The sequence below is a fragment of the Dipteris shenzhenensis genome, chromosome 12 (assembly GCF_047967505.1).
Source record: "Dipteris shenzhenensis isolate YYH24624 ecotype China chromosome 12, Dip_SZ_1.0, whole genome shotgun sequence".
NCBI classification, from domain to species: Eukaryota; Viridiplantae; Streptophyta; class Polypodiopsida; order Gleicheniales; family Dipteridaceae; genus Dipteris; species Dipteris shenzhenensis.
The window spans coordinates 44,006,436-44,150,614 of NC_141607.1; the positions used below are offsets into that span (position 1 = coordinate 44,006,436).

The window sequence follows — 144,179 nt, forward strand, 5'->3', positions numbered from 1 at the left end:
GTGTCTCACCATAGAAAAGGACAAAGCTTGGTTGCCTTGTCATGTTCAGAGCAACTCACTTGCTTCTTGCCACAAGATGAATAATTATAAAAAACGACCCAAGGATGCCCAAGATTTTGTGTTGTCCTTCTCGCCTGTGGGGCAATATGATAAGCCAAAATGAGAGCCTTAAAACAACCTATGGATGTGTTCTTGCTTCCCCACCCCACCATGTTTCAATTGACATAGACATGGCATCGTCTCAATAATGTCTTGGCATGCTTATGCCTATGCCTATGCCAAAGCTTATTCTCGTGCCCATTATTCATTGTACCTAGGATCCTCATGCTTGACTTATAGCACCTTATGGACAATGAGACTCATTGGTATTTGTTAAGGGACATATCTATTAAAGGTAGTAGCTACTATAAAACTATATTGTTTTCCTTTCTCTTGGATTGACCAATGATCTTGGACTTATCTTCAAGTACCAAGAAATATTAGAAAACTCATAAAACAAAAGAAACATAGGAGACAAGGTGTAGAATGATTGATCAAGACTCCCACCATTTCTTATATGATAGTTATTACGTTTATCCAAAACCAAAAACCTTCAAGGATAATATACATATGAACTTCAAAATATGTAGTTGTTCTTTCCCTATGATCCACAACCATACTTTAATGCAAAGACATGCACAACATAGCTTCCCACCAATTAGCTTGATCCTTTTAACATAAGTTGTTCAAATATTTACAACTGTGCAATGAGCTATACCACCATAGGCTTGGAACTCATCAGCTAAGCATCCATCTTTAAGATTTTGTGTGTGAGGGAGGAGAAACTACCATCAATTTGCTATAAACTAATAAACAACTTTTTTATGTAAACAAGAGTACTACCTCCATGTTTCTAGCAAGTGCTTTTATTTCATGTCTGGATGTACAATGAATTTCCATGAGTCATCAAAGGTTCAAAAACACTCAAGATATCACTTTCTTCTCAAGTCAAATCCATAGCATCACTTTTTATTTTTATCACATGCTTGTTTATAAATGTCTCACTCCTCCTTGCTGCACATATGTCACATGTGAAGAATCGAGAAGGGAAGAGGAAAACTAGATTCAATATTTAAAGATATCCATATTAAATAGAAAAGAAACACCCTGTAGGCCCACATGCAATTGTATTTGTGGGCAGTTTTGAAGACATTTTGCCTAGTATTTTTTTTAGAAATGTCTCATTGTGAACTGTAATATTAATTCCCTAAAATTACTCATATTCAAGCAGCATGCAAACAAATTTACTAGGTCACACCTAGAGGAGATTTGGAGGTTCGTCACTCTTTGCTTGTGGCGCCAGGTGATGTGAACCTGTCTTGAGACATTGGACTTGTGCCATAGCCCCATGAATGCTCGCTAACACTTGATCACTTTTGTCAAGCCTAACAACAATGACATTGATATGTTGATGAACACCTGTCAATTACAAGTGTTTTACAGTTGTAAGATCAAGGCCTAGCGAAGCAACGGCTCCTTCGGCAATAGGGCATTTGCCCACTTGAGCTGGTTGCCCATGTTCAAACCCTACGAGATGTCTCTTGTTGCCCCGCAACATAGGCCCGAGGCAGATATGCCCCTTGTAGTAAGCCATGGGAGAGGAAAAAAAAGATCAAGGCCTAGGGATGCCTGGGTCCGTCAGGCCCTTGGTAGCTTTAAGGAATTTAAAAAATGGGCATTGAATGCACATGATATACACTATACACTATATTGCAACGAAGAAGAAGACTAATTCATACAAGCTCACCCCTTTATAGTCCTCTCTAGATAAGAGGAACTTACACTCCTTAATATAATCTCCCTAGAATAATCATAACCCATGCTCTTTGGGCATTTTATTCACTTCACATCTTGTGTACTTGTCCATGATCCCTGACAAGCATGCTTTAACCTTGCAACCAACCTCCTTCTACCTTCAAAGTTGCATGCCTCCTCCTTCTCTTTCACGCTAAATCTCTCTCTGTCACTTTTCCTCTCCTATCCAAGCACCTCATATCTTTCTACCCTTATCCCCTCATCCCCATCTCTTCCTATCCTTATCCCCTTCTCTCTCACTCAACCTATAACCCTTTTTGGATTTATATCCCCTTCTAAACCTTCAATCCTCATGCACTATAACTTTTATCAACTTGAGCTCCTATATTAGCTTTCTTGATCCCTTTACCCCCTCAAGTTGGCGATGGAGAAGCTTTTTTGCTCTTATGCTTTTTAAAACTCCACCCTTTTGTAAACCTGCCAATTTATAAACCATACAACCTCCTTTTATCTCTAAAACCTTCTAAACAATTACATCGGACCTGCTTTTGGATTTGAACTATTGCAAAACTTCAATCATTTGCACTTCTCGAAGGAATATGGCTTGAGGCTCTATGATGCCACATAGTGAACATGTCAGCTATCATGAACCAACATAATGCACAAACCTTGATACATGAAAGAGAGAATAAGTGACTACATTTTGGTGTCGTTATCAAGGAGAAGATTGTCAAAATGGGTCAAATGCAAGGAAAGAACTTGTATTTCATGAAACTATCTCTAGGCATAAGAGAAAATCCATTTTCTCAAATTCTAAAGGAATATAAATAATTCAAAAAACTTAGAGAAATTTAAAAAACAAAACAAAACCCACTTGAGTGTTTCCCTAGCCAACGGGACAACTTTGAGTCGTCATATTGCAAAATAATCCTACTTCAAATAGGGTTTGGTGGGTAGGTAGGGTTGATGTGCCAACAAAAGAAACCTTCAAATTTATAAAAATTCAAACAATTAATACATTTTTTAATTCTTTTCAATTGGGGGGACCTATTCTCATGCTCATAAAATAGGAGTGGAGGGGTGCTAAGATGGAAGCGACCCCCTCCTCATACACAGAGGGACATCCTCATTACCATCATCTTCCCTTCCACCCCTCCCCTCCTATGTTTTTCATGAATTAATACATCTTTGAATTATTTCAATTGCGGGGACCAAAGAAAGAATGGTAGAAGAATTGAAGGAATTAGGATGAGGAAGAATTAGTGTAGTAACATTTTTTGCAAAATCCGATGTTCATGCAACTTATAACAACAACGTTGGGATCTAAATTGTAAAATCCAATTATCAAAACCCTCTTCATTGGAAGTTGATTGCATGGCACAAAGCAGTCTTAAAGTTGGGCTCAAAAGTTATTCCACCACTAAATAGTTGGGTAATTTGATAAATCTAATTTTCTACAAGCATAACAAAGCGCCACTGTGATAAATATGAGTGTAGTCTTTTCACTAGAGAGAGTACAAATAAAATAGTAAACCTGACAAGGTGGAAATATGCAATGCTACAAGCTCTTATGGGGAGCCTTTAAAATTGTTAGAAATGCATGAAGACCTTGCCATTGTTTTGCAACCTATTTTATGGAAATACTCTGACATCTCTTTAAAGACATCATAAGATCACAAAAGTGAAAAGAATGCCCAACTACCACTATGTTTAGTGAACTAAAAAGTGGGAAGGTAGAATAAATTTATTTATTTTCCCTTAGTGAAATTATTTTGTCCAAAGGCATGCCATAAGGCAAGTTCAAAAACTTTGAGGAATACTATGTACCATAGAACTTGAGATATTTAAAGGCTACTGATGATCGATTTATTGAGTGAGTGGTGTTTTCCCAATCACGGTTCTTGCATGTAGTCAAACCTTCAAAAGGCCCAATTGTGTTTCAATTGCATGCATTAGGGAACTGAACTTAGGACCTTTTTGCTCACATGCGTAAGCTGTAGCACCACTATACATACTAGATAGGTAGGCCTCCTCAGTATATTATGTTCTCTCTCCCATTTGGGGTAACCCTTAATGCTCATAGACTTGGATATTCTTGACCTACTACAATATATAAAATGGGGTGCTTCCTCGGGTGAGAGAATTTTTGTCCCATCACACCTGAGTACGAACGCTAAGGCCTCACGTCCTTTACTTTCCCTTGCCTCCCTTCACGTGCAGGTCCCTCTTGTTCCCCCTCCCCCTTACTTACACGAGGCACTTTCCCTCTTGCTTTTCGACCCTTTTATTTTATCCATAATAATTACTCTCCTAACTAATGGAATTTTATGGAGTAGTGGCTGCTCAGGCGGTTTGGGCATATACCCACCTGAGCTGGCTCTACTTGTGTTCTAATTGTGTTGGGATGCTCCTCTGCCTTTAAAGCGTAGGCCATGGGTTATTAGCTGCTGCTAGTTTGGAATCATATTAATTGTCCTCGTATGCCTTCTACAGGCTTGGCATGCGATCTCTCAGCTGCTCTACATAGTGATGCTCTTAGTACTTGGCAATGGGTGTGTGATTGGGAGCAGCAGATGTGTGTATTTGGGGGAGGGGAATAAAGTTTTTTTTTTGTGGGTAGAATAAAAGAAGATGTATTAAGAAAGAAAGCAAATGTACATGAATAAGGAAATTACTACAAATGCTAGTTTTATACCGTACATGCAATACTGAGGACTCCTAATTGTCTACTAAAATGATAGTCTGCATAAATTTTGATTGAAATTTAGAAGTAAAGGCATGGGAACGCATGGCCCCTACTTCTCAAATTAGGCAAAGTGGTTCATGAAAAAGGGGGAAGTAGTTCGTTTGATAGAAGGAAGCATAGCCCCTCCTTAAAAGGAGGGCTCTCTTGCAGAATCAAGTTCTCTATGTATAAATGCTCTTGTAGCAAAAAGGATGGCCTCTACAAGCTTGACACCTCCTTTATTCAATTGAATGCACCTACAACACCAACACCACCACCAATGGGAGAAATTTGTTGCTTGCAACCCAAGTTGGATGTAACTTTTGGCGTGAACATGGCAACCAAAAACAGTTTACCAAAGTAGAAGCCATGCGTGACCGTGCCCTAAGAGGGATGCGATGGGAGGATGAAATAGTCCACAAGTTGTGAATGATGGATGCTCGAACTAATGCCAAAGTAGAGTAGGGAAGGTAATAGATATGTATGGGCTCTCTAATATATATGAATTGGCTAATATATTATTCTATAGGATATAGATGTATTGCTCTAATGGCTCAATGGAAATCCACTCTCTATAATATATATATAATATATAATATAATTCTATAGGATGTCTCTTTGTAGCATGTGTATGATGAAGCCGCTATATCGTTGAGCCTTGAGCTGCATTTGATCGCCCATTTCAACACGATGATCGGACGAGCGAAGCAGTATGTCAACGTCGTCGACAAACCTCTCGGCAAGGGCAAGTCCGAGGTATACAACCTTTCGCCCTTCTAGATCTGGTCCTCAACAATCTGCCTTTTTCTTTGCTCTTCGCATTAGCACTTGATTTGAATCGACTCACGTACATCTGCCCAAGGTGCCAGCCTTGGCCTAATGCCCACCCTGCAGATCAGTGTTGGGTTGCTTTGCAACCTCGCAAACAATGGCTGTATGCCCAAGCAATTTGCTTAGCAGCCCGCCTTTCGTCGCAAAAACAGACCTGCCTAGTTTGTTACCAGTACTGGGGAGTTGATTCTGTAGGACCAGCAAGCATTTGGCTTGTCTTTGGATTTTGCTACTGCTGCATACTAGGATAACGTTTTTAGGGTACAGGTCTTGGAATACTCTCTAAGCCTGAGCCCTTCCTTTCAATTCTTAGACCGTTCGCGCTCTTCCGGTCCTTGAAATAATATCCAAGCCTTCCCAAGCCACTGTAAATGCTGTCAACTTTTATTTGGCTTTTAGTTGCTATCCAGGTTGTTAATATCCGTAATCCAACTTCTACAAAGACGTACGTTGAATAAAGTACCTTCAAAAATAAAAAATAAAAATAAAAAATTTATTCACGGGGAGGTCAAAAGGCCATTACAAAAATTGGCCGTCTATTATAAGGGCCTATAGCCCGTGGCCTGCGCTGCCAAGCAGCAAGGAGGGAACTAATAAATATAAATAAATAAAGTACCTTGACATTTTCTTATTCATTGAAGACTTAAAACACAATGGATAATGTATTGATATTTTAAAAGTATATGCATTGCAGACAATAAAACGTGGAAGTTAAGATGCGCATGTTCAATCTTCTTTGCTCTATACGAGACTTTCTCTTTGTATCCTACCTTTTACCTATCCGTCTCGAACATTGCTTATGATAATCTGCACACCACCGGCATAGTTTCTTACGCAGACTCTCTATATCTGGATCCTCAAATTGGAAACCTCACAGCCAACTTGCTTTCAGAATGGCTTAGAGTACTTACAAGATGTCTATCAATGAATGTCATCCTCACAAACCAATGGACCTTGACAATAGTCTATCTTAGTTGTGATGAAGTTAGTTTTTCTGTGAGCCAGAATATTGAACGGTTGAACCTGGTGTGTTCTCGTGGACAAATGCACGCATTCAAAGAAGCTTGAAGTATGTGAGCATTTCTTTCTTTTAGATGTGCCCACGGCCTGTTATTGTCCTTGGTAAATATGTGGGAGTATCTTCCCTGTTTTTTTTTTTTCTCCCAGGAAAAAAGAACCTTCGATTAGATGTTTTGAAAAAGACAAAGTCTATCATAAGGCATTGATAGGAAAAGGACTAGCTCCCTTGCAGCGTGCGATCGGGAACTGGCTGGCTCCCTAGGGTACTTGAGAGCAAGTGCCAACAACTAACATGAAGTTCTATACAACCACTGGATTCCTCTATCCAAAAAATGCTTGCAGGCCATCTTGTAGAAATGTTGTCACGGCTCTGTGGTCTTCTTGGAACGCTCCGTACCTTTCTTCTATACCGGGCTCAAGATCAATATTATATCGAAACAAGTGTCGACAAGAATGGCAATAGGTCAGATTTGCTGTCCCCCTTATCACAAGTGCTACCCAGATGTTCCATGCTGTAACACTAGCAATGGTCCCCAAACATTGTCCTCCAAAACATATGGGGGTCACTCCTTGGAAGGAGGGGTGACTTCATGGATCTTTGGGCACAAGATTCTCTCTTCACCCATGAGGTAAGCAAAGGATACCATCTCTTTAGGGAAGGCATGCCTTGTTAGAGTTGAGGGCCTACCGAACAAGTAACCCGATGCGGCGGAATGAATTCAAACTCTCACTGATCTCTCTCACACTGTTGGTGCACATGCATCCTGAATCGATACTCAGAAAGGACGGCAGGAAATAGAGAAGAAAAACTGGGACTTTTATTCATCCACAAAGGTGAGAGCAAGAAACTTCCAGAAGTGGGCTGGGTAAAAGCACAAGCAAATGTGACTGTGTATGCTGAGATCTACAGGGAGCCTAGATGCTCATGCAATCCTCCTGCTGCATTGCTTTGGATAGGCTTTAGGTTCCCCCTTCAGCCAGGCAGGGTATCATCTCCTATGTGAACACTTGGGTGATGTGCCACACTTGTGGGATGATCCCAACCGGGCACTGCTACAAGCAATGAGAGATCATCTCTTATACTCCTACCAGTATCTGCAGCTCAAGCCAGCGTCTCGAGGAGGCGGCTACGTACAGTTGCGCTGGGTGGTGTTCGAGAAGGACACCCAGTAAAGTCATGTACGAAATCTAAAAGAAAGTGACAGGACAAAGTGTAGGACTGCAGACTGCATGCCCACCATGACGACACTAGACTGTGTAGAACACACAGGGGGGAAGCAGGGACTTGAACAGCCTATGCCCGCTTACCTGAAGGGGTCACTACCTAAGGCCACATCTGAGGTTCTCACAGACCTCAAAAAAAAAGTTTGGTGTTGATTGGAAGGATTGACAGCCTAGAAGCCACAAATGTGGCACTGATGGGTGAGAAAACGCACATGGATAAAGCCTTCACTGAAACGAGGAAGCAAGGAGGAGTGGAAGAAAGAGAAGAATAAGAGAGAAGAACAGAAAAAGAGAAGGCCGAGTGGGAGCTGGAAATGACCAGGAGAAGGGAAAAATGCAGGCCATGGAAATGGAGATGCAGCAACTCAAGGAAATGAAGAGGCCATTGGAGATTGCATGCAAGGCAATGGAAGAGTCGAAATAAAAAATTGAACAACTAAGAAAGGAAAAGGCAGCCATGCAGGCTATGCAAGGAAATCATGAAAGGGTTGGATGATAAACCTGCTGCATTTTCACAGCAATTAACCAAGGGGGAGACAGAGATGCGAGAATGCAAGGAAGTAGTCAAGAAAGTAACTCAGCCCCCAAAAAAGAATTTATATCAGATGCTCTCGGAGAAGATATGAGGAGGAACAACAGAGGACTGGTAGTGGTCACACTTGTTGGGTGGTGCTATTTATTCGACCTTTGAGGCAGCCTGGAGAGCGGATAAAGCTGATGCACCAACAAAGCCAATGGTGATCAGATTTAGGACTGCAATGGATAGATCTACCTTCATAGGCATGAGGGGATGATGATCTCACACACTGGCATAGATTGCGAGCATGCAATCTGCTATTGAGGAGACTTCCAGATGGGTTGACGTGGCCAAACAGAAACCCGCAAGGGTAACCGTTTCGCTACCCTCATGGAGCAGCAGCAGAGAGCCAGTAAGGCTCTCAACATCAGAGTACGCGGGATCCCACGCACTGAGGCTACACCGATGGTAGATGCGACTGCGTTCGTGGCCGCTACCCTGGGTGTGGTTGAGCACATGATAGAGAGGGCATGGCGGGTGGGGAGAGATCCCAACCGAGAGCAACCCCTGATCATACGGTTCCATGACACTCAGGCATGACTTTCAGCTCTACGACGCAGGTCAGTCCTTTGAGATCAGCCAGCGATCTCTATGGATGAGGACCTCACACCTCTACAGGTTGAGGAGAGGCGCTCTTTGCTGCAGCAGCGGGATCAGGCTCGGAAGGAGGGGAAGTGGACAGTGGTACGAGAGGGACGACTTCTTACAGGTCCCCGTAGGGCACTTGCCCCCTCCCCTACATAGGGAAGCGGGGTCTTTGAGACTTAGATATCCGAGACCCTGTCCTGCACCATTTGGAATTGTAATGGTACCTTATGGTCAGAACCATGGAACTTCTCGGAATCCTATACAGGCCACGACATAGTCTTTTATACAGAGACACATCAGAGTCCAGAGCGCCCTCTTTCAATAGTCAGCGGGTATACATGGGAGTCTGCCTAGAGATGAGACGAGGGGTACAGGAGGAGTTCGAGGTTCAGGTGGAGTTGCAGTCCTTTTCAGATCCACACTTCGGGGGACCATTTCAGTAGAGCAGAGAGATACACATTCCAGATTTCTTTGGATCCGGATTCGACACATGGACAGCCGGGATCTGTTTGTCGCAGCTTGCTACTTCACCCCTGAGACCTCTCACTTTGCCAGAGATATCCGAGGTGATGATGAGACATCCCCATTTGCTGCCCTTTATCAGTCCATCGTTGACTTCTCTGGCCGCAGAGAAGTCCTTCTAGTGGGGGACTTCAACGCGAGGACAAGGGCCCATCAGGTACCACTTCTTGACTTCAGAGATGATTCCACTCTACTGCCAGATATTGACCTTGAGAAGGCAGATATGCTACGGGTTTTGGCTGACAGGCGAGGTCTATTCTCATCTTATGGGCAGGCCCTATTAGACCTCGGCAAGATACATGATCTCATTATCTATAATGGTCTTGACAGATGGCCTACTTCAGGTGGTTTCACATGCTTTCCACATGGGGGGGCTCCAGTGTTGTTGATTACATCATGGGATCCCCTATCTTCACATCTCGCATTACTGACTTCACTGTAGCACCTCTCCCCCCAGGGACTGATCATACATACCTTTTCTTTAGCATCTCCACCTCCCTTCACACAGCACCTTCCACCCCACTCAGTGCTTACTCCACCTACCACGATATATGCTTTAATCGGGATCACTCACCTTCTTACTCTGGCCGTCTGTACATACTTCTCACTTATATTGACTTCATACCCCTTTTAGAGGATCGTGCTGCCCTTGTTACCCGCTCACTACACGAGACTGCCATTCACGCTTTCCCCCACACCACCCCCTCCACCCGCCCACCACCCCCCGGAACTGTATCCTGTAATGAATGGTATGATGATGAGTGTAAGGCTTTACGCCGTCAACTCAAATTCGAAACCAAAAACAGTCTTCCGAGCGCACTAGATATGCTACGTGAATACCGTAGACTGGTACGGAGGAAGAAACTAGACTTCGTTCGTCGGAACGAGGAGGAGCTACTGAACATTTTGTTTAGTAACAACTCTAAGGACTTCCGGCGGAGATTTCTAGAAGGACGGTCCCCTCTGCCACTCACCGACACTCAGATCTGGTTTGATTATGCACGCACACTTTATGACATCCCAAATCAGCTAGTCCCTAACCTCTCACACGTCTCGTCCCACACCCTGCACCCTCTTCACTAGAGGAGGGGTAAAGGATGCCGTAATGAAACTTCATAATGGCCGAGCGAAGGATCATGAGGGGCTATACACAGACTTCGCATCGAGAGCGGTAGAGCAGAGTGACTACCCAGGGAGAGGCGCATATGCACACTGTGTGACATGCAGGAGGTTGAGACAGAGGAGCATTTCATCTTCAGGTGTCCTGTGTACTATGAGATCCGAGGGCGTTTCCATTGCCTCTTCAGGGATAGTTATGGGATTTTGGCTTGTTTCCTCTCCTACTCCGACCAGCGGTGTTTGGCAGGTTTCATTCATGAGGCACTTAGACACCGTGAGAGGATACATTTGTTAGCATTATATGCATCTCCTGTCTACAGTGTACTTGTGTGCACACTGCTCTGAGTGAGGGCTTCTTTGTGGGTATGCCCGCCCCTCGTGAGGTTCTTTCATTCCCGGTTCCGCACTTGTATCTGACACTATCTTCCATCGGTCGGAGGCTATTCCTACACTCAGAGGGAGCACCCAGAGGCACCCATCCTGGGGCTAGCCCAGTCGGCCCCTGCCCTGGCCGACAGCCCCTGGCCGACCAGCTCCCAGGGCCGACCCCCTTCTAGTCGACCCTCCCACTGGAGGGTATATATACACCTCCATCCCCTGGGTCACATCTCACTCATCTTCTGGTGCAGCTCTTCCAGCCTCCTCGTTCTCAGGCTCCTGCCTCCTCGTTCTCAGGCTCCTGCCTCCTCGCTCCAGGCTCCTCCAGGCTCCTCCAGCCTCCTTGTTCCCAGGCTCCTGCCTCCTCGCTCCAGGCTCCTCCAGCCTCCTCGCTCCAGGCTCCTCCAGCCTCCTCGCTCCAGGCTCCTCCAGCCTCCTTGTTCCCAGGCTCCTGCCTCCTCGCTCCAGGCTCCTCCAGCCTTCTTGTTCCCAGGCTCCTGCCTCCTCGCTCCAGGCTCCTCCAGCCTCTGTGCTCTCAGGCTCCAGCCTCCTTGTGCCCCTATCCTCTGCTCCAGTTCAGCCCCTTCTGCAGCTCCTGTTTCTCATCCTGTTCAGGACTCCTTGTATTACAGTTGCTGCCCTGGTTTATGGGCTGAGTTACAGCAGATCTGTTTGTGGCACATCTTGTTGTCTCTAGTGTTCTCTGTGTGATTCTGTAGCTTCAGTTTGCTTACATCTTCCGCTGCCACTCTTGACAACATTGAGCACGGAGACAAGAGCAGACTTCTTCCTCGGCTCTAGAGCTCTATCACGGAGTTCTTTCAGCTAGATCACATGGACCCCCACGAGATGAGGCCTCGACATGACCGTGAGCCAGAGCCTGTGACCCAACAGCTTAGACAGAGGGTTGATACACATATCACACTTGGGGACATCCCCTCCTTTAGAGTCGGAGCTCGACCGACAGGGTTCACAGTAGCCCTGGTCAGACGCAGAGCTACGACTGGGAGACGTGCCAAGACCGCACCTCTGAGTGGCCAACAACACTCTATTGCCAACTTCATGCCTCCATTGCCTCATCCATTCTGATATCTTGTTGTTGCCGATGATGATGATGATATTGATGACGATGCTGAGACTGATATATAGTCGACCATCGACATGACTATGTTGTACTTAGGACTTAGTACTGCCATTCTACATTTTTGCATTTTGCATTGGTATGGACGCTCGTTTGGTAGCTCCACTACCACAGCTTGTTGTATCAGGATTTTCACAGTCTCATAGACCCATCGGTCTTCCGAAGACTTTAATAAACTTTCTTTCTTTCTTTCTTTCTAGACTTGATATGTCCTTCCTACTTAGGCCTACCGTGTTTGCCACATGGAATGTGCGGGCTGCATTATTCTGACTCCATAACAGGACAACCCAAGACCATGAGGGGCTACAACACTTAGGACATGGATGGGTGGCATAGTACCGATACACAAAGCAAGGGATCCCATGGACACTGCGAGCTAGCGCACTCTCATGATTGGCTACACATGGGCCAAGATGTACAGATTTGTACTACAGAGAGAGATCTACACTTTTAGAGACACAGGGGTAGTGGGCCTCGGGACAAGTTGGGTTTTAGAGACAACACTCCACTCTAGACCACATCCTTAATCTACGGGCCATCATCGAGGATGCGAGATTAAGATCTTAAAAAGTTCTTACTTTATAAACTTACGGAGGGCTTTTAACACGGCTCCACTATCTCGTATGATTAGAACTTCAGGAGATGCAGATTCCAGAAGTCATGATTTGGGGGGTGATGAGTCTATATGAGTCAGTCAGAGGCATAGTATGCCCTAGATGGCTTGTTAGACTGGATGGAGAGCATGATTGGAATGAAGCAAGGATGCCCCCTCTCAGCAACACTTTTTGTGCTCTACATTGATGAGGTCACAGATGGGCACGCTGCCAACATGATGATATAGATATTGTCATATGAACATGATATCGTCCTCTTATCCTTCTTAGCAATAGGCATACATAGACATCTAGAGGGCCTAGAGGTGTTTTGCAAGGAGGTTTGACAATCAACCTTGGTAAGGCCAAGGTTATGATCTTCAACACCGCATGGGCGGTATTAGGCACTAAGCCATCCTCCAAGGTAGACGTAGGGTCGGTATACAAGCTATGCAATGATTGGTCCTATTCATGAAAACTCAAGTGGGGTACTTTAAATGGAAGGAGGCAATGAATTGATCATGACAATTGCATTGCCATTGTGTCATAAACACACAAATGCAGAATAAGAAAATTCTTTCTATCTTAAATGGTGCGTTGCCCTATCAGCTAGATTTAGATTTAGATGCTCATTTGGGAGAGACTAAAATGAAACCGTTTATACTTCACAAGCAGTTGTAGCTTGAATGAAGAGATTTGGACTACTTTTTGATTAGCCTTCTTCTTTAGTGCTAGCCTTCGTCATGGCTGAGTTTGCCCTTCACGTCTGGAGTGCCGACAGAAACTTAGTATGAAGACTTTGTATAAATGGATGCTGAAGTATGTGTGGGTGTGTGGATTTGTATGTGTGAGAGCATACTTTTATACTATGGTCTACACTCACTGTTGGGCGCTGATGACGTCAGTGGGGATGTCATAGTAGCTAGTCCTTGCTATGCGTGATGGAGTTTATGGTTTTCAATTTTATGAGTGACTATCGTGAGATTGAAACTGCACTACGTTTTTAGAGGATGAGGTTGCGTCCAAGTTGCAGCCTGTTGGTATTGCAAAAATTCTTTCTATCTTAAATGGTGCGTTGCCCTGTCAGCTAGATTTAGATTTAGATGCTCGTTTGGAAGAGACTAAAATGAAATCGTTTAGACTTCACAAGCAGTTGTAGCTTGAATGAAGAGATTTTGACTACTTTTTGATTAGCCTTCTCCTTTAGTGCTAGCCTTCGTCATGGCTGAGTTTGCCTTTCACCTCCGGAGTGCCGACAGAAACTCAGTACGAAGACTTTGTATAAATGGATGCTGAAGTATGTGTGGGTGTGTGGATTTGTATGTGTGAGAGCATACTTTTATACTATGGTCTATACCCAGTGTTGGGCGTTGATGACGTCAGTGGGGATGTCATAGTAGCTAGTCCCTGTTATGCATGATAGAGTTTATGGTTTTCAATCTTATGAGTGACTCTCGTGAGATTGAAACTGCACTATGTTGTGTTTTTAGAGGATGAGTTTGGGAATGTTCCTGGATTCATGTAGGTATATGCTTCTGCCGTATTAGCGGACATGCAAATTTCACCTTGTGAAGTTTTCGTCCAAGTTGCGGCCTGCTGGTATTGCGATAATTCTTTCTATCTTAAATGGTGCGTTGCCCTATCAGCTAGATTTAGATTTAGATGCTCGTTTGGGAGAGACTAAAATGAAATCGTTTAGACTTCACAAGCAGTTGTAGCTTGAATGAAGAGATTTGGACTACTTTTTGATTAGCCTTCTCTTTTAGTGCTAGCCTTCGTCATGGCTGAGTTTGCCCTTCACCTCCGGAGTGCCGACAGAAACTCAGTACGAAGACTTTGTATAAATGGATGCTCAAGTATGTGTGGGTGTGTGGATTTGTATGTGTGAGAGCATACTTTTATACTATGGTCTCCACCCATTGTTGGCCGCTGATGACGTCAGTGGGGATGTCATAGTAGCTAGTCCCTGCGATGCGTGATGGAGTTTATGGTTTTCAATCTTATGAGTGACTCTCGTGAGATTGAAATTGCACTATGTTGTGTTTTTAGAGGATGAGTTTGGGAATGTTCCTGGATTCATCTAGGTATAGTCAGAAGCAGTTGTAGCTTGAATGAAGAGATTTGGACTACTTTTTGATTAGCCTTCTCCTTTAGTGCTAGCCATCGTCATGGCTGAGTTTGCCCTTCACCTCCGGAGTGCTGATAGAAACTCAGTACGAAGACTTTGTATAAATGGATGTTGAAGTATGTGTGGGTGTGTGGATTTGTATGTGTGAGAGCATACTCTTATACTATGGTCTACACTCACTGTTGGGCATTGATGACGTCAGTGGGGATGTCATAGTAGCTAGTCCTTGCTATGCGTGATGGAGTTTATGGTTTTCAATCTTATGAGCGACTATCGTGAGATTGAAACTGCACTATGTTGTGTTTTAGAGGATGAGTTTGGGAATGTTCCTGGATTCATCTAGGTATATGCTTCTGCTGTATTAGCAGACATGCAAATTTCACCTTGTGAAGAGACTAAAATGAAATCGTGTAGACTGTTGGAATTATAGATATAATTCAGCAGTGACCAATGTAATATAATAAGTTAGTTAGGGGCACTTTTCCCTCATTTAGAGGTTTTTCCCCCTAACTGCAGTTAGTTCACTAACTACGGTTAGTGACTACTAAGGTTTTGTCACTATGACAAAACCTTATCCTACTCACTTTGTGTTGTACTCTTTTACACTCTATTTTGCAACTACAGCTTCTAAGCTTTCGACTCTCTCACTCTCTCTAGCTCTCACTCTCTCCATTTCCTTCATTTGGTACCGTATTTGTACCTGTTTTTCGTACAGGTTATCATTTCTGTATAGTCTACGTACCTGTCGACGTACTAGCCGTATAGTGCCGTACAAACTGTACGGCATTTCCGTACAGTATTCAGTACAGTAAATCTGTACTGAATCTGCTTCAGTACAGCAGCAGGTACCTCCTTGGTTTTGTACAAGAGAACTAGCAGGTGATCTTTGGCAGGCTAATTTTGCAGACAGCCATTGTTTGGCTAAGTATTCTGCGAGTATATTTGGGGCATTTTGCATATTGCAGACATTGCAATCATTGTGCAATTTTGGAGCTACATCTGGAGAAAAATTGGAGATATAGTCTGAAATTTGGGGCTTTTGTATTAAAATTGCAGATTTGGGGCTTTTAGCATTTTTACCCCTTTCTGGCTGCAATTTCTAGCCACAAATTGGGGCTTTTGTGTTTGGAGAGCATTTTTTGGAGTATTCAGTACATACTGCCTTTCTTGGAGTGTTTGGAACACTTTTGGCAGATTTTGGAGAGTGTTTTATGCTTGGACAGATTTCTGACAGCTCAACTAAAGAAATCTAAGTTGCATATACAGCCCGTACTTGGCTGTGTTTTTGGGAGTTGTGCATTTTATTCCCAGTAAGGGAATTCAGCTTTGTATCTGCTTCAATCTCTTTTTCAGATATGGCCCATCAAAATCAGAATGAGTTCCAGTTCGGTGGTCTTTCACAGGAAGACAAATTGGATGGTACCAACTACTCCCTCTGGAGTTTCATGGTACGTAATATTCTGATTTCTCGCAATTTATGGGATTATGTCAATGGGGATGAAATCCGACCAGCAGATATTGCACCTGCTACCCCTCCTCAGCAAGGAGGTGGAAGAGGTCGTGCACAAGGTGCAGCTGCAGGACAAGTTGTTGGTGCAGCTACAGTCAATACTCCTGAGCAAAAGAGATGGGATTCACAGGATGCCTTAGCCTTGTCATGCATCTCTCTTTCAGTGAAAAGATCCATCATTCCGCATATCCGGTCGTGTATAACCTCCAGGGCAGCGTGGGATATTTTGGAAAGCATGTATGCAGCACGGAATGATGCCAGGGTATCCTTTTTAAAAAGAGAGTTGAGCAATACACATATGGAGGAGGGTGACTCCATGTCAGCCCATCTCACTAAGCTACAGGATCTCAGAGAGCAGTTGTTGAACATAGATGAAATTATTCCTGATTCAGAGATGATTACAACCACTCTGAATTCTCTTCCTGAGTCTTATCTCAGCTTTCACACTTCGCTGAATTTATCATTGAGGGGGGGTGCAAATCCTCTTTCTTTTCATGAGCTGATAGGACTTCTGCTTCAGGAAGAGCAGACCAGGAAAAATTTGGCTTCACGTGCAGGTGAACAAGCCATGCTCTCAAAATTCAAATAAAAAACAAAGGGACAGGCAAAAACAGCAGCAAATCAGCCTTCCAGTGGGTCAGGACAGCCTTCACAAAAGGCTAAAAGTGATGCAAGCAAGCCCAAAAAGAAGGGTTTTTGTCACTACTGCAAAAAGCCAGGTCATCACATAGCAGAATGCAGGAAAAGGATTGCAAAGGAAAAGAAAAACAGCTCAGGAATGGCTGTTTCAGATTCAGCCCCTTGTGCATCTGACAGTGGGGATGCTGCAGCCAACTTTGTTGGTCAAGATTATGCCTTTTTATCTTGCATTTCTGATTCTAGGTTGGCTGTTCCAGATGCTCGGGATAGTACAGCTTCTTGCAGTGATGATACATATGCATTTTTGACTTGCAGTTTTGACTCTCCTTCAGATGCATCTGCTTTCAGTGTTGATGAAACACTGAACACATGGTATTTTGACAGCGGTGCATCCAAGCACATCACTTCGAGGAAGTCTCTCTTTACTTCCTTGCATCCACCTCCTGTTGGTAAGAAAGTCACTTGTGCCAACAACTCCTCATATTCAGTACGTGGCACAGGAGAAGTTGAGCTCACTGCAATTGATGGCTCAATTTTCAGACTTTCTGATGTCTTATATGTGCCTGGCATAACCAAAAATCTCCTTTCAGTGTCCACTCTTAACAGAGGGGGATTTCAGGTCATCTTTGAGGATGACAAATGTGCTGTCCGGGACAGGGAAGCTAACTATGCCTTAATGTTATCTGGTACTCTGCTGCGTGGGCTTTTTCAGCTTGATATTTTTCAGAAAAGAGCAGCTCATGCTTTGGCAATTTCTACCCCTACAGTTGCCATGCAAAATGCAGAATTATGGCATGCCAGATATGGCCACATGCATTACAACAGCTTAATGACACTTCAGAAATTTTCAATGGTTGATGCATTGCCACCTCTTGAGATACCTCCTCCACATGCCTGTGAAGGGTGCATTTTAGGTAAAATGCATAGATTTCCCTTCAAGAAGGATGGTTCAGTTAAAGCTGTTCGCAAATTGCAGCTTATACACAGTGATGTCTGTGGTCCCATGAGGACTCCTTCATTGGGTGGTCATCTCTACTTTGTCACATTTATTGATGACTACTCCAATTTTACTTGGGTTTATGGGCTGAAAAAGAAATCTGAAGTGTTCATAGTGTTTAAACACTTTTCAGCCATGGTTGAAAATGAAACCGGGCTCAAGATCCAGACATTACGCACGGATAGAGGTGGGGAATACCTATCTGCAGAATTTGATGCTTTCCTCAAACAAAAGGGTATTGTGCATCAGCTCACAGTCAGGCTATCCCCTCAGCAAAATGGCAAAGCTGAGAGGAAAAATAGAACCCTCATGGAGATGGACAGATGTATGCTGAAAAGCAAACACATGCCTCATAAATTCTGGTTAGAGGGTTTGATGTGTGCCAATTACATTTTGAACAAGGCTCCCACTAAGGCTTTAAAAACAAAAACTCCTTTTGAGGTCTGGAATGACAGGAAGCCTTCAGTGGAACACTTCCGAGTCTTTGGATGCCTTGCCTATGCACATGTGCCAGTTGAATTTAGGCACAAATTGTCAGATAAAGCCATCAAATGCATATTTGTTGGATACAGTGCAGAAAGCAAGGGGTATCGTCTCTACAATCCTGCTACACGCAAAATCATTGTAAGTAGAGATGTGATATTTTCTGAAAATTCAGCTCACACTCGGGCTGATTTTCAAATGCCTTCACCTTCAGAAGATGTCTTTCAAGGGTTGCTACCCATTGCTTTGGGTTCCCCTGCTGATTTTTCTGATCCAAATCAGAATTTACAGCAACCTTCAAATGCTTCAGTTCCGCCACAGGATGTCATGCCTCCTCCACAGGCAGTGGAACAAGTGGTGCAGCAAGAAATTGCAGACATACATGCAGCAAAAACAGTCCCAAACTGGCTGTTACAGACTCTCCGGGAGAGTAAACTTGATGCTCCGTTACCTGGCAGGACTCGCAGTGCAGCAAGGCACATGGAAGGTGCTAATTCAGTGGAATCAGCATATGCAGGTACTCTCCTTGATGAAGAGGAGCCTGCCACATTTGAAGAGGCACAAGGTAATGTGCATTGGATGAATGCCATGCACGATGAGTTGCAGTCCATTGCCAAAAATCAGACTTGGGATGTTGTGGACTTGCCACAGGGTAAACATGCTATTGGCACACGATGGGTATTTAAAGTCAAACGGAAGCCAGATGGCTCCATTGACAGATATAAAGCCAGGCTGGTTGCTAAAGGCTATGCTCAGAAAAAGGGCATAGATTATGAGGAGACTTTTGCTCCTACATCCCGGATGACTACCATCTGATCAGTAATTGCAATGGCTGCACATTTTGAGTGGAATGTTCATCAGTTGGACATCAAAACAGCCTTCTTAAATGGGGACTTGTTGGAAGAGGTGTATGTCAAACCACCTCCGGGTTTTGGAATTACAGCAAATGCACTTCAAGTCTGCAAGCTTAATAAAGCTTTATATGGGCTGAAACAGGCCCCTCGTGCATGGTATGCCAAGATACATGCCTTTTTGACCAGCAAGGGGCTGCACAATAGTCCTACTGAGAGCACCCTCTACATCAAGATGGATGGGGGGGAAATATTAGTCATCCTTCTTTATGTTGATGACTTACTGCTCACAGGGTCCAATGACGACAAAATTGCAGATTTCAAAACTGATTTGCAGACCCACTTTGATATGTCAGATTTGGGGCTGCTTCACTTTTATTTGGGGATCCAGTTCTCTCATGAGAGACGTGGCACTGTTATGTCTCAGTCCAAGTATGTTCAGAAACTTTTGGACAGATTTAACATGCAAGAGTGTAAGCCCATATCTACTCCTATGGAACCGGGGCTGAAACTCACAATGCATGATGCAGGAGAATCAGTTGATGCCACACTTTACAGTCAAGCTGTTGGATGCCTCATATATCTCTGCAATACTTGGCCTGATATTCAGTTTGCAGTATCTCAGGTGAGCAGGTACATGCACAGCCCCAAAACTATGCATTGGCAGGCAGTTAAGCGCATCTTCCGTTATTTGCAAGGCACCAAGTCTTTTGGCTTACTATTTCCCAGGGGGGGTGACTTGCAGATGCATGCCTACAGTGATTCAGATTGGGCTGGTGATTATGACACTAGGCAGTCCACTAGTGGCAATTGTTTCTTTTTGGGAAAATCTTGCATTTCATGGCTGAGCAAGAAACAATCTACAGTGGCTACCTCATCATGTGAAGCTGAGTACAGGGCAACTTTCACAGCAACAGTTGAATGTGTCTGGCTGAGACGTTTATTTGCTGATCTTCATCTGTCTTTGGAGGGTCCTTCTCCAATTCTCACTGATAGTCAGAGTGCCATTGCAGTGGCAAAGAATCCAGTGTTTCATGCTCGCACGAAGCACATTGAGGTTCACTATCACTACGTCAGAGAGAAGTTGCATGCATGAGAGATCAGTATGATCTTTGTGTCCACACATGACAATGTTGCAGATATTTTCACCAAAGCACTACCACGTGAGAAGTTTGAGGCATTTCGCAGTGCCCTGAACTTATATCCGTTTGGTGATTGATCAGCCTTGTACATGACATTGGCACTGCAGGGGGGTGTTGGAATTATAGATATAATTCAGCAGTGACCAATGTAATATAATAAGTTAGTTAGGGGCACTTTTCCCTCTTTTAGAGGTTTTTCCCCCTAACTGCAGTTAGTTCACTAACTACGGTTAGTGACTACTAAGGTTTTGTCACTATGACAAAACCTTATCCTACTCACTTTGTGTTGTACTCTTTTACACTCTATTTTGCAACTACAGCTTCTAAGCTTTCGACTCTCTCACTCTCTCTAGCTCTCACTCTCTCCATTTCCTTCATAGACTTCACAAGCAGTTGTAGCTTGAATGAAGAGATTTTGGACTACTTTTTGATTAGCCTTCTCCTTTAGTGCTAGCCTTCGTCATGGCTGAGTTTGCCCTTCACCTCCGGAGTGCCGACAGAAACTCAGTACGAAGACTTTGTATAAATGGATGCTGAAGTATGTGTGGGTGTGTGGATTTGTATGTGTGAGAGCATACTTTTATACTATGGTCTACACTGACTGTTGGTGGGCGCTGATGACGTCAGTGGGGATGTCATAGTAGCTAGTCCCTGCTATGCGTGATGGAGTTTATGGTTTTCAATCTTATGAGTGACTATCGTGAGATTGAAACTGTACTATGTTGGGTTTTTAGAGGATGAGTTTGGGAATGTTCTTGGATTCATCTAGATATAAGAAAATTCACGATGGCTTGTGGCCCATGAAAGGGTACAATGCTTCTTCCATGCATTATGCCATAGGGTCTGAATTCTCCAAAAGGCATGTAGATCTGTGCAAAGATCGATGGATCAACAACAGGGCATGTTTGTTCGGATTTAGAATTTAGAAGTAACCTCCCCACTTGTGAGCCGCCAAATGAGGACATAGGGAGGATGACCAGCAGCATAGGATGGGTTCACAGACATGCCACATGGGTAGAGAAGTAGTCTGCCACAGTGGCAGATTTGAGAGAGGCGAGAGGGCTGCCACATGGGCAGCATACAGGCTGTGGGCAGCACGAGCAGGACACGTGTCTGCATGGAAGGGCTGCCGAGGAGTGGCATAGGGCCTTGAATGACGGCTGAGGTGCTGGCAGCAGTAGGCTCTGCAAGCGCAGCACATGGGGCAGTAGCAGAAGGGACTGCCAGTTGGCAGTCTGCTGCAGCAGGTCGGCAGAGGCCAGGGCAGTCGGCCAATCAGACAGCAGGCAGGCCAAAAGGAGCCTCCCATGTGGCAGGATCAGCAGACCAGTCAGCTGAAATCCAATCTGGAGACCTCGGGAACTCTCTCTTCAATAAATCGCAGTTCTACAACCAATCGCAGCAGGCGTGGCACACCTTGATATGCTGTAAATCAAATTTGCAGTAGTAAGTTGGCTTCCAATTGACTGGATAACAGTTCGTAACAGTCCTGGAGCCCTCGGGAAGGCTGGAACCCTAGTTAGACAGCTCTCTAATGGCTGGAACAGACTTTGCAGGAAACCCTCTCCTTCTGGCAGCTTGAACGTGTGAAAAGACGGAGATTATGAGGATGGAATCATCTGTACAATCATCTGGGAAGGTGCGGAAGCACAATAGGAGGAATTTGCTGCAAAAGAGGAGTGCTGGGAGGGAGAGAAGAAGACAATGCACCACACTAGGGGCCAGAAATAGGGCTGCCCCCCCCCCCAAAGGTCTTTATTGCAATAAGAGCATGAAGCTGAGTACAACCTTGAATGAATCTAGGAGCTCTGAGGGCCCTTCTTTTATAGACTTGGCCTAGCTAAAAGCTAGACCTGCTTTCTTAAAGCTAAACTGAGCTTTCCTGCTTTTACCCGCTTTGGGGCAGCTTTTACATCCTTTTTAGGACCCCGTGGGGCCTTCTTTAATGGCACCATCTCCCAGGTGCTTTTTTCCTTGTGGGACCTGCTATTTGCCACTTGCTCCATCTTTTTCAGCCTTTTAGCACTCTTCCAAGTCCTACACAAACTCCAACACTTTAACCCATTAAAGGTTAGCGAAATGCACGATTCCTAGTTCTTGGACTAATCCTATGCCCTTGTGGGCATCCCATAGTTCTCTTTTACCAATTGTAAGTAAAAGTAAACCAATAAAACTTATTCTTAGTTAACCATCAACATTCTTTGACCGAAGTCAATTCTAATAAAGATTATACTTTATTTCTTGAGAGAAGTACCAAATGGTGACATCAGCAGTTGGGCTGGTTGGTTGGGATTTACACACATTGGTTGGCCAGCCTGTGGATCTGGTCGGCCTAATACATGGGGGCTGTCAAGTCCTATAAATAGGGGGCTCATTGGGGGTCGAGCAGATGGTGTACTTGTGGCAGTCATGTCTGCTGGCCTTCAGCAGGAAGAAGAGCAAGGAGGAGTGCATTCATAGGAGCAGTGCAGTCCTGATCTTGAGATCAATTTTGGAGGATGCTGGAGGAAGGTGAACAGTATTAGGACAACAGGTGAAACCCTTTGTTTGGTGCAAGGTTGAGCAGCAAAAAGCTGTCCACATAGCACGCTTTGAGCAGGGTACTTTGTACATGGTCTGGTCTCTTTGGGAGCATATGAAATATTCTATTGCTTCTCTACATGGCTGTCTATTCCTATAGATTTATTTGTCTACTTCAGTGACACTTGTGTGCACAAGACGATTATTTGCATTGTGTGAACCTTGGCACAAGACTTCCGCTGCAGGGAGTTGGCTACAGCAAGCAGCTCTCTATTTTCTGACATGGTAGCAGAGTCCCAAGGGAGACTTACAAGTGTGTTGCTGCTCGGAGAAGAGAACTTTTGTTTGAAACTCCGAAGGACAGGTACCTTTGCGAGAAGGAAGGTGACTTAGATTCAGATGAGTGTGCCATTGTCAATTAAGGTCTGCAGAATTGTATTAATTGCATTGTTGTGTTAGGTCTACTTGAGGATAAGTTACCCCAACGGCCCACTATTCTTATCCAATGTCATTGAAACAAATCCAAGGTCCCTGGGTCTCCATCTGTTGAAGGCTCAAGCACCCCCCGGACCCACTCTATAATGCAAGGATGGAAGGAGCCAAGGGCTTAGTGCAATTCCTCATTCACAAGGGCACACCCTATCCTAGAAAACTTTCACATCCAAAGGCTTCATGGATACCCAATTTGGAAGGTGAAGCTGTGCACCTATGCGGTGGCATGGAATTGTGACTGACTAGATGCGACATTAAAGGTAGTAAAGAATACAGATTCAGAAGAAGTGGAAGAGGGAGGAAAATGATACTGAGGTGCTGTCAATGACTATTTGAATGACATCAGATTTGATGATACCTTGGAACAAGCATGGGGAATCTTGAGGGATCTGTATGAGACAGAAAACTCTACGAGGACCTTCAAACTCCAAAATCAATTGTTCACCACGAGGATGGAGGGAGATGCTGCAGTGCATGACTACTTCATGAGGGTAAAGGTGATCAGGGATCAGCTGGCAGCAGTTGGTCAAAGGTGGACCGGGTTCAGTTGCCAATGCTTATGTTGAATATGTTGCCAAAGAGCTTCAGAACCTTTGAGACTGACTTCAGAAAGGTCGAAGCTGCTCAGCTTTGAAGAGTTGGGGGCTATGTTGGTGCATGTTGAGGCTAGGCGAAGATCTACAATAGAGAAGGTAGCAAGGACAAAGCCTTTAGTGTGCAGACTAAGGGTAAGGGCTTGGGATTTGGGAAAGGGCAAAGTTGGCAAAGGCAAGCCCAACACAAACAAGGGCAGTAACAATTCTGATGATGACGAGGACTCTTTTGTCTGTGGAGGGAAGAAGAAGAAGGAATGCTTCTATTGTGATGAGCCTGGACACTATGCGAGAGATTGTAGAAAGAAGGTAACAATTCTGATGATGACGAGGACTCTTCTGTCTGTGGAGGGAAGAAGAAGAAGGAATGCTTCTATTGTGATGAGCCTGGACACTATGCGAGAGATTGTAGAAAGAAGGTGTATCAAAAGGAGGAGGAGGAGGCCAAGCCAGAGTCAGAGTCGTCAAAATCATCAGCAAACTTGGTAGCACTGAAAAAAGAGGAGCTTTTTTTGGGCAGGACTCTGGGTGGTACTGAGATCAGGTATGTGAACCTAGGTAAAACTGTCTTGATGTCTGACATTGAGAGATGTTTCAATAAGCCAGAGGTACTAGGAGCCTTTGTAAAGGTGGAGGATGTTGAAAGAGGGCAGCACCTGCCTGTGAGCCCCTTTCCAAGGACATTAGGGCTGCCCAAGGTTTTTGTTGTAGGTGTTATTATACCCTAGATTTTGGGCAGGCACCAGCGACAGAAGCAATCCTTTTTGGTGTTGATTATAGCAGGGCCTGATAGACCCTGTTGTCTGCAGCAGTATGCTGCAGACTTTGGCAGCATTAGGAGCTGCTTTGGGCTGCCAGAAGCAGTCCCATGTCTGGGCAACAAAGGCCCAATAGAGAGGCCTTTTATATTCCAGGTAGGGGAGCAGATAGGGCGGCCAGACCTAGTCTGTTCCAGTCGGCCAGCCAACCAGGCTGGTTGACTGACTGTCCACACAGATTGCCAAGTCGGCCAGTCCAGGGGCTGGACAGTGGCCCTATATAAACCCCTCCCCCTATCCATTTCTACACCCAGGAGCCCCCCCTCAGAGCCTCTCCTGTGATTCTATTCCTGCGTACCTATGATGCTCGTACAGGCACCTGGAGCAGAGTTCTGGTGCGGTTATAAGCTCCTTCAGTCTTTTGGAGCCCTACAGTGGATCCTTGTTTACAGGTTCACCATTTTGGTGCTGCAATAAATGTACAGTTCTGTACACTGTGTTTATTCTGAGTTATTTGTGAGTTGAATCTGTATTTCGTGCTTAGTAGTTGTTTCCTGGGCAAGTGTTTCTCGATGTTTTATTCAGTGACAGCATTGGGCCCTCAGACTGTTGTGCTGAGAATGAGGCAGGGAATTCCAGTATCAGGGTCAGATGTGAGGACACACTGTTTCCCAATGTACTGATCACTCCTGCTCCTGCGTGCCTACATGGACTGTTCAGCCTGTTGTAGAGGGTCCAGTCAAATCTAAGAATGATAAACCCTAAGAAGGATTTTGTATGCTGCCTACATGGCAGCAGGTGTGCTGCCCTTGTGGCAGCCAGTTCATCCCTGACGCTTACTCGTATTTCTCTATAGTTATCACTCCTCCATGCTTGGGCAAATGGGGAGTTGACCCATGTTTTCTAATATGCTAATGATGCATTTATCTCCGTATTTCGCATGGAAAACTTGTTTTCAAATCTTGAAGATAAGCCAAATCTATACGGGATCATATGATTGTGCATGATATTTTTGAGGCTCTAGATGCAAGGCTTATTTATAAATCTTTCAGTTCTCATATTAAGTATGTACTTTTTGGGTGCAAAATGATTTGGGGGTATGGAAAATATGCGAAGATTACTGCAGCTTTTGCATGGTTGATGGTCGCAGTGTGTAATTAGGTTTGCATGGATATGTTTTAAAATTGAATGTGCTGAAGACTTATCTTGTGATAAAAGAATATAGTTTATGATGGGATTTCTTGTTGAGTTGGATGCAGGTCAGCTTAAATGCATTTTCCTTCTTATTTTCAGAGATGGTGCAGTATAATCAAACACGCGTAGACAATATTGCAGAACTCGAACACAGGTCACTAGATCCTGTCTCTTTGCTCAAGTAGCTGTTAATTACCAGTTTGTTGCTGAGAAATAACAGTTCTTGAGTACAATCCTAATCATTGGTGGATGCATTTTGAGGCATATGGTCTAGAAATGGCGCATCTATGCCTCTTTAAACATGGGCTTGGCTGCAGACTTTTGTAGAATTTGCAGCATGTACCATGTCATGAGAGGCAGAAGGTGTCAGTCAAAGATCAAAATAAACATTATAAGGACAATTTATCTTGGATATACTGACATCACTTTCATTTAAAAAAAATGGTACAAAACAGGCTAGAGGATGCTGGCTACGGTGTGGGTGTCAGAATGTTAGAACTACTTTGCCATAGAGAGAAGGTGAGCAAAAGGCCATGCAAGATCAGTGTAGTGCATTTTTTTTCATATTCAACAATAGCTAACCGGTTGTGACCTGTGAAAGAGGGTTATTCGTGGCTTGATCCAGAGGAATTTTATTTGCAGGGAAATAGGAGGGAGGTAAGGTTATTGGGAATCCTCTCTTTTGTACATAGTACACTATGGAAGTCACTTTTTGGAAAGGTATTGGTTTATTTCTTCAGCATAGTCCAGTATCTATGAATGACTCTCATTTCAAATTACATGGCGAGTGCAACTTAGCTGAACCTATGGGTGCTTCTCCATGCTGAAAAAAGGTTGCAGATTCACTTGAAAAGGGAACAGAACATGAAGATGAATATATGATTAGTGAAAAAGAGCTTCTTGTCAACAGGTAGCTCCTTAAGCATGTTCCAGTCTGTGTCTGCAACAATTCACCTAAAGTCTATTTTCAGCTTTGAAAAAGTTTTAGTTTGACTCTTATGGTTATTATGTAGTTTTCCATGCTACAATATGTATTCTTTGCTTTAGCTATCTGCATAATGCTTTGTTATTTTTGAAAAATACGAATTGAATGATTGACGACACATCTTCTCTTCTGTTATTGTTTTATGGAATTTTTGCCAAGCTGCTTTTAGACAGCTGAAGACACATTTTACTTCATAACCCATGCAAACAATTTAGCTTTCCTTCTTTCATTAGTTGTACATGACGAGTTTATACAAGCAGAGGACTTGTTTCCAGGTTTAGTGCCTCATTGGAATATGATGTGAATGTCTTCTCTTCTATTGCCTTTGGTCTCACTTGTCTTCTGTTGTGTTATACATTGCGCCCGTACGCTCGCGCCACCCACCCACCCCCACACACACACACGCACACACATATTTTCTTAACAGGTTTGCATACGTGACTAGGTAGTGAAGTAAGTGTTTAGCCTTATTGACCTCCATATCCCACATTGTACTTCTGGATTAACCATAAAATCATACCCCTTCTCTCTCTTTAACACGCCTTCCTACAAGTTGACCCTCTATATATATGTTCTTTTCAAGTACCACTTGTAGTTGATCCCCTATGTGATATATGAAGTGTGAAAATGAGTTAAAAGAATTACCCCCTCCTTGGGATAATTAAGCTGATTTCCATTAGGGGGATCCTCTAACTATGTAACTACGGGTCCTTTTTACCTTCATAGAAATCTCCCTAAGCATTTCAATCTCCAAGGATTATCTTTAGGAGGTTTAATGGTCTAGCATTTGATGTAGGCGTACTGTTATGCTCAGGCTGAGATAACATGACCTCAGAGGGATTGGTGGACATTTTCCTTTAAAGGACCAACTGTCGTATTTTATTTTATTGCGCTTCAAGTATATGGTTAAAGGAATCAAGGTCCTTGGTGAGGGCGAATTGACACTGACTAGATGGTTCTAAAGGTCAGGGGCCTGGGGGCATCAGATGATGTGATTGTTGAGGACCAAATAGAATTAAATGGTACTCCAAGGGAGGGGTAAGTGATGCACCAAGGATTGATCCTAGAATCGTGACATGTGGCATGTAGAATCATCTAGGGACTTGTGGGCTTTGTGTACAGCATGCAGGTGGGAAAAAACGTGAGAGATGTGCATACGTGAGCTTGCTGACACAGAGGTTAGTTGGGAGGAACAAAGTAGTGTCATCACCCGTGATTAGCTTGGAATTGTTATACTTGTCTGTTTCATTTGGTATCAGAGCACAGGGACGCGGGTGTTTATGGCTGGTTGGTTGTCGGGACAAAGAGAGCGGAGGGTCTTTGGTGTTTTACTTCACCGTCAAGTTGAGGACTTGTAAGACTCTGTCATGCAGCCCGTTAAGGATTTGGTCAAGGACAATATCCACCTTGTCAAGCGGTACCATAGGTCGATCGAAAGGGGTTTATGAAGATCGTCAGGTGCGTACACTGAGGAATATCGATCGAGGACAATATGTTATACTAGCTATATAACTACCGGATCGTTTTGGATTGCTTTTCAGGGTCTGGAGAGTTGGTGTCAGGTTGGGAGAAGCAAGTTTGGATTGGTGGATATATATATAGTTGTGCTCCTGTTTTTCCGTTCGCATGGTACGGCATGTGGGATTTTGGCATCGGTGTTAGTGTTGCGTGGCGTTCGCTGGCGCTTCGATGCTCGTGTTTGTCGGGAATGCCTTTTAATCCCTCTTGTGCAATTCCGCTTTGATTTACTCTGTAGCCCACAAATCCACCCACATTGTCATTAAAAAAAAAACAACGAACGTTGATCCATCAATTCTCTCTAAGGCCCTTTGCTTGTCAAGTGCGGAAATGAAGGGCTGCATGCCTTCGCGCTTTCATTAGAAAGTATACAAGTACTTCTAAAGGACGATTGGGAATCCCTGCTGAAGGACTTTTGCCCAAAGGTTGGTTAATTGATTCGAACGGAGCAGCTATGCTCGTGTGTGTTGGTTGTTTCCGTGGGCTTCCCACTTAGCTGGCCACATAGTGAACGAAGATGTTTTCTTGCGACAGTTTAAGAGGCAGTCATAAGGTAGGGTACAAGTGTATTTGGACGTGGCTTTTAGGGGCAAGTTCATCTCGATTCAGCATAAATGACTAGGGAGCTTTCTGTGCCTTTTAAATTGAGCTGTGATATATGCTAGTTCATTTTGCCCTAGTATTTGAGTTATTTGAGATAGGGGGAATTTCCTAGCATAGGGAAAAGTGATTTTGGTTTGCAATTTGGCATATGCCTGGTTGGCTGTAATTTTGGGAGTTGGACTTTCAATTGTAGATACAGTTTCGAGTGGTGTTTAGTTAATTGAAAAAAAAATCCACACTCAATCAACTCAGGGAGGGTTAAACTTTTTAAACGCAAGATTCAATAAAAAATGTAAAGCTATAGCAATGGAAGTTGAAGAAGAGGCTTCAATGGTCAATCCCGTAGAGTCGGGAGTCCGACCGACCTCGTAGGTGTTGCACCTAGCGGCCCATACACTGTCTGGTAGAATTGCCTTATTAGAGGATCCTTTACAACAGATTCTACCTCAATTGCAAGCAAATGTAGGGCAATCCGAGCTTAGAAAAATGGTTCATAGTATGTCTACTAGAAAAATGGTTCAATAGATTTTCCTTTAGTGCTAGCCTTCGTCATGGCTGAGTTTGCCCTTCACCTCTGGAGTGCCGACAGAAACTTAATACGAAGACCTTGTATAAATGGATGCTCAAGTATGTGTGGGTGTGTGAATTATACTTTTATACTATGGTCGACCCCCACTGTTGGGCGTTGATGACGTCAGTGGGGATGTCATAGTAGCTAGTCCCTGCTATGCGTGATGGAGTTTATGGTTTTCAATCTTATGAGTGACTATCGTGAGATTGAAACTGCACTATGTTGTGTTTTTAGAGGATGAGTTTAGGAATGTTCGTGGATTCATCTAGGTATATGTCTACTAGACCATCTCGTGAGGAAAAAGGAGAAGCAGGCCTGTCCGAGCCTGCTAGAGGCACGCAGGGGGGCACGTACATCCCGCCTTGGGGCCTGCCACCTGGCACCAGGCCACACGTGTGTGCCTGGTTGGCGCCCTGGTTTGCGGGCCTTTTGGCCGCCCAGTAGCCGACCCCATAGTCGACTTGCTGGTCGGTCTGCCAGAAAAGAGGCAATGGAAGCAGAAACAAGATTTTGAAGTGTATTGCTACAATCAATAAATGAGTATAAGGTACACCCAATACAACAAAACCCTAGGACAGGGTGTCCTTACTGGACTAAGTGTCCTAACTACTACATGTACTGACTATACCAAGTGTCCTAATTGCCTATAACTAGGCCTACAAGGCACATATCAAGGAATGAGTGGCACTTGGATAGCCCATAGAATGGCCTACAAACCCCACTCCATGGTATGGGCTGAAGTATCAATAACTAATGTCCATGAGATGTCTGGTGGGTGTAAGTGCCTCACACAGCAAAGCCGGCTCTCAAAACAAAACAAAACAAAACAAAAACAGCTTTATCATCCAACTTTGTGCGTGTCTGAGAAGGCACATGTGCATATGCCAAGCATCCAAAAGTCCTCATGTGAGAAATCCTAGGCTTATGACCTGGCCAAGCCTCGTAAGGTGTGATGGTTTTCCATGCCTTTGTGGGACATCTGTTCAAAATATAATTTGCACACATAATGGCATCCAACCACAATTTGTTAGGCAAATGCTGCCTTTCAACATACACCTGGCCATCTCCATGACTGATCTAATCTTTCTCTCAGCCATGGGATTTTGCTAAGGAGTGTAGGGCACAGTGCATTGATGAGGCTTGCGAGAGGTACCAACTCTCCCATCCTTGGGAAATGCGGAGCTATGCTTTTATCTAAGCAAGCATGCTTCACAGACATGCATTGAAGGCATATGCATTTTAGGAAGATCAACAACCATACCATCCTTATGTAACTTCACCAGAGCTCCAAAGTTGAGGTGTCCAAACCTCTCATGCCACAAATGAGTATCTGCCATGGCAGAAGCTCAACAACATAAGCATCCTGCATTTGCAAGTCCAGCATCATCCAAGCATTTGTCATATGCAATGAGTCTATAGAGCCCTTTAGTCAATGTGCCAGTCAACACCATGGTAAAGGCATGTGTAGCATCATAGACTGCACACCTAACACCATTAAAGAGAACCTGATATCCACAAGTAGCTATGGCTGAAATGGATATGAGGTTTTTGCGGATGCCTGGTACATAAAGTACATTGTCTAGAGTGAGTAGATCACTAGAAACAGAAGTAATGGCAACTTGACCAATGCCTCTGTATAAGATGCATTATTGGCACATGTAATTGTTCCTCTCTTTGATGGATGCTCAAGTGAGCTAAATAACTTCCGCAGGAAGTGACGTGCTTGCTAGCACCACTATCAAAGAACCGGGCACTTTTTCTCATCTTTTTAGATGCAATTCTCTTCGTGCACTTAGAGATATCATGCCGAGGTTTCCTGCAATAGTTACATCTCTTTTTCTTCTTCTTCTCCCTAGAAGAAGAGGCATCATGGGAGTGACCAGCATGTGTATGAGGGGGCTTCCAAGTTGAAACCTTGCCTTTGCCCTTGTTTTTATGCTGTGCAGCAGGCTTAATCACTAGCCATAGAAGCATTCCTATTTGCATGGCTTTGTTCCTCCTGTAGTAAGAGGGCAACCAGCTGGTCAAAAGAATAATGGTTGGCATTGCCACCTACAACCAACCTCCAAGTAGTAGCAAAGCCTTGGTATGAATCAGGCAACCTAGCAAGGGTCATAGAAACAAGCAGGGAATCAGGAACCACCTCATCAATGTTGGCCAACTGCTCTTTCAAATCCTTCACACTTGTAAGATAGGCATCCATATTACCACCCTCTTCAAGCTTGAAGTCCTACAACTGCTTGCGGAGATAGGCAATCCTCACCTCATTCCGCACTTAATATAAGGATGCAAGTTGATCCCATGCTTGCTTAGCTATCTTGCATGACCAAATATGAGGGATAATGACCCTTTTGACTAAAAGATCAATCAAGGCATGTGCTTTGGCATCACGTCCATCCCAGTGAATCTGCTCCTGAGTAGGAGGCAAAGTACCTATAGTGGAAGATGCAGCTGCACCAGAAGTAGCATTAGACCCATCACTAGATGAGCCTGAGGCAGTACCAGATGTACCAGAGGCATTACCAGTAGCAGCAGGTCTAGTAGGTTTGACCTCAATGCCTGAAACAATATTCCAAAGATTCTTGGCAACGAAAACATGCCCCATCATTTAAGCCCACATGGGTTAATTTGTGCCATCAACTTTGTTCTCAACCCGAAGCATCCCAAACAAATCATCCTTATTGCCAGTCATTGTGCCAAAAATGCAAGGCAAAAACACCAATCTGACAATGCAAATGAGAGGAGGGCAATCTCTCAAAACCAAAAGGCAAACTACTGCTCAAGCTTCAAAGCTTTTCACCGCAAATGCGTGACTGTCACAAAGTGTACTTGCTGCAAAAAGATTTCCAAAAGGCAACATGAGGTCTTCCAAGGCAATACGGGGCCTTTCCACAATGCTAATGAAGCAAAGAAAGGACTGTTTTGCTGGAAATAAAAAGAATCAATGCCGTAGAGGCTTACCAAGCGATGTAGAAATGCAGCAAGAAAAATGCACCAAATGTGTGCACAGGTAGTCAACCTTGGAGGAGAGGTGAAATGGACATCAAATGGTAATGAAGGGTGCCAAGAGAAGGCTGGAAAATGGATGTGCAGTAAGAGAATGTGCTCCCACAAGGAGGAGAGCACCTCAAAATGAGTGCAGCAGCAATTAGAGGAGAGAATCTCGCAGCCCGAGGCAAGGGAAATGCAAATGAGAGCAAATGGGCTCAAGGAGAGGTCCTTGAATGGCAGCAGCAAGCTTCAAACCCTGATTTCGGTGGCTGTAGGCACTCAGAAATGCAGTAGCAGGCCCCAAAGCTTAAAATTGGCTGAGGTAGAGCTTCAAAATGCAGGTACGCTTCACGAGGCAGCTCCAAACAGGTCTGAAACTGTCCATACAAGTTGTACAGCCATCTGTAAAAGTCGCTGCAGCATTAAATGCACCCGTACAGCAATAGGACTCCGAAGTCTGTCCATATAGGCTGTACGGCTGTCTGTACAGCACACGTGTGGAGGCGGCTGTGCTGCAGCAGGCTAAAACTGCACCGAAAATGCTGAAGGAGTCCCAAAAACAGCGCAGATGCACACACTAGAGGCCCTTGGCTGGCCAGAAAAGTGTTTCCCGGCAATGTAACTTCTTGAAACAGCCTTGAGCCACTTCAGCTTGCAGCAAATGCCCTCAAGAAGAGCCGATGAGCAGGTAGCAAGGAGAGAATGGCTGCCAAACAGCTTGGAAAAGCTGTCAATGGTTGAGGGGAAAGATCCATACCTTGCTTTGATACCACTGTAGGCTAGGGCAAGCAATGGAAGCTCAAGAAAAGAGGCAATGGAAGCAAAAACGAGATGCTGGATAGTATTGTTGTAATCAATGAAAAGTACAAGGTACACCCAATATAACAAAACCCTAGGACAGGTGTCCTAACTGATACACGTACTAACTGTACCAAGTGTCCTAATTGCCTATAACTAGTCCTACAAGGCACATACCAAGGAATGAGTGGCACCTATGGATAGCCCATAGAATGGCCTACAGTTTGATCTCCAAGGGGGGGGGGGGGGGGATAGGATTGATATTCGCGCGTGGAGACCGATTACCTTGCTAGACACCGCATACAAGATCTTAGCCAAGGTCTTGAGTTTCCGGTTTCGGCCCTACTTAGTGGATGTTATATTGGACATGTAGACAAGTTTTGTCTAAGAGCGCAGCATCCTGGACAACATCTTCACCTTCTGGGAGGCATCGGACTGGGCCAGGGAGGAGTCTCAAACTCTTGCGATTCTTCTCTTGGACTTCGAGAAAGCCTATGACAAGGTGGAGTGGTCCTTGAGGGCACCATGTAGAGACTAGGCTTCTCAAACAGATGAATCTTAGGGGTCTCAGCCTTGTATGCAGTAAGTTCTAGTCAGATGTTTATTGGGGGCGACATGGGCGAGACCTTTCCTCTCTCCTACTCGGTTTGACAAGGCTGCCCCCTCGTCCCTTTTTTTCCCCCTCTTTGTGTTGGGGTAAAGGCACATTGCCAACCCTTAATTAAAGAATTAAAGATAGGACACCTATGACTGTCTTAAGACAGTCATAGGGTAAACCTAATCCTAATAAAACACAACTGAGTTTGTGGTGTGGCTCAATCATTCTTCACACCCGCATTTTGAGTGTCTCTCTTACTCTCACTCTCTTGCTCCTCTTCTTCCCCCTTCACTCCCTCTCAACTGGTATCAGAGCCTACCTTGCTCCCCCCTTTCCTACCCAGCCTCCTCTGATAGATCCGTACGGACGTACGGACAGATCCGTACGGCCGTACGTCGTCCGTACAACCGTACGGACGGGCTCGACGCAGGCTGCAGGGCGGCGGCATTTTTCGCAGGCTGCAGGGCGGCGGCGCAGTTAGCAGGGCGGCGACACAGGGCAACTTCAGGGCGGCGCATCTCGTAGGGCAACGTCAGGGCGGCGCAGTTCGCAGCTTCAGGGTGGAGCTGCATCTGGCAGCTGCACAACAGCTGCTATAGCTGTACAGCTATAGCTGTACAGCAGCTGGCCTGTTCGGGCATCGCGCTACACCAAAGGCAGCGCTGCGCAGCTGCTTCAAGCCGTACAGACTGTCCGTACAGTCGTACGGAATTCCGTACAACTGTACGGACGCCTCACCTGCAGGTACAGAAAAGTACAGCAGGATCTGTTTGTTCTTTTGCTGCAAAGACTCGACTTTTTGGGGGAAGTGTACCTGCTACAGGGACAGAGAGTACACAGGTACTCTGCAAGGACAGAAATACAGCAGGTACTCTGCAGGTACTGAAAAGTACAGCAGCCATTTTTTTTTGAAGAGGAATAGTGCTGAAGCACTCTGTTTTGTGCATGTACGCGCAGTACATGAAGCATTTCTGATACATTCCTGGAGCATTTCAGCTGTATACTGTGCATTTGTTGAGGTACAGCAGGTACTCTCGTGTCACTCACGCTTGAGGTGACTTGTACCACAGTGGTGGTGTTTGCACAGTTACTTGTCTTTCAGGAAGGTCAGATGCTTGTTTTGCAGAAGCTTCTATGCATTTACTGAGTGCAATTCTCAGTTTTGGGTGACCATTTCAAAGGGCTTTTGCCTGCATGTGTTTGCAGTATATGCCTTGAGGCAGTGTGTAGTCAGGGAGCACACATTTGCTTTGTTTCCGCAGTGCATTTGGTGACATTTGTTGCAGGTCACATTCTTTGTACGCACCTTGAAAATCTCAGTTGAGCCACGCTTGGTCAGGGCGCATCGAGTTTACTCGGTCCCTAACTGCCCATCGTTGACAGTGCTCAAAAGATTTTCTTCTTGGTGTTTGTGCTTTGTGATTTGTGTTGTTACTGAGTACACAGGGGCAGTCTATGCTTTGCACATTGTCAGGTACAGGAGTCAGAGAGATCTATCATATTGCATGCTACCTCAGTGTTGAGGTGTTCTCCACTTGATTCAGGTGTCACATCAAGGGGCCTTTGCCCAGACCTTGTTTGATAGCACTTGTTTTACCGACAGAGATCTTCAGATGCATTTTCTCCCCTTGGCATAAGGGTGATTGCTTGGGATTTATCCCATTTACTGTTGCAGGTTTTGTGACAGGCTGAAGGGTCATTTACTGTTTTTTGGGTGTTTGCCAAGTGGTTTATGCAATTTAACTCAGTGCAAGACCTCATCTGAGGTGGGAGAAGTGATCAGTACAGTCAGTACAGCAGTGTTTACAGCAGTGTTGGTGGTTTTGTCAGATGATTGTGCACTGTTAAGCACTTGTTGAGCAGCAGCAGCAGTCTGAGATTACTGTTTTTTATGCCTCTTTGAGCTCAGAACAGTTTGTCAGAAGGTACATTATTTGCTGCAGATTTTACTGACAGTAAAAACAGCACCATTGAGAGTGCTTCTGGCTCTTGAATAGAGCAGGTTTTTCTGAGAAATCAGAATTTTTTATTCAGTCTTTTTTTTTTACTTCCAGGGAGTCGGGTACTTTCCTCATCTGATATGGCATCAGGGGGAAGTGATTCTTCAATTCTGAACATAAAGAAACTGGAAGGAGCACACAACTATGCATTATGGGCAGAACAGTGCTTAAATGTACTTCTGTTAAAGAAGATTGCTAAGCCCATAAGGGTGAAGGGTGTCAAGCCATCTGACATGGCAGCTGATGACTGGGAAGAGCTTGATTTATCTGCAAGGGCAGCTATCATGCTCACTATTTCAGACACTCTTGTGTTCAATGTACAGGCTGAAAAGACCTCTTATGGTCTATGGCAAAGACTAGAGGAATTGTATGCCCAAAAGAGCTCAGCCAGTAAGGTTTATTGGCTGAAGAAGCTGGTTGATCTTCGCATGAAGGAAGGTACAACTATGACCTCACATTTGAGTGAGTTCAATTCCATCTTTACATAGCTGATTGCACAGGGGTTGAACCTTGATGAGGAGTTCAAGGCTACTTTCTTGTTGTGTACCCTCCCTGAGAGTTGGGACACATTCAAGACCACCCTGTCTAATTCAAATGTCATTCTTATGTATGCTGATGTAGAGAGCTCTCTCCTTATGGAGGAGATGAGCAGGAAGAATAATGCGGGCAGCAAGTCTTCAAATGCTTTGCAGGTACAGGACAGAGGCAGGACTCAGCAGAAGGGGAGATCTGCTAGTAAGTCCAAATCCCGCAGTCAGTCTCGTGGCAAAAAGGACATTGAATGCTTTTATTGTGGCAAGAAGGGACATGTGAAGTCTAAGTGCTTCAAGTTCATACGGGATCAGAAAGCCAAGAAGGCTGAAACAAAGGATGCAGGAAATGCAAGCAAAGGCAAAGGCAAGGCCAAGGCCAAGGCAGATGACTTGGATGCAGTGAATGTTGCAGCAGAGGACAGTGACAGTGACATACATGATGTTTTATGCTCTTCTGCTGTAATAGCACATGCTTTGGTTATTGATGGCCATGACATGCACACCTGGCTCTTGGATTCAGGTGCTTCTTTTCATGTTACTCCTCATAGGGAGTGGTTTACTTCCTACACAGGTACTCATGGAGTTGTTCATCTTGGGAACAACTATGCATGTCAGATTGCAGGGATAGGCAGTATACAGATAGTATTTCCTGATGGACGGTCATTTATGCTTGATGGTGTTCGTCATGTGCCGCAAATCAAGAAAAATCTGATTAGCACTGGCTTATTGGATGACAATGGTTACCACACCACATTTGGGGATTCCAAATGGGTGATTACTGATGGCCAGACTGTAGTGGCTGAGGGTTTTAAGAGTGATACCTTGTACCCTCTTTATGTTTCCAGTGTGGGTAATCATGTTGTTGCCATAACCGAGCTGCCAAAGGTTTCATTGTGGCATAGCCGGTTGGGACACATGTCTGTTAAAGGAATGCAAGAACTGTCACGTTTGGGTTATCTGCCGCCTCTCTCTTTTTCAGATTTGCCTACTTGTGATCATTGTATTTTTGGCAAGCACTCTGTTACTCCTCATAAGAGGAGAACTCCCCAGAATAGAGCACCACTTGATCTAGTGCACACTGATTTGTGTGAGATGCCACAGCTATCACTAGGGGGTGCAAAATATTTTATTACTTTCATTGATGATGCCACACGTAAGGTGTGGGTCTATTTCTTGAAGCATAAGGGAGATGCCTTAGATGCTTTCAAGAAGTTTGTCGCTCAGGTTGAGAATCGGACAGGTCGTAGGCTGACATGCCTCAGATCTGATAATGGGGGTGAGTATGTGTCACATGCTTTTGTGCAGTTTTGCCAAGCTAAGGGCATCAAACAGGAACTCACAGCCCCTCATAATGCATCTCAAAATGGTGCAAGTGAGCGGATGAATCGAACTATTCAGGAGAAGGTTCGATGTATGTTGTCTTATGCTGCATTACCCCATGGCTTTTGGGCAGAAGCCGTGCAAACATCAGTTCACATTATTAACAGGTCACCAAATAAGGCTTTGGAATTGAAAGTGCCAGAGGAGGTGTGGTCTGGCAAGCCACCCTCATATAAGCACTTACGTGTATTTGGCTGCGAGTGCTTTGCTCATGTACGCAAAGATCTACGCACCAAACTGGATCCAAAGTCTATCAGATGCATCTTTATGGGTTATGGTGACGAAGGTGAAATGGGGTACAGGTTATGGGATCCCGTTAAACGGAAGATTATACGCAGCAGTGATGTCATCTTTAAAGAAGATAGTGTACACAAGGAACCCGTGCAACCTGTGGAATACAGGAGGGTTATTTATGATGATGTTGGACAGCAAAGAATGCCCATTTATATGCAGCAGCAGGCTGCTGCAGATCACCCTGTTCAAGAGGGTATACAGGCTGAAAATCAGCCAGATAATTTTGCCAATAATGCACCACTGGATGTGCCAACAGATGGGGCTGTAGAACAGCCAGATATGGTGGTACAGCCACCGGTCATGCATGAAGAACAGGCTGGACAGCAGCCTAATCCGGAACAGTTTGTTAGGAGGAGCACCCGTGCAGAACGGCTTCCTGCCAGGTTTGTTCCAGGAGCCAATAATGTGGCTGATTTTATCATGCTGACAGATTGTGGTGAGCCTTCCAGCTTCAAGGAAGCTATGGGAAGAACAGAGAAAAAGAAGTGGGAGAAAGCCATGCAGTCAGAAATGGACTCCCTTCTTCAGAATGATACATGGGACTTGGTGCAGTTACCTGTAAGCAGAAAAGTTTTGCCCTGCAAGTGGGTTTACAAAGTCAAAGTGGATTCAAATGCTTTACCGAGGTATAAGGCCAGATTGGTTGCCAAGGGATTTAAGCAGGAGAAGGGCATTGACTTTGATGAGATCTTTTCCCCTGTAGTCAAGATGACTACTTTGAGAGCAGTGTTAGCTCTTGTTGCTCATGACGACATGGATTTATGTCAGATGGATGTGAAGACAGCTTTTCTTCACGGAGATCTCCATGATGAGATCTATATGAGTCAGCCAGAGGGATATGCTGTTAAAGGGAAAGAGCAGCTTGTGTGTAAGCTCAAAAGGAGCTTGTATGGACTCAAGCAGGCGCCAAGGGAATGGTACAAGAAATTTGATGCCTTCATGCAGTCCCAAGGGTATCATAGGTGTGAGACCGATCATTGCTTGTACACCAAACGGGCAAAGGATGGCAGTTTGATGCTACTCATTCTATATGTGGATGACATGCTTATTGCCAGTAAATCTCAGCATGAGATTAGTGCTTTGAAGAAACAACTGCATAAGTCTTTTGACATGAAAGACTTGGGTGATGCAAATCATATTCTTGGCATGCGTATTACTCGTGACAGGTCCAAGGGACTTTTGTTTCTGTCACAGAAAGAGTATATTGACAAAGTACTGCAGAGGTTTAAAATGGAGGGGGTGAAGTCTATTAGTACCCCGTTGCCTCCACATTTAAAACTCAGCAGTAAGGACAGCCCCAGATCAGATGATGATAAGGCTGAAATGGCCAAGGTTCCGTATGCATCTGCAGTTGGATCTTTGATGTATGCCATGGTTGCCACTCGTCCGGATATTGCTTTTGCGGTGGGAGTCATCAGCAGGTATATGGCAAATCCAGGCAAGCGGCATTGGGAAGCAGTGAAAGGTGTCTTGAGGTATCTCAAGGGTACCAAAGACTTGTGCATATGCTATGGTAGGCAGGATGCATTGGTGCATGGTTTTACAGATTCAGACTATGCAGGGAATGCGGATAACCGGAAGTCTACTACCGGTTATATTTTCACATTTGCAGGAGGTGCTATATCATGGGTGTCTCGGTTGCAGAAATGCGTTGCACTGTCAACCACAGAAGCTGAATATGTTGCAGCCACTGAGGCTTGCAAGGAAGCAATATGGCTTACTCGGCTGGTGGGAGATTTGGGCATTACAGGAGATATGCCAGTTTTGCATTGTGATAGTCAGAGTGCTATCATGTTGGCAAAGAATCCGGTCTTTCATCAGAAGACCAAGCACATAGAAGTGAAATATCATTTCATCAGGGAGGTACTGGAAGACAAGCGACTTGAGCTTGTGAAAGTACATATTGATGATAATCCTGCAGATTTGCTCACTAAGAGCTTGCCTACAGAGCGGTTTGCACATTGCCGCTACATCATGGGATTAGGATGAGACCATTCTTACTTTATGGTCTTGTATACTGTAACTGTATATTGCTGTAATTTTTATTCTTTTCTCCCCTTTAGGCACATTGGCCTTTAGGTGGGAGGTTGTTGGGGTAAAGGCACATTGCCAACCCTTAATTAAAGAATTAAAGATAGGACACCTATGACTGTCTTAAGACAGTCATAGGGTAAACCTAATCCTAATAAAACACAACTGAGTTTGTGGTGTGGCTCAATCATTCTTCACACCCGCATTTTGAGTGTCTCTCTTACTCTCACTCTCTTGCTCCTCTTCTTCCCCCTTCACTCCCTCTCACTTTGTAGCTAAGGCATTGAGCTATTTCTTACAATCTCAGCTAGCAGGCCTCACGGGGATGAGGATCCCGATTTGACAGGAGGTGGAGCTGCTGGACTTGGCGTTTGTAGATGACAACAACCCTTTATGTGGAGGGCTTGCCTAGAGGCGGTCACGAGGGTCTTAGAGGTTTATTGCATGGCATCTAGAGCTAGGCTTAAAAGAGTTTTTCTCAAGATTCCTTCGCACTCCCAATGCAAGAGAGTGTGCTAAGTTATCACAATAATATTGTGTGCTGTGGTTAATACTAAAAAGAATAGGCTGGCCTATAGATTTGAATTACCATAGGGTTGTAAGGTGCACATAGTGTTTCATGTTTCTCGTTCAAAACAAATTTTGCATTTTGTTAACTTACTAATCGAGGGTGTTTTTTTGTTTCCGGAGACAGAGGATAATGCAAGGCACAAATTCTGGATCGACTAACAATGCACGTACACAATTGAGAGATACCCATGGTGTTGGTTACATGGCAAGGTTTACCTCTTTCTGAGGTGACTTGGGAATTTGCGTACAAGCATTCCCAAATTTCATCATCGAGGACGCTGATGCCTGAAGAGGAAAGGAGTGTTATGCTTGAGTTGAGATAGCATGACCTTGTAAGGGTCAGTCGGCATTATCTTTTAGAGGACTAACATTTGCATTGTATTTGTGTTGCGCTTTGTGAGGATGAATCATATAGACTAGATGAATCTAAGGTCAAGGGCTTTGATGCACCAAATTGTGCAATTGTGCCTAGGGGCAAAATGGATGAAATGTATCCCGAGATGGGGTAAAAGAGTGCATCAAAGGAGGGCCCTAATTATTGTGGACAGGTGGCATCTGGATTCATCTAGGGGGCTCTACAGCAAGATGTAGAAATGAATATTTTTGTCAGATGTTTTTTGCTGTAGAGGCTCGTTTGGAGGACAATTGAGTTGCCATCACACGGTATTTCACATGTTGAATTCTCGATTTGACTGAGTGTTTCACTACCCTAGCCAACCTGTGGAGTTTGGAGATCTGGTGCAGCAAAGGTTCCTCGTCCTTCTTGGAACCCTAGAGTGACAGATTGTACATGGTTGACTATTTTGTATGCTGCAATGATTTCATTGTGTGTTTTGTGAGTTTATATAGAGGCTATCCTCCCAAGCCCAACCCCCCTTGCCCTGGGAGAAAAGAACATCTAATAATGCTTTAAAAAACAACCATACAAATCAGCAATCCGAAAGGCTTTGATCATGAGGAAAAAAGAACAATTGGCTTTCTGAAAAACCAGGTTGTCTCTAGGGGACCCAGCACACTAGAAAGTAAAGATGTTGTCTGGGATGGTGCGTTCCTGAACAAAACTTGTTTGCATGTTGTGGATGATATCAGCTAGATGGGGCCGCAACTGCAAGCTCAAGCTTGCGGCTAAGATCTGTTGGAAGTGGTGTGGCCACCTTTCCATCTATAAGCCTCCATATGAGGAGAGCATGGGGGGGTGAACCAAAGGGTCATGTGGCTGCCACATGGCCAGCATACACACAGCAAAAGGAAATACAGAAATATGGGGCTACCACATGGGCAGCATATGGGCTGCCATGTGGGCAGCAAGTTCAAAGGCATACTTGGCAGTTTGGAGCCACCATGGTGGACAACAGTGTCTGCCAACGATTGGATGGAGCAGATCTGCGCAGGGAAAACAACCAGCAAACAAGGTGATGACATGGTGATGATGTCAGCAGCAGTACGGGTGCAAACAGCAGAGTGTACGGAGCTGTTGGAGGCTGGAAAGGCCCTTGAACATAGCCTGACAGGAGGCGGAACTGCAGGACTGCATAGGCGCATGTCTGGAGGGGTGTTTGGGGCTGAAAGAAGCCCTGCATCAGGTCAGGGGATGGGCAGGACTGCCTGGGCGAGTGGCAGCCTGCCACGTGGCTAGGCAGAGCCAGCCATACCTGAGCAAATGTGCCGCCACATGTGGCGGTTTTATAGATCAGAAAGTTGGCTAGTAGGCGAGGAGAATGCGGGCTTAGGGATCTAGAAGCTAGCCAGAGCCAGCCATACCTCAGCACATGTGCCTCCACATGGGGCGGTTTTATAGATAACAAAGGTTGGCCAGTGTGCGAGGAGCACGCAGGCTATGGATCGAGAAGTATGACGGAGGTAGTAGGACCTTTGGGGTAAGGAGAGAGGGCCACGATATGGTGGGACTCTAGACTTGTTTTGTATTGTGTCCTGTCGGAAGGAAACATATTCTTGGTTGGTTCTATATCACATTGTCTACTTACTGGCTTGCACACACGTGTTTGTTGAGTATACATAAGGAAAGAAGTTTTGGATTCCATGGTTAAACACTTCTGCGTGCATTCCTAGGACGCTCCGTTCAGACTTTCGCTAGGGGATACCCTTTGTTTGGTTCATTTTTAACCAAATCTAGTAGGTGGTGCTTAGTAGAGTGATTGGCCTGTTCTGGTGGATATCAGACGTGTCCCCTTCGTCGGTATTAACAAATCCACCCTTGACTTAAGGGCTATGGTAGAGAGCTAGAGTAAAAAATCTCTTGGAAGCCAGCAAAAAGAGTGTGTGAATGAACTCCTAGAAGCTCCTAAAGGACGGTGTGAATCCATCTCCCCTTGGAAGAGGGAGGGCCTTGAGAGCTCCAAAATCTCTTATGCCCATTTGGTATGTGTGCATTCGAATAACACGCCTCAAATAATATTTTTTGACGATTGTGTAAAACACTTGGTACAAAACGGGGTTTGTGGGGACTTCGACCATACACAGCATATCCGACGAGCAAGATACTTTGCACATGCCTCAACATAGGTTGGATTGACGTATGTGCAAAGTATCATGCCCATCAAAATGTACACGTTCTGATAACACATCTCAGATACTATTTTTTGACGGCTGTGCATAGCACTAACAAATGCCGATTGAAGTCTGAGGTCATCTCCAAGATCTCCTATGGGTTTGAATGCATGCGACGCTCTCCTCGTGCAGTCATTGGAACTGCGTCATTGCCTACAGGGGCCATGGTCTAAATAATTGCCTGGTCATCATGTCACCTTACTAGACCGAACGTGCTCTAGAGGAATGATAGGAGAACTCAGCTCGATGTATCTTGGTGGCCTCAAGGTTGAGCCGCACACTCTTGAATTGATCTACAAGCCACTGTGGGGGAGGTGACCTTTCCAACACCCCCTCTCACCGACACATCTCGGCCCAATGCCAACACGTCGATGACGACGCTCCAGTAACTCCCTGGTCGTAGTCCTCTAGAACTTTTTGATGTCAAAATCTTTTCCTGGCTTTTCATCTAGTGGCTCCTGCTCCACCAGGTCCGGTTTCGCTTCCGCACACCATCCTGGTACACAGGTCCATCTCTGGTAGCACCTCCTGGCACCACCTTCTTCAGTCACGTTCCCGCCTTCGAACTTGAGCAATCCAGCCGTCACGATCTTCTAGTTGTCCCCCTCATAATGAGTGAACAACCTGGAGTCTTTCAGGCACCATGCTTTGAGGGTCTGTTTCAACCCGTCCTTCCTTTGGCAAGGTCTGCAACCAATGAAAATTTCCAGATAATCTGGACCATGAACTCTCGTTGAGTTCTCAAGCAGGTACTCTTCTGGCTTCAGTACTCTTTCTCCATCACCTTCTAGCAATCTGTCCCCGAGATTTGAAGAAGCACCAATACTTCCCCTTCTGCCTTCGAAGAAGGCCAATTCCTTCCAATCTCGTATCACCTAAGACAAATGAAGAGGAGAGTCTCTCCATAGCATGCTATAAAGGCTCAAATGCAAAATATCAAGTACATACCAGACTGTTGTATTGCTTGTATGTTTGCTCTGAAAGCAAACCCTGTACCTCATTGAGGCACCCACCAAGAGCCTGTGTAATCCTGTATTGTCCCCTTCTGAAGTAGAGCATCCATCTGACCATGAGAACCCAGGGCCCTTCATGGAATCCACCCTCATGTCAGTGTCGACAGCCACACACCTGGAAGGTACCAAGCGCTTCATGCTGTCCTTCACCTTCACAAAGGCATCTGACTCCTCGTCGACCCACATCTCTATGTCAGACATCTTCACTGTGATTTCTTGGTCAACATATCTGACCTCGGTAACACTCGGTGATGTCATCAGGAACAACTCTTTGATTACCACATTTGCTTTGGCCTCTCCCTCTGAATCTGAGTCGGGCTCCTTTTTGTTTTTCTGATCCGCCTTTTTCTTTCTGCAGTTCTTTGCAAAATGTCCTGGTGTATCACAGTAGAAGCACTTCTTCTTCTGCTTCCTCTTCGAAGTCTCCTCGTCGTCAGAGTCGTCTTTCTTGGAGTTGCCACCGTTAGGCTTGCCCTTTTCTTTGCCAGCGTAATCCTTTGCCAGCATTGCCCTGTCGTCTTTGTTCTCGTTGTAGAGCTTTTCCCGAGCTTCCTTCTGTAGCAATAATGGACCCAACTCCTCAAACGTCAGAGGTTTGGTCCTCTTTCCTGTTGTCACAGTCGTAACAAAGCTCTTGAAACTCCGAGGTAGTCTCCTCAGTACCATCAAGGCCAAATGGCATGAGTCTGTCTTCTGACCAACTGTTGCCAGCTGATCCCTCACCACCTTGACCTTCGTCAAGTGGCTATGTACCGTATCTCCTTCTTCCATATCAAGATTGTAGAGTTGATGCTGAAGAAGCAAAATCCGGGAGGTGTTGTCCGTCTCGTACTGATCCTTCAGAGTGGCCCACGCCTCTATTGACGTCTCGGCCATCTGGATATGTGGAAGAACAGAGTCCTCCGTAGTCCCTATGATTAATGCCAGGGCATGGGCGTCTCTGTCTTCCCAAGCTTTGAGCTCCTCTTTGTCTACTGCCATGACTATCTCCCCTTGCTTGTCCACCATGTCCTCTGGCTTCGCCTCCACTCCCGTGATTAGCTTCCACAACTTCCGAGCCACTAAATGACTCCGGATCTTTACTTTCCAGATTGGGTAGTTGGTCCCGTTTAGTTTCCCAGATTCTCCAAAGTTAGGGATAGTGAATGAGAGAAAACTGGGGGAGGAGGAAGGGAGAGCAGGGGCTGAAGAGGCTGTAGAGATTGACATCTTTGTTGTTTATACCACACAACAAAGTCAACCAAACTCAATTTCAGTAGACCAGAACTCTGAACACACCTGACTGAACCTGAGTCTCCCTCCTTCTTGCAAGGGCACAATCCTCCAGTCGTGGAAGTCGATTCCCAAGAGCGTCTGAATCAGGGTCGTCCTTCAGCAAGGTCCCTGCCTCCAGGCTCCCACACCTGTGAGCCTCCTACTTGGGCTCTGATACCATGTTAGAGATTACCCAACAGAGGGTACGCACAGCGGAAGACTGATAGTAATGCCCAGGAGCTTACACAGTGTGGTGTGGGGTGTGGAATCACAAACTTCTTAACTTATGTGCATAAAATAGATGTGCAGACTCATCAATAGACAATGAACCAGCCAGATAGAGAAACCACCAAAATAATATATTTCCGTCCAAAGCTATGGACACAATACAAAAGAGATAGATCCAGAGTCCCACCAATGGTGTGGTCCTCTGATCTTACCACAAGGTCCTTCTCCTATCTGCCAGTTATCTCTAGACTCGAGCCCGCGTGCTCCACCTCGAGCGTAAGTAGACTTTCCGTCTAAATCCCTTCCACCTTGCTGTCTTTGCTCCAGCCTAGGTGGGCAGCATTCTGAGCTAGGTCTGCACCTCTACAGCCCACTTGTCTTCTTCTGAATAGAGGCCCACAGGTGGCTGATCTGCTGCTCCTTCTGCTCTCTGAACTGCTACTGCAAGTGATGATAAATGAGGCCAAGAGCCTCTGCTTTTATAGGCCCCAAGGGGCTGGCAAAAACACCGACCAGCCTGCAGCAAACTGGCCGACCAGTCTGTGGCTGGTCCAGCCCTATAAGGGCTCTAAAACCGGGGCCCTTCGGCCCACACTTCTAGGGCCTTTGGCCCTCCAATCTAGGCAAGGGCCCAGCCCTATATAAGGCATGCCACTGTCCACTAGCAGCCCCATTTGCTGCTCCACCTGGCCTCTATGTGGCTGACCCAATCTGCTGGTCTGCCCCGTGCTTCTGCGCCATCTCCTCTGCCAGACAGCCCGCCATGCAGGCGCTTTCAGCCTGCCTATGCTGCCACCTGTGCGCCTCTTTTGCAGGCCCATGCATTCCTGTTTTGACAGCTGCCCACATGGCAGACTGTGTGCTGCCCATGTGGCAGCCTCTGCCCTTTCTGTGTGCTGCCCATGTGGCAGCCCCAATATCCCCTGGTCTACCTCCCCCATGCTCTCCTCATTTGGGGGCTTACAGATGGGGAGGTGACCTTTCCAACAAATGAATCACCACCTTGCTTATCCTCCTCGAACTCTAGATTGTTGAAGCCCCTTCAACCAACACATAGAGTTGACGTCAAGGAGCTCTTGGTAAGCTACCTTTTGAAAGAGAAGCACTGCGGTACCGCCTACAAGCTGGGATATACACGTTCAGGATCCCAATGCTGGAGTCCCCTATCCGTAAACCAATCCATGCCATCCTTTGATAAGCTCATCCTGGTCGAACACTTTAGAGGCGAGTGCCTTGGAAACTGAAATGCAAACCCCTTCGCTCCAGCCTACTGCAAGGGACCACATTTCCGGGCCTCTCCTTGGGAGTTGACGGCGCCAGCGATTGAGATATTTGCTGCTGCAAACATATGCTCTTGGATCAAAGAAAATGCACTATCCATCCCACCACAACCCTCTGCAACTCTTGACAAAGTATCAACTGTTGTGGCTGCTGCCGCACACGATTGTGGAGTTTGTGCACGTTCCAACTCACCATGGTCCAACTCATGGGGAGGTGGAGAACAAGGCTCTCCTGTGAGTGGGAGCTTGTACGACGATCGTGAATTTCTGCAATTTTGGAAGAGTAGTCTGTGTCCGTGTGACGGCATGCCAAAGTCATGACATGCTCGATGCCTATGTTCAGGGCCCATTGCATCGGGAAGGAGACTATAACACGACCCAGTCCTCGCCTCTCTGTTGAGAAACACAACTAGAAGATACTCGTGTCGCTATGGAAGATCCACGACTCCCTCCTTTGAAGGGCCAGAAGGGGGAAGAAGAGCAAGAGGGAGAGAGTGTGAGAGTGGGAGAGACTCCAAGTGTGCGGGTGTGAAGTGATGAGCCACACCACAAACTCATTAGTTTTATTAGGATTAGGTTTTGCCCTATGACTGTCTTAAGACAGTCATAGGTGTCCTATCTTTAATAAAGGGGTGGCAATGTGCCTTTACCCCAACAACCTCCCACCTAAAGGCCAATGTGCCAAAAGGGGAGTAAAGAATAAAAAATTACAGCAATATACAGTTACTGTATACAAGACCATAAAATAAGAATGGTCTTATCCTAATCCCATGATGTGGCGGCAATGTGCAAACCGCTCTGTAGGCAAGCTCTTAGTGAGCAAATCTGCAGGATTATCATCATTGTGTACTTTCACAAGCTCAAGTTGCTTGTCTTCCAGTACCTCCCTGATGAAATGATATTTCACATCAATGTGCTTGGTCTTTTGATGAAAGACCAGATTCTTTGCCAACATGATAGCACTCTGACTATCACAATGCAAAACTGGCATATCTCCTGTAATGCCCAAGTCTCCCACCAGCCGAGTAAGCCATATTGCTTCCTTGCAAGCCTCAGTGGCTGCAACATATTCAGCTTCAGTAGTTGATAGTGCAATGCATTTCTGCAACCGAGACACCCATGATATAGCACCTCCTGCAAATGTGAAAATATAACCGGTAGTAGACTTCCGGTTATCTGCATTCCCTGCATAGTCTGAATCTGTAAAACCATGCACCAATGCATCCTGCTTACCATAGCATATGCACAAGTCTTTGGTACCCTTGAGATACCTCAAGACACCTTTCACTGCTTCCCAGTGCCTCTTGCCTGGATTTGCCATATACCTGCTGATGACTCCCACCGCAAAGGCAATCTCCGGACGAGTGGCAACCATGGCATACATCAAAGAACCAACTGCAGATGCATACGGAACCTTGGCCATTTCAGCCTTATCATCATCTGATCTGGGGCTGTCCTTACTGCTGAGTTTTAAATGTGGAGGCAACGGGGTACTAATGGACTTCCCCCCCTCCATTTGAAACCGCTGCAGTACTTTGTCAATGTACTCCTTCTGTGACAGAAACAAAAGTCCCTTGGACCTGTCACGAGTAATCCGCATGCCAAGAATATGATTTGCATCACCCAAGTCTTTCATGTCAAAAGACCTATGCAGTTGTTTCTTCAAAGCACTAATCTCCTGCTGAGATTTGCTGGCAATCAGCATGTCATCCACATATAGAATGAGTAGCATCAAACTGCCATCCTTTGCCCGTTTGGTGTACAAGCAATGATCGGTCTCACACCTATGATACCCTTGGGACTGCATGAAGGCATCAAACTTCTTGTACCATTCTCTTGGTGCCTGCTTGAGTCCATACAAGCTCCTTTTGAGCTTACACACAAGCTGTTCTTTCCCTTTAACAGCATATCCCTCTGGCTGACTCATATAGATCTCATCATGGAGATCTCCGTGAAGAAAAGCTGTCTTCACATCCATCTGACATAAATCCATGTCGTCATGAGCAACAAGAGCTAACACTGCTCTCAAAGTAGTCATCTTGACTACAGGGGAAAAGATCTCATCAAAGTCAATGCCCTTCTCCTGCTTAAATCCCTTGGCAACCAATCTGGCCTTATACCTCGGTAAAGCATTTGAATCCACTTTGACTTTGTAAACCCACTTGCATGGCAAAACCTTTCTGCCTGCAGGTAGCTGCACCAAGTCCCATGTATCATTTTGAAGTAGGGAGTCCATTTCTGACTGCATGGCTTTCTCCCACTTCTTTTTCTCTGTTCTTCCCATAGCTTCCTTGAAGCTGGAAGGCTCACCACAATCTGTCAGCATGATAAAATCAGCCACATTATTGGCTCCTGGAACAAACCTGGCAGGAGGCCGTTGTACACGGGAGCTCCTCCTAACAAAATGTTCCGGATTAGGCTGCTGTCCAGCCTGTTCATCATGCATGACGGGTGGCTGTACCACCATATCTGGCTGTTCTACAGCCTCATCTGCTGGCATATCCAGTGGTGCATCATTGGCAAAATTATCTGGCTGATTTTCAGCCTGTATACCCTCTCGAACAGGGTTATCTGCAGCAGCCTGCTGCTGCATATAAATGGGCATTCTTTGCTGTCCAACATCATCATAAATAACCCTCCTGTATTCCACAGGTTGCACGGGTTCCTTGTGTACACTATCCTCTTTAAAGATGACATCATTGCTGCGTATAATCTTCCGTTTAACGGGATCCCATAACCTGTACCCCATTTCACCTTCGTCACCATAACCCATAAAGATGCATCTGAAAGACTTTGGCTCCAGTTTGGTGCGCAGTTCTTTGCGTACATGAGCAAAGCACTCGCAGCCAAATACACGTAAGTGCTTATATGAGGGTGGCTTGCCAGACCACACCTCCTTTGGCACTTTCAATTCCAAAGCCTTGTTTGGCGATCTGTTAATAATGTGAACTGCTGTTTGCACGGCTTCTGCCCAAAAGCCATGGGGTAATGCAGCATAAGACAACATACATCGAACCTTCTCCTGAATAGTTCGATTCATCCGCTCACTTGCACCATTTTGAGATGCATTATGAGGGGCTGTGAGTTCCTGTTTGATGCCCTTAGCTTGGCAAAACTGCACAAAAGCATGTGACACATACTCACCCCCATTATCGGATCTGAGGCATTTCAGCCTGCGACCTGTCCGATTCTCAACCTGAGCGACAAACTTCTTGAAAGCATCTAAGGCATCGCCCTTATGCTTCAAGAAATAGACCCACACTTTGCGTGTGGCATCATCAATGAAAGTAATAAAATATTTTGCACCCCCTAGTGATAACTGTGGCATCTCACACAAATCAGTGTGCACTAGGTCAAGTGGTGCTCTATGCTGGGGAGTTCTCCTCTTATGAGGAGTCACTGAATGCTTGCCAAATATGCAATGATCACAAGTAGGCAAATCTGAAAAAGAAAGAGACGGCAGATAACCCAAACGTGACAGTTCTTGCATTCCTTTAACAGACATGTGTCCCAACCGGCTATGCCACAATGAAACCTTTGGCAGCTCGGTTATGGCAACAACATGATTACCCACACTGGAAACATAAAGAGGGTACAAGGTATCACTCTTAAGACCCTCAGCCACTACAACCTGGCCATCAGTAATCACCCATTTGGAATCCCCAAATGTGGTGTGGTAACCACTGTCATCCAACAAGCCAGTGCTAATCAGATTTTTCTTGATTTGCGGCACATGGCGGACACCATCAAGCATGAATATGCGTCCATCAGGAAATACTATCTGTATACTGCCTATCCCTGCAATCTGACATGCATAGTTGTTCCCAAGATGAACAACTCCATGAGTACCTGTGTAGGAAGTAAACCACTCCCTATGAGGAGTAACATGAAAAGAAGCACCTGAATCCAAGAGCCAGGTGTGCATGTCATGGCCATCAATAACCAAAGCATGTGCTATTACAGCAGAAGAGCATAAAACATCATGTATGTCACTGTCACTGTCCTCTGCTGCAACATTCACTGCATCCAAGTCATCTGCCTTGGCCTTGCCTTTGCCTTTGCTTCCATTGCCTGCATCCTTTGTTTCAGCCTTCTTGGCTTTCAGATCCCGTATGAACTTGAAGCACTTAGACTTCACATGTCCCTTCTTGCCACAATAAAAGCATTCAATATCCTTTTTGCCACGAGACTGACTGCGGGATTTGGACTTACTAGCAGATCTCCCCTTCTGCTGAGTCCTGCCTCTATCCTGTACCTGCAAGGCATTTGAAGACTTGCTGCTCGCATTATTCTTCCTGCTCATCTCCTCCATAAGGAGAGAGCTCTCTACATCAGCATAAATAAGAGTGACATTCGAATTTGACAGGGTGGTCTTGAAAGTGTCCCAACTCTCAGGGAGGGTACACAACAAGAAAGAAGCCTTGAACTCCTCATCAAGGTTCAATCCCTGTGCAATCAGCTATGTAAAGATGGCATTGAACTCACTCAAGTGTGAGGTCATAGCTGTACCTTCCTTCATGCGAAGATCAACCAGCTTCTTCAACCAATAAACCTTACTGGCTGAGCTCTTTTGAGCATACAACTCTTCTAGCCTCTGCCATAGGCCATAAGAGGTCTTTTCAGCCTGAACATTGAACACAAGAATGTCAGAAATAGTGAGCATGATAGCTGCCCTTGCGGACAAATCAAGTTTTTCCCAGTCATCAGCTGCCATGTCAGATGGCTTGACACCCTTCACCCTTATGGGCTTAGAAAACTTCTTTAATAGAATGCCCATAATGCATAATTGTGTGCTCCTTCCAGTTTCTTTATGTTCAGAATTGAAGAATCACTTCCCCCTGATGCCATATCAGATAAGGAAAGTATCTGACTCACTGGAAGTAAAAAAGACTGAATAAAAATTCTGATTTCTCAGAAAAAAAAAAACTTGCTCTATCAAGAGCCAGGAGCACTCACAATAGTGCTGTTTTTACTGTCAGGAAAATCTGCAGCAAAACAGTAAATGTCCCTGCAAATACTGTACCTTCTGACACACTGTACCGTGCTCAAAGAGGCATAAACAGTAATTTCAGAATGCTGCAGCTGCTCAACAAGTGCCTTAACAGTGCATAATCAGCTGACAAGACACAAACACTGCTGTAAACACTGCTGTACTGGCTGTACTGATCACTTCTCCCACCTCAGATGAGGTATTGCACTGAGTTAATATGCATAGACCACTTGGCAAACACCCAAAAAAAAATGACACTTCAGCCTGTCACAAAACCTGCAACAGAAAATGGGATAAATCCCAAGCAATCACCCTTCTGCCAAGGGGATAAAATGCATCTGAAGATCTCTGTCGGTGACACAAGTGCTATCAAGCAAAGTCTGGGCAAAAGCCCCTTGATCTGACACCTGAACCAAGTGAAAAACACCTCAACACTGAGGTAGAATGCAATGTGAAAATCTCTCTGACAAAATCAACCAACAGTGTAATGCAAATACTGCCCTGTGTAGAAATGGCATACACAGATCTCAACGTACAAACACTCAATGAGGAACCTTTTGAGCACTGTCAACGATGGACAGTTAGGGACCGAGTAAACTCGATGCGCCCTGGCCAAGCGTGGCTCAACTGAGGTTCTCTGAGTGTTGCACAAGAAATGTGACCTGCAAGAAAATGTCACCTCGACACTGCGAAAATCGAGACAAATGTGTGCTCTCTGGCACCACACTGCCTCAAGGCATACAAAGCATCACCTGCCGGGCAAAAGCCCTATGATCTGCTCACCCGGAAACTGAGATTCAAGCCCAGTAAAAGCATAAAAGTCCTCTGAAAATCAAGGCATTTCCTTCACAAAAAAAAACAGATAACTGTGCAATCAACCACACACTGTGGTTCTCTTTTCCTCAAGCACGAGGTAAATGAAAGTACTTGCTGTACTTTCAAGAAAACACAGTTCTGTGAACTGAAAGATGATCCTGAATCAAGAGCAGAGGGCTCTTTCTCCTTCTTTTCTTCCCACAAAAAAAAACTGCCTGCTGTACTTGATGTACCTTCACAGTGTACGGAATCCCAGAAGAGAGAAGAAAAGAAAATCTTGACGGTCTCCCTGATGCAGCTCCCTGTACCTTCGGGGTGTAGATCCGTACAGATGTACGGCTCCTGTACGGAGTCCGTACAGCAGGTACGGATGTCCGTACCTGAGCGCGCGCTGCGCGCTCTGGTTCCGCGCAGCCTGGTGCTGTGCACAGGCTGCCCCTGCGCAGGCTAGCAGCTAGCAGCTGCTATACAAAAAAAAACGCCCAGCTCTATGCCCGCGCCCGCGCCAGATCCGTGCCCTGCTCGATGCCCGTGCCTGCGCCCGCGCCGCTGCTCAATGCCCGTTGCTGCCTGCAGCCCTGCGACGCCCGTCCGTACGGATGTACGGACGACGTACGTCCGTACGGCGTTGCTGTTCGTACGGATGTACGGACAACGTACGTTCGTACGGCTGCTGCTTGCTGGCTAGGTAGAGGTCGAAAAGGGGTTGGTAGGCAGAGGTAGTAGGGAAAGATGGCTCTGATACCAGTTGAAGGGCCAGAAGGGGGAAGAAGAGCAAGAGGGAGAGAGTGTGAGAGTGGGAGAGACTCCAAGTGTGCGGGTGTGAAGTGATGAGCCACACCACAAACTCATTAGTTTTATTAGGATTAGGTTTTGCCCTATGACTGTCTTAAGACAGTCATAGGTGTCCTATCTTTAATAAAGGGGTGGCAATGTGCCTTTACCCCAACATCCTTTGGGGTCCTAACCACTCCTCCATCATGAGGAACATTTGGTCCCTCATTATAAGATCAAAGAGCACAAATTTTCGCTTCCCTCTTGTGGAAGCAAAGTTGAAACCCAAGAAAGGACGAGGGGGGAAACCATTTGCTCCAATGGAAGCTCCTTTCCAGGGCTGAAGGATGAAGACCATCATCTTAAGGCAAGACGGTAATCATCCGGTATGACGAGGTATTTCAAGGGTCCAAGTCTCCTGAAATCGCTTGGTAAGAGCTGTTCTAGATGAGGCTTCTTACTTGGAAGCTAGGAGAACGGATCATCTACCCCCATTGGCTCTAAGGGCAGTGCATCTTGTGCGGACTGAGACTGGGAGGAAGATGCTGAAGCTAAACCCGTGCCTACTGGCCTAGGTATCGAGGGGGGGTTGGGACTCCAAGGGGAGGGGGGCGGGGAAAGGGATCAGGGGAGCCCATTGCAGTGGGGTGAGGAGGGGCTGAGTTGAGGCAAGTGGATGGTGGGTGGTGAGTGTGATTTTAGAGGACGCGACGGAACGTGGTGAGGGAGGGGGGCGGGGGGAGATCTGGGGGAGGTGCAGGAGGGAAGGGGGACGGATGGGAGGGACGGGGGGTAGGGAGAGCCCGGACGGGCTGTCCCGAGTCCTGCCTCTGTGCATTCACCTGAGTTCTATGGGTCATTGACTTGGGCAGGTTTGTAGGAAGGCCAAAGAAGAGGCTGCCCTGCCCTCGAGAGTTTGGGGACCTCCTTGGGGGCTCCACTTGTCTGCTTTCCCTGAGACGGGGACCTTGATACCATACCTACCTCTACCTGCTATTGTTGGGCTCTCTGTCTGCGGCTCTTCGCGGCTCTCTTGCCAGGCCTTTTTCTTTCCAGCCCTTAGGAAGGCTCCACCCAAGGGGTCTAGGACTCCTGTTGCATCCTAGATGGGCATTGAGCTTGTTCTCCCGCCCTAGGACAAGCGCGCGCCAAGTGGTCGATCTGTCTGTAACAAAGACACTGACCTGGAAGGCCAGAACCTCCACCCTCTGCCGGCGGAGCTCTCCCGTCTAGTATGTCGAGGAAGATCTCTTCCGGCAGAGTTTTTGTATACCCAACAATCACCTTGAGACCAAGGACCCCATCATTTGCTACCACCAATGCTGCTGTGGTCGGTGGGGACACCGTACCAGGAGGTATGCAGGCAGTTTCAGACCAGCTATGGGCTGGCCAGGGGCAGTCTATGTGCCACGTGGCAGCTCTCTTGGAGTGCCTATGTCAGGCCATTGTGGTGGGCCCATGTGGCCACCTTTGGGGCAGCATACCCGGAGTATTCCAGCCCCCCAGGAGCCTATTTGTAGGCAGAGGTGGGCTGACCTGCTGGTCGGCCACCTAGTGGGCTCTGTAGGGCAAGGGGTCAGCCCCTATTTGGCTGCGGGGCAGCCCTTTATAGGGCAGGAGGCTGAGGCGGCCTAGTCCTCCTGTTTATGGCAGGGGGGGTGCCCCTTTACAGGGCTGTGTGCCAGATCCCATGTCTAGTAGGGGTCAGCCCACTTAGGGTAGGGCTCGGCTCACATGACCAGCCGGTTTTGGGGGGGTGGGGGGCGGCTGCCCATTTATAGGCCCCCCTTCCCTCACTTGTATCATCTCAGTGTGGAGCAGTTGTGCCTATATGAGCAGAGGTTTTCCCCAGCATTGTGGGGTTCGGTCCTGAGATCCCTTGCAGTCTCTCGTCTTTTTCTCTCCTTTCCGGTTCAGCTTGTGAGTGGTTTTCTCTCTCTCTTCTCTCTCTCTCTCGCTTGCTCGCTCTCCATTTCTGTCCAGTTCCGCTGCACTTCTCACTAAACTCGCTTGAATCCAATCACTAACCCGACTCCTCATAGACGTGAGCCCAACAATCCGACCCACCACTAAGGTGCATAAGAGCAGATGTTTCATCAGCTGCAACACGTCGCACAAAGTTGAGATGAAAAGTTGGGTGTATATGATGGCACACAAGTGAAATGCATTGTACTATCTTCATTTTGGGAGAATCAAACAAGCAAGAGAATCAAGTCCTCAGGGTAGACTCTCAGGGTAGACTGAGGTGGAGACTACAAATCCCAAGCCTTTATTGATTTTTGTAGGAAATGTGGGATAAGGAGACAACACACAGTAGCACATACCACAGCAAAAAGTGGGTAGCCGAGAGGAGGAACATCAGAATCTTGGAATGCACGAGAGACGAGAATGTGCCAGAAATGTTTTGGGCTGAAGCTTTTAATACCTGTTAAAGCCTCCTTACATGTCATTTCACTGACTATACATGTACTGATGCATTTATCGGCTCATACGGCAAGTAGGAATGCTGTAATATGTTTTCTGAATGATCGATGTCAAACCTTATAGCTTGTAGGTGTGTGGATATTGCTATTGAATTGAATGCCACATGCTTTTAGTCCGATGTCATAATTGGGAACAAACCAATATCTGTCTGCTAGGAAAGATACAGGGGATTTTCCATATTTTAATTTTTTGTGAATCCGTGCGAAATTCTTTGGCTTGCTTACAGATTTATTTCAGTGCCAAAGGACATGGGAGGCTTCAACTGTGGTGCTTTTGTGGCAGGAATAGTGAAGGTAAACATATATTCTCTCCCTTCTTTTGTTTTGTGAAGCTTTGTCTTTAGTGCTTCCTGCATAGCAACTTGCTTTGTATGCAGGGCGTTCTTGATGGCTCGGGTTTTCCAGCAAGGGTAACAGCACATTTTGTTCCAGTTGAAGGACAACCACGCCCTCGAACGACCATCTTAATAAAATTTGCAAAAGAGGTCAGTCCTATCTTTGATATCTCGGACTCAGTTTTACATGCTAGCATTCTCAAATTGCAGTCTGAATGAGAATGTGAGCTGGGAAGGGTAGATGTTAATATGTGGAAGGGATGAATTTGGTCTCTTGTGTCCTTTTTTGATAATTGAGGTCAAAGAGAGTTTGCCAAGCATACACAGCCACAATGACCTAGCCAACTAGTCTAATGATTTTGCATGCTTTATTTATAGCCAGATCAAAGTGATGCTGAACAATACGTAAATGGATTTATTCATTTTCAAATAGGTAGGGCCCCATTCTCTGTCACATGCACTCCTATGTCAGGTGCATGGTGACACACTGGCTGGCCAGGCTCAGGCCACCAGAAAATGTAAGACAGCAGCCAAACAAGGGCAGATCACAGGCGGCCAACCTCCGTCTGGAGGAGGGGAGAGTGGGAGCATTTGGAGTCCGTTCGGAGGCCGTTCAAGGCCATTCCATTGGACCAGATCTGGTCGGACCAGGGCAGTCAAACAACCAGCCAGGTCGGCCTGACCTGGTCGGTCAACTGGTTGACATAGTCAGCCATTGCAAAAGGGCTCTTTGCCTCCCATTTCAAACAGAGAGTTTGGGGCCAGTTCTTCAATTCTCCCAGCCTACAGCTGCACAGCAGTAGGGGTTCATGGATAGCAGCACGGTGCAGCAGATCCCGCATTTTCCAGGCACGTAGTGCAACAGGAGGCTTCCACAGCAGTTATTGGAGTTCCCATTGCAATTGCATTTATCGTGATTTTCTGAAGGGTATCCATTTTGTACGCCATTCTGGCAAGCATGTGCAGATTTTTAGTTAGGGCATCTATGCCAGCATCATAAATAAAGCAATGTACAATAGTTAGGAAGATCGCTTGTCTTTTATGCTTGAGTTCTCCTTCATTCATCTATTTCCGCACAGCTAGTTCCCACATGTTACATTGGTATCGGAGCAGCATGGTTCCTTCTGATCTGAAATAGGTTGGAGGGAGTCTTGGCAGCAAATCATAGTAATGGGGACGCAACATGCGAAGGAGGGAGCATGGTGGGGATATTCTCCAATTTTGTATTTTGACCCTACCCCGGGCCAGTGGTAGTACCATACTCCATTAGCCTCTCCCTCCCCTCTCTTCCTTCATCGCGCATTGTGGCAAAGTAAGGGGGAATTCTTTTTTCTCCAGCAGTCAGTGTCACCACAATTGATGGGTCTACCAATCTTCAATCATGGACCCATGAAGCATGGCAGCTCTCAGGCGAGCGTTCAGGGAGCAGAATCATCTCCTTGATCACAATCGGCTCCTTTCTGAGCAGCTCCAGCTCTTGTACTAGCAGGAAAAGAAGACAAAGGAGGATGTAACAACATTGGACCATTTCTAGCTTTCGTTGGAACATGAACGCCTTGAGGCAGCCGCGCATCAGGCCAGACATCATGCCGACTTGGTAGAATTGGGGGTCCAACGTAGGCGACACTGAGAGGAGATGCTTTTACATCAGCAGTTTCTCACGGCCTGCTTACAGTTCCTCCCCCCCTCAGTAGCTATCCGTGTGAGTCCATCATCCGCTTAGGGGTCTTCCACCCTAGAGCACAGTGTAGTGGACTATCCTCTTGAAGTACCCATAGACAGTTCTTCATCTGCAGGTAGTCCTTGATCAGCTCATGAGTCTTCCATCTCAGAGCACAGTTCAGTGAACTATTCTGCAACAGTTCACATTCGGCTTCTCTTGGATTTACAAATCCAGTTCCTCAGGGTCTTCCACCGATGAGGTTATTTCAGCTATTTCCACAATGAGCTCTCAGGGGTCTTCCATCCTCAGGGCCATCTCAACTCACGCCCAGATGATGAGCGTCTCGGGTCTGCCACCCATGGGGATCATCAAGTTTATGCATCTTATTCTCTTGGGGTTCCGCTCGAGGGGATCATTCAGTGAGTTCAATCAAGTCGGATGGGTCTTCCACTCGTCTTGTAGCTTCATCATGTTCAATTTGTTCCTCTAGGTCTTCCACCCAAGGAGGTCAGTCAGCTGGATGAGCTTTATGAGGGGAGCATACAGTTTTCACAGTCACTTATGATGGGTCTTCCATCCTGGGAGACATTTTAGGCCCATCGGCAACTGCAGTACGTGAGCCTCTTGGGTCTACCACCCGAGGGGGTTGTCAAGTTCCACAGTTGGGCTTCCTCCCACGGGGACACCCTTGTTGCAGCAACTAGTGGTCATAGGTCTTTCACCCATCAAGCCTCTCCATCAGCTACATTAAGTTCCTCTGGGTCTTCCACTCATGGAGCTCAATTGGCTACCTTAGTTTCAGTCGGCATGACTCACATTTCACCTTTTCATTAGGAGTTCTCATGACTAGTGGGGCTGCATTTCTAGTCCCATTGGCCTTGAAGCTCAGCAAGAGGGGCCGTCTCAAGAGTCTGCCAGACCAATTTTAGACAAGACTCAAGTACAGCTCTTATATAAGAGCACACACACACACATATGAACACTTATGCATATGGACAACTCCCAATGTGACACGTGGCATTCATAGGACACACTAGACTAGAACTCACATTAGAACACACTAGAACACACCAAACTGACTCAACTTGGCTTCATTTTCTAACACGAGACTCCTTGGCTGATATACAGTTTCGTGAATTGTTAGAATCCTTCTTCCTTGTATTTTGGAAATCTGTAATACGCTTTGCGTAAGCAATAGCGCTAGCAGTGGTGGTGATATTTGCTTTTAGGACATCGATGCATAATGAGGGATTGAGGCTTGAGATGAAAGAATGGAGGCGATCATCATCATTCAAACCATCTATCTCCAACACCAATGTGGTGAACTGGGTGATGTAGGAAGAAAGCGAGTCAGTTTGCTCCAATTGTCGAAGTTTTGAGCGTGCTTGGAAGTCTGCATTGGTAGGTATAAACTGTTTACGGAGCACGTGTTCAAACGTTCCAAAGTTAGAATAATTTTATTGTCCTTTAAGCGTCGTTGTCATCAAAGAAATGCTATATGCTTGAGGAGGGAGGCAACCAATGCAATCTTCTTGCCTTTAGTGAGGTCGATAGTGTCAAATACATGCGTATTTTGATGAGCCATTGGTTAGCTGTTTGGCGATTCCGTTGACCAACGTAGGCTTCCGGTAATTTTATGTCAAGTCTTTTTGTTTTTGAAGCTTGAAGAAAAGGTTAGGAGGCACGAAGCTCGATGTTTTTTACCTCTGGTGGAATCGGGTCCACATAGTCGTTGGGTAGCGCCAAATCATCCTATGTGTGTGAGCTATTGTGAGAATCCTGAAGTTGCTGGACTTTCTAGACCAGGTTTGAAATGCTGTCCTGAAGTTGGCAAATCTGGAGTTGAAGTAGTGCTTCACGATGTAGAGTCGCTTCAAGGGATTTGTTAGGATTCAGTTTGCTACAGGTGATGCCAAAAGTGGGTGTTATTGCTCTTGAGAGGATAGGGGTTGGCTGCAGAGTCAACGGATCCGGAAGAGGGCATGGACTGCAGGGGGATATCCGGGAGAGGGAGAGCCTTCATAATGGAAATACTGTCTTGGGGAAGGAGAACTCTGCTTGCGAGAATATCTGGGAGCTGAAGATGGTAGAGAGTACCCTGGAGATGCTGAAGCTGAGGGGTAAAAGTCTCTCCAACAGTGGACAGCGAAGTTGTGGGGAATATCGAGTTTTGGGTATCGGCGTGTCTCGTGAAACACAACCTAGACTGTGCTGAAGTAGTGAAGGTGAGTGCCTCACGCAATAGGTATAGAATGTGGTCCAAGTCTATAGGTGGGCACGTGACACAAAAGACCCACGATGTAAAGGCCCCGAAATGGGCTGGTTGTGCAATCTGAACTCAATATTGGGTGATGGGGGATGCCCGAGGTGTTGTGAAGGGTAGGGACATTACCAGGGGTTTTCATGATTTAAGGAAGGGGATTTCATTTGCTGTAATTTGATAATGGGCAGCAAATATAAATATGAAAGTGTCCTTAGATAAGATGGAAAGAATCCACCTGGCATAGGGAAGATCTGCCAATTGGTTGCTTTGCAGGGCTTGAAAATCTATGTCTGGAGGTCCACCAAATGTCTCTGAAAGTCCACTTTGAATTACGAACCAGAAGGGTGCTGCTGATGAGACAATTGAAAGCGTTTGACACGGCAATTGAAGTCTGAAACTGTCCAAGTCTACAACCTCAGCGATCAAACAAGGACACGGCAACCTTTGGAGGGCAGAGAGCGTTGATCAGGAGAGAGAATCGAGGCAGATGATGTGCTGGCAGATGGCGAATTTCAGGAGAGGGGGATTGGCGTTGAATCTGAGAGCAGGGCCTGGCCTGTCTGGTTGTGATTGGAAGGCAGCACGAAGATTGCTGTTCATGGGCAGATAGGCCAGAATTGGGCGCTGTCAGAGGCTATGCAAGGTGCTGGAAACCAGCGTAAATCTTGAGCAAAGAGGCAAAAAACAGGTGCTAGAAACTGGCGCAGCAACCAGGGCTCTTTGTGGGCAATATCATGCGCTGAATCAGGCAGAGACGGAGGCTATGGCTGCAAGTCGGCACCCGTGGGCAGGGAAAACGAATTCCATACGGCTGGATTGAAGCAGAGCAAAAAAACGTGAAATCGCGATTTGAGTTAGCCTTTGATAGAGGTAGATGGTTGCCAAAACTTAAAGGCTGGGTTACTTGAACCCTAGGTAACCTAGGGGTAGGCCAAGGATAAGAGGCTGGGTGTCCCTTTTTAGGCCCCCTAGGCACTTTTTTTTATAAGAGGGTGCTTGGTACCAAGGGGTATGACCCTTGGAATAGGTGTGCCTTTTCATGAAGCGGTATATCCCTTAGAAGAAGGGTGTCCCCATATGAAAGGTGTATCTTTTTACAAAGGGATGTGTCCCTTGCGTGAGTCAAAGCTCGCCATCGACAAGGTGCGTCCATAGGCAGCGGAAATGAACGGAAGAGAGAGAGAGAGAGAGAGAGAGAAAGAAAGAAAGTTTATTAAAGTCTTCGGAAGACTGATGGGTCTATGAGACTGTGAAAAACCTAATACAATGAGCTGTGGTATTGGAGCTACTAAACGAGCATCCACACCAATGCAGAATGCAAAAAAAAGCAAAATGGCACTACTAAATCCTAAGTACAACATAGTCATATCCCGACTATATATATCAAACTCAGCATCATCGTCGGCATCATCATCATCATCGTCAGCAGTAGGAGATATCAGGATGGATGAGGCTATGGAAGTGGAGGCATGAGGTCAGCAATAGAACGCTGTCGCCCCCTCAAGGGTGCAGTCCTGGTATGTCTCTTGGTCGTAGCTCTGTGTCTAATCAAGGCCACTGTGACCCCCGTCGGTCGGGCTCCGACCCTAAACAAGGAGGGGATGTCTCCAAGTATGATTTGTGAGTCAACCCTCTGTCTGAGCTGTCGGGTCACAGGCTCCCGGTCACGGTCATGTCGAGGTCTCGTCTCGTGGGGTTCTATGTGCTCTGGCTGAAAGAACTCCGTGATAGAGCTCTGAGAGGTATCAGTTGAGGGAGAAGTCTGCTCCTGTCTCCGTGCTCGGAGTATCCTATCACGGTGTCTAAGCATCTCATGAATGAAACCAGCCAAACATCGTTGGTCTGGGTAGAATAGGACACGGGCCAACATCCCATAACTATCTCTGAAGAGGCAGTAGAAATGCCCTCTGATCTCATAGTAAACAGGACACTTGAAGATGAAATGCTCCTTTGTCTCCACCTCTTGCATGTCACACAGTGTGCATATGCGGCGCCTCTCCTTGGGTAACCGCTCTGCTTGGCCGTTCTTGATACGAAGTCTCTGTGAAGAGACCCGGAACTGCCCAAGAGTTATCCTCAGCGAGTGGGGTAGGTGAATCTGTGTGTACCCTAGTGGATCAATGAAACCCTCTGCTGTGATATGTAAGAGGTGATCTCTGTAGAAGCCCAGCTTCACTGGAAGATCATTCGGGCCCAACCAAGTCCGGAATGTGTGTAGCTGTAGTAGATCCTCACGGATAACCTGGTTGACCTCGTGTGATAGGAGGGGAGAGAAAGGAGCATCCATGTTGTATTGGAAAGGAGGTACTCTGTCCATGTGAAGCCCTAGTCCTGCAAACCATCTCTCTATGCGTGCATACCAACACCTCTGATCTCCCCCTGCTGCAAGTGCCATAGAAGAGGACAATGCTAGCCATGGTATTCTGCTACGTCCGGATGTGTAATCTAGCTATGTAATGACTCGGTAGAGATATGTAATGACCTGAAATGCAGCATCTAGCTGTAATGGGGGTGACCCAAACTCCGCCCGAATGATCTGGTGGGGGACGGATGGCTTACCACGGATCATCCGTGATAACATGAGAATCTGTAGCGGCTCCACCCTGGCCCACTCTGTATCCGACAAATCTGGGCCCCAGTATGGGCTGCCATACATCCATGCTGGGCGGACCAAGGAGTCAAAAAGCAACCCTTTGGTCCGTAGATCTTGAAAGTGAGAGCGAAAGCATTGTCTCTCTAGTCTAGCCAATGAAGCATATCCTCTGCTCAGGTGCGCCTGCATCGCGGGTCTCCTGGTGAAGATGGGCCTGCAAAAACGACTCCCAGATAAGTGTATGATGAAACGACCTCAGCAGAGGACCCATCAAATGTGAAATGTTTATCGCGCATGACGACTCGAGATGTATTGAAGATCATAACCTTGGTTTTACCCAAGTTGACCTTCAAATCATGAGACTCACAAAAGGATTGTGGTGCGTCAAGGTGTCTCTGGAGCCCCTTTGCTGAGGAAGACAAGAGAGCCATGTCATCTGCGTAAAGTAATATCTGGATCAGCGTGCCCACGAGAGAGCAGCCTACCCCACCTTGTGCCTACATCACTGTCTTGAGCTCGTCAATATAGAGGCCAAACAAGGTAGGTGATAATGGGCACCCTTGTTTGACCCCGATAGTGCTCATGATCTCGTCTGTCCATCCAGATCCTGTTCGGTTTCCTGAAACTCGCTCATAAAGTGCCATGATGGTCCAAATAATCTCCTGGTCGTAACCTAGATCCTGTAGGCGTCGTATGAGGCGGGCTCTCGGAACGGTGTCAAATGCCTTGCGGAAGTTCACAAAGCAATAGTAAACCCTCTGCTTCCGTGCCCTCGCCTCCTCAATGATACATCTGAGCACGAGAATGTGGTCCATGGTCCCATGATCCCGCTTGAAACCGGCTTGTCTTGTTGCTCTGAGTCCTCGACACTCCGCAAATCTGCTGACCTCAGAATCAAGTACTGATGCATAAATTTTGGACATGACATCTCCAATCATAATGGTCCTGTAGTTCTCCGGGTTCATGGGGTCCCCTGTCTTGTGGATGGGTGAGATAGTGTTGATGGTCCAGGTGTGTGGGAACCCCAGGCAAACGGCTTCATTAAATAGCTTGGCTAAGATCGGGGCTAGGAGGTTAATCTTATATGTAATGAACTAAGTGCATAGTCCCTCATGATCCTTCGCTCGGCAATTATGAAGTTTCATTACGGCATCCTTTACCCCCCCCTAGTGAAGAGGGTGCAGGATGTGGGACGTGGTATATGTGATAGGTTAGGGGCTGGCTGATTTGGGATATCATAGAGCATGCATGCATAATCAGACCACACCTGAGTGTCAGTGAGTGGTGGGGGGGACCGTCCCTCTAGAAATCTTTGCGAGAAGTCCTTAGAGTTCTTACTAAACAGAATGTTCAGAAGCCCCTCCTCGTTCCGACGCACGAAGTCAAGTTTCTTCTTGCGTACCAGACGACAGTACTCGCGTAGCGTCTCTGGTTCGCTCGGAAGGCTGTTTTTTGTTTCGAATCTGAGCTGACGGCGTAAAGCCTTACACTCATCATCGTACCAGCTATTACATGGTACGGTCCAGGAGGTGGTCGGCTAGTGGAGCGGGTGGTGTGGGGAAAGGTGTGAAGAGCAGCCTCGTGTAGTGAGCGAGTGACTAGGGCAGCACGGTCCTCTAGTAAGGGTATAAAGTCAATGTATGCAAGAAGTATGTACAGACGGCCAGAGTAAGTAGGTGAGTGATCGCGATCAAAGCGTATATCATGGTAAGTGGAGTAAGAGCTCAAGGGGGTAGAAAGTGCTATGCGGCGGGGGGTAGAAATGCTAAAGAAAAGATAGGTATGATTAGCCTCTGGAGCGAGAGGTGCTATGGTAAAGTCAGTGATGTGAGATGTGAAGGCAAGGGATCCCATGATGTAGTCCACAACACTGAAGCCTCCCCCATGTGGAAAGCAAGTGAAGCCACATGATGCGGGCCATCTGTCAAGACCATTATAGATAATGAGATCATGCATCCTGCCGAGGTTTAATAGGGCCTGCCCATAGGATGTGAGCGGTCCTCGTCTGTCAGTTGAAACTCGTAGCATACCTGCCTCCTCAAGGTCAATGTCTAGCAGTAGAGTGGAATCATCCCTGAAGTCGAGGAGTGGTGCCTGACGAGTGCCTGTTCTCGTGTTGAAGTCCCCAACTAGGAGGACTTTCCTACGGCTAGAGAAGTCAATGATGGACTGATAAAGAGCAGCAAATGGGGATGTCTCATCCTCCTCTCGAACATTTCTAACAAAGCAGAAGGTCTCGGGGAGAAGTAGCAAACTGCAATAAACAAATCCCGGCCATGTGTTGGATCCGAATCCAGAGAAACTTGGAGCGTGGATCTCTCTGCTCCACTGAGATGGTCCCCAAAAGTGTGGATCTGTAAAGGATTGTGACTCCTCTTGATCCTCGGATCCCTCTTGTATCCCTCGTCTCATCTCTGTATGCAGACTCCCATGTATGCCCGCTGACTGTTGGTAGTGGGCGCTGTGGACTCTGATGTGTCTCTGTGTAAAAGACTATATCGTGACCTGTATAGGATTCCGAGAAGTTCCCTGGTTCTGACCATAAGGTACCATTACAGTTCCAGATGGTACAGGATAGTCTCGGATGTCTGGGTCTCATAGACCCTGCCTCTCTATGCGGGAGCAGAGATGGGTGCCCGATGGGGGCCTGTAAGTAGTCGTCCATCTCGTACTACTACCCACTTTCCCTCTTGCGGGCCTGATCCCGCTGCTGCAACAGGAAACGCCTCTCCTCAACCTGTATTGGAGTGAGGTCCTCGTCCATGGAGATCGTTAGCTGGACTCGTAAGGCTGACCTACGACGTAAAGCTGAAAGTTGTGCCTGGGCGTCATGGAACCGCATGATAAGGGGCTACTCTCGATTGGGGTCCCTCCCAACCCGCCATGCTCTCTCAATTCTGTGCTCAGTCGCCTCTAGGGTAGTGGTCACGAAGGCCTGTGCATCTGCCATCGGGGGAGCCTCAGTGCGGGGAATCCCACGTACTCTGATGTTGAGAGCCTTACTGGCTCTCTGCTGCTGCTCTAGGAGGGTAGCCGAAACGGTTACCCTTGCAGGTTCCCGTTTGGCTACGTCGACCCATCTGGACGTCTCCTCGATGGCAGATTGCATGCTCGCAATCTGTGCCTCCACAACTGGGGTGCTCCCTGGGACTGTACGTACAGCAGTGACCTCCTATCGGAGCTGTGAGATCTCCTGTCTGAGCCCCTGAATAAGATCAGCATGGACTCGGATAGCCTGAGACTCATCCTGTATGAGTTGTGCCTGCTCCTGGGTGAAGCGTGTCTGTTCCTGTGCCCCTCCAAAGTAGGTGTCATAATTGGAGAGAGAACTGTAGCGGGAGAAGAAGGGAGAGATGGGAGAGCCACGTGTGTCTGCCTCACCTCTCCTTTTGTGTATGCCTAAATGTGAGAACTTGTAGGAAATAGGTGCTATTGTCTTGTTCCCATGTGTGTGTTGGAGAAATTGGAGGATATAAGCCTGCCAAGAGAGAGAGAGAGAGAGAGAGAGAGAGAGAGAGAGAGATGTATTAACGTCTGCAAAAGGCCTCGCGGGCCTATGAGAGAAAGTGCAAAACCAAAAGGTAACTCATACAAGCCACTGAGGGCTGAAGCAAAGGGTTCACGAAGACCCTTGCTGAAAGCTAAAGTGCTAAACTAGTGAACAAAATACTAGAGTAGCAAAATAACAGAAGACTGTCAGGTGCTTAGAGCTAGCACTCCTAGTACATGCTCAAGTTCCACGTGGGGGAGGGCGTGGTCTCCTCGATCTCTGGATCCGGTGGGCTACGTCAAGGGTGATGCCTCGTCTCTGGCGGTCACCTCTGAGAAGGGATGAGATAGACCGGACCTCGATCGTGCATGCCCTATCTGTGTTGCATGTGGAGTGTCTCTCGTTTGGCAGCATCGTGGTAAACACTCCTACTGCTAATCCATGATGCTCTCATCTCATCAAGCTCCTCTCCCTCAACCACACCGGCAGCTGACTCAGATGCATAGATGTCTTTAACAAAAGTATGTGATCTGTCGATTTCGGTAACCTGTGGCATCAGTCCATGCTGCTCTCTGGTCTGTTGCATCAATGTGTCTCTCCGCTGACGCATCTCGATCAGGTAGAGCCCAACACAAAGCCATGCCCCTCCTGAAAGAGGCAGTGATATCATCCCCAGATCTCATAATAGACTTGACAAACACATAGAAAATGCTCCTCCGTCTCGATCTCCTCCATCTGGCATAGTCTGCAAGTCCTCTGCTCTTTGGGTATGCGTGTAGCTCTCCCTGCCTCAATCCGCAGCTGATGTGATGAGACTCGTAACTGACCAATGGCGATCCTCAGTGCATGTGAGACTCTCCTGTCCTCGAGATATTTAGGTCTGATGACAAGACCATGCTTTGAGACCCTCAGGAAGTGGTCATGGTAGAACTGGATGTTGTTGGAGAACTACTTTCCCCCCCTAGCCCTAGATGTATGGAACTGGAGGAGGTCTAACCGTATGATATGATTGATCGCATCTCGTGGGATCTTGGGTGGTGCGTCCAGACTGTACTGAAAGGGGGGAAGTTTGTTCATTTGAATGCCGTGACTACCAAACCATGTTGGGGGGGGGGAGAGAGAGAGAGAGAGAGAGTATTACTGTCTTTAGGAGGCCTTATGGCGTTGACCTCCTAAAAAGAGAGAGAGAGAGAGGGGGGGGGGGGGGGGGGGGGCATTTCCAAGAGCAAGCTCAACTCCACAAATTCAACTTCTCTAGTAGGATGGGTTGTCGGATTTCTGCTTTTGGTATTCTCCTCAAATGTTATACCTTATCTTCAGCTTGAACTTGTCTGAATAGAGTTATGTGACTTATTGCGGGATGGGTTGTCCAATCCTTGTTGTATACAGACTTTTCTACATGGGTTGTTCGTGTTAGCTTGAACATGTTTGAACAAAGTCATGTAACTTATTGCAGGTCTTGCAACGGGAGGCACGGTTGGGTTAGTCGAACCTTAGTCTCGATAGAAGAATTAGATCGTACTAGGCATCTTGTGATATACTTTGAGTGAAGTTTGGAAATTGGAAGCTTTGTAATATATCAGAGTTACATATAAGATCTAAGGACCCACAAACAAACATCAAGGATCATCCATTCTATATCTTGTCAATGTCAAGGTACTTCTTTTTGTTTTAATAAATTTATAGTCTTCTTGAGATTGATGTCAAAGATATTGTGATCAGAAAGTCAAAGATAATGAATAGTTGAAGCTTGATCATAGGCATACTCGTTAGGATTTTCGTTGGAGGATTTAATTTGTGTATCCTTAGTTATGTAAGGAGGCTTACGTCTGAGAGAATCTTTTTGCATCTTTGAATGGATAGAAAGTCTGCTTTTTTGGGTTTGTTTATGAGGACAATACTAATGATCTATTGTATAGAGTTCATGATTGATATTTTTTCAGGGTAGTTTTAGCTGTATTCATTTTTTAATTTGGTAGTTTTTGTTGCTACCACTTTTCTTAGAGAGAAAATAATATTAATTTTTGATTTATTCTTATTGCACCTGAATTCATGCACTTAATACCTTTGGTTGTATATTATATATAATTAGTGTCTATTTTTTTCAAATGTAGTTTTCAATGTTTTTGAAACTATATTTGGTAACACTCATGGATTGTAAGGATGATAAAGTTTTCAATACTTTGACTTCCATATGTAAATCATACACAATGTCTTGGCTGTAAAAAGGAACTCCATTGTAACATGGAGAATGCAGCTTGGTAAAATAGATAGTGCAAAATCTTCAACCAAATGGAGAAATAAGTCTCAACTAATGACCCACCAGGAGAAGGGAAAGAAAGACATGAACTTGGGAATGTGTTTTGCATCATTGTTTTAACTCCTAATTTACAAACCATTAGTGCTTTAAATAAATTACTATAAGACTTGTTCAAAGATATGGTATAAGAGGGTGTGATAGGGTTGAAAGACTTTTGTACATGAATGATTAAGCCTGCTAAACATGACCTATACATTTGGCAAGCCCATGAGAATCATCTTGCTATGTTATGCAACTAGCAAGCGTAAGATTGGGGAAGGGATCATTTCCCTTGAGGAGCCAACAATCACAAAAGATGAGCTATCCAGGAGTTATTATTTTTGAGACTAGTAGAGGATTAAATAAGCATTTATTCTACATCACATCAAATCAGATTGGAAAATGGCAACACGTTGAAGATCAGATAGCATCAGAGGACCGAGTTTAAAATTGACAACACAATGAAGTAGAGGGTGTCAAGAACCTCAAGCAACTGGAAGCCAAGATGCGTAGAACCATGCATGAAAGCTTTATTATATACTAGTGAGAACCCATCTTCGAAGAAAGTGGCATTGATAGTTTGAAAATGAAAGTAAGAAAGGAGGGGATCATCATTTTATTTTGAAGAACTCCACACAAACAAGAATGAATGAAAGGTCAAGCATCACTCCTTTTGTATCAAAATCATCAAAAATTAGTTTATCTATTGATTTGATGCACATATTCAAAAATATGACTCAATATTTGGGAAGCACCCGATTGGCCGCGAGAACAAGAAATTGCAATGAAATGATTGAATTATTGTACTTCTTATAAGGGTGCTTGTGTCATGGTCGAAATTTTAAAATTCACTCTTCGGTAGGCAAGCAATCTTGTATGCTTGTATGTTCTCTATGCTAGCATTGTAGGTTTCATCATAGAAGAGGTCAAGCAATACATACTCTTGCTAGCATTGTAGGTTTCATCATAGAAGAGGTCAAGGGTGTTGAGCTCATTTTAAATCAAGGTTCTATTGATGGCGTGGCATGCTAATGAGAATGTTGAGCACAAGGTAAAGAATTCTTGGAGAATTGTTGGATTTGTACACTATAAGAAATACTAGAGTGATGCATGGTGGAAGGGTGGTTGGTGCAAGAGTCAATGTTCTATGTTCAAGTGGATCCATCTACGGCTTCTAGCTTTCGAACAATGGGATGATTGTTGTTGAACAACAGGATGATTGTTGTTGATTTGGCACCTCCAAATGGAAAGTGCAAGGAGATGTGTCGTGCCTTGCTATTGAAAGTACTTTTTGCATCTAAAATTTTTTAGAAATGGAAGAATTTGATCCATAGGTATGAAGAAGTAAATAGAAATGAGAGCATGACACAAGGGCTTTTAGAAGACGCAACAAAGGTTAACCATTTCCTTCCAAGATATTTGTGTTGCCTCTTAAATGCACAGTAGCTAGATGTTGCTCTTATGGATGCCAAGGATTAAGGGGACATTGTAGCCAGAAGAGAAGAGGAATAGAAATGAGGTATGTGATATCCAGGTCAAAGTTTCAATCAAAGTAATTATTAATTTGGGGATTTTGAAAGATTGCTCTAATCCAACTCTCTAAAGCATTCACTTCTTCAAGTATGTCAACATTTCCTCTATTCTTGAGGAGATTCTCTAATGAGCATATAAATTCAAATTGTTAGTAATCCACATTGATATCAAAAAATTGGTGTGAGCTTGGAAAGGGGGCACTACTAAGAAAATGTGAGTTGTAATAACAAAGATTCATATCAAAGCTACCATGAGGTTGCTCCAAATGAAAAAGAAGAATTATCTTATGTGCTACACTAATTGCAAATTAAGTTCTCCATGTAATAAACTAATTTTTTTTTGCTACTAGCAACAATGCTTTCCCCTCGAGCCTCCTACATCCACTGTGTCTTCTATGCCTCCTTGCACCCCTTGAATCAACCTAAGGCTACACCTCTCCTCTCTTTTGGTTTTGCAATCAGAAATTTGACTTGATTTTTGCTAATTAATATTTACTATTATGTTATGTATCAATATTGTTTGGTTCGATAAATTAAAATCGACATGTATTGAATAAACTTTCATGCTTATATACTTGGGTGTAAATTATAATAATGTTGTTTTTAGTATATCCATAGTAAATGGAACATGGAAACAATACAACTTGTGATGCCTTATTTACACATAGAATGCTCAGATGTTGGTCCCGAAGCCTTGATACTTGTAATGTCCTCATGAATTTCAAGCGAATCGTTATGGAAAGTCAACGTGTTAAAATGTACCCCATGAATTTATCAAATTAAACAGAAGGTGTGATAAGTTGGCAATGAATGTTGATGAAGTTTGTTTTAAAAAGAAGCGTCTTATATTTGTCAGATATTTAGATCACTATTAGAATCAAAATGAATATTGATGACATAAAAAGTCAAATTTGGATGTAAGTCTATGTTGTATGATAAGGACCTTTCAAATTTGGATGTAAGTCTATGTTGTAAGACAAGGACCGACCTTTCAAATTTGGATGTAAGTCTATGTTGTAAGACAAGGACCTTTCTTCAATGAGAAGAAGATGTATAAGACACCCATGAGGGATGTGGAAATGAGAAGAATGACTTTCCAGGATGTGAATCCACGCGCATATGTTGATAGACAACAAGTTGTCCATGCATCGAATATGCATGAAATGGTGCCACCAGGTACTCCCACAGGTACACAATCAAGGGTAGATGATGGATCATCTATTGGTGGAGCAATGTTGTAACATGCTCCTAGGAAGAATTGTGCAAATTGTGCATTTCTGTCTTCTTAGCTTTATCAAGATTTTAAACAATAGAGCATGAATACTCATGGGCATTGCCTCGTGGTTTAAGGGGAGGAGAGAGAGAGAGAGAGAGAGAGAGAGAGAGAGAGAGAGCATGGAGGGGCACACACAATTTTTTTATAGTGAAATTGAGTTGTATTTATATTAGAGAAAACAGTCCTTAAAAAGAAGGCATGGAGCTACTACAAAGTCAAAATATAGCAGTGTATGGAGCTACTACAAAGAGAGGGCATGGAGCTACTACAAAGTCAAAATATAGTAGTGTATGACAAGTATGGAGGGTAATCCAGAGCACAGGCACAAAGACAATGAAAGAATGATTGTCTCATCGAAACCCCAAAGAAGTGACTTTTTGCTAGAGGCGGCTTGCCAAATAGTTTATGGTTTTTCCCTTCCATACAGTCCAAAGTCCAATATCGAACCTAGGTAAAGAGGAGAGCATAGTTTGGCCAATGTGGGATGATGCCAAAAAGCTAGAGAAGCTTGTTAAAGGGAAGCGTGCATGCAGGAGAGGATGATGCCAAAAAAGATATGCCATTGACTTGCACGGGGCCATACATATGTGAAGTGTAGTTGGAGCAGCATGCCAACGTGCAAGAATTTGGCCTACGGGAAAATAACCCGCCATAAGGAAGTTCGCTAGTAAATCAACAATTTGTAAGCCTAGAGTTTCTGCAAGCGTCTTTGCCACCAAGGTTCATCATGAGTCATAGACCAAATGTGATGTAGCAACACCTTATACAACTTGGCATCTGTAATATCACCCAACAACAACCTCCTGCAGCCTTGATGAGTAGAGGAGTCTTCTATGGTTGGGCTCAAGTTTGAGCACCAATTGAAAGGCATGTATCATTTGGGAAAGAAGCTACCAAAATGGTTAATAGTGCATCCCTAGACCAAACTGTCCTATGGTTGGGCTCTATAGTTGGGCTCAAGTTTGAGCATCGGTTGAAAGGCATGTAGCATGTGGGAAAGAAGCTACCAAAATGGTCAATAGTGCATGCCCAAACCAAACTGTCTTGAAGTAGGAAGAAAGGAAAGCACAACCTTTGCATCATAAAGCATATCTCCATAATATGAATCCCTTGTGCATGGATAAAATATGAACGTTTGCATAGCCAATGGAGGGAGGAGCACCTTCTGACAAAATATGAAGAGGGGAGAGGAGAAGAGTGGAGATGAGGAGAGCGGGCACAGCTAGAGAGCACACCACAAATAACTAACTGTACACTAGATTTAGTTGAAAAAATAGAATATATACAAACCCATTTAGGATTAGGGTTAGGGGATCTAACCCTTTCCTTTATAGCACTCTATAAGGTTAGTGCTATGCACATATGATCACGTGATGGTGCTATGCACACATGATCACATGATGTTGAGTGTGAACTCTTAACACCTTCCCTCAAGATCAACATCATGAAGTAGGCCTTTCCTCAAGATGATGATTCTGGGGAATCGAAGAAGGACTGAGCATTACATTCCATCACACTCCTTTAATGGGAATGTCCTTCCTCTGCGTCAAACCAAGAGCTAGTCAGTGTTTCTTGAATAGCTCTTTACCGAGTGGTTTGGTAAAGATGTCTGCAACATTTTCTTTGCTATCACAATGCTACAGTGTGATGTCACCAAGTAACACTCTTTCTCTGATGAAGTGCTCTCTCTGACATCAATGTGCTTTGTCCTGGAGTGATATACTGGATTTTTGGCCAATGCTTGAGCCGATTGATTATCACAGTATATTGTTGTTGGCTTTGACTCATCAAAGTAATCTGTTTCTGGCAATAGTCTTCTGAGCCATATAGCCTCACATGCACCTGTAGTGAGTGCTCTATATTCTGCTTCAGTGGAAGACAAAGAAACAGTTGGCTGTTTGTTTGACAACCATGATATAGCACCTTGACCAAGGAAAAATGCATATCCTTGTGTCGATCTCCTGGTCTCATGATCTCCGGCATAGTCACTGTCATAGTATCCATGCAACCGTGGATGACTTCCTCTGTATTCTATCCCAAACTGTCTTGTACCTCTGATGTATCTCAAGACTCTTTTGGCTGCATTCCAGTGAGATTGTTTTGGATTTGCCATAAACTGTGCTAGTGAGCTTACTGCATAACAAATATCTGGTTGTGTGATTGTTAGATATATAAGAGATCCGATGAGGTGCCTGTAGTATCTGTCATTGACTCTAGGCTTTTCTGAATCTTTAGTAAGTTTCAAACTTTGTTCCATGGGAGTGGCTGCAATCTTGCAATTTGCCATATGAAACTTCTTCAGGAGACTGTCAACATACTTGAGCTGACTCATGAATGTGCTATCTGAATCTCTCCATAACTCAATTCCAAGACAATAGTGCATAAGTCCAAGATCTTTCATGTCGAACTCTGCAGATAAGTCTTGTTTTAGTTTTCTGATGAAGCTATCCTTGCTTCCTGTCACAATCAGATCATCTACGTACAAAAGTGCAATAGTACTGTCTTCCCCTTGAACTTTGTAGTAGAGAGTATGATCTACATTGGACTTCATGTATCCCAGATCAGCAAAATACTTGTCGATTCTACTGTACCAACTTTTGGGTGCTTGTTTTAAGCCGTAGAGACTTTTCTTGAGATGGCAAACCTTATTCTCCTTTCCTGGTTCAACATAACCTGCTAGTTGTTGCATGTAGACTTCCTCGTCTAGGTAACCATTGAGACTTGACATCGAGCTGATACAGATTCCATCTACTGAGTGTCGCTAGTGATATCAAGAACCGTATGGAATCCATCTTTGCTACTGGAGCATAAGTCTCATCATAGTCTTGACCATATTTTTGTGCAAATCCTTTTGCAACTAGTCTAGCTTTGTATCTCTTAATACTGCCATCTGGATTGTACTTCACTTTGTATACCCATTTGTTTGCTATGGCCTTCTTTCCTGGTGGAAGGTCACATAATTCCCAAGTATTATTCTTATACAAAGCATCCATTTCTTCATTTATAGCAGTTCGCCATTCTGGCTTGTCTACTGCGTCTTCGAAGTACACTGGCTCTTCTATAGCCATGATGGTAGTCATAAGAGCATAGTTGGTGGTTTCCACCTGAATTGCTTTGCCTTTCTGAGCATATGTCAATCTGGCTGGTGGTCTGCTTTCCCTAGTAGACCGTCTGAGCTGCTGTGGCTCTGCTTGGGGTGTTGTTGGCAATTCTTGCTCTTCTTCATCAACTTGTTCTGTAGATGACTGTGAAGTCGATGCTTCTATCTCCTGTGTAGGTGAGGTTTTCCATTCTGATTCCGCATCAAAGATTACATCTCTGGAGATAATGACTTTGCGGTTGATGGGATCATACAATTTGTATGCTTTGCTTTCTTCACTGTAGCCAACCATGATGCATTTGCGGTCTTCGCATCCAATTTCCTGCGATGATCATCATGTATGTGGGCATATGCTATGCAACCAAATATACGGAGATGCCCAATGTGTGGCTTGTGTCTAGTGAATGCTTCATAAGGAGTCATACCTTGTATCGGTTTGGTAGGAAGCCGATTAAGCAAGTAGTTTGCTGTAGCTATTGCTTCTGCCCAATACTGATTTGGAAGATGCTTTTCACTAAGCATTGCTCTAGCACTGTCTGCTAAAGTCCCATTCTTCCTTTCAGCTCTTGCATTCTGCTGAGGAGTATGTGCACATGTGAATTGTCTTCGAATGCCGTGATTTTTGCAAAAGTTCATGAATGTTGAAGACATGTATTCACCTCCTCTATCTGATCTCATGACCTTGATCTTTCTGCCTGTCTGGTTTTCTACCATGGCTTTGAATTCTTGAAATCTGGAAAACACTTCAGATTTCTTTTTCAGAAAGTAGATCCAACAATATCTGCTGTAGTCATCGATGAAAGTCAAGTAGTAAAGTGAACCATTGATGCTGCGGGTCTGGGCATAACCCCATACATCTGTATGTATCAAATCAAGAATACCTCATGCACGAGAGGTACTTCTAACAAAGTTGGTTCGCTTTTGTTTGCTGAAGCAGCATGCTTCACAAAATTTTCCAAGAAATTGTAGCTTCGGAATCCCAATTGTCATATTCTGATTCCTGAGATCTAACAAGTACTTGAAGTTGACATGACCATATCTCTTGTGCCATTTTGTAGATAGTGGCATCTATTGCGGTTGAGCTGACATGGCAATGGGCATGCTTATCTGGTACTGTAGCTAGCATTCTGTATAAGCATCCTTCCTTGACACCTTTTGCTACTAGCTGACATCTTTTGGATTTGTCTCTGATAGTGCATTCATCACCGTTGAAGATGACTTTGTAATTGTGTTCCGTCATTTGACCTACTGACAAAAGATTCTTGTTGAGCTTCGGAACATAGAGCACATCTTTTACTAATCCTTTTGTACCAGTGAAATTGTTCATAGGGATAACTCCTGTCCCTTGAACTGGATTAAGTGTATTATTTGCTGTGTAGACATTTTTCTGACCTTCTAATGGTTTCATCTCTGTGAACCATTCCTGATGATTTGTCATATGAGATGATGCACCGCTGTCGATATACCAAGGATCCTGTTCCACTTGGTCGACTTGATAGCTATAATCCTCTTTGGGATTGAAATCAGTCTAGGTACATTGTATCAGTCTGATGCAATTTCTTGCTTGCAAGAAACATATTTCCATGTTCATTTGCAAAATGACCGTGACTAGAATGTCCACCACGATGATTTCCTCTGCCTCGGGAATTCCCTCGATTACTACTGGATTGACTGCCTTGGTCGTACTGCTTCTTGCGGCAATCTCTTTCATAGTGTCCAAACTTGTGATAGTAGTTGCACTGAATGTTTGACACGTTGGTAGATGCATTCCCTCGTCCTTGGAATCTTCCTCGGTTGGAATGATTTCCTCTTTGCTGATTTTGATGTTGCTGAGGATGATGCTGATGCTGACTTTGATTTTATTGCTGATGATGACCACTTTTCTGATATGATCTACCTTTGCCTTTGCCTTTGCCTCTGCTTCTGTCTGAAGCTGTGAATGCCTGATCATTAGAATGACCTTTACGTGCTTGAATGGCCTGAGTCCTGAGTTCTTCACCAAGTAGGAATGACTGAAGTTCTTCTAGTGTTGGAATTTGCCGTTGGATGGCAATACTCTGGACTAGATTCTCGTATCCCTCTCCTAGTCCATTCAGAATGACTTGAACCATTTCTGCGGGGTACATAGTCTATCCTGCTGCTGCAAGTTGATTGTTGTAGCCTTTTATGCGGAGTACATAAGCATGACCGGTTTCACTGCTGTTGCGGAAACTCTGGTTGATCTGGTTTCTCAGGGTGAGAATTCTGGATGTGTTCTTGGACTCGTAGAGAGCTGCGAACATATCCCATGCTTCTTTTGATGTCTTGACTGTGTTGAGCTGTCCTAGCATGACATCTTGCACATTCTGCTTGATCAGGTGATAGGCATACTTGTCTTTCTTATCCCATTCTGCTTGAGCTCGGGCAATGGCAGGATCTGCTACTGGTGCGAAAACTGTTTGTGTAGATGTAGATCCTGTTGTAGATCCCGTTGCTGGTGCTGTGACAACAGATGGAGTAGAGCTACTTGTGGCTGGATCGTCCAATGGTCTAGGTGTAGACCCATCGACATACTCCCATTTGTCCTGAAGCACAAGAATGGTCTCCATTCGGTATTTCCATGTACCGTAATTGGAGTTGTCTAACTTAGCAGATGCCTCCAGATTGAGGTTGCTAGTCGACATGGTGCAAGAAATGAACTCAAAAGTGTCGTGAAAATCTCTGTATGAATCAACTGCAAATACACTGACTATGCCAAGTGAAATCTCTGTACCATCGGTGAAATTGCAGTATATAAAATCTGATATGTATTACAAGGCTTGTGGCAATGATGCCGGGAATAGCCAAGAGGCTCTACAAGGCTGAAATGATGTGCACGATGCCGTGAGATAGCTGAATAGGCTTTACGATGTTGGCATGTGTGTGAAATCAAATGGTATCTGCCCATTGAAACAATCTGCAATGCCTCTGTACTCTCTGAAATCTGCTCACTGGACTAATGAACGTAAGGTTTCAGGTAATGTAATGATGTGAAACTGTATGTGAGGGTATGGACTGACTCCGAGTAGGTACTAGTTGAGAATTTCGGGCATGGCTTAGATTGGCAACTTGGGGAAATTCAAAGCGTCCCCTCTATGGCGACCTAGTCTACTTTGATCTAGATCTAAACCAATCGTCGATCGATGAAAGAACAGCAAATAATTCATTTTCTTTTTGTTCTTTTTAAGTGCTGGGTTAGATGCGTTGATGTAGAGGCAAATGTGTGTGAAGGAAGTGGTTTTGTCGGCGAGGCTAAAATGTGAGTGTAACTTGTGCCGAAATGTGCGCGTGATGTGACGAGCACGTAGAGCACAAAAAAATGAGCGGCTTTCCTTTTTGGAGCGCCCTCAAATTCTTCCTGGATCAAGATATATGACTTGATCTAGGTGGAGGGGCAAAAGGAGTGCAAATGTGCTCAATGATGATGTGTCACTGTGAGTCACATGCAGTGATGATGTGGCACTATGCCTAGCAAGAGGTGTGCCAGTGAAGCCCTGTGTTGAGGTGGCAAAAGTGGTCACATGAAGTGACTGTGGAGCACTGTGAGTGCCTGCAGAGGTCAGTGCTGAGTGGACAGTTGAGGTGGCACTGCTGATGATGTCAACAGATGACATGGCAATGTTGATGTGGCACTGATGATGTGGACTTCTGATGTGGCACAGGTGATGAGGACTACTGACGTGGTTGATGATGTGGCAAATGATGTGTCTGTGCTGATGTGGACTGTCGACGTGGACTGCTGACGTGCCAGTGCTGACATGGACTACTGATGTGGCACTGTGGATAAGATGATGACATGGCAGCTTCAGAGATAAGGTGGCCACATGGCAAACTCCAGACCTCAACTAACTCAATCCTTTTCTGACCTATGGTTGAGAGGGCTCGGGTTAGTGAGACCCCTTATCCGCCATGTGTCAGATGAATAGAGCTCCAAAATCTTCTAGATTCTAACAGAATCTAGAGGATTCTGCTCCTACAGGTTTTTGTTGCTGCAGGAGTCGGGAGCCGTGCGTTGAAGCATCGCATGAGTCGAGGGAGCTTGGCATTGTAGAGGCGTGGTCGGTTGCAAGAAGCTGGCTATGGAGCTGCTGGTTGATGGCGCTCTGCTTGCTCGCCTCGCTGTTGTGGTGAACGGGGTGAGCTGCAGTATAGGCGCTACTTTGGAGCGGTTCGTTAAGCAAGCTTCATTGGATCCTTTTGCATGGCCGAGTCTCGGTGTTGGAGAGGCGGATGTGAGAGGCGGATGTTGGAGGCGATTCATTTCTGCAGTCTGGTCGTTGGAGTCGCGTAGTTGAAGAGAGCGTCGATGTAGAACGCCGATTGGTCAATGGGCCACCAGGAGTCGTAAGGTGTTGGCCTTAGAGGAGCTGCTACCACTGGGCAAGCGAGCAAGATGCTGGAGTGGCTATGTGTAGGAGGTGCACAGCCGGGTGCTCCTGCTGTCGAATGGAGGCGTTGGTAGATAGAGGCTTTGGAGCACTAGGGGGCGATGATGTAGTCTTGAGCCCATGGTTGCTGGAGCGATGGCTCTTGCTATGTGCAGTCGCTTGATGAAGGATATCATTGGAGTGGCTTTGCCCTGTGTTGGCGTTGTTGGGCACTTGGGCATACTGCAGAGTCGCGGGCGTTGAAGAGCGCAGCTACTAGGAGCGTGGCTCATTGAGGATCGGGTTGGAGGAGTTGGAGTACGGTCTAAGTGGTTGCTTGGAGAGGTAAGCCACCGCCGTTGCAGGGGCTTAGTCGATGGAGCAGTCCGTGAGCCTTTTGTTTAGCCGATCGCCTTAGTGGTTGTAGGCATTAGATGGCTATGAAGCACGCTGGAGCGTGTTGCAGACTGGATGGCAGATCCTTTGTTGATGAAGCAAGAGGCCGTTTGAGTCACCTGAAGATGCTCTCGTTGCAGCTGGTGATGGAGAGGCTTGAAGGAGCTTTAGAACTCTCTATGTCTCCCCTTCTCTCTTGACCTTGCAGAGTGCTCAAAACTCTCAAAAAGTCATGAATGAATCGCTCATAAAATTGAATCTCTTACTCACAAAAAAACTCTCTCAAGAACTTAAAGAAAGAATAATGGATGGAAATTTCCTCTCAATGGACGGAAATTTCTCTCAACGGAAGTGAAGGGAACACTCAATCTCTCTCGATCTCTCAATCTCTCAATCACTCTCACAAGAAGGATGGCAATGCCTCAATGGAAGGCAAGGGAGCTCTGATACCATGAAAAAATATGAAGAGGGGAGAGGAGAAGAGTGGAGATGAGGAGAGAGGGCACAGCTAGAGAGCACACCACAAATGACTAACTGTACACTAGATTTAGTTGAAAAAATAGAATATATATACAAACCCATTTAGGGTTAGGGTTAGGGGATCTAACCCTTTCCTTTATAGCACTCTATAAGGTTAGTGCTATCCACATATGATCACCTGATGGTGCTATGCACACATGATCACATGATGTTGAGCGTGAACTCTCAACACCTTCAACCAATGCAAGCTCTCAACACTCAAAGAGTTCTTATCAAGAGTGTCTTGATCATTCTATTTTAAGCTAGCAGAGTATGTGTTCCCAATCAAAAAGCATACGGGTCACAATAGGAAATCCCCTAACTCTGCCATCCAAGTGTTAGAAGAAAATACCATGGAGATGGCTACCAGTGGACAAAGTCAGTAGTCGTCAAGTGTGGGAGCAAGTGACTCATCATGATGGCCTAGGGCTAATTCCCCTGCAAGAACTCAAGCATCATTTTCCCTTTTTGAGCGAGGCTCTTGTCACTTTCATCTTTGTGAGAGAGTTTATGATTCAAGTTACTGAGAAGGTTGCAAATCAACATTCAAGAAGCCTTTAATGTGATTGACCACAATCTTAGCAATCAACTTATAAGTAACAGACATAAGAGTAATGGATTGCCAATTAGCAAATGATTCACACAAGTTCTTCTTGGGAAACAATTTGACCGGCCCTTTTTTCCAAGTGGTTGGCATTTTTTGAGTTTCCCAGGCACAATTAATCATATGTAGTAAATTGGTCCCAATATGCAAAGGAAGAACTCTATCGTGAGACCATCCCAGCCCGAAGAATTCCATTTTCCACATGACTTTTCGGCAGCTCCCAATTGTCTTGCCTTGAAGTCTCAACTTGCATATCTTGTTTGGGAGAGACAAAACATTAGAAGAAGGGAATGCGAGATGCCCAAACTATTGGGCATAGTGACTCACACAAGCATGGGACAAATTTGCCTGTGAGTGAGGAGGTCCAATGACTATCAACATCTGTAACATGGCATCACATTGGCGCTTGTAGTGCAATCTTTTGAAAAATTCCTTTGATGAACAACCCTTATCAGAGAGGCTCATTGCCTAGCTTTAGTTTCTTCTTTTGCAATCTTCCTATGATCATTGCATTCCAAGAAATGCCTAGTCGAATATAGGCATTCTCCTTCAATCTAAGATAAAAATCATGAATATGACTAAGTTCTATCAATTCCTAAATAACAAGTGTTTTTGGCCTCCACAACTACCTCCCTAAGATGGCAAATGTAATTCTTCACATATGCACGAATCACATGTTGGATACGGTGAGCAAAGGCAGTCCATGCATAATCAACATCAATCAGACTATGTCCAAAGAGGGGACATGGCATCACACACCATGTCCTTATATGTTTCATGTGGCAAATAAGTATTATTGACAATAAGAATCTCTTAAGAATGAAGTAGTCTGTCATCCTTCATCTCATGAAAAGACAACCTCAACCAATGAGGAGCATGATTTGAGTGTGGAAATGCACAATCTACCCAGGTGACACGTAAAGGCATCATATTGATTTCCATTAACCATATACCAATGATCCAACCTTACCTTGTAGGCTGATTTTGCACTGTGTTGAAAAGTATATCTAAAATGCAAGGGTTGGGAATGCATCCAAAGGTCATCAAGCCACATCTAAAGTAGGTTTTGACATTCAGAAGCTAGCATGTGGTGTGAGTAGACAAGGAGCCACCATGAGGTAATGAGACACCAAGAAAGAAGAACTAACCTTTGCTATGGAGGATTATTAAAGCCCCCACAAATGAAACACACTGTCTCTAAGGATATTGCAGCATGTCCTACAAATCTTTACTCTTTTATGCAAAGGTTGCAGAGCATAGACTAAAGTAAACTCAAGAATGTCCACTTGCACAAGGCATTGGAGAACAATCGATCTGCCATTTCGATCTTTAAGAGCCACAATAGGTTGATGCAAATGTTTCACAAGAACATCCACATCAAAAAATGAATACTCACCCGCATAAAAAATATCATAGTCTGCGAAATGCCATGTCTGGCATGCATACACATGCTATTATGCTCTTGCAATGCCATAATATTTTGCTACATTATACATACATACATAAAAAATATCATAGTCTGCGAAATGCCATGTCTGGCATGCATACACATGCTATTATGCTCTTGCAGTGCCATGATATTTTGCTACATTATACATACATACATACATACATACATACATATACATATATATATACATATATATACATATATATATATATATATAGATACATATATATATATATATATATATATATAGATACATATATATACATATACATATATATATATATATAGATACATATATATACATATACATATATATATATATATAGATATACATATACATATATATATATATATATATATACATATATATATATATACATATACATATACATATATATATACATATACATATACATATACATATATATATACATATACATATACATATATATATATATATATACATATACATATACATATATATATACATATACATATACATATATATATACATATACATATACATATACATATATATATACATATACATATATATATATATATATATATATATATATACATATACATATATATATATATATATATAAGCCCATAACATCTTCCATTTTCATTGGCTTTGCACATTGTATGTCAAACATTTTATTTGATCTAACATATTACAATTGTGTAAAAAGCTTTCCCTTATGAAAAAACAACCAAGATTGCATGTTAGCCTCAAGATCCATGGAATGATCCTGATCGAGCACCAAATATTGTTGCCTTCACACAAAAAAGGAAACATCTTCTTCCATTAACAACATGTGATGCTCAATGACTACGGCGCAAGTAATGCCTATGTTCTCAGTTGGAGTAGGTGAATTGGTCGAAGCACGAGTCCAAGTACGAGATGGAAGGGTCTTATAAATTGGGATCATTTTTAAAGGGATTTTCCATCTATCAGTAGATGTATTTTCTTTTCTTTTGATTAGATGTAGACACAAACATTTCCATTACCTACCTGAGTGAGTCACTTTTACTTTACCTTTATCCACCACAATAGGGGCTATTTTAGAAGTCTTGCTCTTAGACCTAGATGACTCAAGCACATTTGTAGTCATAGATGCAGTGTCTAGGGGCATCTTATGTGGAAGGTATGGACATTGTGAAGCTATGTGTTTAAATTTGCAAAGCTATGTGCTCAACTTTGCGACATTCAAAATCCGCACCTGCAAAAAGGCCCCATTTGAGCTTCTAATGAGCACTACTCATTGCAATGTATGGCTAGATTTGTATCCCACAAAATGTAGAACCATTTAGAATTGCCATTCTACCAAGGTGGACACAAAACTTTGCCCTATGAAGCTCTAACTTTTAGCACTAGTTGTTCCAAGCATGGAGGGAAATCCATGACTTCAACCCAAACATGGACGTCGATGGCTAATCATCACTTGATAATCATGTTCACGAGACCATGGCAAGACATATACCATCTATTTACCATAGTACATTGGAGACTTTTGCAAAAGCATTTGCTTATGTTTTTTGTTTGCCAGAATAATTTCAAAGAATCCCTTTGTAGCATAATGCACTTTGTGTACCAAACAACCTCCCAAAGTCCTTGTCAATCAATTTCACACACCAGTAGCAATAGGCATGTAGTTGAGAAAGAAAATTCAAGTATTTTGGGCATACATCCAAGACGTATCAACAATCTCATCAACATCAACCAAAATACCCACAAAAGGGACAGGCTCTATCCAAGATTTCACAGTATCCTCAAAACCTTCACGCATAACATTAGATTGTAGTTGCAGTTCTTGTGCAGTATGAATTGGACTGTTTGGACCCATCATGAATTTTTTCTTCTTGTTTGGAGCATGTTCCTCTTTTCCATAATCCATTACAACCAAAGAAATTGTACCCATAGGGATGCAACAAAAACAACACACACAAATCACTCGACTGTGCATACACAAGCATGCGTGTGTAGATATGGACATATAGACACAGACACACACAGGCACACAGACACAGACACAGACACAGACACAGACACAGACACAGACACAGACACACACACACACACACACACACACAATTCTCATTTATCTTTTGTCCTTGCAAATTGCTTTTCTTTCCTTTATAAATCCTTTGACACTCCCTCCCTCAATAATTCCCCCCAACTCTCTCTACCCTTCTTCCTCCTCTTTTACCTAATTTTTGTTAAAACCCTCTCTCTCCAAACTTATCCCCTCCCTTTTCCCCTACTCTAGCTCATTACATTCCCCCTAATTAGTTCTTAACTTTTCATAGTTTTCTCCTAATTTTTCATAATCCTATTTTGTCCTTTTCACTCCCTAGCGTAACCACACTCCTCTAATTTTTCTATATTTTCCCTTAATTTCCCTAATTTCTTTTCCCTCAAACTCCCTTATTTTCCCCTTAATTTGTCTCTAATTTTCTCCATATTTTTTTCTCAATCTCCCTTATTTTTCCTAATCCCTCTCTCTCTCTCTCTCTCTCTCTCTCTGTCTCTCTCTCTCTGTCTCTCTCTCTCTCTCTATTATCTCTTCATTTCCCTCCCAAACCCCCTCTTTCTCTTTCCCCCAAAACCCCCCTATTTTACCTATTTATCCCCTCTACTAAGTATTAATTCTAATCTTTCCTTATTTTCCCTAAAATTTCTTAAGTCTATTTCTAACACCACCCCCCCCTTTTCTCCTTTATTATTATTTGGTACAGTCCCCTGTCTTCTTTCCTAAGTTTCCCTTTTTCATATCATCCTCTAATTATTTCCTAAATTGTTCCTATCCCTCTCCTATTTTCCCTATATTTCCTATAATTCTCCGTTTCCCCTATTTCTTCCTCATTTCATTAAAAAACCTAATTTTCCCTCATTTCTTCCCTTTTCCCCTTTATTTTTCACTAAAATTTTCATTGATTCTTCCTACTCTTTTGTTTATTTCCTCCCCATCAGTTTCTCTAATTTCTCCTAATTGTTGCTAAATTTCTCCTAATTTTTTCCTATTTTTTCTCTAAAATTTCCTAAATTTTCTAAAATTTTGCTAATTTTCTCTTCCTAATTTCCTAACTTTGCCTAGTTCCCTAGTTATTCTCCCTAAACAAAAAACCCCCCTCCCCCGACTGGACCTATCCTTTCCTTCCCAAACTCTCACGTCCCCCCCCTGCTTTTCCACGACTTAGGCTCCCTCACCTATAAAACCTCCTCCTTTAGTCTAGCCTCTCTCAAATCGCTCCTTCCTCCCTTTATGACTCGTGCAAGGACCTCCTTACCTCCCTTTGTGACTCGTGCCTGTCATTGTTGACAACTTCCACAAATGGAGTGCCCGCGTATGCCTCCCGTACTACTCACCTCCCACTCTAATCCCCCCATCCTGACTACGACCCACAATCTGTGGCCCCTACGTCGATTTGCGGACCGCCTATTCCAAACGCTAACACTGACGCAGCTCGTCCTCCCACTTGCATACGCATGCCTTGAAGTCTACCCTCTACTTAAATTCGACTGTCTTGGACTACCAGGTACCCCTTATGCTCGCATGTATGGACTACTTTGCTATGCTCAAAGACCGATGCGGATTAACTGCTTCTCACTGCCTTGGCTTTGGTGCCTCACATCCCTCACCTTCTCTGCAGTAACCCACTACCCATTGTCCTCTGCGCACACTCCCTCTTTTGCACCATCCCGCGTACTATGGACTCACATGTCATTCTACCTTTCTTGATATACCACCCCCCACCCCCGCCCCCGCCCTCTCTTTTTCTACTATCTCTTCATTTATAAACCTCTTTATTAACTTATAATAGCTTATGACGAGTCTCCCTAACACCATTTCTATTAAACTTATTAGCCTCCATGTACTTTTATTCACTTTTTCAAACCACTCATCCTAGTTTCTCTAAACCCTTGCCCCTTGCCCCCCTTATCTCTTTCTCCCATCTTTTTACATTTAATTACCCCCTTCCCCCCCATTATTTTTTAATTAATACCCCTCCCCCTTATTTTTACATTAATTCCCCTTCTCTTTTTTTCTCCCTTTCCTTCTATTAACTTGTATTATATTTCCCTCTAATTTTAACTCAATTTGACTTGGTTGTTTAAAACTACACCTGCTAGCATCACTATTCCTCTTCCACACCTCTTCCATGCATCCCTCCCCTTCCAAATTCTTCTCACTTACCCCTTCTACTAAGTTTCAATTTTTATTCTCTGTAACCTCCAAACTCATTCCTCTACCCAAACAATTTTTACATTAAGCTTGATAAGTGTATGGCCAAGTGTTTATTTTTATTGTGACTCCGATAATAAGGGAGGGGTGTTTATGACACCTGTTTTCCCAACTAAAGTTTAAACTAGTTCTTACTATTTTGCTTGTTGGATGGTGGTAGGTAGGCAGATTCCCTTCAGTAAAAATGATGTTGTCAACGACTTATCAAAGCTCACAACTTCTCACATTTCCTTTTTTCTTAAAAAAATGTTCACCCTTTAGTGATGCTACTTCATTCATAGTGGATTTTCTATTTATTTTAAAGTTTGTAAATAAAACATTTCTCATTCCTACTCTAAATTGTCTTCTCTTCATTATGAAAAGGGGTGTTGTTATGTCTTCTACACACACACGCTTTCCCCTGAACTTTGGAGGGTTGCACATAGTACACTGAAGTTATTAAGGCCTTTTTGTTTTCTTGACTCCCTTCTCTAACTTGTTGTTTATTATTAATTTTTTCTAAAAGCGTTATTCTAATTCTTCTGTTTTCCTTGTAGAAATATTCATGGGACGTCACAATCCAATCTTTATCTCTCAACAACCGACTCCGACTATTAGTTTCGCCTCCCAAACAATACATTTAAGTCATCATGACCTTTTCCTTTTGACTCTTTTCATTTCTATTATGAGCAACACTATTTTATTCCACCTACCTTTTAAATTTTCACCTTTTTAAGGACTCTTCAAACCTAGATAATTGTTAGAATTGCCCACTTTCCTCTCCTTGCTTGTTATTGCTACTACTAAGTCCTCAACTTATTCTATTTGCTTCCACACTAGTAAATTCTGACCTACCTTACTCAAGTACATATTTTCCATTCCTTAAATTTGCACTTCTCAATACTTCTTAACCTCTTCAGGTAGACAGTGGGTCATCACAGTAGGTGATGACCTACTATCTCACCTAGTGTGTTGTATCCTACTCGGGCAATGGTGGGACACACATATACAACACATACTGTGTTGTATCCTACTGGGCAATGGTGGGTACGTGTACACACACATACTATTCTCATTTTCTCTTTTGTCTTTGCAAATTACTTTTCTTTCCTTTATAAATCCTTTGACAAGCCTTTTCAAACTACCTCTCCCCTCTCCCTCCCTCAATAATCCCCCCCAACTCTCTCTACCTTGCTTCCTCCTCTTTTACCTAATTTTTGTTAAAACCCTCCCTCTCCAAACTTATCCCCTCCCTTTTCCCCTAGAGATCATTACATTCCCTCTAATTACTGTTTAAATTTTCATAGTTTTCTCCTAATTTTTCATAATCCTATTTTGTCCTTTTCACTCCCTAACAACACTTCTCTAATTTTTCTATATTTTCCTTTAATTTCCCTAAAATTTCCCCCCTCAAACTCCCTTATTTTTCCCTTAATTTGTCTTCAATTTTCTTCGTATTTTTTTCTCAATCTTCCTTATTTTTCCTAATCTCTCTCTCTCTCTCTCTCTCTCTCTCTCTCTCTCTCTCTATTATCTCTTCATTTCTTTCTCAAACCCCCTCTTTCTCTTTCTTCCAAAACCCCCCTATTTTACCTATTCATCCCCTGTACTAAGTATTAATTCTAATCTTTCCTAATTTTCCCTAAAATTGCATAAGTCTCTTTCTACCCCCCCCCTTTTCTGCTTTATTATTATTTGGTACGGTCCCTGTCTTCTTTCCTAAGTTTCCCTTTTTCATATCATCCTCTAATTATTTCCTAAATTGTTCCTATACCTCTCCTATTTTCCCTATTTTTCCTATAATTCTCCGTTTCCCCTATTTCTTCCTCATTTTTTAAAAACACCTAAATTTCCCTCATTTCTTCCCTTTTCCCCTTTGTTTTTCACTAAAATTTCCATTGATCCTTCCTACTCTTTTTTTAATTTCCTCCTCATCAGTTTCTTTAATTTCTCCTAATTGTTGCTAAATTTCTCCTAATTTTTTCTCTAAAATTTTGCTAATTTTCTGTTCCTAATTTCCTAACTTTGCCTAGTTCCCTATTTTTTCTCCCTAAATAAAAAAACCCCCCTCCTTCGATTGGACCTATCGTCTCCTTCCCAAACTCTCACGTCCCCCCCCCTTCTCCCCGACTTAGACTCCCTCACCTATAAAACCTTCTCCTTTCGTCTAGCCTCTCTCAAATCGCTCCTTGCCTCCCTTTATGACTCATGCAATGACCTCCTTACCTCCCTTTGTGACTCATGCCTATCATTGTTGACAACTTCCACAAATGGAGTGCCCGCGTACGCCTCCCATACTACTCACCTCCCACTCTAATCCCCTCCGTGCTGACTACCGCCCACATTCTGGCCCCTACCCCGATTCGCGGATTGCCTATTCCAAACACTGACACTGACGCGGCTCGTCCTCCCACTTGCATACGCACGGCTTGAAGTCTACCCTCTACTTAAATTTGACTGTTTTGGACTACCAGGGACCCCTTACGCTTGCAGTAACCCACTAGCCCACTATCCTCTGCGCACACTCCCTCTTTTGTGCCATCCCGCAACCTATGGACTCACAAGTCCTTCTACCTTTCTTGAGTTACCCCCCCCCTCTTTTTCTCCTATCTCTTAATTTATTAACCTCTCTATTAACTTATAATAGCTTATGACTAGTCTCTCTGATACCATTTCTATTAAACTTATTAGCCTCCATGTACTTTTATTCACTTTTTCAAACCACTCATCCTAGTTTCTCTAAACCCTTGGCCCTTGTCCCCCTTATCTCTTTCTCCACCTCTTTTTACATTTAATTACCCCCTTCCCGCCCATTATTTTTTCATTAATTCCCCTCCCCCTTATTTTTACATTAATTCCCCTTCTCTTTTTTTCTCCCTTTCCTTCTATTAATTTGTATTATATTTCCCTCTAATTTTAACTCGATTTGACTTGGTTGTTTAAAACTACACTTGCTAGCATCACTATTCCTCTTCCACAGCTCTTCCATGCACCCCTCCCCTTCCACATTCTTCTCACTTACCCCTTCTACTAAGTTTCAATTTTTATTCTCTGTAACCTCCAAACTGATTCCTCTACCCAAACAAATTTTACATTAAGCTTGATAAGCATATGGCCAAGTGTCTATTTTTATTGTGACTCCGATAACAAGGGAGGGGTGTTTATGACACCTGTCTTCCCATCTAAAAGTTTAAACTAGTTCTGACTGTTTTGCTTGTTGGATGGTGATAGGTAGGCAGATTCCCCTCTTTAATAAAAATGATGTTGCCAGCAACAATGACTTAACAAAGCTCAACTTCTCACATTTCCTTTTTTCTTAAAAAAATGTTCACCCTTTAGTGATGCTACTTCATTCATAGTGGATTTTCTATTTATTTTAAAGTTTGTCAATAAAACATTTCTCATTCCTACTCTAAATTGTCTTCTCTTCACTATGAAAAGGGGTGTTGTAATGCACCAATGAGACCTACGATTGTGAGGTTCCGGACACTAGCACTTTGGTCTACCTTCATGAGCATGAGAGCGGCTCTAAAGGGGTCTAGAACATACTTGGATGATGATCTCACGCTCTTACAACAAGAGCACAGAAGGGAGGGGATGACCCGAGTGCTGGCTATGAGGGAATAAGGAAAATGGGCTATATATCAAAATGGTAAGGGTATGAGCATGCTTGAGTTGGGAGCAGTCCATGATCTCATCTTCTACAATAGCCTTCAAAGATGGCCATCATCTAGAGGGTTCACTTGTTTCCCACATGGCGGTGGGAAAAGCATAGTGGACTACCTCCTGGGCCCTTTAGCTTTCGCTTTGTGGATACATGACTTCATAGTACCCCCTCCTTCACTCAGGGCTGACCACTCATATCTAGCCTTACATATTTCAATTACCATGCCAGAGTCATAGAGAGAGCCCCTACCATGCCTGCTCATACCCAGATCCACTTTGATCGGGCTCTTGACCCAATCTATGTGAGTCACTTAGCCAGAGAGATTTCTCCCCTTCTGGGAGATGATATAGACCTTGCCCATGCCTCGAACATCCTTGCTTTAGTAGTACAAGATGCCGCCACCAGATCCTTTCCTATGACCCGATCCACACGGGCCCGAGATGGGAAGTTTCCTCAAAACCCTTGATTTGATGACGAGTGCAAAGAAGTGCAAGCCCACCTCACGCGAGAGCGAGCCTTGGGTCAGTAGTTTAGGCCATCTGGGGCTCACCCAATCTTCCGAGCTGACACACTGCAAGAGATGGGCCTTCCTCACACACAGGATAGATGAGATTATCAAATCATTTCAAGGCGGGGACCGGACCGGACTAGTAGATGGGGACTTCTTTCAGAAGGGAAGCCACCATCATCGATTTGGGAGTGTGGCACACTTATGCATGCTGCTTATATGACATCCAAATGCAGGAACCACCGGACATGTCCTCTATGCCCATGCCCACTACCTGTCACTTATTCACCACACAAAATGTATGGGCTGCGCTCCGTCGGGGCTACACAACCGGGAACGCACAGGACCATGAGAGCCTATGAACTAAGCATTTCACATATGGGCAGGAGGTCTTAGAGCCAGTTCTTGCACAAATGTTCAACCATGCTTTATGCCATGGCGGCTTGGAGCACCACTACTATTGTACCGATATAGAAGGCAAGACACCCCATGGACACTGGGAACAACCGCACCCTCATGATCGACCACACACTAGACAAGATTTATGGATTGGTACTACAGACAGAGATTGCCAGTCATACAGAGTCATGGGGATAGCAGGGCCACTAAGGTAGAGAGGATTCAGGAGGTAGCACTTTACACTAGATCACATCTTTACTCTGAGGGCTATCATTGAGGAGGCGAGGTCCACTAGAAACTCTACTAGTGCTTTGTAGAATTTCCGAGGGCCTTTGACAGAGTCCCACATTCTTGCATGATTAGGAGACTATAGGAAATGCAGATTCTAGAGACGCTGATCTGGGGGTGATGAGCCTTTATGAGTCAGTCAGAGGTAGAGTTCATGCCCCAGGTGGTCTATCAGATTGGGTTGAGAGCATGATTGGGGTGAAGGAGGGTTGCTCCCTCTCACCAACTCTTTTTAGGCTTTACATCAATGAGATCACATCCTTCATTGATTGCCTAGGAGGCGAGGGATCAAAACTAGTAGACCTCATGATACAAATACTGCTATACACTGATGACATAGTCCTTATATCATCTTAAGCAAAAGGGTTGCAGAGAAATTTGGAGGCCCTTGAGGTGTTTTGGAGAGAGAGAGACGTGATAGTCAACCTTGGGAAGACCAAGGTTATGGTCTTCAACACCTCACGGGTAGTGCTCCGTCGACTCATTTTCACTTATCATGCCGAGCCAGTGGAGATAGTATAGTCCTACACGTATTTGGGAGCAACCTTTAGAGGACCCCTCTTCATGATGACCAATGCAACCCAGGCACTAATCACACAGGGGCGGAGTGCTTTGGCTAAAGCAACAGTGCTTCCAGGATTCACCAACAAAGGGCTAGCTTTTCAATATTCTAGTGCGACCGACTACCACATAGGCAACGACTTTCTGGGGATGCGATCTCCTGAAGGCAGACTAGAGGAAATTTGAGCGGCTATCGGTGATCATGGGGTCCAGGATGATTCGGTGTAAGCCCTTAGTCCTACATGAGATAGTACAAGCAGAGTTTGCCATGATACGTCTCCAGGTTGATGCCATCTTTCAAATAGTGACTTTCATCCACAGAGTTTGGGACTTACCTCACTTGAGACTTCTGATGCTCTGGAGTCATCCAAACTAGTAGAGGGCGGGCTAGACACATGGTATGCACGTATCGCCACCTGGCTTGCCTAGCATGATATCCAGATGGATAGAATTCCTCCCTTTCAGTACAACATGGGCACGCCTCTTGAGTCGATCCCACGAGATGAGATCAACCGTATCATACGGTTAGATCTCCTTCAGCTCCACACATATCGAAATTGGCGAGGGGACTAGGAGTTCCCCAAAAAAGATCCAGTTCTATTGCGGCCACTTCCTGAGAGTGTCGGAGGAGGATTCATCATCAGACCCTAGTACCTTGAGGACAGAGGAGTCTCACATGCATTGAGGATTGCCATTGGACAGATGCACGTTTCATCCCATCAGCTGAGGATTGAGGTAGGGAGAGTTGCAGGTATACCCAAAGAGGAGAGGATTTGCATGCTATGTATGCTGGTGGCGGTTGAGATAGAGGAGCATTTTCTTTGTATTTTCCCGGCCTATTATGAGATATGAGAATGCTACCACTATCTCTACCTAGATGGGAGTGGCTTCGATCCACTATCACGAGGACTGATCCATTTCCATGACCAGGTCTGTGTTGGGCTCTCTGTGATGGAGATGTGCCGACATAGGAAGACAATTCTACGATGGATCAGAGAGCAGCAGGAGGTGGCAAGACCACATGTCATGGAGGCTAACTAGGCACAACGATGCATCATATACTTCTATACATATGAGTTAGCTCTAGGACACAATGGACTAGAGAAGAAGGAGCTAGCTTAGGTGAGGGTAGCTTGGTTCAACAGAGAGAGCCGACACGATGCCACTGAGAGAGGGATGCAGAGATCACGTGTGAGATAGAGAGTGATCGGAGCACATTCTATTGAGGTCCCCAACCTATCACAGCTTTCCTTTTGGGGAACCAACAGAGATGAGGGGTCACCTTGGACATAGCCCATATATTTCAGAGATCGAGACCGTGCCCCCCGCCACAGCGCGAGACATCTTGATAGACGCAGACAAGATATTTTCATAGCTCACCAAAGCCATCACTATGCCAGGCTTTGGTTTCTAAGTCCCAACTCTGAGATTGACTATATTCAGTCTGTGCTTGACTAGTTATTGTTATGATGATGATTTTGTTAGCATAGATAAGTACTCTGCAAGGGCCCTAGCATGACCTTTGCTTCAGCCCACTAAGGCTTATATGAGTCTACTTTTTTTGTGCACTTTGTCCCATAGGCCCGCAAGGCCTCCCATGAACGTTAATACATCTTTCTTTCTTTCTCTCTCTCTCTCTCTCTATATATATATGTATGTATGTACACACACACACACACACACATGGCGGACTCTGTGATTCCTCATATATGGTTAAAACATCAGTGGAGGGGTGGGCCACCTTGAAGGACTTGTATGAGATAGATAACACTTCTCATGTCTTGACTCTGCAGCACTAGCTTTTCAAAATGTACATGGATGATGGAGAGTCTATACATGACCACTTGATGAAAGTCAAAGTGGCAAGAGATCAACTGGCATCGATTTGTTAAAAGGTGGATGTCATCTAGCACTATTGACACTCTGGGAATTTATTGCATAGCTTCAAGGGATTTGTCACCATTATGAGAGCAAGACCAAGCCTCTGACTCTAAAGAGATTGAGCCCTTGCTAGTGCAAGAGGAAGTCTAGGAGAAGTTGTCCAACAAGGACGTTGATAGAGCACTTTTGGCGAAGGAAAATCCCAGTAAGGGCAATTCCAAGGACTCCAAATGCAAGGCCAAAGACTCAGAGTAGCAAAAGAGGACAAAATGTTTCTAGTGTGGAAAGCTTGGTCATTATGCATAAGATTGTCGGAAGAAGGCAACGGATTAAAAGAAAAAGATGGATTACCATAGCAAGGAGGAGCCTAAAATAGAACAACCAACATCACTACTTGAGAGCTTTTCTTGGCCATAGAGCACCGCTCTGTTCATAGAGCGAGTGAAGACAAGGAGGCTTGATACATGGACAATGGTGCCTCAAAAAACATGTCCAACAAGAAGGAGTGGTTTAAGACCATGGAGGGAACCCATCCTGACTCAAAGGTGACCATGGGAGATAGCTCAACATGCCCTATTAAGGGGGTTGGTAGTATTCCATTCATCACCATAGAGTCTGAAGAGAAGATAATCTCCAGTGTGCTATTTGTTCCAAATGTGTTGCTCTTTATAAGTTAGATGGATAAGCATAAGATATTAGTACTCTTTGAGAATGGGAGAGTCATAGTCATCTCCAAGGAGGATGGATAGGTGGTGGCTCAAAGTGCCAAGGAGGACAAATTATACTAGCTACATACTTTATTTGTTCATGGTGACCATGGGCACTCCAAAATGTGGCATGAAAGGTTTGGTCATGTCAATTGTGGTACCCTTACAAAATTGTAAAAGTCCAAGATGGTGGAGGGACTTCCACCTATTAGAAGCACAAAGAAAGTCTGCCATACCTTCTTGGAGGGCAAGGAACACCAGGAGCGATTTCCATAGTCCACATTTGCAGACCAATGTCGAGCAACTCAATTGCAGGGTCCAGGCATACTCTTCTATTAGTGGACGATTAGTTGGTTGACTTGGATATACTACCTGGCCAAGAAGTCTCGCCCATTTGAAAAATGCAAAGACTAGAGGACCAAGGCAGATTAGGAAATGGGAAAAAGTGTTAAAGCATTCTACACTGATCGAGGGGGGAAGTTCACCTCCACAAAATTCAACAGTTTTTGTAGAAAGCATGAGATCAAGCGTTAGCTTACTTGTGCTTGCACATCTTAGCTAAATGGAGTTGCTGAGTGAAAGCACCAAAAGGTTATAGAGATGTTGTTGACCATGGTTAGAGAGAGAGATCTCTCAAAGGCTTACTGGGGGGTGAAGTAGTGAATACTACAGTTCACATCCTAACCAAGGTCATTGCAAATATGATGCCCTATGAAGCATATTATGGTAGGAAAGCCATGATCTCTCATTTAAGGATTTTGTATTTTGATGCATTCATACATGTACAAAGATGATAGGAAAAAACTAGATTCCAAGACCAAGAAGTGCATCCTTATCAGGTACTATGAAGAATGTAAGGCATACCACCTCCTTGACCTAGTGATGAAGAGATAGATATTGATCAGTAGGGACATGGTTTTTAAAGAAACAGCATCCCAAATAGAAGAAGAGGTCATCAAAGTTCCCAAAGTTATGACACCCAGGTTGACCATTACAAAGGTAGCAAAACTAAAGATCTCGAGGAACCAGAGGAACTAGAGGAAGAGCATGATGCACCAGAGGCAGCCTCGAAGTCAACTTTTGAATGATAGGAAGTTACCAATGTGGTATATGAAGACCTTGCAAGTTTCTTAGGTCACACACATTCTCGAGTTGAGTTTCAAAGTTCGATGGTCACGACGTAATGTTTTTGCACGCTCAACCAACTTTGCCTTCGTGGCTCAGCTCCACAAGTCATGGACCTTTAATGAGGAGGCAAAAGATATATCGGAATGGTAGGCTACATGAAGGCAGAGGTAGATGCCATTCTGAAAAATTACACCTGGGACTTGGTACCCAAACCCTACAAGCCGAAGCTAATAAGTACCAAGTGGGTGTACAAGCTAAAGTTCAAGTCTGATGGGCTCTTGGACAAATACAAAGCAAGATTGGTGGGGGTAAAGGCTATGCTCAGTTAGAAGGCCTTGACTTCGATGAGGCTCTTTCCCTTATAGCTTGGATGGTTACTATTCGAGCGGTGATCGCTTTGGCTGCCCATCACGGATGGTCCATATTTTAGATGGACATGAAGTTAGCATTCTTGAGGAGAACATTGGAAGGTATGCAGACCAAAGAAGGCATTCTATGGGCTAAAACATGCCCCAAGAGCCTGGTACTAGTACATTGATGTATTCTTCTCAAATATTGTGTTGAATCAAAGCCCATCAAATGTGAACCTCAATATATTTTTAGAGGGGTTAAAAGATTGGTTGTAATCCTATATGTCGACGATCTGATCCTTATCGGTGACCATGCTAGGAAGATCTCTTTAGTCAAGAAGCTACTCACGGAGGAGTTCAAGATCAAAGATTTGGATCGAGATCAAGTAGAACAAAGACAACATTCTCATCTCACAAGAGAAATACTATCGAGAGATACTAAAGTGGTACAAGATGGTGGACTGGAAGGATGTTGTAACACCAATGACGGTTAGATAAAACTTGAGCATACGTGACTCTTCAGATCTGGAAGATGCTAGAAGGTATTGATGGTTGGTGGACAGTTTGCTTTATCTAACAAACACTAGGCTGGACACCTCCTTTGCCATTGGGTTGTTGTGTTAGTTCTCTACAAAACCTAGGTAGAATCACTTGAGGTATCTTAAGGGTACTTGCACATACCTGATTACATACACCATAGGGATTGAGAGAGACAAATTCTGTGACTCAAATTGGGTAGGTGATAGAGACACAAGGCGTTTGACTTTAGGGTACTATTTTGTACTTGCATCAGGGGCCATTTCCTGGCCGAGCAAGAAACAACCCTCAGTCTCCCTTTCTTCTACAAAGGTGGACACTTGAGTTGCATGCACTGCAACATGCAAGATGTTGTTGCTCAGGTGGATACTTGGGGATATGGACATGTTTCAAGAGGAGGTGACGGTGGCCATGTGTGACAACTAGAGTTGCGTAGCCATCGTGAAGAACCCAGTGTTTCATGCTCGAACAAAACACATCGAAGTCCATTACCACTTCATATGGGATCTTATCTTCAATGATGTATTGTCTGACTTTCAACAACCTTTCTAATGTGTTCACAAAGTCTCTCCCATGAGAGCAAATGGAGCACCACGTTTGGCACATGAGGATCGGCCCACATTTGTGTCATTGAGAGGGGTTGTTAGAGATCAATGTAGACACTTGAGAGTCCCCAATTTGTGGGGAAAAAGGGGAATCTGATCATAGGGGACCGGTGGGGATCTCAATCCAATTTTGTGGAGGGAGGAAGAGTGCGACATAGGTGGCTCCCTAGAGGGTTTGAAGGCTGCAAAGGAGCCGCACATAAGGGCAACCAAGAGCCCCTTTTATACGCATGCCTAGCATGCCTATTAGCCAACTGGCCATGTGGGCCAAATGGCCTATAATGAATCAATCTAGGGCAAGGGTCGTCCCCCCAGTCTGCTTTAGCCCATAGTAAGGCCTATTAAAGGCCCCCTCCCCTCCTCATTTTGCATCAGCCACCACTGAAGCAACATAACAGTGTGGAGCAAGAGGCATAAGAGAGTTCTTAGCCTTTAAGATATCCAACTCCTTGCTAGTCTCTTGTGCTCATCTTGAGCTTGTGTTTTGCCCACTATCTAATGAAAGAATATATTTGAGTTCTCTCATATTCTCTTTCTTGTATGTGCTATCTACACTCTATCATCTGAGTGAGGTTCTCTTATGTGGCCTGCATCATTGAGTGGGTGAGACTGAGATGTTCCTATTCTGCATAGAGGTTGAGAGGTTAGAGTGATTCTATCCCTCATTTACACAAATCTAATAGGAGTTGGCTTACTTTTATTATATGTAGGAGAGAGATTCTAGAAGGAGAAATCATTAAGATTCTAAAAGCAAAAAGCTCTTCAAATCTCATGTAGATAGACTCTGATAGGAAAATGTAGAGGCCTCCCAAATGATGGTTGCATCAGAGGATCAAGTAAAATAGGACGCCGATCTTCTTTAAGATTAGATAGCAACAACAACGGAGGTAGCTCTGAGGGTGGAGATGAGGAATTTGGCTTTGCAATCCAAAACCTTCATGTCACCCCTTAAGAGCCTTGCAAAGATATGTACATTTTCAAGGCTTGAGTGTTTTCAAAACTATTAGTACTAAGGATCTTGGTTTCATTTTCAAGGCTTGAGTGATTTCAAAATTATTAGTAATAGAGATCTTGGTTATAGTAGGTTGAGTGATTATTTTCCTCAAATCATTCATTTCCATGATGAGTAGCATGGAAAAGTTGGTAGATGTTTGATGTGTTGGCCAAGATGTTTCACCAAGGGAACATCCTAATTAACGAGAGGTGTACCTTGACTAGGAATTTAGTTGTTGTAGGAAGACTAGTCTCTCTTCTATCTTGAGCCCCCCTAGGATATGTTCATTCCACGGAGGAAAGCATGACGGTCTCCCATCAAGTTTTTACTAGATTGGCTCCTAGGGATTCTTCCCAACTATTCTTCTATGCTCATTCCAGTTCAAGCCATACAGATGAGAGTATGAATGGAATTGGCATAAAGGAGCCAGAACAATTAGAGGATTTTGTGGTTAGTTGGATCAAAGGGTACTTGGGTTGACTAATGAGAGATCCTTGATGAAAAATAGAACCTAGATTTTGGGAATATATAGTCAACTAGGACACAAATCTATGAGATCATAGGAAATTTTGGAGGGTGGGATTCATCTCTGGGGTGCTCCATTGAGTTTTTCCTAGTCATTAATGAAGAAGATCAGGTCATATTTGTTAGAATTATTATTATAATTCAGCAGTGACCAATGTAATGTAATAAGTAGGTTAGGGGCACTTTTCCCTCATTTAGAGGTTTTTCCCCCTAACCACAATTAGTTCACTAACTATGGTTAGTGAAGGATAAGGTTTTGTCACTTAGACAAAACCCATCCCACTTCTTGTAATAGTCACTTCTTCTATTGCAAACACTACGTTCAACTCTCTTGCTTCCTGCTCTCTCACTCTCTTGGTTTCTAACATTTGGTATCAGAGCAGCAAGATCCTGCTCTTTTGCTTTCTAGCCCGCAAGCTTCCTGCTCCTAACTTCCTGCCTAGCTCCCTACTCAACAGCCCCTTACAGCTGTACAGCCCATGCTTCAATTCACGAAGCTCACGCTCCTGCTGTCCATACTATACCTATACCGTACTACTTGTTCTGTACAGATTTGTGCCGATTGTCCGTACAGTTTACCATCCGTACAACGTACGTACTGCAGGCATCATTTCTTTCGTACTCATCGGTACGCTGCTCCTACGCTGCTATCCGTACAAGTCGTACGGAGTATTCAGTACATCTGCCATACACATGATGTCCGTACCATCGTACCTTTCGTACAGATTCCGCACAGTCCATACACACACCTACCGTACATCCGTACAACTGTCGTCCGTACTTCGTACAATTGGTCGTCTGTACAACGAGGCAGTACTCAGTCTGTATCTTGTATGGAATTCGTACTAATAGTTCCGTACTGTTAGTTCTGTACTGTTAGTTCAAAGCTTCCGTACACTTCTATTGCGGAACCTTCTGTGCAAGCTCTATCCTTGCAATCCTTGATTTCCCCACTCTATGTGGGAAGGTATATTACTCTATAGTAGATTATCTCCAAGTACTAGTAAATATGATTGAACATTCTATTGGAGACTAGCCATCAATATTGTTATACTTTTTGCAATGTTCTGACATGAATGTGAGTATAAAAATTGACTTTCACTTTCTAACTTTGTTAGAAGGAACGATATGATATGAATTATTCTCACTTAGGCAGTATTAAGAGAGTGGTTAACAATGGATTACTCTCATTAAGTGTTTGGAAAGGGCAAGAGCGGATGTTTGCAATTGATTTATTTTGACATTGGAAACTGGTCTAGTAGTGTAGTAGGATAGTTGTTTGATATGCAAAACACACACACCCCTTTGTAATTCTAGAATATCAAATAATTAAAATAACTATATCTCTCTCTCTCATGTATTAATGAAATAATAAATGAAGTACTAAAAACATAAAAATCTAAAGAAAACACTTACACTTATGTACCGCTTCCTATTAATGAAGTATTTAGAACTAAAAATCTAAAGGAAACACTTACACTTATGTACCAATTCCTATTAATGATGAAAAATTAAATTCCTTGCTTAGAAAGAACATGCATACTCAATTTAACTCTCTATGTACCTACAATCTTCTAGAGAACATGATTTTTTGCTATACAACCAACCCTTATGTAGTGGAATAGTAAAAGTCTTTAGATATGACAATGAAATTTTTTAATGTCAACTCACTTTGTGCATGTATGTATAGACAGGAATCACTTAAAATTAGAGAGAATACAAAGATATTTACTAAAATATATCTCACAAATAGATGTGATATTCAAGTACAAAATATAGACAAAAATGTTACAACACCTCCACACATACACTAAGGTACATGCTATAGTTCTAGATATAATAGTTGTAGACCTCTCCTACATCACCACATGTCCTTAATGAAATTCAGTGGCTACTCAAGGTGAGTGGCTACTACTCTTCCTATGCACCATGATCTAGATCTTCCATGTTAGCTAGATTTGACCCTTCTATGCTAGAAACTGGTCCAGGCTACTTTATCAAGTATTTGCAGCATAATTTGTAGCACGTTTTAGAGAAGTCAGAGCATCATTTCCGCTCAGCTTTGCCATTCTATCGAGGTGTAAGCCTCACTGTAAGCTGATGCATAATACCTTTTTCTTTCAGAAGAAATGTCTCAAATTCATGAGACATGTACTCCCCCCCTCGATCTGTGCGAAGTGTCTGCACCTTGAGTCCTGTCTCATTTTCAACCATAGCCACAAAGTGTTTGAAATGCATAAACACTTCTGATTTTGCCTTGAGACTATAAACCCAAGTGTAGTTGGTAAAATCATTTATGAATGTAACAAAATAGAGATAACCCTCAAAAGTAGGTGTCCTCATGGGACTGCAGACATCACTGTGAATAAGCTGCAATTTTCTTGTAGCTTTCACTGCACCATCCTTCTTGAAGGGAAGCCTATGCATTTTGCCAAGAATGCAACCTTCACATGCATGAGGAGGAGGCGACTCCAAAGGAGGTAATGCATCAACCATATCATGCCTCTGAAGTGTCATTAAGCTACCATAGCTCATGTGCCCATACCTGGCATGCCACAACTCAGCATTGTGCATCGCAGCAGTGGGAGTGCTAACTGATAATGCAAGATGGGATCTTTTTTCATATAAATCAAGCTGAAAAAGACCCCAGTACAAAGTGCCAGACAACCTCAAAGCATATTCATTTTCTTTGTCTCTGACTGCACACTTGTCATCATCAAAAAACGACCTAAAATCCTCCTCTATTGAGTGAGGACACTGAAAGCAAATTCTTCTTTATACTTGGCACATAGAGTACATTTGATATTCTGAAATCTGTGCCATGAGTGGATGTGAGAATAATGTCTCCCACTCCACACACTGAATGAGAAGAATTATTTGCACTTGTAAGTTACCTTCTTCTTGGTCGGTGAAGAATGCAAAGTTACAAACAGACTTTTCTTGGAAGTGATGTGCTTTGAAGCACCACTATCAAAATACCAAATATGTAGTGTCTCATCAACACTGAAAGAGCATTCATCCTTTGAAGGATCGTAACTGCAAGTCAAAAAAGCATATGGGTCATCATCATTAGTGGCTGTAGTATCTGAACTACTCACTAAAAAATCTGAAGTGCAAGTCAAAAAGGCATAGTGCTCTTCAACCAAGTTGGCTGCAACATCTCCTCCATCATGGCAATGTGGACCTAATGCATCTAATATAGCCATACCGGAATCCCTTTTCTTTTCTTTGGCTATGCGCTTCTTGCACTCTCCAATATAATGACTTGGATTTTTGCAGTAATGACAGATGCCCTTCTTTTTCTGCTTGTTTGTATCACCCTATGTCTTATAAGAAGGCTGTCCAGAATCAGCTTTATGCTTATGTGTGGGCTGATGGGCATGTGTCTTATGCTGCCATTTACCCTTGGGCTTGAACTTAGAGAGCATAGCATGCTCGCCAGCCCGGGTTGCCATATCCTTGCATGTTTGTTCCTCCTGCAACAGAAGTCCTACTAACTCGTGAAAGGAGAGAGGATTGCTGCCCCCCCTCAATGACAAATTCAACGAGGTGTGGAAACCAAGATAGGACTTAGGAAGAGAGTTGAGAGTGGTGGAGATCATCTTTGTATCCGAAATGACTTCATCAATGTTCAGCAATTGTTCCGTGAGATCCTAAAGCTTCGTGAGGTGAGAATTCATGGAATCTCCCTCCTCCATATGTGTATGGGAAAGTTCTCGCTTCAAAAAGGTAACTCTGGCATCGTTTCTTGTTGCAAACATACTCTCCAGTATTACCCAAGCTGCCATAGATTTCTTGCATGACTGAATATGAGGTATAATGAACCTCTTGACAAAAAGAGAAATTACTAAAAGAGCTTGTGCATCTCTAGAGTCCCATCTTTTCTGCTCTGCTGTGGGAGCTCCTGGAGTGGCTGCTCCAATCACCTGTGCTGTATTTGTACCTCTAGCCCTACCTCCACTTGTAGGAGTGACAGGTATAGGTGTTGTATCTCATCTTTCTTCATCTCCATTGACATAATCCCAAAGATTTCTGCCAACTAAGATATTGCGAACCATAAAACTCCATAAGGAGTAGTTGGTGCCATCCAACTTATCCTCTTGTGCGAGAACCTCGAACACCTCATTTGAGTTGTTCTGTGCCATTTTTGCCAGATAAACTCAGAAATACAGCAAACTGAACAAGTAAAATCCCTTCCTGGGATGTAAGATGCACAAATAAAATCTGCCAAAGAAAATCTGCCCTCAGTGACAAATATTGTCACAGCCTATCAAAGGCTCAAAATGCACCACAATGCTCTGCTCAATGCCCAGAAATCTGCAAATAGAATCTGCAAAAGGTGGCAAAAGTCTGCAATTTGACTCGTACTGAGTCCAAAACTGTTTGCAAACTTCCAAAATGCACTTTTACCTACAAAATTGCAACCCAAATGCAAAAGCCCCAATTTCTTGTGGGAAATTGCATACAAAAGAGGAGTCTCTTATCATTGACACCTTCTAAAGGCAAATAGCCCAATCCATTTGAATAGACCAAGATCATAAATATCATTAGGCTTAAAGTCCCCTTTTCTTCTTTTACCTTGGAGCCTAAAGCATCATTTAAAAAAATAAAGTGGTCATGTACCAATTTAAGTAAAATGTTTTCCAAGTCATGGTCTCATCTCAATAGCAAATTATCAGTGGTATATTCCCATGTAATACTGTCCCATCTTTTCATGGAAATCATATAGAGCATTGGACCAAAGATAATGACCCAGATCTCCGTAGGTGTGAAGCAATGCCATCATATGTTAAACATGACAACAACCACACAATATAAAAGAAATTCTAGATAGCTCAGTTTTACCATGAATTCCAAGAACAATGGCAATAAATCATAACCAATAATACTCCTGAATAAAATAAAATAAAATGCTCTCCACCTCTTGTAATGTGGGGTAATGATAATTTTAAAAAATGTTTTTCATAGTGCCAAGTAAAACCCAAGGCAAATAGCCCCAGATCATCGTAGCTATAAAGTAATGCCTTTATATATTAGTCATCATGACCTATACCGGGAGTGGTAGCAGTGGCAATCATCTGGGCAGTTGGTTGCCCCACAGCCCTGCCCCACAGCCCATTTGTGTAGTAGGGAAACTCTCTCTACAAAAACTTCATTGTAGCTCACATACAGAGCAATATAGACATGAAGTCCTTGCATGACACTTACCATCTGCCATGAAAGTCTCCAAAAAACTTTGAAAAATTCTCCAAAGAAATCTAAGAACTGCCGATTGCGTAGAAAATTTCAAAATATAGATGCCATCTATGCTAATAAAAGACAACCTAGTAAACTCCAATGGTAATTTCGGACATGAGCGGCATGGTGGTATCCCCGGATGTCCTCCAACAGTGTCTTCAGCTCCTCTGGTAGTGTGTTCTTCACAACTACTTCCTCTGCCTAATAGCTCATAAAGCCACATGTATTATTCCTTTGTTTTGTCCGCTTAGGGAGCTACTTACATCCGTTTGAAGGAAAGAATAATGAGAACTAAGTTATCGTGGAATCACAGTGGATACGTAGAGGAAGAATGGTCTATCAATGCTTGCTATAAGAAAATAACCACGATCCTTTTGGCCATGATCCTCCTGTGATTATCGTGATCCTTTTGGCCGACTCGTACTGTATTATTCCCGTCATAGGCAATCCTTTGGACATTTCCATACAATAGCTATGCACACGTAGTTTGCGAGAGACACAGTCTACAGGACCTTCATGCTTATGCTCTACGTATCTTCTATGGCTAACACTCATTCTACCATCATTTTTCAGTACTGGCAGCATTACCAATCAGTTTTGATCCCAGGGATCCAATGGAACATAGTAAATCAGATATCAATGTCTTCCTATATCATTAGTGGCTCCTCAACATTGGGATACGGGTGGATTAGCGCTGAGTACAACATGCAAGCTTGTCATAAGCTAGCAGCTCCAGACTTAATAGACATTGCATATTTGTAGACTACTGGCTAATAACATGTATAGTCCAATCCTTTTCTACCTGTAGAAACTACAAAGCTATGGTAGACTGCATTGTTCAATGTAGCAAGTCGACAAGTCTGAGTTCTAGCCAGAAAATCCATTATACTGCGATCTAGTGGTTGTCAAGTTGTTCGGCTCAAATTCAGACTACACAGACACGTCCCATTCGACCAGTAAGCCCCTCATCTATAATTTTAGTCAGTATATATGGTGTGCATAGTGAAAGAAGAGGTATCTCCTTATGGTCAGCCATCGAGCGATTGGCTGGAAAGCCATGGGCTCTCGTTGTTTGGAATCCCATTGCTACATGAAGGATGTAGCACTGTTAGAGTCAAAGCTCGTCTTTGTTGCTATATTGTGAGCTTTTTGGTTGCACCAATGACATCTTTTCTCAGAAAGTGATTGTGGTGTGATTCTCGCATGCTTGAGAAGCAAAGAGAGACAAGTGAAGAAGACAAGGGAACTGTGAAGATGACAATTTCTTTGCTTTCACGGTTCTAGTGTTCGTGTAGATCAAGCCCAAAATAAAATTACGTAGTATTCCTCCTTCACCTCCTTTCCTAGTGTTTATCTCAGGAGAGACTTTGAACCTTACGTAGTTCTAGGAGAGACTTCTAGGATAGTTCAAGATAATGAACAGCCGAGCGCTACTCACTTGGATGCTGGCCGAATTCACTTGGATGCCTATAACAGTTCGATTACAGCAGTACACAAATCGACACTTCAAGATCGATTACTATTCAGTAGCTGGGTCACTGGGGAGAAGCTATAGTAGCAGCGGTCGACCTCTCTCTCAGAGGATTCGCAAGCTTGATGCTCATGCAAAGGAGGAGATACCCGAGCTCTTCGAAGTATTTGTACGAAGCTTATGTAAGTAAAGCACTGAATAAGGGTACCGGATAGCGCACAGGGTGATCATAGAACAAAGTTTCTACTTGAGTCGCCAACAGAATAGCATAGAGTTCGGTGGACCTATTCACTGAATAGAATGCTTGGTCTTACAGTCAAGACTCGTAAAAAATATATAGAACAAGGTGATCAAGTTCTCCACCTGGTTTGAATTCTCGTAAGTCTCGCATCTGAGTCGTGATAACAAAATTGAAATGGCACAAATGCTCCCTCCATAGTTCGCACACACATCTCAGGACCCATCAATCTCCCAGAATGAAGTCACCTCTAAAACTGTTCATAGCGGTGGAAGGAGGTGAGGATGAGCATTGGATGAGATGAACATCCTTATGAAAAAGTGGAGCATGAAGTTGGGAAGGTAGGGCAACTTTGTGGGTGAGTTAGTGCGCCATGGGATACTCTCTCATTTTCATATGACTCTTGCAAACTATTACTACCATGCTTACTCCTTGGATATGGTGTATCTCGTGGTTGTATCCGTGCCATTAACTCTTAAAGATTTTTATAGATAGGGGCATCTAAGTGATTGCGTTGTAAGGTAACCCCCTTAGTTATATATTGTCCAAGCAATATAGGTGTATCCATCTCACTCACTATAGATGATGTGGTCTCAAATTATTTTCATTTTTGAGGTCAATACCAAATCGGAGGCAAGAGCAAGACCAATTAGTCCCCGTACAAGGAAACTACAAAGATCCCCCAGGTATAATAAATCCATAGGGTCCAAGCATATATCATTAACATCCGACCCATTATGGTTCCAAGGCAAAATCCCTCTCCATCAATGTATAACTCAGGGCTTCCCCATCAGTAGTAATTTCAAGGAAGCTCCAGTCCTATATAGCACATAAATAATCAAGGTCATGCTATAAAGTTCTAGAATTCAATCAAGTCTACAAAATTACTGCAATGTGCAAGATAGTAGTTAATAAACATTGCCACATTGGGTCGACCACTCATAGTCCCAACTAATGTAAAGTAACTAACATGTGCCATCACTTTTATGTGAACATAGATAATTCTCAATGTAAATAATAGGAGGGCTTTCTAAAATAGTTCCCATTATTTTCTTTAAGTAATCCAAGTAGTAAATAGAAGACCTCCTACGCTCCAAGTAGTGCTCCAAACTCTATCCATGTTTAATAATAAAAAGAATTATGGAGAAAACAATAATAAAAAGCATTATCAAAGTTCTAGAGGATGCCATAACCTCCTCTTGTGCAGCATAAGTGGAACATCATGTTCTTTATGAGAGACTTCAGTATGATTTCCTACCTTCATGGGTCATCAGTATGTTGACAAGCCTAAAGCATACAAGGGTCCCCAAAGGGATGTGTGTGTGTGTGTGTGTGATCTGCTATTGATGCCCAAGTGTTTACTAGTCAAAAGGTTCAGTTGCAACCTTTGTAGATACAGTTCCCTCATACAAAGATATCAATTGGAAGGCACAAAAGGAATTTACTACTAAAATTTCCAAGGATTCGAAGGACAAGACACTAGTAGTGTGGAGATGCTAGCAGATCAGTCTCAGCTACCTGTCATAGAGTAAGGTAAATCTTCAAAGTCTAAGGAACGTACAAAGAAACCAAGCACTTCATCAGATTCTAGCATAAAGCTAGACCAAGTATGGGAAATATTCAAGAATATGAAAATCAGTTTGACATTTGCTGAATTGATGCAGATACATCCCGTATTTCCATCATTTATTTACTCAATACATTAAAGTATCATTCAAGTTACCGAAAGAGGTAGACTATATAGTCAGTATACATGTCATTGATACCCTAGTGGTTGATGAAGAACATTTTTATAGGTGCTATTTATTATACCACTAGGTTTATTGTCATTGCCATGGAGCAACATGCCTATCCGATTCTATTGGGATAACCTTGGCATAAAGCTGCAAAAGTATTACATGATTGGGGTTTAGTTGAAATAATCATCAAAACTGGCAACCAAGATGTTTGCACTCCTACAAATCCTTAGAAGATTCTAAGCAGCTGTCGGCATAAAGATTTGCAAGTCACATACCCATTTTCTCAAGATGTGGAGTCACAATTGATGGAACTCCAAATACTTCTTGTGTGAGATTGATATTTTTCAAGTGGATCCTACTGATATCAAATAGAAATTGCAGGCTGAATAGATTACTAAACAAAAATATTTATTCCCAGGTAACTTCATTGAATACATTGAAGGAGAAAGGGAGCTTGCTGAGATTCCAATGATTATTACACGACTCAAAACTAAGCTATTAGTTCTAAAACCAACTCAAGAACTCAATCTTGGAAATAAAGCCAATTGTGATGGTGAGTGCCAATGTCTCTTCCAAACATCTTAAGGTTGTCAAAGAATATTCACTAAGTAAAAGGATGTTTTCTCATGGAACTATACTGACCTTCAAGGAGATCCTCGTGAGTTGTATCAACATAGAATACCTCTAGTGCTAGATGCTAGTGCTAGTTTTGAGACTACCTAGCTGAATCCATTGCCATTTATTTAGATGATTTTTGCATCTATACCTTGGATAAAGATAATCTCTGCTACTTGGAAAAGGTATTTCAAAGATGTAGACAAGTGGGTATTTAACTCAACCTAGCTAAGAGTGTGTTCTGTGTCAGTGTTGGTATTTTTCTCATCCATGTCATTTCACAAGATGGCATATGTAATGAGCCAAGTAACATTTGTGCTATTAAAAAAATGCCAAAACCTGAGAATCTAGCTCAATTGCATTCTTTTGTGGGTTTCATCAAATTTTACAGGTGGTTTATCAAATATTTTGCCAAAATTGCAGCTCCATTGTATGAATTGAGTAAAAAGGATGTCAAGTTTGAATAGATTTCTCACTTGTCTATGGTCTTTCATGACTTGAAAAGCCAAGTTGTAGCTACACACATTTTAAGGAAACCTAGATGGGATGTCATCTTCCATGTGCATGTGGATGCTTTTGGATATGCTTTAGAATTATTTTACCTTAACCAGATAGTTGGTTGCATTATTCAGTGTATTATGCTAGTCGGTTATTGACTCCTACTGAGTCTAACTATAGTACCACCGAGCGAGAAGCTTTAGGCATGATATTGAGTGTGAAAAAATTAAGGCATTATTCACTCGGCAACCCTTTTATTTTTCATGTTGATTATCGAGAATAGCTTTATTTGATCAACAAACCTATCATTCAAGGATGCCTCATGCATTGGATGCTTTTTTTATAGGACTTCAATTTTAAGTTTATTCATAAGCCGAAGAAAACTCATGTAGGAGGTGATTGTTTATCTAGACTACCTACCTTGGAAGATACACAAGGAGTCACTATTGAACTTCCCAAATGTCAAACTCTTTGTATTTGATTACTCTAAGCATGCGTATGCCAAGTTGATGGATTGTTTATCTAAGGGCACATTTTTTGACAGTATGCCACGAGACAAGCGCAAGCAATTAGCCTTCAAGGCTTGGAAATTCACTTTAATTAATGGGCACCTATATCGCCACCAATGTGCCGATGGTGTTCTTTATCGATGGTTTTTGCCAATAAAAGAACTATTGTTCTACACATAGCTCACTAAGTTCCATCAGGTGGAAATTTCTAGAGAATTGACCACAAAAAAATTTTACAGGCAGGTTTATGGTGGGAAACCTTGTTTAAGGGGACGCATAGAAGAAGAGCTCTAGACCATTATAGAAGAAGAGCTCAATCTAGAACCAGATCCCTAGTCACAGCACAAGAATCATGCTAGCAATCCACCACATGGCCAACAAAACATCAGCAAAACATCTCCCCTGGGCCTCCCTCAGCACCACTCTATGCTAAACATGAAATGGAGAGAAGAGTTGAGGCTTTATTCCGATGATTGGCTTCATCAAAAATTCCAATATGAGTCTCCAAAAGTCTTCAAATCTCCATTCCCTCCAAGGTGTTTTTTTGGGGGGTCACCAAAAGGCCAAAATCAACTTCTCTCTAGCATAAAAAGCCATCAACGTTTGGGGGAGCATAACTGTTGCTCAAAACTCCAAATTTTGAGCTTTTTAAACCACATTAAAAGCACATCTCTGACCTTATTTTAATTTGATCACTTGGTATTTTTGCACAACTTTATGGGTAGTGGAATTAGGAATCCAACTATCAGCGTACACAAGTCATCACTAGGATGACAAAAATGGGAGGATTTTGGGTGCGAGATAATCTTGTGTTTGATGGAGAACACCTTCCATACAAAGGGGAATCCAATATTTCATACTTAGTATGCAAGCTCTCATCAATCATCTTGAGGGGAGGCACTATGTAAAAACCCCATATAGCACGTGCGATCAAGGGGTATTAAGAAACCCCCTACCTGTGGATTTTTATAACCTATATACACCACCCCTTCTATAAATTTTGAGATGATTAAGTTATCCCTTATGTATGAACATTTCCACTTTTTGAACTATTAAACCCCTTATGTATGTATATTTAGTGTAACTCCATAAAAATATAAAACCCCTTATGTCCATCACACGTTCTATCTTACATATTTCTTAGTGACCCCCAAGGTCATTTAGCTGACTATAATGCCAGATGACAAGTTTATGTGAGCTTGGTTGATTTACGAGATGCACCGAGGTGGACTTACGTAAGCTGGAAATAGTCAATGCGATTACGACCTATGAAGAGTTGCTAGACCGATCAGTCACTCTTCAAAAGAGTGAAGGCCTGAAAGGAAAGACAAAGAAGAAGGATGTTGACAATGATCCTAAAGAAACACCGAAAACGAAGGATAAGCTCAAGATTGAGTTGAAGAAGGCTCTGAAGAAATTGGACATGGAGGAGGTAAAAGCAATCTATAAGCCTGTATGGAAGTCAATAAATGCAAAGGTTGAGAGGATAAGCCTAGACTTGAAGACTGAAGATGCCAATCTTGAAGCTTGTCTCAATGGTGGAATTGGAACAAAAGGGAGTAAGAGATCTGCAATATCTTTCCATATGGGTCTATGATGCATCCCAAGATTGTATTGTTGACAAGCTGCCGGAAAAGAGAAAATATACCCTTGAATATCTACCACATCATCAATGAACCAAATGCTGAGATTGTAAATCCTGATAGGCAAAGCCAGTATCAATGTTTGTAACAGTATCTATAATGGTATTTATATTTTTGTATTTTGTGTCAAGGCAAAAAGAAATAAAGGAAAAAACAAACCCATAATAAATAATCAAAGGTCTGACTCGTACCGTATCAGATTGGCACTAAGGCCTATCACACCTTTCTCTTCATACTCTGTGCCTGGAGTCTACTACTGCAGCTCTGTGGGAGGATGGAGCAAGCTTGTGGGTGCTTGTTTGAGCTACCCAGGTGGTATTTGAACCCTGTGGAAGCCTGTTCGTGGTTTTGGAAGTCTTTGAATGGTTTTTTGCAAGTTTGCAGTGGTTTTGGAACAAAGGACGTTTTTTTATGATTCCCCTATTCCTTTCAACAACTGAGAGTGTGGAATTGTTGGAACCAGGGAGAAAGGAGAGAGGTGGACAACAATCACATGATGGACACAAGATTGAGGCAGAATGAACTCGATGTTGATTGATTATTTAGCAAGTACATAGGGCCTCATTTATAGGCTGGGCAGCGTTCTCTTTTGACATCATAGGTGAGGTCACTAGACCTCCACCTCACACACCTAGCTCACCTAACTCTAGCACACTCCTAGCCCTTAGGCACACACCCCATACATCAATTTGACTCTACATACCCCCCCACAAATTGATGACCTCATCCCTTAGCAATAGTACATGGGATGCTCCATGATGGCCCCTACCAATATCTCACTTCTCTCTCGGCAGTAATATCTGGGATGCTCCAAGTCATGGCCCCAACCAGTACTCACTCCTAGGACTCTTGGTTTCTTATGTATCTTGGGATTTTCTTGGTAAATTGACTAAGGGTATAGACCTAAGACCTAGACATCTTAAAAACACTCAAAACCCAATATACAATCATTTTAGGACGATTATCCATGGCAGAGGACCATTATTTGACACACACAAAACACTTGATTTCATTCATTTTATGCATATAGCAAGAGTAGAGTACCCTAGTATGTCTCACATATAGGAAATAAAATGTTGATCTCCCCAAGTAATAGCTTGCACACAAGTGTGCACATTCCCACGTGTCGATGATGTGTCGATGAAGCGCATGGCAAGAATGCCCCAAAAGATGTGTTGGTGAAGTTCATGGGAGCAATTACCAAGGGAACTTAGCCCATGACTCTCAATGTGGCAAAGTGAGAGTCACCAAATGTCGGATAGAGGCCCAAATTTGAGTGAATGTTGCTTAATGTAGCAAAATTCCCAAATACATGTGCACCAAATAGTGATGAAATTACATGAATTTTGCAGAAGACCCAAAAGTTTTACAAGAATGTTGAACTTTTGTCCTTCAATCTACTATATGTGTGGATGAAGATTTGTAGATATTCAGCCCAAACAATAAGCGATGACAGGCTGAGAACTTCCCTGAATCGTTTATAGACTATGGCGATGTAGATGAACCCTGATTGAAGGCTGAATCAAGGAGAGATGAAAGTGGAAACTGGGCTGCTGCAGACCTCAGAGAGACGACAATGTAGAGACATGCTAGAGAGAAGAGACAGCTCAAAGAGTCGCTAGTTCAATCAATTAGAAGTTTGAGTCGGACCTCTCACTTGTGCACGTAGCAGGAGCAGCAGCGATCTCTGGTGCGCTCATGAAAGCAGGCTGTGGATGAAGTCAGCAAATTTACTTGTCCTTCTCTTTTAGCCACACGGTTAGAGATTCATCACGGCACTACCAAGCTTTCAAGCAGGCAGATCCAAAAATGTGCGTAGATCCATGAGATTAATGAAACGAGCACTTGTAGATGAGCAATAAGATATCTTCCTTCTACGTGGGTAGCAGCAAACTTTCACGAACAAGACACTAGCAAACACCACACAAGAAATGATGTAGGGGGGCAAATTATAAGTAGGCCATCAAAACATATCAGATCATCTAAATTCTATCTTCCACGATCAAAGAATAGAAAGAAGTAGCCCATAATCTTGGATTGAGAAGACTTAGATCTGGTGGCAAATGGCAGCAATTGTGTCGCCCTTGTAGACAGGAGCTCGTAAATAATCAATGGCATCTTGAGTAGGTCGCGATCATCTTCTTGTGGGCAAAACTTGAGGAGAGACACAGGAAGGAAAGCTCAGGGACCAAGCTCTAATACCACATGTTGGGACCAGGGAGAAAGGAGAGAGGTGGACAACAATCACATGATGGACACAAGATTGAGGTAGAATGAACTCAATGTTGATTGATTATTTAGCAAGTACATAGGGCCTCATTTATAGGCTGGGCAGCCTTCTCTTTTGACATCACAGGTGAGGTCACTAGACCTCCACCTCACACACCTAGCTCACCTAACTCTAGCACATTCCTAGCATAGGATTTCTAGCCCTTAGGCACACACCCATACATCAATTTGACTCTACAAGAATGACTTGCAAAGGTAACCATTGCCTGCTTTTGGTGTCCCTTGCACTTCGAGAGTTCAAAAATCCCTTCATTCTAGAATTTGGGATCATTTCATTGGATTTGTGACTCACTATCTTTGCTTCAACGGTTTTTTGCCAGTGTGTTGGAACTCAAGTTTGAAGCAACAATTCACAAATCTGTCATTTTGAGTGGACTCAAGAGGTCCTAAAACTTCTGTGTTGCTCATCATTTGCACTTCGGTGGAGTTTATAAACAGTTCAGTTCCCAAAAACGTTTCATGTGTTGGACCCGATGATTAGGACCATGGTTTCCAAAACTGTCTATTTCATTGTGTCCCAGAGGCCCAAAACCCCCTACCTGTCAGCTCTTACATGATTTCGTGGATATTTGGAGAAGTTCCATCTCTCTGAGACGTCGATCTCTATCAAAATTCCATTCAAAGGTTCAAACCTTTGATTCTTTGATTACAAGTGAATTGCAAGGGTTGACTCCCCATTTCCCATTCATCAATTGGGATTTTGGAGTTCCAACAAAAGAGAGATATTTGCAGATTGTCTTGTTGAGCCCGATTATGCAATGACGCCCATGTTTTGAGGCATCTCAAGTCCTATTTTTAGTAGAGTTCATTGCCATGGAACTATGATTTTTGGGATAGACCTTATGCAGATCACTTTGGTTGCAGTTTGAGCCATGTGCACTCTAATAAATTTTACCTCATGAAGAGGTTGTTTGAGCTGCAGATGAAGGAAGGGGTCTCCATTGCTTCTCACTTGAATGAATTCAATATTATTTTTAGCTAGCTTCAGGCTCAGAAGCTCAATTTTGATGCGGAGACTAAGGTAATATTCTTATTGTGTTCATTGCCATCCTCATGGGATACATTCCGTACAGCTGTCAATAACTCTGCACCTAGTGGAATACTGAAGTTTGATGATGTTGTAGCTAGCTTGTTGGCCGAGGAGATTAGATGGAAGTCTATGGAAGCCAATAAGCAGGATGCAGCCTTAAATGTACAAAGGGGCAGATCACAATTCATGGGAAAGTCCCAAGAAAGAGGAAAGTCTCGTAGCAAATCTAGGGCATGGAACATTGAGTGTTACCACTGTGGCAAGAAGGGCCACATGAAAAAGGATTGCTACAAGCTGAAAAGAGAGAAAAGGATAAGAAAAAGAATACAAATTGGGGTGCAAATAAGAAGGAAGAGAGTCCAAGGGAGGACAAAGGAAAAGTGAAGATCGAAGAGATCAATGCAGTCACATTGATGATAGTGACAATGACATTCTCTTCATGTCTAGTTTACCTGTAGAGCTGCTTACCACTTCATATGATGCATATTCCCAGGATTGATTTTTGGATTCTGGTGCTTCATTCCATGTTACTCCCCATAGGGAATGGTTTTCCACATATGATAGTGGAAAGACAGGTTGTGTGCATCTTGGAAATAACTATGCATGTGACATAGTGGGAGCACGTGACATAAAGTTTTCTTTTGCAAATGGGTCTGCTTTTGTTTTGAAAAAAGTGAGACATGTTCCTAAGTTGACCAAGAGTCTCATTTCAGCGAGTGAGCTAGATGATGCTAGTTTTCAAACCACCTTTGGCTTTCAGAGTGGAAAAATTCAGAATGGCTTTATGGTTTTGGCAAGGGGTGCCAAGTGTGGGACATTGTATCCCTTACATGTATCACGGGTGTCTGATCATGTTGTTGCAATAACCGAGTAACCAAGTAATTCTTTGTGGCATTGCCGGTTGGGACACATGAGCCAGAATGGAATGAAACTCTTATGCCGTTTGGGTTAGGTACCACATTTGATTATTTTTTATTTTGAAATTTGTGAGCATTGTCTCTATGGGAAGCAAAATAAATCAGCCCATAAAAGAAGGGGAAAGAAAGAGCCTGAAAAGCTTGATTTGGCGCATTCAGACGTATGTGGTCTATTGCCTACACAGTCATTAGGCAGGGCTGAATACTATGTGACATTCATTGATGATGCAACTAGGAAAGTGTGGGCTTATGCGATAGCTCAAAAGAGTGATGTGTTCTAGGTACCTATCCAACGCCAGCAATAGATATGGCCACCTGAAGCATGAAGAACAAATAACTTGCATAAACAAAAGGCTTCACCAAGACTCCGAAAGATATGAGACAATATTGTAAAGGTACCCGACCTCTATGCACTCACAAAAGACCCATAATCCATGACAAAAACCACCCCAAAGCTGAGCAATTACACTACCTTCAAGAAACCTAGCCACATCTTAGCAGACCACTAGCCTGTAGATCGTAACCAAGCACCTATATTAATTAAAAGACCAACATTCAAAACAATGATAAAGGTATGGTAAGAGCCAACATGCTAGAGAATCCCAACCTCATCCCAACAAACACATCTATGAGAACACGAGAGACTATGGTGGCAAAATACTAGCGTAGAAGAATGAGCACTTGACTACCAACTTCAATACTCAACACTGCCATAAAGTACACCAACTAGCTTAACTAACAATTTCATACTATTATTGTTGGGTGTAAAAGATTCACTCAAAACCAAAAATTTACAATCAACACTTATTTCATTCATTTTGGACTTGTCAATGTACAAATTCATTTTTACATATACTTTTGGACTAGTTTTCAGATAAAATTTAAGAAAAACCCAATCTTCAAAGCACATATAAAAACATAAAAACAAGCATTTTTATATATATATTTTGAAGGACATGAAACTAAAATTATAAAATTTAACGCAACCTAGATAAGTTACATGAAAAAATAAGATTCAGCAGTTGTAAACTCTCTTAATATTTAATGGTGTTAATAAACACCTTCAAAAGTTACAGTATTAAAGAAACTCTCACCATATTTATAATAGAATTTGACAAACACCAAAAGTTACAATAAGCCTGAGATAAGTTACACAAAAAAGAGTGGTTTACAAAAAAAAGAGTGGTTTAGTAATTGTAAACTCTCTTAATATTTATAATAGTGTTTAGGAAACACTTTCAAAAGTTACAAGTGGAAGTAGCAAACTCTCACAATATTTATAAAGGTGTTGAAAAACACCAAAAGTTACAATAAGACTCTCATTGGAAGGCAAATCTATTTTCAAGACTACAGCCTAAATTCAACCCATTCAAGAGCTGAGCTCATCTCATCCTCATCGATGTAGTTAAAATTATAGAAGAGAAGGATTGATGAATTTTCTATTTTCAAGCCTTTAGCCTAAATTCAACCCATTCAAGAGCTGAGCTCATCTCATCCTCATCGATGTAGTTAAAATTATAGAAGAGAAGTAAGGATTGATGAATTTTCTCCTGCATAACACTTTGTTTATTCCGAATGGCTTGCACTTCTTGGCGTGGAAATCTTCCATAACGAGCCACACGCGAAGATATCTCACTTTGAAAGTCTATCAACTCTCTCCTATATGACTGCAATTTATCTATTTCAGTAGTAGCCATACTTATTTTTCTTTTCTCTTCCTTCTCTAAGCCCTTCTGACAAGCAAAGTCATCCTTCTCATACTGGGTTAATGGAGCTGGATTTTGCTTTCTCTCCTCTCTCTTTCCTTGGTTCTCGGCAATCCATACTTTGATGCTGCTAATGGCTTGCTCGGCAGAATCGATTACCTTAAAAAGATCCATAAAAACGAGAGGAGGAAGGTAACGAGAGTGAGGAAGGTAACTAGAGGAGGTAAGGCAAGATGAAAGGAGTATGCTTGAGAAGAGGAGGTAAGGCTGTGGGCAAGATGGAAGGAGTAAGCTTGAGGAGAGGAGTAAGGTAAGAAGAGCAAAGTGGAAGAAGTGTTTGTTGCGGGTGAGATATAGAAGACGAACGAGAGGAGGAAGGTAACGAGAGTGAGGATGGTAACTAGAGGAGTTAAGGCAAGATGAAAGGAGTATGCTTGAGAAGAGGAGGTAAGGCTGCGGGCAAGATGGAAGGAGCAAGCTTGAGGAGAGGAGTAAGGTAAGAAGAGCAAAGTGGAAGAAGTGTTTACTGCGGGTGAGATATAGAAGACGAACGACTACTAGGGGATTTATAGAACTACAGACTCATAATGTGGGATGAAAGATTTAGAATAAAGAATTGGTAGAGGCTAAGATGACTAGATTATTTGAAGTAAAGATGCAAGACCGTAATGCGAGACATGTGAGACATATAAGATAGTCAGTACATTGAAATCTATAAAATAAAATGATGGGATGCAAGACCGTAATGCGAGACATTTGAGACATGTAAGACAGTGATCAGTACATTGAAATCTATAAAATAAAATGATGGAACACAAGAATGATATAATTATTAGAATCTCATCATGAGATATTTTTTTAATATAATATAAGTTAGACTTGCTGATGCAAGACCGTAATGCAAGACATGTGAGATGATAGATTTTGAGTACATTGAAATCTATAAAATAAAGTGATGGAACATAAGAATGATATAATTATTAGAATCTCATCATAAGATATTTATTGTATATAATAAATTAAACTTTCAAAAAAGTAAAACCAATTTAATAAATTTAGAGAGGTGAGTTGTTCATTGAGTGAAGTAAAAAATAAAAGACCATAAATGTGAGAGACACATGAGATGATAGATTTTGAATCGGTTTAAATCTATGAAATAAAGTGATTGAAGACAAGAATAATATAATTAGACTCCCTTCTTTCATCCATCCTAGTCCTTCTACAAGCACATTCTTCGTTTATCACTCTTAATTTATCATCTCTCCACCCACCATGGATGTCCTTGGCATCGTCGGAGACGTGGAGTCTGGAATCGACAGTCTCAAACAATGGGTTGCTGACCAAGGAGCAAGGAGAGATGCAAGAATTCGACAAGGCTCTCCACTCACACGGATGGAGAGAGAGGAATTCGACGCACAGAGGCGGATAGAGAGGGAGGAGACTCAGAAGATAGTAGAGAGCGAAAGACTTTTACAATGTATTATAAAAGCACGACAAGATCTCTTGGACTTCTTAAGCAACCTACATTATCGAAGCACTCGGTATGGCTGATTTGATTGGGATGCTGAAACAACAATAAAGGCCTCCCAAAGAGATTATAAAGAAACAATCTGTGGCTGTTTGAATTTCTTCCTTCATTGTAATTATGTTGACGATACGGAAGTGGAGTCCGTGGAAGATTGGATTGTTGAGAAGATAAGAGATACTAATGATGAGATCTTCTAGTGTGATCTCGGCCTCTGTGGCCTGTCCAGTGACTGTTTGAATTTCTTCCTTCATTGTAATTATGTTGACGATATGGAAGTGGAGTCTGTGGAAGATTGGATTGTTGAGAAGATAAGAGATACTAATGATGAGATCTTCTAGTGTGATCTCGGCCTCTGTGGCCTGTCCATCATGATTGCTTGAATTTCTTCCTTCATTGTAATTATGTTGAGGATATGGATGTCGAGTTTGCGGCCTGTCCATCATGATTGCTTGAATTTCTTCCTTCATTGTAATTATGTTGAGGATATGGACGTGGAGTCTGTGGAAGATTGGATTGTTGAGAAGATAAGAGATACTAATTATGAGATCTTCTAGTGTGATCTTGACCTCTATGGCTTGTAATAGTTTTGTATTCTCTGCAACAAGTCTGGTAGGGCTGAGTAGATCATATTAGAATTGCTAATACAATTTATTTTTTTAGAATTGCTAATACAATAATAATACAAATTGAATAAATATCATAAGTAAATATCCTAATGTATTGTAACATTTAACATAAGTTTAAAAAACACTATCATTAGTCAATACAAACAAGATAAAAATCTTCAAGGACTCATGTTTCTTTCTACATGTTTTACAACTGAATAGAGTCTGATGAGTCCTCTTGAGGCTGTGATTCTCTAAGAGTACATTAAGCTACATCACCAATAAAGAGCGATAAGATTTATCATAATATTAAGTATTAATTGACACAATATTACAAATAAAAGAGTAAAAGAAAGATTGAGACGATACTTACTTCTCATAATATGGCATAAAGACAACTAGCATGCCATCCAAGTCTAAAGGTTGTAGCATTGAACAAACATCATCTACTATCTTCTTGGTATCACTAAGTACAGCTGAAAGGAGAGAATCGAGCATACACATGCGATTCTGTACTGATCTAGGAAAGTGAGGTATAACCGTACTGCAGCAATAAATAAACAAATGTTAGAAGCAGATTGAATCAAATGATTGAAGTATCAAGCCAAGAGATGTTGATATCAAACCTGAGGATGGCCATCATGACTGTCATTAGCCTCTTTCAAAGGGTCAGAGAGGATTGTAACTTCCTCGCTACCAAAAGTCAAAACACGAGGTTGCTTGCTAATGATAACCCTAACCTCAAAAGAGCTCCCCATTTCGTCCAATACAGCGGTTACATTAGGACAACTTATGGGCGTAGCAACCAATGTTTCCTCTGGATGCTCCACCATGTTATCAATAAATGCCTTAATGATAGATGACATAAATGCATATAGATGTAAGTTTGTATATGTCGACAATGAGGTTTCACCGCCGCTCAAATTAAAAATTTGAGCAAGGAGCAAAAAGCAGTTATATCCAACTCTCCACCCACAACTGTGGTCATCATTCTACTTCGCTGCAGGGCATGTTACATACTCTATTTGATCTTCTAAGTCACCTTCCATTTGCATAAGTGCATCTATAGCACCTACCAACTTTCGAGCCGATCTACACATCAAAATAGAAAACATAAATGAATGTGCCATGGATAGATGCTATTGAATTGACAAAGAAACATTGCTTGGCTAAGATGTCCACAATTACCAAGCTCCAATGCAAGCTGCATTATCAATTAAGAATAATTATTATTTGATATAATTCTCCACAATGTAAGAGATAAGCTAGGTAGGGATTGATACTCACTCCTCGTGATATGCAGTAAAGATAACTCGCGCTACAGTCAAATCAACAGGTTGCAACCACTTAAAAACATCATCTATGGTCTTCTGCTTATTGCTAAGTACACTAGAAACAAGAGGATCGACCATATATGCACATCTCTGTATATATAGGGGAAGCTGTTCTAAAACCATACTGCAATAACAAGAAAAGAATATTAGTTCATTTGATCCAATGGAAATACAAAAGCATAAAGTCAATAAAAAGTTTGTGTCAAACCTGAGGATGGCTATTATGACCTTGTCATTAACCTCTTTCTTGAAGTTTATAAGGATTGAAATGTCCTCTTCATCGAATAGAAAAGTAAGAGGTTGTTCTCGAACTTGAAACCTAACTTGAAATGACCTCCATTTGTTGCAAGGTATGATTATTTTCTAGAGTCATCCGATGGATAGCCAGAGCAGCTTTGCTTTCTTGAGATGAGCTTTCTATATTCTCTACTCCAGCTATGTACTCCTCATCCTCCTCCTTTCCCTTCTCCTATAAAAGGATAAAATAATTATGAGATTCAAAATTTTAAATTAATTATAAATTTAAAAAGACCTTTAAATGAATAAAGAAAATTAAACATAAGTTTTCATACCTCTACATATCTTCGTGGTCTTTCTATGTAACCTTCTGAGGGAAGGTCAGTGTCATATGCATCTTCTTCAGCTTCCTTACTATCGTTGGTGTCCTCACTATCATATCTAGAGCTTTCATCATTTTCATCATCTTTCTTGCTCTCATCATACATGACCATCTCTATGTCAGCATCCTCTTCATGTGAGATCGGACCTTTCTTATCATACTTTATTGTGAGAGAAGCCACGGTATCAAGGTATTCCAAGCAAGTAGGGCTCTCAATAATATTTACATGGTGTCCTTTTCTGATAAGAGCTTCAAACAAATGTCCCATTCGACACAATGTGACTTCCCATCCGGACGGCAGCAAAAATTCCATCATACTAATTAAAAGATTAGCACTTTTTGCTGGCCTTTCATAGTGATTTGCGTTGCGATGGAGGGGACTTGGAGCTTCATGCTCTTCCAGCAGTAGTTGCAATCTCTTTGCATTTCCTCTTATGTTGTTCTGTAAGGAGTGATCATTGTAAGGGCTCTTCATGCACAAGAAAAAGGTTTCAAGACTCTGTATCTTGAGACCGCATTCTCTCTTGTCCCTTTTTCTTGAGTATATACCATTGTAAATATTAAGCTCATTGCCATATTGTTTTTCTAGGGTAGCATACATTTTTTCCTTGTCATCTTTATCAGCAAATATGACTATGTTACATAGTCCCACTCTACCAATGGTGGTATGTAATATTCTGTCAAGGAGTTGACGAATGTCATCCGGTGATATTTCATAGACAAAGAAAAGCTAAGGCCTCTCCCAAGCAGTGTCGTCGGACAAAAAATCATTCAATGAAACTCCCTTGCACTCAACACTCTTTCCAGACTCTGAAATAATTTCATGTATGAAAAAAAAGCCCTTGTTCAAAGTTTTTTCTTTTCTGAGAGTGTGCTTATTGATGACCTTTTGTGCATATGCATACACATTTTCCGGAATGTCACTTGTCATAGAAGGAGTAATTTCAAATCCATCATCTTCTACCTTCACCCATTTATGCGCCCAAGCCTTCTGTTTAGCTGACGATAAAGCTGATGCCATCTGCCTTACAATGCTATGATCAATTTTACATTGGCTAATTGGAATATTTTTTTCTGCCAACAAATATTCAATTGCACTCTTTACTGCATCACGCTTGACCTGTTGGATGATGCAATCTTCCATGTAATGATCTTTATCTTTTTTGCCGAAAAACCATTCTTTGGACATTAATTTCTCTGCAGCAAGACTTGCGTATTTGTTTGGTAAGTTTCTTAGAGGCCTCCACATCCGAGCTGTCATCTCTTTTTTCTCAATCTTCTTTGCCTTGTCTTTAATCAATGATGGAGCCTCATATGTGACATCTCCTTTCTCACATGCAAGACACACGTCTTTGATCTGATGAAAAACTTCATCACTACGGAAAAGTATGCTTGTGTAGTCTTGATACCTATCCCTTATTGTCTTAAAGCTTGTAATGACCTCTGCTCTTTCCTGCTTTCCCCTTGGTACAATGGCACTCAAGCATGTGTAGAAGTCAACAAGATTATCCGCTTCCACTTTAGTTGCAGTTCTTTTGAGAGTGGTCACAGGAGAATGAAAAGTTCTCCATATGGTCCTAGCTTTGAGCAACATCTCTGAAGTGGAGGTGATTTTTCGTAGTGTATAAATGTCATGATTAAGTCTTTCCGACTCAATCAAATATTTTTTCTCGTTCTTGAAGATACAAATGCATGCAGAATAGTAGTGAAATTGAGGCACACTCGCGAAGGTTTGATAAGTAATTTCTCCTTTCTTGTATGCCTCTCTAGAGCGCTCATTACAAGCATAGGCATAGTGCTGACCATCTATTGCCTCAAATGTGCAATGAGCTAAGAAATTTCTCTTGGCATCCATTATATGTCGTTCTAGATCATTCACTGAACTTTGTCCTTCTTGAAGTGAGGGAACTTGTTTTCCGAGGAACTTAGTGAATTGCATCTCAAAATCTATAGGCCGAGAGAAATTGATGGATTGACTATAATCTCCCATGACTGGCCAAAATGCTCTTGGACGGAGTACCAAATTAGAAACAACTGGTTTTTTTCCATCAATCAAAGCCTGAAAAATCTTTTCAGCATAGACAGTCTCTAAGGTCCTGCTGTTGGTGAAGACACTTGCTTTGACCACCGTTGAAGCATGTATAACTTGAGTCTTCTGGCCCCATATATATCTTGGATCCTCATCTGTCACAGCCTCATTCAAGCGAAGATTTAGGTTCTTCATTAATAACATTTCTGCTTCTAGATCTGACTCCATTTCAAGACCCTCCGCATCCTCTTCGTGTTCTTCCTCTTCTCTTCTTTGCCCTTTCTTTGTATATGAACGACCTCTTTTTCGAGCTATAGGACTTGGAACTGTAGCTCGTGAAGTACTTGCCTTTTGCATTTGACATCGAGGTTTATTTTTTAGGGGCTCTATGTGAACCGCTTTAGATTGCCCTACTTCTTCTTCTATTGCCTCAACTTTAGGTATACTTAAGGGCTTCACTTGTTCTGTTATTCCATCAACTTCATGAGTTACACCATCTAAGTGAGTAATACCATGAACAAGAGATGTGTGTGCATGTCCTATCTTATCTGATGCATGTCGTGTCTCACTCAATTCAATTTCTGTCTGAGATGCATGTGCATGTCCTGTATCATCTGATGTATCCTGTCTCCACCAATTCAATTCATGTCTCAGATGTAGATCCCTTGTAAGCATCCACGTGTACAAGACCCTCATCCAATGCTACAATGTGTTCTGTCTCATCCACTCCAGTTCCTCTCTCATTTGTATTACCATGAACCAGGTCTACATGGCGTGTCTCATCACTTCCTTTCTCATGTGTGGATTCTTGCACCTTAGGTCCCTTCAATGAAGTTGAACCTTGTTCAATGGCACCCTGAAAGTATTCAAGGATAATCTTTGACTGCATTTTTCTTGCTTCCTCAATGGGAAATTCCTCCCACACATGTTGGAGGATCTCCAATGCAGGAACCAATTCAGGAAATCTAGGTGCTTTTGGCGGCGGCATCACAAAGTGCATTGCATCTTTCTTAGAAAGAAGAAACAATCTGTTGCTCATTCTTGACTTTGTGTAAATCATCATTGTACTGCTATCTTTTTCAATTTTTATTCCTAGTAAGGTGCCCCCTTGAATCAAATTGCTCTTTGAGAAAGATACATTTGATGCCCACTCATCTTTCTCCAACTCTCTCTTTGTCATCACTAGAATGAGATTTCCTTTACTTAATACCAAGAACCATGCTTTCTTTGTTGTGTCAACAACGGTCCAGTTTGTGAAGTCCTTTGGGGCATAAATTCTTCCATTGTATTTTAGTGTCATACCATTGACAAATGCTGTAGCCTCAAGATCCATCCTATATTAAAGCACAACACAAAATTTAGGTACTTTAACAAACTACAATTACTTTGATAAATCAAAAGTACAATGAGTCCCATTAATACACCTCAAGTTTTTATTCTTCCCAATCGTATAAGTGTCAATTTCATGCTTTGGGAATAGCCTAAAAGGCTTTACAAGGCTTAGACACATGCATAAATGTGAAAAAAAATAAGGATTTACAATGATCTCCGAATACAAATTTGAAGTCTGTCAGATATAAGTGCAAAATGCTCTGTCAACTCCCGCAACTGATATAAGTGTAAAATGCTCTGTCAACTCCCACAACTGGTACAAATATAATCTGCTATGTCTAGTCCCTTAACTGATTCAACTGTAATCTGTCATGTCCAGTGATACAACTTTCAATCATCTTGAAAGTTTAAAAACCTTGATTGTTGCTTAAATGGTAGGGTTGTTGTGAGTGTGAAACCGAATGTGAACGAATGGACTGACTCTGATTAGGAACTAGTCGGGAAATTTTGAGCATGGCTTTGATTGGTTTTTTTGGAGTTCTCTCCTCTAAGGACAAACTAATCTATGCTAATCTAGACTACACCAACCGTCGAAGCGAAGAAAAGCAAGAAATAATTTATTTTCCATTGTTCTTTTTAATATCCTTAGATTGCGAATTAAGAGCAAAAAATAATCTATTTTCCATTATTCTTTTTAATACACTCAGGTTGCGAGTTTAAAAAAGATAAAATTTATATTTTCAAAAACTAATTTACTTACAACTCATAAGAATTGAACATTCACATTAATAAGAAGTTAAAATCTTAATAAATTTGAATTTAAATAATAAAAACTACAAATTTAATTTGACTCCAAATCCTAAACCCTAAACCCTAAACCCAAACCCTAAACCCTAAACCCAAGTCCCCACACCCTAAATTCACAATCATAAGAAGTTTAAACTTTGACAAAGTAAATTCTTATTAGTTTGAAATCACAAAATTTGAAATATAAATAAATTCAATTTAACTTAAAGTTTATGAAAAAATAAAGTAAAATTAAGAAAATAAGACTTAAAATTTTGAAATCACAAAATTTAAAATATAAATAAATTCAATTTAACTTAAAGTTTATGAAAAAATAACGTAAAATTAAGAAAATAAGACTTAAAATTAAAAATTTAATATTTACCTAGAAGAATATATTAATTCTCCCTAAAAAGAAATAAATTAAAGTAATAATAACGAATGTAAGTTAAATTACTTTAAAATTTTTTAAAAATGTAATAAAATTAAAATTATACTTTCTATATTCCAAAACAAAATGCATTTTTGTAAACTATATTTCAAAAATTTTAATTGAGAAATTAAACTAGTAAATTGAAAATGGAAGTGAAACTCATTTTAAATTTAAAAACAAAGGAAAATTTAAAATTCAAGTTTCCACAAGTTTTCCTTTTCGCACATGTTTGTCTTTTCACACTTTTCAAGTTTCCACACGTTTGTCTTTTCAAACACAAGGTTGTCTTTTATCACAATTTTTAAGTTTCCACACGTTTATATTTTCAAACACAAGGATTCATAGTTTAAAAAAAGGTGGGAAATTTGAAATTCAAGTTTCCACATGTTTCTCTTTTCAAACACCAAGGTTTATAGTTTTGTTTGTTTAAGTTTCGACTAAATCACACACCAATCTCCTCTAATATGCCTCATTGATCGTAGCTCCCAAATTCTTCCATCAAAACATCTCTCCTTTATCTCTCCTTGATCATCGCCCACTCATTTCTCCTCCTCATTGGTAAGATTTTCAATCTCTGATCGTACTTTCTCTTGCGCCCTCCCTCTCTAAATTTTCATCTCTCGTCCATCTCTCGTTAATCTCTCTCATCTCCTCTCTTCTTCTTCTCTCTCTCACGCTAGTATGCTTCTCTCTTCTTCTTGTCTCTCTCTCTCTCACTCTAGTATGCTTCTCTCTCTCTCTCGTCTCTCCTCTCCCTCTCTTTTTCTCTTCTCTCTCTCTCTTTCCTCTCCTTTTTATTTCCTCTCCCCTCTAGTCTACGTTTCCTCTCATCTTTATTTACTCTCTCCCCTCCTCTTCATTCCCCCCCCCCCCCCCTCTCTCTCTCTCTCTCTCTCTCTCTCTCTCTCTCTCTCTCCCACTCTCTCCTCTCTTTTTCTCTCTCTCTGTCACTTGCGCGCTACGCCTCTCTCTCTTCTCTCTCGCTCTCCTACTCTCTCCCACTCTATTTTTCTCTACTCTCTCTCCCACTCCCCTCTCTCTCTTTCTCTCTCGCGCTGCCGCGGCAGCGCGTCCCTCTCTTTCCCTCCCACTCTCTCTCGCTCTCCTACTCTTTCTCTCCTGTCTCTCCCACTTCCTCTCTCTCCCACTCCCTCTCTCGCGGTGCCCACGCCCCTCTCTCTCCCTCCCACTCTCTCTCTCTCTCTCTCTCTCTCTCTCGCTCTCCTCTCTCCCACTCTCTCTCTCTCTCTCGTGCTCCTCTCTCCCTCCCTCTCTCTCCCTCCCCACTCTTTCCCTCCCCCCCTCGTGCTGCGCCTCCCCCCCTCTCTCTCTCCCCACTCTCTCTCTCCCCCCCTCTCTCTCGCGCGCTGCCGCGGCAGTGCGTCCCTCTCTCCCTCCCCCTCTCTCTCTCTCCCCCCCTCGCGCTGTGCCTCCCCCCCTCTCTCTCTCTCCCCACTCTCTCTCTCCCCCCCTCTCTCTCTCGCGCGCTGCCGTGGCAGCGCGCCCCTCACACTCTCTCTCCCCCCCTCTCTCTCGCGACAACGGCCTCCCCCTCTCTCTCTCTCTCCCCTCTCTCTCTCTTTCCCCACTCTCTCTCTCTCCCCCCTCTCGCACGCTGCGCGCCCCTCACTCTCTATCTCCCCCCCTCTCTCTCACGGTAGCGGCCTCCCCCCTCTCTCTCCCCCCCTCTCTCTCTCCCGCGCTGCTGTGGCAGCGCGCCCGTCACTCTCTCTCTCCCCCTCTCTCTCGTAGCAGCGGCCTCCCCCCCCTCTCTCTCGCGCGCTGCTGCAGCAGTGCGCCCCTCACTCTCTCTCCCCCCCTCTCTCTCGCGGCAGCAGCCTCCCCCCCCTCTCTCTCTCTCTCCCCACTCTCTCTCTCCCCCCCTCTCTCTCTCGCCCCTCACTCTCTCTCTCCTCCCTCTCTCTCGCAGCCCCCCTCTCTCTCGCGGCAGCGGCCTCCCCCCCTCTCTCTCTCCCCACTCTCTCTCCCCCTCTCTCTCTCGCGCGCTGCCGCGGCAGCGGCAGCGTGCCCCTCTCTCCCTCTCCCTCTCTCTCTCCCCCCTCGTGATGCGCCTTCCCCCTCTCTCTCTCTCCTCCCCTCTCTCGCACGCTGCCGTGGCAGCGCGCCCTTCTATCCCTCCCCCTCTCTCTCTCCCCCCCTCGCATTGTGCCTTCCCCTCTCTCTCTCGCGTGCTGCTGCGGCAGCGTGCCCCTCTCCCTCCCCACTCTCTCCCTCGCGCTGTGCCTCCCCCCCTCTCTCTCTCTCCCCACTCTCTCTCTCCCCCCCTCTCTCTCTCGCGCGTTGCCGCGACAGTGCGCCCCTCTCTCCCTCCCCCTCTCTCTCCCCCCCTCGCGCTGTGCCTCCCCCCCTCTCTCTCTCCCCACTCTCTCTCTCCCCCCCTCTCTCTCTCATGCGTTGCCGCGGCAGCGCCAGCTCTCTCTCCCCACTCTCTCTTCCCCCCTCGCGCTGCGCCTCCCACTCTCTCTCTCCCCCCCTCTCTCTCTCTCGCGCGCTGTCATGGCAACACGCCCCTCTCTCCCTCCCTCTCCCTGCCCCCCTCGTGCTGCGCCTCCTCCCCTCTCTCTCTCTTCCCCCCTCTCTCTCCCTCCCCACTCTCTCTCTCCACCCCTCGCGCTGTGCCTCCCTCCCTCTCTCTCTCTCCCTCCCCTCTCTCTCTCGCGCGCTACCACGGTAGTGCGCCCCACTCTCTCCCTCCCTCTCTCTCCCCCCCTCTCTCTCTCTCCTTCCCGTTGCGCCTCCCCCCCTCTCTCTCTCTCTCCCCCTCTCTCCCTCTTTTACCCTCTCTCTCCCCCTCTCTCTCTCTCTTTTACCTCTCACCCTCTCTCTCTCTAAACGTCTCTCCTCTCTCTCCCTCTCTCTTTCTTCCTCTCTCTCTCTTTTGCTGTCGAGGCAGCAATACTCTCTCTCTTATAATCTCTCTCTAAAAGTCTTTCCTTCACTTTTCTCTCTCTCTAAGTTCTCTCTCTATAATAAAATTTCAAAGAATACAAATTTAAAAAAAAGTACCTGGAAAAAAGTTGAGATCTTTGCTTGTGCTTGCTTTTGCTCTTTCTCCTCTTTTTGCTTCTCCTCTTGCTCTTCCTTGTTGAAATGAGAAACAATGAGAGAAGGAGAGTATATATCAGAAAAACTAGGGTTTTAAGTGCTTCTCTCTCATTGGTCCTTCTATATCATTATCTCCTCTCCCATTGGCCTCTCCATTAGATTATCTTCTCTCCCTCTCCCACCCACTCCCATCCTCCCACCCCATTCCCACTCCCACCCCCATCCTCCCACCCCACCTCCCCCATTCCCACTCCCTCTCCCACTCCCACGCCCACGCCCATTCTTCCACCTTCCCCATTCCCACTCCCTCGCCCACTCCCATCCTCCCACCCCAATTATTACTTAAATAATTGATATTACTGAAAACACTCATAGGATTTAAGGTTTAGGATTTGGTGGTTTGGGTTTAGGGTTTGGGGTTTGGTGAGTTAGGGTTTAGGGTTTGTGAGTTAGGAATTAGGGTTTGTGAGTTAGGGTTAGGATTTAGGGTTTGTGAGTTAGGGTTTAGGGTTTGGTGGTTTGGATTTAGGGTTTGGGGGGTAGGGTTTAGGGTTTAGGGTTTAAGGTTTGGGAGTTAGGGTTTAGGGTTCAGGGTTTGAGGGTTAGCGTTTAGGGTTCAGGGTTTGGGGGTAAGGGTTTAGGGTTTAGGGGGTAGGGTTTAGGGTTTGGGGTTTGGGGGTTAGGGTTTAGGATTTAGGGTTTAGGGTTTAGGGGTTAGGGTTTAAGGTTGGTTTAGGAGTTAGGGTTTAGGGTTTAGGGTTTGGTGTTTAGGGTTTAGGGTTTAGGGTTTGGGGTTTAGGGTTTAGGGTTTGGGGGTTAGGGTTTAGGATTTAGGGTTTGGGTGTTAGGGTTTAGGGTTTGGGGTTTGGGAGGTAGGGTTTAGGGTTTGGGGTTTGGGAGTTAGGGTTTAGGGTTTAGGGTCTGGGAGTTAGGGTTTAGGGTTTAGGGTTTAGGGTTTTTATTGGTTAGGGTTGAGGGTTTAGAGAGTCAAGATTAACATTTGTTGTTTAGGGATTAGGGATTATGAGTTAGGGTTTAGGGATTAGGGTTTACGAGTTTAGGTTTAGGTATTAGGGTTTAGGGTTTAAGGGTTAGGGTTTAAGGGTTAGGATTTAGGAATTAGAGTTTTGGGATTAGCATTTTGGGATTAGGGATTAGGGGTTAGGGTTTACGGATTAGGATTTAGGGGTTTAGGATTTAGGTTTAGGAATTGGGGTTTAGGATCTAGGGCTTATGGTTTAAGGGTTTAGGAATTAGGGATTAGGGTATAGAATTTAGGGTTTAAAAATTAGGGGTTAGGGTTTAGGAATTAGGGTTTATGGTTTCAAGGGTCGAATTAGGGTTTAGGGTTTGGGAATTAGGATTTAGGGTTTAGGGTTTAGGGTTTGATTAAATTTTTAAACAAGATCTAGATTTTTAAATCATTAATAAAGTAGATTATTGAGAAGAGACTAATGTTCTTTATAATGGTTGTTACAGCTTGTTTGCAAAGGAAACTCACAAAGGAGATGGCTACAAAATTTATTCCGGGGATGGAGGTGATTCTATGTTGCAAAAGAGAAGTAGTTGCATTTGCTACAATCCATGAATTAGGGTTTAGGGTTTGGGGGTTAGGATTTAGGGTTTAGGGTTTGATTAAATTTTTAAACAAGATCTAGATTTTTAAATCATTAATAAAGTAGATTATTGAGAAGAGACTAATGTTCTTTATAATGGTTGTTACAGCTTGTTTGCAAAGGAAACTCACAAAGGAGATGGCTACAAAATTTATTCCGGGGATGGAGGTGATTCTATGTTGCAAAAGAGAAGTAGTTGCATTTGCTACAATCCATGAAAGTGATCCAAATTCCATTTGTCACTTTAGAAGACTTGGCGAAGATAAGGTGGCGGTTATCGTATCAAGGATTCTTAGTGCACATGTTGAGCTAAAGCATAAGTGTGGGGATATGGAAATCCTTGGAGATGTTATGTCCTATAATACTTTCAACAAAGCATTTATTGCATGGGACAGAGATGAGACTTATCCAACACATGTCATCGGGAATATCTTTGGATTTTAGAGTAGGAGATATTTTACAAATGTTATCATTTGCAAATAAGAATGTAGCAGAAGGTCAAGTCTTGGGATTTGAACAAGTGGAACACTGGACATTTGCGCAGATGAGAATTAAAAAAGTTACTGATGATGGTATGGATGATAACTCAATGTCATTGGATGGTCCCTACTATGAGGTAGGTAAGGATTTGAGATGGAGCATGCAATTTTTAAAGATTGGAAAGACTCGGCATGTGGTTTTTAATGATAAACATAATGTATACTACAACATCAAAGAATTGAAAGAATATGCCAATGTACCAACTTGCTCTATTCCTTCAGAGATGGATGATTCCAATGCACTCAACTATAGCACTGACGTCTTAACAGAAGTCGATGAGTTCATTGGTATCGAGAAAGAAAAATATTTCACAAGTGATGCCTTATCCGGGGTGGATGAGTTCATGCACATTGAGAACTTGGGCAAAGATGTCAAAAGTGATATATTTTCAAGCATGGATGGCTTCATGGATACTGATAAAGTTCTTGGAGTCAAACGAAGTAAATATGGAATTATGGAAATCATGCACGATAGTATAATGAGTGATGTTCTCTCTGGAGTAGAGGAGTTTCAAGACTATGGAGTTATGAAATCCATAGAAAGTGCATCAATGAGTGATGTTCTCTCAGGAATAGATGAGTTTGAAGATCATTCTAGACACTCTATCACCACTGACTATGGAGTTATGAAATCCATAGAAAGTGCATCAATGAGTGATGTTCTCTCAGGAATAGATGAGTTTGAAGATCATTCGGGACACTCTAATGCCATTGTGACAAGTGGTTCTACGATTGTATCAAAAGTAGGGATGAGATCAACAAAGGACTATTCGGTATTTGACTTTGATTGTGAAATAGTTAATGTTACAAATGGTTTGACGAATGTATCAAAAGCAAGGATGACATCAACAAAGGAATATTCATTATTTGACTGTCAGAGTGATAAGATCAAGGATGCAACATCTCATGAAAACAACGTGACAAAAAAATCTTACAAGGAGAACTACACAAATCCAAATAAGAATGTACAGAAGGTTCCAAAACGGACATACAGATGCATGAAAAGACGAGTCCAGGCAGATCTAGAAAAGCAACCAAAGAGAATAAGAGTAATGAATGAAGATGTTATGCTAAAAGCAATGCGATCTACATGCTATAAGCGTACATGTATGCGATCCATTAACTTACATGACATCAAGGGTTGTAGAGAACATGTCTGGCAAAGGAAAGGAAGCAGAAGAAATGAATACCTACTCACGAGATTGTCTTGCTTTCTTGTAAATGATAAGAGAAGGCGAAGTTCAGGACAACAGATAAGGCCTCTTATAAATGGAAAAAGTATATGCAATAATGCATATCGCATTATTACAGGATTATCACATGGCACATATTGGAATTTGGCTAATAAAGCAAAGTATGGAGTTAAATTTAACATTCATGGAAACATAGGAAGGCCCAAAACAAGAGCCTCAACGGTTGCGGCAACAGCAATTTTGAAAGATTACAGTTATGAAAATGCTTTACCGCAACCCCACCTATCAGAAATGCATCTTCTGATAGGTTTGACAAAAAAAGAAGTATTTAACTCTATTGGAGAAACACAGAGGCAAAGAGGGCATGCACCGGCATCTTTTTATACTTTGTACACTCTTTGGAAAAAAAGCTTTGGACATGTTAAAATCCCAAAGAGGCAAAAAATGTCAAAGTGCAACGACTGTGATGATCTAAAGCGAGCACTTGAGAGTGCAACATCTCCAGAACAAAAATAAGCTTACAAAAAAAGAGAGAATTTCATAATGGACTTGTTCGACATTCTAGAATAAAATATGCATTTTGGAAGGAGCAAGCTATTTCTCACCCAAATGAGTACATGTGCATTATTGTAGATGGTATGGATCAAAATACAACAACATTACCTCGATTCGTTAACACTCCACCTAAGCTACAAGGCAAATACTTTTTAAAGACACATCTATGTGGAGTGTTAGTGCACGGATTTAAGTTTTTTACAGACATATGAATTGATTCCTTGCATCTACATGATAGCAATCAAGTTGTAACATCCGTTATGAAGGCAATTCACAATGGACATGCAGAAAAAGGTCGCCTACCAGCAACTTTGAGAGTACAAGCAGACAATTGCGGACGAGAGAATAAGAATGTACTCTTCTTTGCATTTTGCTCAATGCTAATCGCTCATAGAATCTTCAATGAGATTGAAGTTGGGTTTTTGTTGGTTGGGCACACACATGAGGATATCGATCAGGTATTTAGCACAGTTTCAAGAGAACTAAAACACAAGGACATGGAGACAATGGATGACTTGATAAGAAAATGTGGGAGGCAAGTTGGTGGCCGTAAGGAAGGAACAATATGCTCAATGGTTGAGAGGATGTATGATTGGAAGAGCTTTATTCTACCTTTCATACAAAAAGGTGGTGATGCCCTAATAGGTCATAGCACTCCACACTATTTTCGCTTTTTCTTAAAGGATGAAAAACCAGTGATGCAATTGCAACACTATTCTCTTGATACAAAATGGGAACCTGAAGAACCTTACTCTCTCTTAACTTCAATCCCGAGCAAAGAAATGCATCCAACATGGGCTCCTATAAAAGAATTCAGCGAGAAATCCAAAGGTGAAATAGAAGGCTTAAAAGCTTTTATTACATACAAAGAGGAAATGCTCCAGAGATTTCCTGATTGGAAGCCCTCTTAGAAGGAACACACTACTGTTGTAATTAGCAAGACCTATCAATTGATAAAGGACCTTGCAAAAATGCGAGAAGATGATATTAAGGCAGAACGGCCTTTATTTTGGCCAAATGTTGGTAATGACTTGCGTCCAGCATGTGGTCTCTTTGAAAATGAGTTTGAATCGTTGCTCCCACGTCCATATTGTGGACCCAAGAAGAGAGAGTTTATGCCACAAATAGACATAGATGTCCATTGTTTTGTTGCAGTTTGACCATCGGATGATGAATATGAGAACGTGAAGTTTTGGGTTGCGAAAGTAGTTGACGTGAGCATGGATGACCGAATGAGAGCTACAACATTTACAACGGTATGGTATGAGCCAAGGGGTAGGAAGGAGACCAAGATAACAGTACATTGTATAGTAGTTGTCTGAAAAAGGAATGGGTCCCAAACCATGATGCAATTTCAAGACTTTCCACAGAGACAGTCATAATATCCTGGAAATTAAGGTCAAAGAAAACAAAGAAGCACATGGGGTATGATGTAGAAGACAAAATAAAATTACCGCAACCAATTATTACGCACATTACAGAGTTCATAAAGATGCTCACCTAGGAGGAAGTAGAAGGAGATAGCGCAAATGAAGAATGCCCATGATAACACCATTCAAATATCGAGAAAGATTGAAAGTGGTGGTGGTAGTCAGATGAGAGTAAATGAAGATGGCACCCAAGCGACAAGTGACGACAGAAAGGACATTCTGAACAAGCAAATGTTTGGATCGCTCATTTCTGTGATCATGATAGAAAAGGACATTCAAACAAGCAAATGTTTGGATCGCGCATTTGTACTAAACTCATTGTAAAGGAAAAATTAAATTATTGAAAAGGCCACAAGAGATCCTTTGTACAAAGACTCATCCAGAGCAATATTTGTTGTAAAACTTATGACATGATAATGTAAAATTGCAAGCATAGCTATTGCTATTTTTTGGAGTACAAAAGAGGCTTCCATCATGTCTCATGTCTATATAAACCTTTTAATTTCTTGAATATTCAAGAGTGTTATAGTTTTCTGCATTGAAAGTAAAAAGAGTCTTATAGGTCTCTTATGTATACATTTTTAAAATGTTGTGAATCCTCAACAGCATGGTTTTTCATGGATTTAAACTAATAACTCGGATTTTTTATTTTAAGAATATGATTCTTATAAACAAGAAATACAAATTTAGGATTTAATAGTAGTTTTTGCATTATTTGTACAACATTGTAGAGAGATATTTTGAAATGTATTATGTAAAAATGATAGTGCCAGAAAGTAAACTTTTGATTCTCGAATGACAGTTTCATAAAGTAAACTTTTCATTTGGGAAGGATTTTAAGGAATAGTCCAAAAGTAAACATATGAGTCCAAAATTAATGAAATGAGTGTTAATCAGAAGACTCAGATGACGAACCACTTACCAATGCACGATATTCAATGACAAATAAAAACTAAAGCTCAAATTGTTGGTGCCTATAACAAAGCATGTAGAAGTGGTTACTTTTCTACAGCTTTATGCCTATAATAAAGCATGTAGAAGTGGTTACTTTTCTACAACTTTATGTATTGAGTTCTGGTAAAAAGAAATACATGGAGCACGAGCCCTCTAAGGAGGCAATTACTAACAAAGGTTCTATAGTCTTTTATTTTGTTGTGCAGAGCTCATTTGTTTAGTAGGTACAACTCCATATAAGATAATTGGGAGCCGTCTCCCAAATATTCCAATTATATGAAGATTTTCCACCTTACCTTTATTTTATGTTGTAATATGTCTTACACAGTAAGGGCGAAACTCGCTAGAGAGGAATGTATTCTTATTTTTTCACTCACCCACCCACTCATCCAACTACGAGGGGCACATCTGCTTGTGGCCTATGCTAGCCACATCAGGTCGGCAAACACCCTATTGCCTAAGCTGCGGCTGCTCCGCGTAGAGGAGGATGGGAATGTCGCAGCACGGGGATGGGATGGAGGGACTGTGCGAGAGAGTTCGTGACAGCAGCAATCTCATCCATGACGATAGGGACTTCCGTGGTCCAGTCGAAGGTATGCACGAGGTTGGCAACGGCGAGGTACGAGATGGCAATGCCGAGGTGAATGCCAGGGCATCCTCGACGACCGGTTCCAAATGGCATCAATGCATAGTCACGCCCATAAACTCCCATGCCCTTGCCCTCCCCCTCTCCAAGGAAACGTTCTGGAAAGAAGTCCTCAGGGCTTTTCCACACGCTTGGATCCCTCCCCATTGCCCAAACGTTCACCATTAAACGTGTGTTCTTGGGTAGCTTGTAGCCGGCCACCTCGGTCTCTTGCTTCGCAAAATGCGGTAGCATTAATGGCAGCGGTGGATGTAGCCTCCACGTCTCCTTCATCACCGCCTGCAGATATGGTAGCTTGGAGAAATCAGTCTCCTGCACTTGTACTCCCTTCCCCACCTCTCGATCCAGCTCCTCCCTTAGCTTCTCCATCTTTTCTGGATTGCGCATTAGCTCCGCCATCGCCCATTCTATCGTCGACGACGTCGTATCCGTGCCCGCGCTTAGCAGCTCCTGCACATATCACAACGCAGTATGTAAGAACGTTGCTTAATTGCTTCTCAACGGTACTCTGACTTTCCTACGTTCATACAAGAAAGATCAGACAGGGCACAAGACTTGCCAGAAGCATAGCTTTGACGACACGAGTGTCAGAGGCGTTGCCGGTCTTTTTGTTGAACTCCAAGAGTGCTGAGAGCATGTCTTTGGGATCTGTCCACCCTTCATCGCCATCTGATCCCTGCGTCTCACGTAACCGCGTCGAAACAATTCTTTCCATAATGGCATCATATCCCTTAGCTCCTTCATCCATTTGTTTCCGGTAACCAAAGGGATCAAACCACTTGAGATAAGGAATGAAATCGCCTATGAGGGGTAACACGAACAACTTCGTCATTCCGTCAAGCAAGTCCATCATCTCCGACGAACTTCCGTAGTGTGACCTGCGGCTAAACAAAACACGGGAAAGAACGTTTGCGGACAGAGCGCTCAGCATTCTTCGAAGCGGCACAGCAGAGCCCGAGAGCCTCTCGAGATCCTGAAGAAGCAGCGAGACCTCTTCGTCTCTGGCGTACTTGTAAAGCTGGATGGATTTGGCGGAGAGGATTCCTTGAGCGTAGAGCTTGCGAATATCACGCCAGCGCGCGTTATACTCCATGAAGACGGAGCCACTATTGCCATACATGGTACGGTCGGCGATTTCCATATGAGGGCGATGGGCGAAGAGCTCGTCATGCTGATGGAGGAACTGGTGGGCGGCGGAGGGGGAGGAGACGATGACGGTGGGAACGGAGCCGAGGCGGAGGAGGAAGACGGGGCCGTAAGTGTGGGACAGGCGGGAGAGCAACTGATGAGGTATACAGTTACGAAGAAGATGGAGGTGACCAATGACAGGCAATGGAGGAGGACCAGGAGGAAGAGTTTTGGAGCTTCTATCAAGCAAAGAAGAAATAATATAAAGAGAGGCCAAAGAGGCAACCAACGCAGAAACAAGGAAAGAAGGGGAGGAGATCCATGTGACGGTCGTGGGGAGAAGTAGCAATACATCCATTTTGAGGAGATCCAGAATGCGAATTCGATGTTGGGGAGATGCAAAGATGCACAAGATGCCTTATAGATCCTTGGGAGATCCACCTCAGAGATGCCTTATCAAATAGATCCATACTAGATCCATCTCCTCATATGCTAATCTAACAAAACAACATTGTGATTGCACCCCCCGTCTCTCTCTATAAACTTGCCGTCTTAAGCTGTCCCTCATGAAGATTCTTCTTCCTTAGACATTCTTTCACTACAAAATGGCTCCACAAGAGGCCAAGGGGGGCATATAGCCTTGGCAAGGAAAGAATCTTCGTTTTCTAATATTTAAAATAAACTTATATTCTCACTCCTTGTATTGCCTTTGAATAAGCTCATTTCTTTCAGCATCATGGTGGCATACTAGTACCCTTTGAATAATTTTCCTTTTGCATCACCATTCAATCAATCAGGTGATGACTTTTCTCGTGAAGATGACAATGGGGCCATAACTTTTCGAGACCCCTTCAAATGTATTGACTGCAACCACCTTCAAATGAATTTAGCTTCACTAAAAACATTTTCTTCCAAAAACAAAAGGGATTTGGCTAGTCACCTCAAAAAACAAAAGGGAGTTGGCTAATCACCTCAAAAAACAAATTTCAAGGAACTCTAACCACATATATTTATTTATTTATTCATAAGCATGGAGAGCCTTCCACTCTCCTCCTTAATTAACTGCAATGATCTTCAAATGATTCAGCTTCACTAAAAACATTTTCTTCCAAAAATAAGGCTAGTCAACTCAAAAAGCAAATTTGAAGGTATATATATATATATATATATATATATATGGAGAGCCTTCCACTCTCCTTACATGATTTTTTCTCTATAAGCATGGAGAGCCTCTTACATGACTTTTTTTCCACAAGTATGGAGAACCTCCACTCTCCTTACATGATTTTATCCTTGGAGATTTTAATATGTTTGAGTAGTAACATAATTTAATATTTAATATCAAAAATTTTAAAATTTGGTGCGAATTGCTCTAACCATGCCCAAAACATGCTTTTGACTCCACGAATATCCTCACCCTCCCTAAGATTGCTAGTAGGGCAACTAGCTGATGCAATTACCAACAACTAGCTCCAAAAGCCATAAACATATTAGCTTTTTTCACAATCTACATCATTCCAAGAGAGAGAGAGAGAGAGAGAGAGAGAGAGAGAGAGAGAGAGAGTGAGAAGGAGGGGGGGGGGGCATACCTTGATCCTATAAAAGAACTCATTAGAGGTGGACTCCTCCTTGAACTCGCAAGTTGGCAGCTATCGTGGGAGAATTCTGGAGAAGAAGGTTATGGAATATGTATGCAAGGTACAAGAGACAATAGACAAGCAATATATCACAAGCATATTGGAATCATCATTATCAAAAATTGAAGAAAGGGTTAGATACAACACAAAACATTCTTGTAATTGCTATACAAAACATGGGGATAACTAATTTATGCATCATTATCCCAAGGTACTAGCACACATTGATCTAACCACATGGGAATAATTAATTTACCAATCCAGCTTTCAAAACATCACATCAAATTGAATCAAATTTACAAATCACATTATCCTTACTATATGAAATAAAGGAATATCTTGGATGCCAAAAGAAAGCAATATCTATATCCTAATATACAATAAATATGCTTGAATGGAATTTGTCAAAATTTGAACAAACTTCCTTTAAAAATCTGCACAAGGATCATAGCAAACCTAGTCACATGCCACGTTAACCTTCTCTAGCCCTATACAAAGCAAACTTAATGGAGCTATTATAAGCAGTAATATGGCCCTATTAGTACCTATTACTAAGCACAAATGCCTCAAGTCTAGTGCCCCCATTTCCACCTCATATGGGATAAGAGGACCTCCAAAATGAAATACTTTCAAAACAAAAAGATGAGAAGGGGCTCCCAAACATGCCAAACACTATAAACTTCAATCACTCTCTAAAATGTTGAACCCAAAATTTGACTAATGCTGAAGCCAAATTTAGGAGCACCAACTGAATTATGAAGTGGGACTATAGCCAAAAGATTAAGGGGGATCCTATGCAAAGGATTCAATGGCTAAATAATGCTCCCACCAATCAATATCCTAGTGAAAGTAGCCAAAGGACTAGGTGATTCAATGAGCACCATGAACATGCAAATTCATCTAATCTCCTAGTACCATTCAAAGAAGAAACAAAGACCAATGATGGCACTGGTAGACATAAGTTAAAGCGTATGGCACTTGGTAGTAGTTTGTCACACATGATGTAAATGGTTTGACAAACGAAATCAATCATTATAATGGAAAAATTTTCGAGTCTGACATTTCATTCCAAATCACTGTAAACGTGGTGGGTAGTATCCGCCACCTCTATCTCTTCCATGTATAAAAGGGTCCAAGTGGTTAGGGTCCATCAATTTCGAAGAAGTCACGTGTGTGAGTGTTGTGTCTATCCATTTGGTCATCTAATACAAACTTGCTTCCAACTCATTCTTGCATTCATTGCAATTGAATAGAAATTTCTTGTCAAAAAGCACCACTCACTAGTCCCATTTTTACTTTCTGGTAGCAAGGGCTAGGAGTCATAGTCTAGAGCAACAAACATGGGATCGTTGTGTCTGTAGAGTAGCAGTAAGTTTTGCTTGTAATATCTTGATCTTGATAGAGGGTATGATGAATCTAAAAGGATGAGGATAGCCATAATTCTCTCTCAAAAAAATCCAATCATATGCGCCAAATAATAAAACTAGAGAGAGAAATACTAAAAGCCTACACTTTTTGAGGTACCCTCAAAAAGTGGAGGGACTCAAGAGGTCCCCCAGAGAGAGAAATACTAAAAGCCTACACTTTTTGAGGTACCCTCAAAAAGTCGAGGGACTCAAGAGGTCCCCCACAAAGTGGGGGGACTAAAGAGGTTCCCTCACAAGTGGGAGAACTAAAGAGTTCCCCCCAAAGTCGAGGGACTCAAGAGGTCCCCCACAAAGTGGGGGGACTAAAGAGGTTCCCTCACAAGTGGGAGAACTAAAGAGTTCCCCCCAAAAAGTGAGGGACTCTCGTGAGGTTCCCCCACAAAGTGTAGAGACCCAAGGGGTCCCCCCAAAAAGTCAAAGTACCTATGAACTGTGTAGAGACCAACATATAAATATCTCTCAATGGCATGAAGTTCCCACTCTTTGGGATTGAGTGTTCATGCACTTTGGTGCTCATGTGCTTGTTCCCCTTGGGTCCATGCTTCCTAGTGACGATTTTGCATCAACAGGCAATAAGAATGATACTGTCACTCCCAATATCTCTGCGCATAGGCATACGATGCAATTTCTGTGACAACTTTTCATGAACCTGCAGAACAATGGTCGCACAGCCAAAATAGGCCACTTTTCTGAGTGCCTGCGAAAAAACTTCCACCACCAAAACAGGCCCTGAATCGACCTCAAGTCAGAAGAATAATGTCACTCAGGGCTTTGCCCTGCTGTCTCGTAGCATATACTACCCTCTCACCACACCGCGAAGGGCATCTCAATTTGAGACAGTGCACTCTTGCACTTTCCGGCTATGCTACCTGCAAAGATTTGCTCCTAAACTCGAAAAAGGAAAGCAACACTAATCCTCTTACCAAGAATTTGCGAACTTGGTTTGCTTCCTTGAGCTCCTTACCATGAATTGAGCTCTAATACCATGTGAAGAGAGTGGGAGAGAGGTAAGGAGTCTGACTTGCAGCTTTCTCACATACACAATGGGGGAATACACACAAAGGTGGAGGCTGAAAATAGTTTTCCTCTTCTTAGTTGTGAAAGCCAAAAAACTCTCTCTCATACAAAAAGGAATAGATGAACCCTATATGTGGGTCTCAAACCAAACTCAACTAACCTAGGTGGCATACTAATTGAGCCACTAACTAGAGTACATAAAGATAGCTATCATCCAGCTATTATTCATGGGCGGTGTACCAACCGTATCTGCAGCTAACAAGTCAGTGACATAAATGCACAACGGTCGCCCTAGCATATCACTAGTGGAGCTCGATATCTCAACACGATGGAGATGGTGGAAGGTAGAGTTAGAGGTGGTGGAGATGGAGGGGTTAGACAGAAAAAGGTGGAGTGGTGGTAGAGGGGATGGAAATGGTGGGAGGTGGAGATGGAGGTGGTGGAGATAGGGCGGTTAGAGAGGATGGACAAAAAAAGAGGGGTGGTGGAGGGGATGGAGAAGGTGGACGGAAGGTGACGGATGGAGGGGGGGGAAGCTTGATGGAAAAAGTGGTGGTGGAGATGGTGGTGATGATGAGTGGAAGGTGGAGGGGATGCATGACGGAAAGTGATCGTGGAGGGGGGAGCTTGACAGAAAAATTGGTGGTGGATGGAAGTTGGAGGGCGGAAAATGGAGGTAGATGGAAAATATGAAACCTTGATAGGACTTGGAGATGGAGGAGAGATGGAAGTGGCTTGCAAAAGTGAGGGGAAAGAAATGTGGGGCTGATGGTGCTTTTATAGGATGTGGGGTGTTTAAGGATTTATATTTTCTGATTTGTGGTGGATTAATGTGCTTACATACATAGTCAACATTGTTGAGGATTTAAATCTCATCCTTGTGCACCAGTTGGAAGCATTTTTGCACTCCTTTTCCTGAGGAAGGAGGAGGTGGAGGGAGGAGGAGGAGGGAGGAGGAGGAGGAGGAGGAGGGAGGAAGAGAAGGAGAAGAAGGGGGAAGGATGGGAGATTGCAAGGTTAGAGCATGCTATCACACGATAGTGTTTGTGTGGTCAAATACCACTTTCATCAGTTTTGCAGATTTGCCTTGTGAGGAAGAAGTTGTGTTTTTTGCAGTGATAGAATATTTTGCAGTGTTTTGTAATGGTGTCTGACTCTCTTTCACAGATTGTCAGTGAAAAGCTTGACAAGAACAACTTCCAAGCATGGAAGTTTAGAATGACGAATTTCCTTATGGGAAAAGGCTATTGGGAGTTCATTACAGGAAATGAAGAAGAACCAGCTCTTCCTAATGTTCCTACAATCAACAAGAAATGCAGGAATTTAAAGCCTGGCATGAGAGAGCTAGAAAAGTTATGTACTGGCTGTCTATCAGTATTTCAAATTCTATGATTGTGCATATTCAAGATGCAAGCATGCCAAAGGAGGCATGGGATGCTTTAGCAAAAATGTACAGCACAAATACGCAAGCCAGGAAAACGCAGCTCAAGCAGGAGTTGCACAATGTGCAAAGAGAAAATATGAGCATCAATGACTACCACATGAAGGTGAAGAAGATTGCAGATGCACTTGCTTCCATTGGGTCGCCAGTGGAAGATGATGATTTAGTTTCTGTGACCTTGAATGGTCTAGGAAAGGATTATGCACAGTTCCGGACATCTATTGCCGTCCGTGAAAAATTTCCTGATTTTGAGGAGTTGATTGCTCTTCTAATTTCTGAAGAGCAGAGAAATGGTGGTGCATCTTCTTCAAGAGGAACTTCAAAAGAAACTATCTTCTATTCAAATGCTAGAAGAGGTAGAGGTAGAGGTAGAGCAGGCCGATCTGGAGGCCATGGCAGAAATTAGAATATGCAGCAAATTCAAGAAAACCAGTCCTATGGAGGAGGACGTGGTAACCTTAGATGCAGGGGGAGCCAAAGAGGTCGTGGTGGATGGCAGAGAGGCCAAAATGCAAACAGCAATGTTGAATGCTACTATTGTGGTAAAATTAGTCATATGGCTAAAGACTGCTACAAAAAGCAGAATGACAATATGAATGGTAAATTGCATCAAAGCAATTATGCATCCTCTAGTAGACAGGGTGATGACAGAAATGAGCATTTGTTTATGGTGCAGCACATGACCAACTCTATGACAAGTGTAGAAGAAAGCAATGATGTGTGGTATGTTGACTCAGGTGTGTCAAACCACATGACAGGTCATGCAGAATGGATGTAGGACGCAAGGAAAATGGAAAAACCAGGATTTGTGGAGACTGGTGATGATACTGCACATCCTATTGTGCAGATTGGTAAAATTCCTTTGTCTATGCAGGATGGGAAAAAGAAATACCTGTTTGATGTATTTCATGTTCTGAACATCACCAAGAACCTGGTTTTTGTTGGTCAAATGGTTGAGCAGGGCTTGCAAGTCAGATTTAATCCTCATGGATGCTTTGTTGAGGATATGAAAAATAAAGGTTGCTTGATAGCAAAAGGGAAGAAGAAGGGCAAGATGTTTACGTTGGATGCAGACATGCCTGAATTGAGTGCAACAATGTTTGCACATGGGACTGGTGTAGTTGCAGATATTGATATCTGGCATAAACACATTGGTCATGTTAATGTACAGCGACTTAAATTAATGCAGGCCCAAAATATTGTTGCAGGATTGCCCAAGTTCAAGGTTGCAGAAATGCATAAGATATGTGAAGCTTGTCAATTTGAAAAACAGGCAAGGAAACCATTTCCTAGACATGCAAGGTTCCTGCGGGAGCATGGCATAAAGCAGAAATATTCATGCAGTCATACCCCATAGCAAAATGGACTTGCAGAAAGGAAAAACAGGCATATTGGAGAGGTATCTCGTGCCATGCTTAACGAAAAAGACCTGTCAGATTTTTATTGGGCTGAAGCAGTTGCTACAACAGTCTACATAATGAACAGGACTCCCACTGTAGCAATACATGGCATGACTCCAGAGGAGAGGTATACTGGTAGGAAACCAGATATTTCTCATTTGAAAGTTTTTGGTTGCATTGCCTATGTTCATGTGCCAGATGAGTTGAGATCCAAGTTGGATCCAAAAGCTAAGAAGTGCATCTTTATTGGTTATTCTCTGCAACAGAAAGGGTATAGATGCTATAATCCTTCTACTCGTAAGTTTATAGTGAGTAGAGATGTTGTTTTTGATGAGATGAGCAGCTGGTATAAACCAGTAAATGTGGATGATGATGTAGATGCACAAAATGGTAATGCTGCACAGAATTCACAGCAGCAATCACAAAATATTAGCGGACCTGTAGTGTCCTCTAGCAATGGTTCACATACTTTGCCATGGACAGGCAGATTGAGATCAGGAGATCTCCTCAAAGCAATGCAGATAGTGGTATGCAGGTGTCACGAAAAGGAAAAGAGAAAGTAGATCAGTCCATGGTTGATGTGAATGCAGGTCACTCTTATGTGGATGGTGAATCCAGTGGCTCTGAACATAGCATTGATGATGAGTTGGGTATTCCTTCTATTGTTACACATGGAGTAAGGAAGACCAGGGATGTTTTGAGAGCACCTGGTAGTGAGCCTATTTTGCGCAGGTCTACCAGAGTCAAGTATCCTGTGGATAGGCTGAAATATGATGGGGACTTATAGCCATTCACTATGCCTATATGGTCAAAGTGATACAAGAACCAGAACCCACTTCTTTTGAGCAAGCCATGGGAAAAGAAAAATGGGAGAAAGCCATGGATGAAGAAAGCCTTGTATGGCTTGAAGCAAGCACCCAGAGCATGGTCTGACAAGATAGGACAGTATCTTGTCACTATTGGCTTTCAAATTTCCACGGCAGATTTCTCACTTTATGTGAGAAAAACAAAGAAAGGTATTATGTTGCTTGTTATTTATGTTGATGATTTAATCATCACAGGTGATAGTGATGAAGATATCCTTCACGTGAAAATGCTATTGAAGCAGAAGTTTGAGATGAAGGATTTGGGAGAGTTGCGTTACTTCTTGGGCATTGAGGTGATTAGATCCACAAGTGGGATATGGCTCT

At 43.3% G+C, this 144,179-nt stretch overlaps 2 protein-coding genes across 4 annotated transcripts; one reads left to right on the forward strand and one right to left on the reverse strand.

Annotated features, from left to right (window-relative positions):
- Positions 1-4,966: 4,966 nt before the first annotated feature.
- Positions 4,967-68,127, forward strand: LOC147896263 (Transport protein particle (TRAPP) component). 3 transcript variants are annotated; one of them, XM_087382888.1, is made up of 9 exons: positions 4,967-4,989; positions 5,129-5,275; positions 25,885-25,973; positions 26,275-26,338; positions 26,462-26,539; positions 26,653-26,729; positions 56,325-56,391; positions 56,475-56,582; positions 67,898-68,127. In XM_087382888.1, the coding sequence occupies exons 2-9, from the start codon at positions 5,210-5,212 to the stop codon at positions 67,925-67,927; spliced, it is 579 nt and encodes a 192-aa protein (XP_087239014.1). In that variant the 5' UTR covers positions 4,967-4,989; positions 5,129-5,209; the 3' UTR covers positions 67,928-68,127. The 3 variants fall into 3 exon arrangements, with proteins under 3 accessions (XP_087239014.1, XP_087239013.1, XP_087239015.1); XM_087382887.1 differs by lacking the exon at positions 4,967-4,989 and adding an exon at positions 5,012-5,086 and having other exon boundaries at positions 5,127-5,275; XM_087382889.1 differs by lacking the exon at positions 4,967-4,989 and having other exon boundaries at positions 5,136-5,275; positions 25,919-25,973.
- Positions 68,128-134,365: 66,238 nt separating this feature from the next.
- LOC147896264 (cytochrome P450 71AU50-like) lies at positions 134,366-136,440 on the reverse strand. The gene is made up of 2 exons (XM_087383018.1): positions 135,499-136,440; positions 134,366-135,389 (listed from the first exon to the last, which is right to left on the reverse strand). Exons 1-2 carry the CDS (start codon positions 136,423-136,425, stop codon positions 134,751-134,753), a joined length of 1,566 nt encoding a protein of 521 aa, XP_087239144.1. The 5' UTR covers positions 136,426-136,440; the 3' UTR covers positions 134,366-134,750.
- Positions 136,441-144,179: the final 7,739 nt, after the last annotated feature.

What these genes read in the sequence shown, in the direction of transcription:
- LOC147896263 (XM_087382888.1), top strand. Translation starts at nt 5,210, where the DNA reads ATGATCGGACGAGCGAAGCAGTATGTCAACGTCGTCGACAAACCTCTC. An exon ending in TACTTTGCCATAGAGAGAAG is followed by an intron (nt 26,339 to 26,461) that starts GTGAGCAAAAGG and finishes TTTTATTTGCAG; the next exon opens with GGAAATAGGAGGGAGGTAAG. An exon ending in AAAGAGCTTCTTGTCAACAG is followed by an intron (nt 26,730 to 56,324) that starts GTAGCTCCTTAA and finishes GCTTGCTTACAG; the next exon opens with ATTTATTTCAGTGCCAAAGG.
- LOC147896264 (XM_087383018.1), bottom strand. Translation starts at nt 136,425, where the DNA reads ATGGATGTATTGCTACTTCTCCCCACGACCGTCACATGGATCTCCTCC. An exon ending in TCGTCAAAGCTATGCTTCTG is followed by an intron (nt 135,390 to 135,498) that starts GCAAGTCTTGTG and finishes TGATATGTGCAG; the next exon opens with GAGCTGCTAAGCGCGGGCAC.